The following is a 144,179-nucleotide window of genomic DNA, read 5'->3' on the forward strand; positions in this document are numbered from 1 at the left end:
CGCCATCTATTATTATATTACTATACTGCCCCTCCGCCATCTATTATTATATTACTATACTGCCCCTCCCCCATCTAATATTATATTAGTATACTGCCCCTCCGCCATCTATTATTATATTACTATACTGCCCCTCCGCCATCTATTATTATATTACTATACTGCCCCTCCGCCATCTATTATTATATTACTATACTGCCCCTCCGCCATCTACTATTATATTACTATACTGCCCCTCCGCCATTTATTATTATATTACTATACTGCCCCTCCGCCATCTACTATTATATTACTATACTGCCCCTCCGCCATCTATTATTATATTACTATACTGCCCCTCCGCCATCTATTATTATATTACTATACTGCCCCTCCGCCATCTATTATTATATTACTATACTGCCCCTCCGCCACCTATTATTATATTACTATACTGCCCCTCCCCCATCTATTATTTTAGTCACCCAGTCAAGAAAATCAATAAGATTTGTTTGACATGATCTCTCTGAAGGAAACTCATGTTGTTTTTCCTCTTGCAATCCATGGGATTTTAGATGTTCCACAATCCTATCCTTTAGTAGGGTTTCCATTAATTTCCTCACTATTGATGTCAGACTTACTGGCCTATAGTTGCTTGCTTCCTCCCTACTACCTTTCTTGTGAATAGGCACGACATTTGCTGCAACTAAAATTTCATAGCGTAAATAGGTCCATATAGTAGGAACCTATTTAAACTATGGAAATTCTATGCGGATTCTGCTGATCAGTTCACACTACAGAAGTTCCACAGATGGACGTCTATAGTGGAATTGGATTCTACTAGGAGATGTTCTATCTTATGGCGGAATCCTTTGGAAAAGTCCCGAAACTACGCTGTAGTGAACGGGATGGCGCATACTGTGTGGCGTGGCCAGATTGGCGCAGACATTAAAGGGGTACTCCACCCCTAGACATCTTATCCCATATCCAAAGGATAGGGGATAAGATGTCTGATCATTGGGGTCCTGCCGCTGGGGACGCCTGCGATCTCTGCTGCGGCACCTCAGACATTCGGTGCACGGAGCGAACTTCGCTCCGTGCCAGATGACTGGCAATGCGGGCCCCGCTCGTGACATCATGGCCATGCCCCCTCTATGCAAGTCTATGGGAAGGGGCGGGACGGCCATCACGCCCCCTCCGATTGACGTGCATTGAAGGGGCGTGAGCACAGAGGGGGCTGCTGTAAACAGAATCCACCCGGAAACCTTTTGGCGGAATCCAATTCCAATCATCTACAGAACTTCCATATTGTGAACTGAGCAGTAGATTAATAAGCAGATGTAGAAAGTGTAGTGTGAACGAGCCCTAGGATTTTCCTTGTTGCCCGTAGCAACCAATCACACATCAGCTTTTATGCCACATACTGCACCGGTAGAACAAAAGCTGAGGTGTGATTGGTTGCTATGGGCAACAAGGAGAATCTCCCCGTAAATCTTTCACAATAGCGTTTTAGATGTAGTACCGCCATCATGAACACAATGGCGGTACATCTTGTTCTTACAGCGGCCCTCGCACGATCTTTTTTGCTAGGCTAGGTGACAGAAGCGAGCAGTGTTGCACACAGTTCCATGGGTAATTGATGCTTTACTCCAATTGCTTATCATGCTTAAAAAAAAAAAAAAGCCACAAAAAACATATGTGATTTTTTATTGGGGGAAAAATAAACCATAAAGGTCTATGGGAGAAAAACCCCACAAAGTGCAAGGAAAAAAAACCACTATGACCTACATTGTTAAGAAATTGCCATTGCTCCAAAATATGCATGTAAGTGTAATAAAAATGTCACAAAAAGCATTGATTATAGAGCGTTTTATATTTCCCTGTTGACTCCCAGCAGCAATGCACACAAAAATAGTGCAAAAAAAGAATCCTAGGAAAATGGTGCAAAAAAGTGATGTTTTTCCAGAAAACATCCATCAACCTATTTGTTCTGTTTTTATGCAAATCATGAGGAAATTTTACAGATTTTTTAATGAAAAGGGTACTCCCTTGCAAGACATCCAAAGGATAGGGGATAAGATGTCTGATCGCAGTGGTCCCGCCGCTGGGACACCCCCCCCCCCCCCCCGAGATCTCCGTGCAGACACCCGGCGTTCTGAACATAGGCTGTGATGTCACATCAGGCCTCCCTTGTGACGTCCCGCCACACCCCCTCTATTCATGTCTATGGGAGGGGGCATGACAGCCGTCACGCTCCCCTCCCATAGACATGAATGGAGGGGCGTGGCGTGATGTCACGATCGCGGTCTCCCAAACCCAGCGTTCTGAACACAATATTCAGAACGCAGGGTGCAGCAGGGAGATTGCGAGGAATCCCAGGGGCGGAATCCCCACATTCAGACATCTTATCCCCTATCCTTTGGATAGTGGATGAGATTTCTAGCAATGGAGTACCCCTTTAAATACCCAAGGCTTTACATGGTATTTATGGGAAAGTTTCTTCTAACCCGAGGGTATTCCAGGATTAGGAAACCATAGCTGCTTTCTTCCAAAAAAAAAAAGCGCCACCCCAGTTCTCAGGTTGTGTGGGATATGACAACTCTACTCTATTCACTTCAATGGAACTGAGCAGCAATACCAGACTCAACCTGAGGATAGGGGTGGCAGTGTTTCTAAATTAAATCTGTTTTTCTAATTTTGGAAAGTTTGAGGAAAAGGGATGTTAAAGGGAATGTTTAGCCTAGATTTTATTAGAGCCAGATACTCTTACATATTCTTTTTTTTATAATCTTTTTTATTTTTTTTTATTGTAATTTTGAAAATGATTTTTTTGTACTTTATTATGGGGGCAGATATCTTGCCTTAGCTTTTTTTTAAATAGCGTTTAGAGATATGCTTTACAGCAAGACCCAAAGACATAGACAACAATAGACAGGAGCTGTATCATTCACATAAATGGGAAAGGTGTCTGGACATGATCTGTCACCTTTTCAGAGATCATTCTACAGGGAAGGGGGGACTGAACTGTGAGCAACAGCTATTATGTGTTAGCTATAAACTGGTGTCACCTCTCTCTGTAATGCTGTACAGAGCACCTTCCAGCAGCCTTCTCCTTATCACAGACAGAACATGAAGTCTCTGCTTAGTTTTAGCCCTAGTGGCCAAAACAAAAAACAGCAAAATTTCAAGAATTTTAATTCTAGATGGAAAAAATGGAAAATAAGAAAAAAAAAAAGAAAAAAAAATGGACATAGGCAAAAATAGACAAGAGCTGTCCCATTGACATAAATGTGACAGTTATCTGAGCATGCTCGGTGCCTTTCTAGAGGTCATTCTACATGAAGAGGGAGGCTTATCTGTGAGCAACAGCTATTATGTGTACTCCTGTTATCTACACACTGGTGTCACTGCTGTTGCTATACTCCTGTATGAGGAGATTGCTGGGAAGCGATCTGTACAGAACAGGAAGTCTCAGCTTCATTTTAGCCCTAGTGGCAAGAATAATAACTGCAAGATTTCAGGATTATTTTATACTATAGATAGTAAAATGTAAAAAACAATAAACTAATTACCAATAATTTTTAAAAATGTATGTTTAATATAAAAAGTTAAAATTTTTTGGACACCTTGCCTTTAAGAATTTTTGGGTACATTATTATGGGAGAAGCTATCTTGCCTAAGCTATCTTACCAGTATACCAGCATAACAGTATTTAGATATACTTTATACTTTAGAGATCATTCTAGTGGGAGAGGGAGGCTGAGCTGTGAGCAACAGCTATTGAGTGTATCTTTACATTAGTTTTTACCTTTCACTGTAATGATGTACAGATCACTTCCCATCAGCCTCCTCCTTATCACCACAGACACAGGAGTTCTATGCTTGTTTTATCCCTAGTGACCAAAACAAAAACTGCAATTCTAGATTTAAATTCCAGTAAAATGAAAAATAAAAATAAAGAAAAGAACATAGGCAACAATATACTGGGTCTTTCCTATTCACATACATGTGAAAGGTGTCTTGCCATGCTCTGTGACCTTTCTAGAGGTCATCCTACAGGGAGGGGATAGGCTGATCTGTGAGCAACAAACATTGTGTGTTATGTATGCATCTTTCACTGTAATCCTGTCTGTAATGACAAGGAGGAGACTGCAGGAAAGTGACCTGTACAGAACAGAAAGTCTCATTGATCTGTACAGAACAGGAAGTCTCATTGATCTGTACAGAACATGAAGTCTCATTGATCTGTACAGAACAGTAAGTCACATTGATCTGTACAGAAGAGGAAGTATCATTAATCTGTACAGAGCAGGCAGTCTCATTGATCTGTACAGAACAGGAAGTCTCATTGATCTCTACAGAACAGGAAGTCTCAGTGATCACCACAGAAGAGGAAGTCTCAGTTAGTATTTACCCTAGTGACCAAACTGAAAACTGCAATGCATTATATATGCCAAAATCGTTATCCTCACCATCCTCGGGGATGTTTGTGCCCCCAGGGATGGTGAAGATATTAAGTTATAAAGTAACCCCCCCCCCGGCTGCCTGGCAAGTAGTCCCCGCGGCGGGGGACTTACACTTACCAGTTCTGTTCGCTGTGGCTGTGAATTCCCCGATGGCTTGAATGACGTCTCGTGTCACCGCTCTGCTCCATCTGCTTAGGTCGAAGAGCGCTGACACGAGCCGTCATTCAAGCCATTGGGGTGGGTAAATGAAAGTCCCCGCCCAGGGGACTACTTGCCAGGTGGCTGGGGGAACTTTATAACTTAAAGGGGTACTCTGCTGCTCTGCATTTGGAACAAACCCCCCGCCCCCTCCCATAGACTTGCATTGAAGGGGCGGGGCTATGGCGTCACAAGCTCCCGGCACCGGCTCCAGCGTTCGGAACAGTTTGTTCCAAATGCTGAGCAGTGGAGTACCCCTTAAATATCTTCACCATCCCTGGGGGCACAAACGTCCCGGGGATGGTGAGGATAACGATTTTAGCATATATAAGGCATTACCAAGTGTTACATATGCTAAAATCTGCTGATTGGTTCCCTTTAAAATTAGAAAAAAAAAACATCACCAAAATGTCTTTAGAAAAAAAAAAAAAAATATGTTTCATATAAAAATTCAATCATTTTCTTACACATCATCTTTAAAGGGTTACTTCACCATCGCGGGGGACCACCACAATATAGCATGCGGCACCCACCTGTTTCTGCTCCGGAAGCGCTGGAGGTTCTGGGTCCCGACCACCGTAACGGAAGTCCGTGACGTCACGACTCCGCCCCCGTGTGACATCACGCCCCCTCCCCTCAATGCAAGTCTATGGGAGGGGGCGTGACGGACGTCACGCCCCCTCCCATAGACTTGCATTGAGGGGACGGGGCGTGACGTCACGCCCCCTCCCATAGACTTGCATTGAGGGGATGGGGCGTGACATCACACGGGGCGGAGTCGTGACGTCACGGACTTCCGTTCCGGTTGTCGGGACCCAGACCCTCCAGCGGCACCCTCCACAGGTGGGTGCCGCATGCTATATTGCGGGGGTCCCCAGCCGCGGGACCCCCGTGATCAGACATCTTATCCCCTATCCTTTGGATGTCTTGGGGTGGATAAGATGTCTAGGGGTGGAGTATTAAGTGCTATTCGGCAGCGCAAAATGCTTAAGCTGCTGCCGGATAGCAGCTTAATGTCCCCCAAGTGGTGCGGTAAGTATTACTTACCCCTCCACGATGCTCCGGGGTGCCCTCCGGGTTCATCGCTGGTCTTCCGGTGTCTTCTCGGCCCTCTCCGATGACGTCAATACGCTGCTGCACACGTCATCCAATAGGAATGGCGTACGGAGCGGCGTAATGACGTCGCTACGCAGGCCCAGTAAGGCCTTCCGGAAGACAGCAGAGGACCGGAGAAGACAGCAGAGGACCGGAGAAGACAGCAGAGAGCCCAGCGGAGGACCGGAGAAGACAGCGGAGGACCGGAGAAGACAGTGGAGGACCGGAGAAGACAGCGGAGGACCGGAGAAGACAGCAGAGGACCGGAGAAGACAGCGGAGGACCGGAGAAGACAGCGGAGGACCGGAGAAAACAGCGGAGGACCGGAGAAGACAGCGGAGGACCGAAGAAGACAGCAGAGGACCGGAGAAGACAGCAGAGGACCGGAGAAGACAGCAGAGGACCGGAGAAGACAGCAGAGGACCGGAGAAGACAGCAGAGGACCGGAGAAGACAGCGGATGACCGTAGAAGACAGCGGAGGACCGGAGAAGACAGCAGAGGACCGGAGAAGACAGCGGAGGACCGGAGAAGACAGCGGAGGACCGTAGAAGACAGTGGAGAGCCCAGCGGAGGCCCGGGGACACCATCGGGAGCGGCGGGGACAGGTGAGTACAGCTTCCTATACTTTACATTGCACGAATCCCTCAACATACGATGCATTAGACAAACGATGGCTCGTTTGGAAGGAATTACCATTGTATGTTGAGGGGCCACTGTATTATACAATCTTAATCCTTCCAATAGTTATTAGCTTCTGAAGTTGAGTTGTTGTTTTCTGCTATCTAACTGCTCTCTGATGACTCACGTCCCGGGAGCTGTGCAGTTCCTATGGGGATATTCTCCCATCATGCACAGCTCCCGGGACGTGACATCATCATTGAGCAGTTAGACAGAAAACTTCAGAAGCTAATAACTATTGGAAGGATTAAGATTTTTTAATACAAGTAATTTACAAATCTGTTTAACTTTCCGGAGCCAGTTGATATATATATATATATATATATATATATATATGTATATATATATATATATATATATATATATGTATATATATATATATATATATATATATATATATATATATATATATATAAAAGGTTTTGCCTGGAATACCCCTTTAAGCCAAAGAAAAGTAACGCTTCACACATGGCTTCCCTCAGTAGAAGGTTTTCTTTGTGGCCGATATTACCATCTCCTCTATTTGTTTATTTCTTTAAAAAAAGTAATAAATATATATATATATTTGGGGAAAAATAGTGTCACCCCGCGTCTGTAGTTTCATTAGCGGGACCCCACAGAAGCCGCCCCGCAGGATCAGTCAGGCGCAGCCGGCCAGACAGTTTTTCTTGTACTTTATTAAAGTGTAATCAAACATCGGTTAAGTGGAAAATAAATATCTAGATATAATAAGCAGCTCAGTCAGATCGTGTAAATGCAAATTACAAGCTGGTTCCTATCACCCCGCCGGGGGACTGAACAAGCCGCAGCAATTGCCTCATCCGCTGTGATTGTAAATCAGCTAAAATAATGGCCGGGTAATGACCGGTTTGCGGTTTAAAGCAGATAGAATGATAACAAACTGCGTGTGTCTCAGCAGCTTTTCATTTAGCATCTCATCATGGAGCGCGAGGCCCACATAACAGCTTGCCTGCCTCATTAGCTTGTTGTCTGCCGCTTGTAAATCCACAATGCACAAGGCAGATTACCTGACAATGTCTCTCGAAAGAGACAATTCAATCGTGGCCATCAAAATCCCCCGCACCACGAGTAGGCCACCACGCCATTGATATATGGCTATGGTAATAATACGTGTAAACTTCACAAGGGGGGGGGGGGGGGTGGGTGATGTGTGTGCAATGTGTACGCACATGTCCGGGCAGCTATTGTGCCAATTCACAAGCTTCACATCAGGGAGGCCTATGATGGATTTGTTCATGCACATGAAATATAGATATGGTGCAAGATTTGCTGGCGTCCCTCTGCGGCCTAGCCGGAAATTTATTTTTCATAATTTTCTCACTTTGATTTTTTTTTTTTGAAGGTGCTTTTGCCTTATTGTTGGGTAAAATACACGGAGAATAACAAGCAGTCATAATAATATCATGTGAATTTAAGTAAAATTATGAAAATGAAAAAGCAAATTAATAATAATAATAATAATATATATATATATATATATATATAAATATATATATATAAAATCAATAAATAATAATAATAAAAAAAAAATAAAAAATAAATATATATATAAATAATTTCACTTAAATAGATACCCTATTATTACGACTTTTTGAAGGTGCTTTTGCCTTATTGTTGGGTAAAATATACAAGAATAACAAGCAGACATGATAATATCATGTGTATTTAAGTAAACTTATGAAAACAAAAAACACATTAATAAAATAATAATAATAATAATATATATATATATACATATATATATACAGTGATCCCTCAACTTACAATGGCCTCAACATACAATAGTTTCAACATACAATGGTCTTTTCTGAACCATTGTAACTTGAAACCAAACTCAATATACAATGCTATGGAATCTACCAAACGTGTCAATGGCTGGAAGAACCGACCAATCAGAATGGATATTTCATTGGTAAAACCTGTGTTTTCCCAAAAGTGCATGTACTGACTGATGTCTGGTAGCCCCCCCTACAGTACAGGGAGGTATTACATGTTCTGTACTATTTACCTGTATTACTGAAGTGTATGCACTGACTGGTGTCTGGTAGCGCCCCCTACAGTACAGGGAGGTATTACATGTTCTGTACTCTTTACCTGTATTACTGAAGTGTATGCACTGACTGGTGTCTGGTAGCGCCCCCTACAGTACAGGGAGGTATTACATGTTCTATACTCTTTATCTGTATTACTCAAGTGTATGCACTGACTGGTGTCTGGTAGCGCCCCCTACAGTACAGGGAGGTATTACATGTTCTATACTCTTTATCTGTATTACTCAAGTGTATGCACTGACTGGTGTCTGGTAGCGCCCCCTACAGTACAGGGAGGTATTACATGTTCTATACTCTTTATCTGTATTACTCAAGTGTATGCACTGACTGGTGTCTGGTAGCGCCCCCTACAGTACAGGGAGGTATTACATGTTCTATACTCTTTATCTGTATTACTCAAGTGTATGCACTGACTGGTGTCTGATAGCGCCCCCTACAGTACAGGGAGGTATTACATGTTCTATACTCTTTACCTGTATTACTGAAGTGTATGCACTGACTGATGTCTGGTAGCGCCCCCTACAGTACAGGGAAGTATTACATGTTCTATACTCTTTACCTGTATTACTGAAGTGTATGCACTGACTGGTGTCTGGTAGTGCCCCCTACAGTACAGGGAGGTATTACATGTTCTATACTCTTTATCTGTATTACTCAAGTGTATGCACTGACTGGTGTCTGGTAGCGCCCCCTACAGTACAGGGAGGTATTACATGTTCTATACTCTTTATCTGTATTACTGAAGTGTATGCACTGACTGGTGTCTGGTAGTGCCCCCTACAGTACAGGGAGGTATTACATGTTCTGTACTCTTTACCTGTATTACTGAAGTGTATGCACTGACTGGTGTCTGGTAGCGCCCCCTACAGTACAGGGAGGTATTACATGTTCTGTACTCTTTACCTGTGCCAGGGTTGGCTTCTCCTTTCGGCATCAGGTGAGTGCGGCTCCATTTTCCTTTTTTTTTTTTTTTAAGGACATTGCGTGTTCTGTACAGGACCCTGAAGAAGCTCCTGTCCTCTACATAGACCAGTCTCTCCCAAAGAGGTTGCCTCCAGCTGTTGCAAAACCACAACTCCCAGCATGCCCGGACAGCCAAAGGCTGTCTGGGCATGCTGGGAGTTGTGGTTTTGCAACAGCTGGAGGCACCCTTGTTTGGAAACACTGAAATAGACAGTGATTTACAGCTCTCAGCAGATCTTTCTTACTTTTATATGTAAGGATTTGCTTTATCTGTATTAGTTATTTACTTATTTATCTTTAATCCTCACTATTTCCTATTTTTGGATGACATTTTGAGGCTTCAGAACCAATTACCAGGTTTCCATAGAGTTCTGGTCTCAACATACAATGGATTCAACATACAATGGTCGTCCTGGAACCAATTAATATTGTAACTTGAGGGACCACTGTATATAATCAATAAATGATAATAAAAAAAAAAAAAAAAAAAAAAAAAAAAATATATATATATATATATATATATATAATTTCACTTTAATAGATACCCTATTATTACGACTTTTTGAAGGTGCTTTTGCCTTATTGTGGGGTAAAATATACATAGAATAACAAGCAGACATAATAATATCATGTGTATTTAAGTAAAATGGTAAAAATAAAAAACAAATTAATCAATTATTAATAATAATAATAAATATATCTATATATAATCACTAATTAATAAAAAAAATATATATATATAATTATATTTATAATTTCACTTAACCCCTTAAGGACCCAGCCATTTTTTGCACATCTGACCACTGTCACTTTAAACATTAATAACTCTGATACCTTTCATTCTGATTCCAAGTTTTTTCGTGACATATTCTACTTTATGTTAGTGTTAAATTTTCATCGATACTTGCATAATTTGTTGGTGAAAAATTCCAAAATTTGATGAAAAATTTTAACTTTTGCATTTTTCTAACTTTGAAGCTCTCTGCTTGTAAGGAAAGCAGACATCCCAAATTAATGATATACTGATTCACAAATACAATACGTCTACTTTATGTTTGCATCATAAAGTTGAGATGTTTTTACTTTTGGAAGACACCAGAGGGCTTCAAAGTTCAGCAGCAATTTTCCAATTTTTCACAAAATTTTCAAAATCGGAATTTTGAAGTGGAGTTTTGAAATGCATTTGAAGGGCCTTCATATTAGAAATACCCCATAAATAACCCCATTATAAAAACTGCACCCCGCAAAGTATTCAAAATGACATTCAGTAAGTGTGTTAACCCTTTAGGTGTTTCACAGGAATGGCAGCAAAGTGAAGGAGAAAATTCAAAATCTTCATTTTTTACACTCGCATGTTCTTGTAGACCCAGTTTTAGAATTTTTGAATGGGATAATAGGAGAAACCCAATTTCTCTCGAGTAAGGAAATACCTCATATGTGTATGTCAAGTGTTCGGCAGGCGCAGTAGAGGGCTCAGAAGGGAAGGAGCGACACTGGGATTTTGGAGAGTGAATTTTGCTGGAATGGTTTTTGGGGGGGAATGTCACATTTAGGAAGCCCCTGTGGTGCCAGCACAGCAAAAAAAAAAAAAACAACAACCCACATGGCACACTATTTTGTAAACTGCACCCCTCAAGGAACCTAACAAGGGGTCCAGTGAGCCTTAACACCTCACAGGTGTTTCACAACTCTTTGTTAAAGTTGGATGTGTAAATGAAAAAAAAAATTTTTTTTCACAAAAATGCAGTTTTTTACCCAAATTTTACATTTTTACAAGGGGTAATAGGAGAAAATGACCCACAAAATGTGTAACCCCATTTCTTCTGAGTATGAAAATACCCCATATGTGGATGTAAAGTGCTCTGCTGGTGCACTACAATGCTCAGAAGAGAAGGAGCGCCATTGAACTTTGGGAGAATTAATTTGGTTGGAATAGAAGTCAGGGGCCATGTGTGTTTAGAAAGCCCCCATGTTACCAGAACAGTGGACCCCCCCCCCACATGTGACCCATTTTTGAAACTGCACCCCACACAGAATTTAATAAGGGGTGCAGTGAGTTTTTACACCCCACTGGCGCTTCACAGATCTTTGGAACAGTGGGCTGTGCAAATTAAAAATTACATTTTTCATTTTCACGGACCACTGTTCCAAAAATCTGTCAGACACCTGTGGAGCATAAATGCTCACTGCACCCCTTAATACACTACATGAGGGGTGTAGTTTCCAAAATGGGGTCACATGTGTGGGGGGGTTCCATTGTTCTGGCAACATAGGGGCTTTGAAAACACACGAGGCCTTCAATTCCGGACAAATTTTCTCTTCAAAAGCCCAATGGAGCTCATTCTCTTCTGAGCATTGTAGTGCGTCCGCAGAGCACTTTACATCCACATATGGGGTATGTTCTTACTCAGAAGAAATGGGGTTACATATTTTGGGGGGATTTTTTCCTATTTTCCCTTGTGAAAATGAAAAATTTAGGGTAACACCAGCATTTTAGTGAAAATGTTCATTTTTTTTCATTTTCCCATCCAAATTTAATGTAAATTCTTCAAACACCTGTGGGGTTTTAAGGCTCACTATACCCCTTGTTACATTCCATGAGGGGTGTAGTTTCCAAAATGGGGTCACATGTGGATATTTATTATTTTGCGTTTAAGTCAGAACCGCTGTAAAATCAACCACCCCTGTGCAAATCACCAATTTAGGCCTCAAATGTACATGGTGCGCTCTCACTCCTGAGCCTTGTTGTGCGCCCGCAGAGCATTTTACGCCCACATATGGTGTATTTTTGTACTTTTTTTTCCTTTTACCGCTTGTGAAAATAAAAAGTATGGGGCAACACCAGCATGTTAGTGTAAACATTTTATTTTTTTACACTAACAGGCTGGTGTAGTCCTCAACTTTTCCTTTTCATAAGGGGTAAAAGGAGAAAAAGCCCTAAACTGTTTCCTTGAAATACGACAGGGCTCCGAATTGAGAGAGCGTCATGCGCATTTGAGGACTAAATTGGGGATTGCATAGGGGTGGACATAGGGTATTCTACACCAGTGATTCCCAAACAGGGGGCCTCCAGCTGTTGTCAAACTCCCAGCATGCCTGGACAGTCAGTGGCTGTCTGGAAATGCTGGGAGTTGTTGTTTTGCAACAGCTGGAGGCTCTGTTTTGGAAACACTGCCGTACGATACGTTTTTCATTTTTATCGGGGGGGGGGGGGGGGGGGACAGTGTGTTAGTTTATTCTGTGTTAGTGTAGTGTATTGTTTTTAGGGTACTTTTGCACTGTCGGGTTACGGTGAATTTCCCACTAGGAGTTTGCACTGCGTCGAAAACTTGAAACAGGAAACTCACTGTAAACTCGCCCGTGTGAATTTACCCTGTACATTCACATGGGAGGGGGGGGGGGGACCTCCAGCTGTTTCAAAACTACAACTCCCAGCATGTACTGACAGACCGTGCATGCTGGGAGTAGTACTTTTGCAGCAGCTGGAGGCACACTGGTTGGAAAACCTTCAGTTAGCTAACTCAGTATTTTCCAACCAGTCTGCCTCCAGCTGTTGCAAAACTACAACTCCCAGCATGTACTGATCGCCAAAGGGCATGCTGGGAGATGTAGTTATACAACAGATGGAGGTACGCAACTACAACTCCCAGCATGCCGAGACAGCTGTTTGCTGTTTGGGCATGCTGGGATTTTCAGTTTTGCAACATCTGGAGGGCTACAGTTTAGAGACCACTGCTCAGTGATCTCCAAATTGTTGTCCTCCAGATGTTGCAAAGCTACAAATCCCAGCATGCCCAAACAGCAAACAACTGTCTAGGCATGCTGGGAGTTGTAGTTTTGCAACATCTGGAGGGCCACAGTTTAGAGACCACTGTATAATGGTCTCAAACTGAAGCCCTCCAGATGTTGCTAGGCAACTCACCGGCTTCTGTAGGATCCAGGGAGCCGCATCGCCGTCCTCATCTGCCGCTGGTCCTCCTAGGTTTCCCTATTCTGCCCCGCTTACAGTGAGTGGGCAGAACGGGGAAACCGAAAGTCAACCCCCCCCCTCACCCCCGATCTGCTCTTGGTCGTCGCTTCTAGATGACCAATAGCAGGGATAGGAGGGGTGGCACCCCTGCCACCTCACTCCTATCTCTTCAGGGGGATCGTGAGTGTTTTGGACAAACCCGATCCCCCTTATTTTCCGGGTCACCGGGTCACCATAGACCCGTATGACTCGGAATTGCGCAAATCGCCGGTGTGAATTCACCCGACATGGGTGGTCTGATGACCCCCCTGGGCATTTGCGCGGGGTGCCTGCTGATCCATATCAGCAGTCACCATGGTACGGTCCCCGCCCGTCACGCGGCGGGGACCGAAATTATCACTGACGTACATGTACGTCATGGGTCCTTAACTACCAGGGTCCCATGACGTACAGGTACGACATTGGTCCTTAATAGGTTAAAGGGGTACTCCGCTTCCCCCTTTAACCTGTTTTGTTCCGAAAGCTCAGAGCAGGCGGTGGGGGTCATGACATCACTGCCACGCCCCTCGTGACATCACGTCATGCACCCTCCCATAGACTTGTATTGATGGGGCGTGGCGTGACGTCATAAGGTGCGTGACAGTTACTTCACAACCCCCGCTGCCCACTCCAAGCGTTCTAAACAAATGTGGGTACTGCACAGAGATCGCGGGGATCTCAGCAGCGGGGACCCCCGCGATTAGACATCTTATCCCATATCTTTTGGATAAGGGGATAAGATGTCTAGGAACAAAGTACCCCTTTAAATAGATATCCTATTATTACGACTTTTTGAAGGTGCTTTTGCCTCAATGTAGTTTAAAATATACAGAGAACAACAACCAGTCGTAATAATATCTATATCTATTCAAGTGAAATGATGAAAATAAAAAAAATAAAAATCAATGAATAATAATAATATTAAGAAATAAAATTATAAAAATAACTCTGCTCTGTGCTCAATGGCCGGCGATGCCCCCAATAGACATGAATGGAGGGGGAGTGGCGTGTCGTCACAAATGTGGAAGCTGCAAGCTTTCGTGTTCCGGACGCCGACGCTGCCGGCCCAGAGTTCGCGGGGGGTCCCCAGTGGTGGGACCCCTGTGATCAGACATCTTATCCCCTATGCTTTGGATAGGGGATACGATATTTACACTGGAGTACACCTTTAACCCCTTAAGGACGCAGGGTTTTTCCCCCCTTAAGGACGCATTTTCGTTTTTTCCTCCTTACCTTTTAAAAATCATAACCCTTTCCATTTTCCACCTAAAAATCCATATTATGGCTTATTTTTTGCATCACCAATTCTACTTTGTAGTGACATCAGTCAATTTATCCAAAAATCCACAGCGAAACGGAAAAAAAATCATTGCGTGACAAAATCGAAGAAAAAATGCCATTTTGTAACTTTTGGGGGCTTACGTTTCTACGCAGTGCATATTTAGGTAAAAATGACACCTTATCATTATTCTGTAGGTCCATACGGTTAGAATGATCCCCTACTTATATAGGTTTGATTTTGTCGCACTTCTGGAAAAAATCATAACTACATGCAGGAAAATGTATATGTTTAAAAATGTCCTTTTGACCCCTATTACTTTTTTATTTTTCCACGTACGGGGCGGTATGAGGGCTCATTTTTTGCGCCGTAATCTGAAGTTTATATCTGTACCATTTTTGTTTGGTCAGACTTTTTGATCACTTTTTATTCATTTTTTAATGATATAAAAAGTGACCAAAATACGCTTTTTTGGAATTTGGAATTTTTTTACGTGTACGCCATTGACCATGCGGTTTAATTAACAATATATTTTTATAGTTCGGACATTTATGCACACGGCGATACCACGTATGTTTATTTTTATTTATTAACACTTTTTTAAACTTTTTTTTTGCAGTGTTATAGGTCCCATAGGGACATAACACGCCTGTGATCAGTGTTATCGGCACCTGAGCAGTCATTCGCCGATCGGACACCGAGGAGGCAGGTAGGGTCCCTCCCGGTGTCCTGTAAGTTGTTCGGGATGCCGCAGTGATACTGAGACTGAGCAGCCGGGATACTTTCACTTCAGACGCGGCGGTCAGCTTTGATCCCTGCATCGGAAGGGTTAATACAGGGCATCACCGCGATCGGTGATGTCATGTATTAGCCGCGGGTACCAGCTGTTGATGGCTGCGTGACCCTGCGGCATATCGCGGGAGCTGGTGGAGGATGTAAATATACGTCCTTCGTCGTTAAGGAGTTAAATAGATATCCTATTATTACGCCTTTTTGAAGGTGCTTTTACCTTAAAGGGGTTATCCAGGAAATTTTTTTTTTTGATATATCAACTGGCTCAAGAAAGTTAAACAGATTTGTAAATTACTTCTATTAAAAAATCTTAATCCTTTCAGTACTTATGAGCTGCTGAAGTTGAGTTGTTCTGTCTCGGGAACTGTCCAGAGTAGAAGCAAATCCCCATAGCAAACCTCTTCTACTCTGTGCAGTTCCCGAGACAGACAGAGATGTCAGCAGAGAGCACTGTTGCCAGACAGAAAAGAACAACTTAACTTCAGCAGCTGATAACTATTAGAAGGATTAAGATTTTTTTAATAGAAGTAATTTATAATTCTGTTTAACTTACTGGAGCCAGTTGATATATAAAAGCAAATTTTTTCCCGGATTACCCCTTTAATGTAGGGTCAAATATACATTTAACAACAACCAGTCATAATTAATAATATCATATCTATTTAAGTGAAATGCTGAAAATAAAAAACAAATCAATAAATAATAAAATGTATACACAGTATATATATATATATATATATATATATATATATATATATATATAGATATATATATAGATATATATATATATAGATATATATATATATATATATGTATATATATACATATATATATATATATATATATATATATATATATATATATATATTATATGTACAGTCATGTTTGCACCCCTGAAATGTTTCTAGAAAAATAAGTATTCCTCACAGGAAAGGATTGCAGTTACACATGTTTATTCCCTTTGTGTGTATTGGAACTAAACCAAAAAAAGAGGGAAAAAAGCAAATTGGACATAATGTCACCAAACTCCAAAAATGGTCTGGACACAATTATTGTCACCTTTAACTTAATATTTGGTTGCACACCCTTTGGAAAAAATAACTGAAATCAGTGTCTTCCTATAACCATCAATAAGCTTCTTACACCTCTCAGCCGGAATGTTGGACCACTCTTCCTATAACCATCAATAAGCTTCTTACACCTCTCAGCCAGATTGTTGGACCACTCTTCCTATAACCATCAATAAGCTTCTTACACCTCTCAGCCGGAATGTTGGACCACTCTTCCTATAACCATCAATAAGCTTCTTACACCTCTCAGTCGGAATGTTGGACCACTCTTCCTTGACAAGCTGCTCCAGGTCTCTTATTGGAAGGCGCCTTTTCCCAACAGTAATTATAAGATCTCTCCACAGGTGATCAATGGGATTTAGATCTGGACTCATTGCTGTCACTTCAGAACTCTCTAGCGTTGCCATCCATTTCTGGGGCTTTTTGACGTACGTTTGGGGTCATTGTCCTGCATACAACAGCAACAACCACACTGAATAAAAGCATTGTCTAGATGTCATCCTACAGGGAGGAGATAGGCTAATCTTTAAGCAACAAACATTGTGTGTTGTGTGTGCATTGGTGTCACCTTTCACTGTAATCCTGTGTGTGATGATAAGGAGAAGACTGCTGGAAAGTGAGCTGTACAGGACAGGAAGTCTCATTGATCTGTACAGGACAGGAAGTCTCATTGATTTGTACAAATCAGGAAGTCACATTGATCTGTACAGAAGAGGAAGTATCATTAATCTGTACAGAACAGGAAGTCTCAGTGATCTGTACAGAACAGGGAGTCTCATTGATCTGTACAGAACGGAAAGTCTCATTAATCTGTACAGAACATGAATTCTCAGTGAGCTCTACGGAACAGGAAGTTTCAGCTTAGTATTTACCCTAGTGGCCAGACTGAAAACTGCAAGATTTCATGATTATTTTATAATATAGATTAAAGGGGTACTCCACCGGAAAACAGTTTTTGTTAAATCAACTGATGACATAAAGTTAAACACATTCTTAATCCATCCAGTACTTATAGGCTTTTGTATGCTCCACAAGAAGTTCTTTTCTTTTCAAATTTCCTTTTCTGTCTGACCACAGTGCTCTCTGCTGACACCTCTGTCCATTTTAGGAACTGTCCAGAGCAGGAGAGGTTTGCTATTGATTTTCTCCTACTCTCGACAGTTCCTAAAATGGACAGAGGTGTCAGCAGACAGCACTGTGGTCAGGCAGAAATAAATTTTAAACCTTAACCTTAAAACCGGCCGTTAAATGGATATTACAAAATCCCATACGGCCGTTACAAGATCCCAGTCAAGTCTATGGGATTCTGTGATTAGCCGTTATGACCCGTTAATGCCCGTTATGAATAACAGACGTTATTTAGTGATGGGAGAAAATAAGTGCATGTACCGTTCTTTCTCCCGTCACAAAATAACGTCCGTTATTCATAACGAGCATTAACAGGCCATAACGGCTCGTCACAAAATCCCATTGACTTGATTGGGATTTTGTAACGGCCATTTAACGGACGGTTTTAAAGGGGTACTCCTGTGGAAAACTTATTTTTTTTAAATCAACTGGTGCCAGCAAGGTTTGTGGCTCTCGCAGACCTTTAACTTCTTCTTTAAGAGTCTCCTCTGTCCTCCACTCGTTAGGCCCCTTTCACACTACAGGTAACATCCTGCTTTTTTCCTGTCGTTATTTTACAATAACGAATGGAAAAAACAAACAAATGCAATAACTGTTAATAACGGATGATAACTGATGACCATCATCCGTTATTTTTAATGTTTTTTTTTCTTAAAAAACCTGATGTTTATCCGTTATCATCCGTTATTACCAGTTACATCCGGTTTTTTTTTTATCAGGTTTTACTGGGCATGCTCAGTACCAAAAAAAGATGTTAAAAACCCTGACAATAACTGATCATAACAGATGTATTTTTTTGAACATCCTGTTCCCATAGACTTTAGTGTAAAATTTTTACGCTTTTTCACCATTTTTTTTTTTTTTAACGGACCAAAAATTAGTGCATGCACCGTCTTTTGTGCCAGCAAAAATAACTTACATTAGTAAAAACAGACATGCCTGATGCAAAAGGATGTTCAAAAAATCCCATTGACATGAATGGGATTTTTTGACAGCCGTTTTCAGGACTTTCTGCCGGGAGTAATAAAGCAGTTTTTTTTTTACAGGATCATACCTGTATTAATGGCTTCTGTTTGCACTTGTTATCAGTATAAATGACACCTGTCCACAACCTCAAACAGTGACACTCCAAACTCCACTATAGCCTAGACCAAAGAGCTGTCGAAGGACACCAGAAACTAAATTATAGACCTGCACCAGGCTGAGAAGACTGAATCTGCAATAGGCAAGCAGCTTGGTGTGAATAAATCAACTGTGGGATCAATTATTAGAAAATGGAAGACATACAAGACCACTGATAATCTCCCACGATCTGGGGCTCCACGCAAGATCTCACCCTGTGGTGTCAAAATTATCACAAGAACGATCAGCAGATATCCCAGAACCACATGGGGGGACCTAGCGAATGACCTGCAATCTACCATCAGTAACACACTAAGCCGCCAGGGAATCATGCAGTGCCAAATGTGTCCCCTTGCTTAAGCCAGTACATGTCTTGGCCCGTCTGAAGTTTACTAGAGAGCATTTGGATGATCCAGAAGAGGATTGGGAGAATGTCATATGGTCAGATGAAACCAAAGTAGAACTTTCTGGTAAAAACTCATCATGTTTGGAGGAGAAAGAATGCTGAGTTGCATCCAAAGAACACCATATCTATTGTGAAGCATGGGGGTGGAAACATCATGCTTTGGAGCTGTTTTACTGCTAAGGGACCAGAACGACTGATCATTATGAAGGAAAGAATGAATGGGGCCATGTATTGTGAGATTTTGAGTGAAAACCTCCTTCCCTCAGCAAGGGCATTGAAGATGAAACATGGCTGGGTCTTTCAGCATGACAATGATCCCAAACACACCGCCCGGGCAATGAAGGAGTGGCTTCTTAAGAAACATTTCAGGGTCCTGGAGTGGCCTACCCAGTTTCCAGCTCTCAACCTCATAAAAAACCTTTGGAGGAAGTTGAAAGTCTGTGTTGCCCAGCGACAGGCCCAAAACATCACTGCTCTAGAGGAGATCTGCATGGAGGAATGGGCCAAAATATCAGCAACAGTGTGTGAAAACCTTGTGAAGACAGTAAATATGTGACCTCTGTCATTGCCAACAAAGAGCAATAAAATGGAGGAAAAAAGCATAGGTAGTGCCGGGTGCGGTGTAGGTCTTTATCTGGTATAGGTGGGTACCCAGGTGGGGGTAGCGTGTTCCTTGCCAGTGATGGTAGCTTGGTATGCAGGCCAGCAGCGTGAGGACGGAGCCCAGAGGAGAGTCCGTAGAGTAATGCAGAAGTATTGGAGGAAAAAAGCTGCGTTGGCGCTCCCAAGGAAGTAACCAAAGTCGTGGGTATTGATGCAAAATAATTTATTCTTACAGCATAAGAAAATAATAAATATAAAGCAAGACGCGTTTTGGGAGTCACAGTTCCCTTTTTCAATTGCAGGTGATTGCTGTATGGCAAGGTAACAGGTATATGTGTTTAAATACATGAGAAAATGGCGCCAAAACCAGGTGAGCTGGTGACGTCATGTGGGGTGGATGCCGGGGCCAGGTAGGGGCCGGGCATTAAAGACCTAAATAATAAAACATATTCAAAGAAGGGGCATGAAAACCACATAAAACATGTAAAAAATCATAGGTATAGTCTTTTACAGGAGTATTTGGAAGTTCAAACTGAACCGCGAGAATTGTCCATGGTGGCGACCAATCAGGAAGCTGCCGGCGTCTGTGGGACCAATCAGGAGGTAGTAGGAGGAGGCTGTCCTCGCTGTGCAGGGTTGCCGCTGTGAGGAATGAATGGAGACGAGCCCCTTGAAGCTGATTGACCGCTTGCTGCGAGAGGTGAGGAGGTGGCCAATCAGGAGCGGGCCGTACTATGCTGAGTACAGTTACGATGTCATAGGGGAACATGGGCCGTATGGGGATAAGTCCAAAGAGAGTGGGTGGGGTGCTGATTGGCTGTCCGTGATCTTAGATGAGCCAATCAGAGGGGGGACGTATAAGTCCGGGTTGCGAGTCTTTGTCTCTGGTGGCGGTGGAATAAAGTTCAAAAAAGTTCAAAAACGTCAGCCAATCGCTGTTAGATCAGTCCGGGTGGCGTCCAATCAGAGTGAAGATGTGTATATCCTCTCCGGAAGATTCCTAGAGGCGTCGGCGGCAAATCCATTTTGAATAATATGACCAATAGCTGCTGGGCAGGTCCCGGTGGCGACCAATCATGAAGAAGGATGTGTTGTGGTGCTGTCAAGATGCCGATGTTGGACTTTATCATCGTCCGGGCGGGCTGTCATCTGATCTCGAAGTCCGGAGCACACTCGGAACTTGTCATGGACGAGCTGTAAACCTGTAAGGGAGTAAGGAGGTAGACGGGGAAGGGAGAGACAGGTGGTCTCTCCCTTCCCCAAACAGCGGTTTGCTGTCAGCTTGAGGAGGCATCTGGTGCGGCTGCGTGGAGGTATCTGGTACGGCTGTCATCGAAGCCCGGATCATACTTGGAAATTATCATGGAGGAGCTGTAAACCTATAGGGGAGTAAAGAGGTAGAAGGGGAGGGGAGAGACAGGTGATTTTGGCGGCAGCTTGCTGTCAGCTTGTCCCGCAGTGAGGAGGCATCTGGGGCGGATGTCATTATGTCATCGGGACGTATGTATTACGTGACGTTTTCGATGTATTCATTCAGATCAGGAAGTGTCAAAGTTTTGAGGCTGAAGATCCAGAAGTTTTCACGTTTCCTCAGTACTGCAAAGCGGTAGGCGGTGTCAGCGGAGATGTGTTCAATGGGTGTGATGGTGTGACACCTGAAGTCGCTGCTGTGCTTTTCCGCTGCATGCCTGGAGACACTGTGGAGTTGGTACCCCTTGGTGATTGGATCTGTACTTGTTAATGCGCTGATTCAATGGCTGGATGTTACGCCCGACATACTGAAAACCACAGAGGCACCCAAGGAGGTAGATCACTTAGAAGGTGCTGCAGTTGATGAAACTCCTGATGGGGTAAGTGATGTTGGTGATCTTGCAGGTGAACTTGGTGCATTTGTTCGCAATGTTGTTGCAACATTTGCACTTATATGAGCCGGTGACAGTTGGGGTGTACAGCAGGGTAGTTTGTTTATTAGATGCTTTCAGTTTACTGGGTGCCAGCATATTCTTGAGAGATTTGTTCTTCCTGAAAGTGATATTAGGTCTGGGTGGCAAAATGTCTTTGAGGAAGGGGTCCAGCAGGAGAGTTTTCCAGTGGTCCGTGATGATTTTCTTGATGTTTTTGTGGTCATCGTTGTAGGTAGTGATGAAGTTGAAGGAGTGAGTATGTTCAGGTTGGTCATTGTCTGTGACCTTAGGTTTTAAACACACTTTCTGTGAAAATTTGCTAGCCTTGAGTTTGCTCTGGTTGATGAGTGAGGTGGGGTAGCCTTTGGATTTGAAACGCTGGTCCAGGATTCTACTTTGGTCCACAAAATCAGAGGGTTCGGTGCAGTTTCTTCTGATTCTTTTGTATTGACCAAAGGGGATGTTCTGGGTCCACTTCTTAAAGTGGCAGCTGTCATAGTTGAGGTAGCTGTTCCCATCCACTGACTTGAAGTACGTCTTAGTCTGGACCTGGTTGTCCTCAGTGTGGTAGACAATGACATCCAGGTATTCAATGGAGTCCCCTGAGTGGTTAGAGGTGAATTTGATGTTCCAGGAGTTTTCTTTGAGGGACGTGAGGAAGTTGTTAAGGTTTTCCTTGGAGCTGTCCCAGATGATGAAGATGTCATCTATGTATCTTTTGTACAGTATGCAGTGTCTGAAAAGTTCATGTCTGTACAGTACTGTATCTTCGAAGTGTCCCATGAAGAGGTTAGCGAGGCTAGGTGCGAATCGGCTCCCCATCGCTGTGCCACAGCACTGGTGGTGGATGCTGCCGTTGAACTGGAACGTGTTGTTCTGCAGGATGAAGAGGATGCTGTCCAAGATGAATTGGTGTTGGAGTGGTGGCATGGTGGGATCACTTTGAAGAAAGTGGGATACTGAAGCAATCCCCAATTGGTGGTCAATGATGGTATACAGTGATGTAATGTCCATAGTCAACAGGCTGTAGTGACTTTCCCACTTAACCTCGAGGATGGAGCTGATGAAGTATGTGGTGTCCCTGGTGTAAGAGGGCAGCGCTTGGACGTATGGCTGTAGGATGATGGCAGATTTGATGTCAAGGAGTTGATGCCGGCGATGATAATTCTGCCGGGTGGCTTCTTTTGGTCTTTGTGGACTTTTGGCAGGTAGTAGAACAAAGGGGTGTCCGATTCTGTGATGTTAATATAGTTGTACTCCTGCTTTGTGATGATGCCCTCTGTCAGACCATGGTTGAGTAATTTGCTGAGTTCTTTCTGTTGGTCAGTGATGGGGTTTCTTGACAGCTTGCTGTAGAAGGTGCGGTCGGAGAGGAGCCTTTGTGATTCCTTCAAGTAGTCTGTTCTGTTAAGTAGGACGATGCTGCCACCTTTGTCCGCTGATTTAATGACGATGTCGGGGTCATCTGCCAGTTCTTTGATGGCTTTTCTCTGTTGAGATGTGAGGTTGCTGGAGCCCTTAGGTCTGTCGGAGGGTTTGCAGAGTCTCTGAAAATCAGTTGATACTCCGGCGGCGAAGGTGTCGATGAAGTTGCCTTCATGATGAGCTGGAAAGAACTGGGACTTGGGTTTGAACCGGACACCCGTTTGTCCTACTACCTGCCAAAAGTCCACAAAGACCAAAAGAACCCACCCGGCAGACCTATCATCGCCGGCATCAACTCCTTGACATCAAATCTGTCACAGTATGTGGACATCATCCTACAGCCATACGTCCAAGCGCTGCCCTCTTACACCAGGGACACCACAGACTTCATCAGCTCCATCCTCGAGGTTAAGTGGGAAAGTCACTACAGCCTGTTGACTATGGACATTACATCACTGTATACCATCATTGACCACCAACTGGGGATTGCTTCAGTATCCCACTTTCTTCAAAGTGATCCCACCATGCCACCACTCCAACACCAATTCATCTTGGACAGCATCCTCTTCAGCCTGCAGAACAACACATTCCAGTTCAACGGCAGCATCTACCACCAGTGCTGTGGCACAGCGATGGGGAGCCGATTCACACCTAGTCTCACTAACCTCTTCATGGGACAATTTGAAGATACAGTACTGTACAGACATGAACTTTTCAAACACTGCATACTGTACAAAAGATACATAGATGACATCTTCATCATCTGGGACAGCTCCAAGGAAAACCTTAACAACTTCCTCCCGTCCCTCAATGAAAACTCCTGGAACATCCAATTTATCTCTAACCACTCAGGGAACTCCATTGAATACCTGGATGTCATTGTCTACCACACTGAGGACAACCAGGTCCAGACTAAAATGTACTTCAAGTCAGTGGATGGGAACAGCTACCTCAACTATGACAGCTGCCACTTTAAGAAGTGGACCCAGAACATCCCCTTTGGTCAATACAAAAGAATCAGAAGAAACTGCACCGAACCCTCTGATTTTGTGGACCAAAGTAGAATCCTGGACCAGCGTTTCAAATCCAAAGGCTACCCCACCTCACTCATCAACCAGAGCAAACTCAAGGCTAGCAAATTTTCACAGAAAGAGTGTTTAAAACCTGAGGTCACCAACAATGACCAACCTGAACATACCCACTCCTTCAACTTTATCACTACCTACAACGATGACCACAGAAACATCAAGAAAATCATCAAGGACCACTGGAAAACTCTCCTGCTGGACCCCTTCCTCAAAGACATTTTGCCACCCAGACCTAATATCACTTTCAGGAAGAACAAATCTCTCAAGAATATGCTGGCACCCAGTAAACTGAAAGCACCTGAGAAACAAACTACCCTGCTGGACACCCCACCTGTCACCGGCTCATATAAGTGCAAATGTTGCAACAACATTGCGAACAAATGCACCAAGTTCACCTGCAAGATCACCAACATCACTTACCCCATCAGGAGTTTCCTCAACTGCAGCACCTCCTACGTGATCTACCTTCTTGAGTGCCCCTGTGGTCTTCAGTACGTCGGGCGTACCATCCAGCCATTGAATCAGCGCATTAACAAGCACAGATCCAATATCACCAAGGGGTACCAACTCCACAGTGTCTCCAGGCATGCAGCGGAAAAGCACAGCAGCGACTTCAGGTGTCACACCATCACACCCATTGAACACATCTCTGCTGACACCGCCCACCGCTTCGCAGTACTGAGGAAACATGAAAACTTCTGGATCTTCACCCTCAAAACTTTGACACCTTCTGGTCTGAATGAATACATCGAAAATGTCACGTAATACATACGTCCCGATTACATAATGACATCCGCACCAGATGCCTCCTCACCGCCACCAAAATCACCTGTCTCTCCCCTCCCCTTCTACCTCTTTACTCCCCTATAGGTTTACAGCTCCTCCATGACAATTTCCAAGTATGTTCCGGGCTTCGATGACAGCCGTACCAGATGCCTCCTCGCAGCCGCACCAGATGCCTCCTCAATGCGGGACAAGCCGACAGCAAGCCGCTGTTTGGGGAAGGGAGAGACCACCTGTCTCTCCCTTCCCCGTCTACCTCCTTACTCCCTTACAGGTTTACAGCTCCTCCATGACAAGTTCCGAGTGTGCTCCGGACTTCGAGATCAGATGACAGCCGCCCGGACGATGATAAAGTCTGACATCGGCATCTTCACAGCACTAAAACACATTCTTCTTCATGATTGATCGCCACCGGGACCTGCCCAGCAGCTATTGGTCATTTTATTCAAAATGGATTTGCCGCCGACGCCTCTAGGAATCTCCCGGAGAGGATATACACGTCTTCACTCTGATTGGACGCCACCCGGACTGATCTAACAGCGATTGGCTGACGTTTTTGAATTTTTTGAACTTTATTCCACCGGTGACAAAGACTCGCAACCCGGACTTATATGTCCCCCCTCTGATTGGCTCATCTAAGATCCCGGACAGCCAATCAGCACCCCGCCCACTCTCTTTGGACTTATCCCCATACGGCCCATGTTCCCCTATGACATCGTAACTGTACTCAGCATAGTACGGCTCGCTCCTGATTGGCCACCTCCTCACCTCTCGCAGCAAGCGGCCAATCAGCTTCAAGGGGCTCGTCTCCATTCATTCCCCACAGCGGCAACTCTGCACAGCGATGACAGCCTCCTCCTACTGCCTCCTGATTGGTCCCACTTCCAAATACTCCTGTAAATGACTATACCTATGATTTTTTACATGTTTTATGTGGTTTTCATGCCCCTATTTTGAATATGTTTTATTATTTAGGTCTTTAATGCCCGGCCCCTACCTGGCCCCGGCATCCACCCCACATGATGTCACCAGCTCACCTGGTTTTGGCGCCATTTTCTCATGTATTTAAACACATATACCTGTTATCTTGCCATACAGCAACCACCTGCAATTGAAAATGGGAGCTGTGACTCCCGAAAGGCGTCTTGCTTTATATTTATTATTTTCTTATGCTGTAAGAATAAATTATTTTGCATCAATACCCACGACTTGGGTTACTTCCTTGGGAGCGCCAACGCAGCTTTTTTCCTCCATTGCCAAAAAAGGGGATATAACAAAGTATTGAGATGAACTTTTGTTATTGACTAAATACTTATTTTACACCATAATTTGCAAATAAATTCTTTAAAATCAGACAATGTGATTTTATGGATTTTTTTCTCGTTCTGTCTCTCATAGTTGAGGTTATAACCTATGATAATAATTACAGTCTCTCATCTTTATAAGTGGGAGAACTTGCACAATTGGTGGCTGACTAAATACTTTTTTGCCCCACTGTATATATATATATATATATATATATATCATAACATCAGTAATAATAGTAATAAAAATAATAACTAAATAGATAAATAGATAAAAAATAAAATTAATCAACAAATAAATATAAATTGAATGCAGTATAGTGCATGATAGCACAAAAAGGAAAAATCCTGGGTAAAGAACTTATAAAGCTTAAAATACAAGGAGAAGTAATTTTATAACTTGATCTCAGGAAATACCGACGCATTTCTAGCATAGGTTACTCTTAGTCATAGTCTAAATCTAGTGCAAGATAGCTTGTGCTCCTGGGTGGTCTACTAGTATATATATATCACTTTAGATAACGTTTTATCTTAATGTTCAGTTTAAAATAATAATACCATTTATTTATTTATGTGAAATGATAATAAATAAACAGATAAATAAATATCTAAATGCACTATGGCTCAAGATATCGTTTGTCCCTCTGTGGCCTTGCAGTATGTGATTTCCTCACTTTAGAAGAGTGTGCCTCCAGCTGTTGCAAAACTACAACTCCCAGCATGACAGCCATTGACATGGTCTAATGCAGTGTTTCTCAACCAGGGTGAATCCAGCTGTTGCAATACTACAACTCCCAGCATGCCCAATCTTAATGTAGGGTAAAATATACATAAAATAAAAATAATAACAATAATGTATCTATTGATATGAAACAATAAAAAAAACGTAAAGTTCATGCGCATACACATCCCATGATCAAATATTCCGGCGCCTCTCCACGTTTCCACGCTCTACTCGTACACGCCAGTAAACCGAAGCCATGTTAAAAGTTTTGTTTTGTGCTGATGTTGATTTAGCTGCTAATTGGTGACAGAAATTGTCAAATACGTGCCAGATCCAGACTGCGGAGCTTCCGTCAAGGAAGGTGAGAAAATTCTTTCACGGCTTGAACTTGCAGCACCAAGGAAAAGATGGTTTACTAAAAAATTTGATGCTTTAAAAGTGAGGACTAACGACAACAACAATAGTAATAATACCAGTGGCAAATTGCAATAATAGTGATTGTATTAAATAAACAAATAAATAAATTAATAAATAAATCTATAATAAATAAATGAATAAATAGTAAAAAAAATTTAAATGTGTGTGTGTGTATATATATATATATATATATATATATATATATATATATATATTAAATAAAATAATAAGGAATACATTATAAAAATGAAAGATAAATAAATGAATATAAATAAGGAAATTAAAATTTAAATAAATAAATGAATATATAAACAAACAAAAATAATGAATAACTATATAAAGACAGAAAATAATAAAAAATAACTAAATAAAATAAAAATTTAATATACATAAAGCATAAAATAATAAATAAATGAAATAAAAAATAAATAAATATATAAAGACATAACCAAAGAAAATAATAAATAAATAAGTAAATTAAATAAAATGTATTTATATATAAATATATATCAATAAGTAACATTTTAATTAACTAACATAATGAATTAAATAAAATAAGAAAATAAATATACAAAGACATCTATATATATATATATATATATATATATATATATATATAGTAGATACACTGGTATCTGTAACAGAATGGAGGTCTCCCAAAATTTGTGAAGAAATCAAGAAGAAAGGGAACCTTTAAAACAAATTTTTATTGATTCTATTCAAATTATCCACACCCAAGGGTGTGGGTAATTTTAATAGAATCAATAAAAATTAGTTTTAAAGGCTCCCTTTCTTCTTGATTTTATATATATATATATATATATATATATATATATATATATATATATATATATATCTATATCTATATCTATATCTATATCTATATCTATATATATATATATATATAGATATAGATATATATATATATATATATATATACAAAAATTCAAAATAAAATAATACATAAATGAATTAAATAAAAAAATATATAGAAACAAATATATATATACAAAAATTTAAATAAAATAATAAATACATAAATTAAATGAAATAAAAAATATATATATAAAGACATAAATAAATAAAATAAATAAATATATAAATAAATAAAATAAATAAATAAAATAAATCTCCCAGGATGCCCGGCGCGTGAAGGCGTCTGTGCTTTATTTAGCTTGTGGTTTATTGTGTGTGTTTGTGTAATATGCAGGATAGCAGAGTGTAATTGAACGGTGGTTCTCAACCTATTTAAATATGAAGACAGATAAAGGCTTATTTGGGATCTCTAGGGGAGGCTCCAGAACCCTGCTTTGACTTCTTCTTTTCTCAAGAGTATAAAATGAGCAGTAATTAGGCTTTGATACTCTGGCAAATGAACAGTAATTAGAATCTGCTACCTCAAGTCCTTAACTCCACTCCTCATAGAATATTCACATCATTATTGAACATTTAGATGAGGCAGCCTCGACTTGCACAAACATGGTCCGTCACATCCCACAGATGGTAGAGGGAAAGAAGAGAGACGATTCATTGGAGCCTCTGGGCCCACAGAGGGGATTTTCTGGTTATTAGAACCCTACTAGATCAGGGCCAATTATAAAGAAAACTGTCAGTCAAGAGAAAATTGCTACATGATTAGTGAAAAGGACAAAATCAGGTGAAAAGTGTGAATCATTCAGGCGGCTTTGATTTGCTAATCAGGGAAAGGGATAGAACAGGAAAGTCCCCAGCTGTATTCCTGGTTTACTCTTTTCATTTTAGCCTGACCTTCTTAGCAGTTACTGATATAATCTCTGCAAAGAAGAGAGAGAAAAAAAAAAAAAAAGAGGAAAAAGAAATAATATATATCTAGAATAGAAGCTCCTGTAAGCCTAGAGACTCGGCGCACGGCGCACTAAGGAGGTCAGACGGTGTAAATGAGATGGAGGGACCCTGGTTACAATGACTGCTACATGAATAATCAAAGCTCCAAGTCTCGGTAGTTACAAGGGCAGAAGATTTCTAATTATGTTAATAGTTTTTAATAGTCTTATTCCCGGAGAAAAAAAAAAAAAGAAAACGAAAAAAAAAAAAAAAAAAAAAAAAAGAATTAATACCCTAATATGACGACGTCTTCTCCTTTGGAGACAACCGCCATAAGAATGAGAGAGTCGTTTTTTATTTTTTTTATTTTTATATTTTTATTCTGTCATAACTTTTTATTTTTTTTTATATATAAATATAGATATATATATGTATATATATATATATATATTTATTTTTTTACTAAGCTAATTTGCAGCTTTTTCTTACAACTTGACAGTGAAGGGTGTGGTGAAACCTTTTGTCAGGACTGAGCGCGCCTCTGGTTCTCCCGCTGTAAAAAAAAAAAAAAGACAGGTAAGAGCAACTTAGACATATAATGAAGAACACAGAGTGGAGATTTTGACAGCTTTGGCAGCTGATGCATTGGGCCCATGCTAATTTTTATACAGCGGCATTGATGGATCCCAAAATCTTGACCACACATCCCATTAGCCTCTGTCTGTGACAGTGGGAGAAGGATATTAAAAATCAGTAAAAGAGCAGAGACAAATCTGACGGGAAGGTGGGAAGCAGTCAAAAGATATGCAATGAAAACTGAAGCTTTTTCAGAATATTCCTCATAGATAAAAAAAATTTTTGTTGCAGGACTTTAATGGGGGCGGATAATAGAATAAAGATTATTTCTTTTTAATGTGTCACACAGAAAACGTCATCTATAAATCGAACCCTTATCAAACCTACTAACCTCTTTTTTTTTAACTTTTATTAATATATAATATCTGATTTTTTTTATTTATTCAAGGCTTGTTCATTAGACAGGTGACAAGAATAACAGAAGCAAGGACGTACTGGAGATGGTAGCAACGTGACACCAGACGTGGCAGTCATCTTGTTCTTTGTCAGTGTAGATGCTGGTGACATGTACAGTGTAGGAATCTGTCTAATATTTACATAGGCCAAACTAGAGAACAAGATTACAAAAAATGGTGCAGTAGTTTCATGGAATGGAAACATTGCTTTGCATAGTCAATGAAAGGATCCAAGAGCAGCAATAATGTATCTACATTTATAACCACCAATCAGATATCAGATATTAAAGGGAAACTGTCATCACATTCATGCTGCCTGAACCACCAGACATTGGGGCGGTCCCTGTTAGCTTCTCCCCACCCTGCATGCCTTGAGTGATCTCTCTCTTGTTTGAGTATAGGGAGGATTCTATCAATCGAGGTTGGAAGGGTGGGAAGAAGCCTATGGAGACATCACCGATGATTGTTCCTTAAAGTAGCCGTACAAATTAGATTTATGTTTTCCATACCCAATGATTTGGGTGGGACCAGAAGACCATTGAATGTGTATGGGGGTGTCCCAACTCTCCTCTAATGTTAGGGGACAAAGGCACAAAGATTAAATATGGCACACATAGCAGATAATGGCACACATTACCCATTGGTCAATACCCCCCTGAATTAACTTGCTGACAATGCAGTTTTCTGGAGAAAGGAGTTCTACTCAGTTTCTTATCAATAGAAAAGGGATGGGACCAGCCAGGACCGGGCCCCCTCCCTCAAAGGGCCCTTTAGCAGTTGCATAGTTTGCCACTATGTTACGTACGCCCTTGATTTGAGCTGAGCCAAGTCTGAAGGGTCGAGAGAGTTGGCTGAATGCTTATTCAGGTTTCTAGCTGTTGCTATTACAAGTATCTGATTAGATTCTGTGGACAACAAAATGTCTGACTAAAGCCGTCCATTCTATTCAGAGAGCTACCAGCCAAACAGTTATCCCTGCATACACATGGCACAGCTCGGCCAATCGTTCTTGTATTCTTTATGGGCAGAGGGGAGAAAGCAGCTGCCAGAATTCTCTTGTGGTTTATCTCCTCGAAAACAAGGTAATTGGGTATGTTGAGCTCCAAGGAAGTGACCCTTCTTTCACCGATATCTGCCATCTAGAAAGGGGTTCAGAAGGCAACGAGCCATTAGATTGTTGCCAGTCTGGCTGAAATCCACAGATTCTGCCAATTTTATTCCAATCTGAATAGCAACCAAGGCTTATCAACCTTGTGCCATTCATAATATTGGTGTAACTTCTGTCAAATCTGGGACAGGACTCCAGATACGAAAAATTATACATTGTGTCGATGCCAAGAAAAATTAAAACGGAGCACTCACCCTGTGGTTATCCTCAAAGGTGGACTGAATCCCGAGTGGGGTAGTCAGCAGGGAGGCAGTAGATGGAACGGGGGGGAGCTCATACGCTGTCCACGGTCCGTATCACGCCAATGGGCGCTTCGTCAGGCCGTACGGCCTGACGAAGCGACCATTGGCTGGATACAGACCGTGGACGACGTCTGAGATCCCCCGTTCCATCTACCGCCTCCTTGCCGAATACCCTGCTCGGAATTCAGCCCACCTTTGAGGGTAACCATCGAGTGAGTGCTTCGTTTTCATTTTTCTTGGCATTGACACATTTGGCATATCCTTTGTTGCCGTGAAGCGCCCCCTAGGATCCGAAATTGGGACATACACGCTCCATCTCCATTTTTCGTCCACATGATAACAATGTTGCAATTATAGCAGTAATATAAGTCAGTGCCAATTCATTTTTACTTCTTTTTCTGTTTCTGGTTGTCACAAAAATTAAAACATTGGTTTGACTCAGGTAGACCTTTGTGCCCTCAGCATTTTTTGTTAGGTTTGCGGTTTTAATAAGGATTGGGGCCAGAAACGGGGCATAATGTTGTCATGCACAAGTGGCCATGACCACTACTCCACAGTCCCAAGAAATGTAACTAGCATTTTGGGGTCCAAGGCTCATTGATGTGTGAAGGGTAAAGGCTAGCCCGTCTTGTTCGATTCCACAAAAGAGCTGCTGTATCGTGATGAGCAGCATAGGCCATGTTCGAATTTGCGATATTTCGCAAATATTTGGACGAATATTCGCCCCATATTCGTGAATTTCACATATTTGCTATGTTCGTACTTTTTTTCATGCGAAAGTTCATAATGAAATTCGTATAGTCCGCACGCGCAATTTTATCTTGCCTTAAAAAAGGGAGGGATCAGTGTCCAGTCTGGAAGTGCCAATATTCGCATAAATATTTGCATAAATTTGCATTAAAAAACACGAATATTTATCATTACATATATATATATATCATTATATTCTAAATATTTGTGAAATTGCGAATATTGCCGATATTCGCGGTAAAAATTTGCATTTAGAATATTCGTGCTCAACACTGCGTGCTGTACAGGAAACTGCTGAAAAACTTCCTGCTGAATATGGAGTCAGATCACACAGGATCATCGCAATTGCTGTGTACGGGGCCCCACAGACCGGTCACAGAGCCCTGTCCACCCCTGGGATTGACTACAATGGAAGTGTGAGCATCAGAACTGAAGCATGGAGCAATGGAGGAAGACGTCTGGTCTGATGGATGACGTTCTCCATTATGTGGACAATGGGTGTGTGTGCGTCACTTGGGGAAGAGATGGCACCAGGATGCATTATGGGAAGAAGATAAGTCGGTGGGGGCAAGGTGATGGGCAATGTTCTGCTGAAGACCTCCATAAATGAGGAACATACCATAGAGATCAAAGTGGTGACTCGGCCTCCAGATTCCACAGATTTCATCCAATTAATCATCTGAGGGATGTGCTGGAGAAACAAGTCCCATCCATGAGGGGCCATCTTGAAAGGGGTACTCCACTTCTCAACGTTTGGACAAAACTGTTCCAAACGCTGGAGTCGGGAGCTCGTGACGCCATAGCCCTGCCCCCTCATGACATCACGCCCCGCCCCCTCAATGCAAGTCTATGGGAGGGGGCTCACGCCCCCTCCCATAGACTTGCATTGAGGGAGCGAGGCGTGACGTCATGAGGGAGCGGGCTATGACGTCACGAGCTCCCGGCACCAGCTCCAGCGTCCGGAACAGTTTGTTCCAAATGCTGAGCAGCTGAGTAACCCTTTAATTTTGATTGGACCCTAAGCAAGCAATTTTTTTGGGCCCTGTAGCAAAGTGCACCCTGGCCACACCTCTTTGACACTCGATGCACCCCTAAAAAATGTTATTTTTGTTTAGCGAAATAAAGGAACAGACAACATCTATGAAGATAGGCAAAGTATCCATCCATCAACATCATTTTTGGCTATGCTAGTAATTTCATATGCATAAGGCTTCTGTCACACTGCTCTTAAGACACGGTAGTGTGACGGCTGTCGGGGGAGCCCGGGCGAATAGCGGGACAGAAATTACTGCTTGCGCCATCATTTTCTCTGCTAGTCCCATTGGAAAATAACGGCGCCCAGCGGACCCCATCATAGTATATGGGGCCAATCGGGACCAGTTATTGCACGTTGTGCCCTATCCCAAAACCGTCCCTTAAAGGCTGAAAAAAAAAACATTTAAGGGTGGGGCACAACAGCAGTGTGAAACAAACGTACGACAGATGTACTTTAAACAACTAAAATTTTTCGCAAGTGTGAACCCTGCCTATCTCTAGTGCCCAGATGGTAATGCCATTTCTTTGTGGGACTCACAGGCAATATCTTCTCTTATTAGAGTCGTCCTCTTTTAATTTTCCATCTAGCTCGTACCGCTGTGATGATTCCTTCCAGATGTCCTAGCCCTGCCCCCTCATGATGTCACGCCCCGCCCCCTCAATGCAAGTCTATGGGAGGGGGCGTGATGGCTGTCATGCCCCCTCCCATATACTTACATTGAGGGGGCGGGGCTATGACGTCACGAGCTCCCGGCTCCAACGTTCGGTTACCCCTTTAACCATTTCATTTTTGGGGTTTCGTTTTTTCCACCTACAGACTCATATAAGGGCTTGTTTGTTGAGTCACCAATTGTACTTTGCAATGACCTCACTTATTTTATCATGAAATCTACAGTGAAACACACAAAAAATATTAGTGAGACAAAATTGAAAAAAAATTTTTTTTTGAGGGGCTTTCGGCACAGTGCACTTTTCTCAACCAGTGACACATTGGGAGAGATTTGTCAAAACCTGTGTGGGGGAAGAGCGGTGCAGTTGCCTATAGCAACCAATCAGGGCAACTGCACCACTCTTGGGCCATTGATTAGGCCATTGACCATGCGGATTACTCAACATTATATTTTAATATTTTAATATTTTGAACATTTACGCACGTGGTGAAACCACATGTTTATTTTTATTTTATTTTTACATTTTTTATTTAAAACATGAGAAGGAGGATGATTCAAACTTTTATTAGGGAAGGGGTTAATTCAATTATATAACTTATTTTTTGTTTTGTTTTTTACACTTTTTTGCAGGAAAGGGGTTAAGCACGTGTCTATAACTTCTAGGCAAATGTGTCTATAATAGCTGAGCTATTATAAGCAGATATGCCATTCAGTAGCATGAAAACGCTTGGTGAGAAATTGTCACCTAGCTTTTCTGGGCTCCTGAATGGCATAGCTGTTTATCATAGCTCAGCTATTATAGTCAGATTTGACTAAAAGATATAGGTAAATCTATAATGGCTGAGCTATGATAAGCAGATATGCCATTCAGGAGCCCAGTAAAGCTAGGTGACAATTTCTCACCTAGCTTTTCCATGCTCCTGAATGGCATGCCAGCTATTATAAGTAGACATGCCATTCAGGAGCATGGAAAAGCTAGGCGAGAAATAGTCACCTAGCTTTTCTGTGTACCTGAATGACAAATCAATTCATGCCTGGTGGACTGGTGATACCTTTGGGGAGACTTCAGAGGCAGAGACCGCCAGCGGGACCTCAGGCGGCAGCCACTAGGGGGAGGAGCCTCCTACACTTCCCTGACATCACATGGGGCACACAGCAGGGACGTGCGCACGCAGGTCAGGAGGTTACACAGCTCAAGTTATCACCCAGGGCCTAGGTAAGGAAACAGGGCCGGCCTGGGACATCGCAGGGCCCGCCCTCTTTTTCTGTAAATGCAGCTACCACGGGCGTTGGGCCGCCTGTGCGGGCTGCTGGGCCTATTTAACGTAGGGGCTAAAGGACTAGTTGTTTTGGGCCCCCAGGAATGACAGGTCCCAGGGCAGCTGCCCCTTTTGCCCCGCATTAAAGACGACCCTGAATCCATGGAGGCTGCACCTCCCACTTTATAGGATCTGATACCACAAGACACATCATAGATCCATGGAGGCCGCTCCTCACACCTTATAGGATCTGATACCACAAGACACATCATAGATCCATGGAGGCCGCTCCTCACACCTTATAGGTTCTGATAGGACAAAGCACAGGGCAATGGGGTCTTGGCCTCACACCTAACAGGATCTGATACCACAGGCACATCACAGGGCTATGGGGTCCGGGCCTCAAGGGTCACATCACAGGGCTACGGGGTCCTGGCCTCAGGAGTCACATCACAGGGCTATAGGGTCTGGGCCTTGGGGGGTCACATCACAAGGCTATGGGGTCTGGGCCTCAAGGGTCACATCACAGGGCTATGGGGTCTGGGCCTCAAGGGTCACATCACAGGGCTATGGGGTCTGGGCCTCGGGGATCACATAACAGGGCTACGGGGTCCGGGCCTCAGGAGTCACATCACAGGGCTATAGGGTCTGGGCCTTGGGGGGTCACATCACAAGGCTACGGGGTCCGGGCCTCAAGGGTCACATCACAGGGCTATGGGGTCTGGGCCTCGGGGATAACATAACAGGGCTATGGGGTCCAGACCTCAAACCTTACAGGATCTGCTGCTGACATCTTATAGCAGATACCACAGGACACCTTCAGAGATCTTGTGGGGTCCATTCCAGAGCTGTTTGGCAGTGCACAATATTGGGTTTTAATGTTTAGTTTTTTTATGTTATCTAATGTATCGGTGAATTTGTAGCATTGTTCTCTGGGAGTGTGACCTGTCTCCTCAAAATAACAAATAAACTCCGAGTTTGCTGTAACGGAGAATCCAGGTGTATGAATATTATATTAGGAATATTTTATCTTGTAGTAAATTAGGCTAACATTTTTGACACCCAATCCTTAAGAATAAATGACCTACCCATTGGACAAATGGGTATTGTGCTCGGGATGCACCAAACATGCCGTCCGTGCAGCAGCTTTCGAAGGCGCTTGACAAATAGTTGCGGCTCGGAGCCTTGAAATGGAGAGGTTACCTTGACAGACACGGAGTACAATTATCACACCATGATGAAGGAGCTTCCAGGAGTATGTATTGCCGCACTTAATTACTGCCCTTTCTCTACTGGCTTTTAATGTGAAGAAAAACATGCAATGACAAGTGTGGAAAAGAGCAAGCATTAAATTACTGTCAGAAAAAATAAACGTAGCAGCGCAGTGCTGCAGCGCCGTGATTTACGGGGGCAATTAGTCACCACCCCAAGGAGTTGCTGAGGACAGCACAGCGCAGCGGTGTCACCAAAAAAAGAACCGCCTCTCGCCTTATGGACAACTTTCTTCAAATAAGGGGCCTATTTGCCAAAAAAAAAAAATAAGTATTTTCTTTTTTTCTTTAACAATACTATACAGCAGTGTTTCCCACCCAGGGTGCCTCCAGCTGTTGCAAAGCTACAACACACAGCATGCCCGAACAGCCGTTGCATTTGGGAGACCGCAGCATTAGAAGATAGACTGCTCCAAACTGCTCTATAATGTCCTCCATCCTGCAGCTGCTTCTGATGGTTTGCTATAGAGCAGTGTTTCCCAACCAGTGTTCTTCCAGATGTTGAAAAACTACAACTCCCAGCATGCCCGAACAGCCGTTGCATTTGGGAGACCACAGCATTAGAAGATAGACTGCTCAATACTGCTCTATAATGTCCTCCATGCCTCTGCTGCTTCTGAGGGTTCGCTATAGGGCAGTGTTTCCAAACCAGTGTGCTTCTAGATGCTGCAAAACTACAACTCCCAGCATGCCCAAACAGCTGTTGCATTTGGGGGACCACAGCATTAGAAGATAGACTGCTCAATACTGCTCTATAATGTCCCCCATGCCTCTGCTGCTTCTGAGGGTTTTCTATAGGGCAGTGTTTCCCAACCAGTGTGCTTCTAGATGCTGCAAAACTACAACTCCCAGCATGCCCGAACAGCCCTTGCATTTGGGAGACCACAGCATTCTAAGATAGACTGCTCAAAAATGCTCTATAATGTCCTCCGTGCTGCTGCTGCTTCTGGGGGTTTGTTATAGACCAGTGTTTCCCAACCAGGGTGCTTCCAGATGTTGCAAAATTACAACTGCCAGCATGCCCGGATATGCTGGGAGTTGCAGTTTTGCAACAGCTGGAGGGCCACAGTTTGGAGACCACCACATCAGAAGAAAAACCGAACAGCTACTTTGTAATAATCCTGCAATAATTCAGTTTTGTTGCATATCTACTCATATGTTGCATATCTTTTTTTCTTTTACAATACTATATAGCAGTGTTTCCCCACTAGAGCACCCAGCATGCCCGGACAGCCAACGGCTAGAGGTTGTAGTTTTGGAACAGCTGGAGGCACCCTGGTTGGGAAACACTGCTATATATACAGTCATTGATCCAATTATTTATCAGAGCCAAAGAAAATGTTCACATCTGACAAGTTGCCTATGGTTAGAATGTAGAAATGGATGGAATGTAGTCCGTAGTAGACATTCAGTCCGTTGAACTAAACGGACCCGGCACGGGTACCGTGCCGGGTCTGTTTAGTTCAACGGGCTGAATGTCTACTACTGACTACATTTGATCCATTTCTGGGTATATGCTGTTTTTTTGCGGACTACAAAGTGCAGATCATGTGCTGTCACTGTTCTCCGTTGTGCGCCACTGTACTGTATATGTCGCCATACTTTTGTGCTTAAATACTTTGTAAGGCTCCTTTGACACTACATTCGTCCGGCAGGTGACGTTCATTAGGTTTATAGCGGGAGAAAAATTTGTGCATGTCACGTCTTTATCTCCCGCTATCTTCGGCCGCAATAACGGGAGTTATAACGGACATTAGAGGAATCCCATTGAAGTGAATGGGATCCTTTTTGCCCGTTATAACTGCCGTTATGCTCCGTTACAATAACGGATGTTAAAGAGGTTATCCAGGAAAAACTTTATATATATATATATATATATATATATATATATATATATATACTGGCTGCAGAAAGTTAAACATATTTGTAAATTACTTCTATTAAAAAAATCTTAATCCTTTCAGTACTTATGAGCTGCTGAAGTTGAGTTGTCCTTTTCTGTCTAAGTGCTCTCTGATGATGCCTGTCTCGGGAACTGTCCAGAGTAGAAGCAAATCCCCATAGCAAACCTCTTCTGCAGTTCCCGAGACAAGCAGAGATGTCAGCAGAGAGCACTGTTGCCAGACAGAAAAGAACAACTCAACTTCAGCAGCTGCAGATAATTATTGGAAGGATTAATATTTTTTAATAGAAGTAATTTACAAATCTGTTTAACTTTCTGGAGCCAGTTGATATAAAAAAATTTAAAAAAAGTTTTTTTTTCCTTGAATACCCCTTTAAGGGCGGTCAAAGTGAAAAAGCCCTTAACGTCCATTTGTAACAGGGCAACAGTTATAGTGTGAAAGAAGCCTAAAAATGAACAAAGTCAAAGAAAGCCAGTACAAAATGTTCGTGTTTATTGTTCTGCTATTTGTTTATCATTGTTTATAATTTTATTGTTATATTATTTATTTATTATTTTTATTGTTGTATTATTTATTTATATTTATTGTAGAGTATTTTGGAGAGAAAAAATTGTGTTTACATTCTTTCTTTGGGTTTTAACAAATGACCTATACTAAAACAAGCCTGATGTGTGCTCATTATTGGTTTATTATTGTTTCTTCTTCTTCTATTGTTATATACAGTACTTGGTTTATATTTATTGATTATTATTATGTTTGTTTGGATAGAAGACCAAACATTGTCACTAGCAGCTTACATTCAGTCCATTGAAGTCAATGAACCTGCCATGGCTTGGCGATATACATTGACACACCATTTTGCAAGTATTTCAATGTAGACCAAAACTGAGAGGTAGGTGGGGCCTAAGTAATTGGTTATCAAGAACAGATGTCTAGGTTCGCAGTGACCTGGACTGTATTCACCTGGATAAGCTAAGCTAATGTCCAGTAATATGAATGGGAAAGGTATGTGGGCATGCTCAGTGACCTTTAAAAAGGTCATTATAGAGGGAGGGGATGGCTGATCTATGAGCAACAGCTATTGTTTGTATCTCTGTTATCTTTCTACACTGTTGTCGCCTGGCACTGTAATCCTGTCTGTAATGATAACAAGGAGACAGATAGGAATTGATCTGTACAGAACCGGAAGTATCTGCTCAGTTTTATGCCTAGTGGCCAAATGGAAAACTGCAAGATTTCAGTTTTTTTTTTTATAATATAGATAGTAAAATGGAAAATTAGAAAAAACATTTCTAAAAATTTCCAAGGAACATATAGTTCATGGTGGAAAACAATTGTAATTCTGCCACTGTTTTACAGGTTTTGTATATATATATATATATATATATATATATATATATATATATATATATACATATATATATATATAGTATCCACCATGTAGTACAATCAACACTAAAACTTTTGTTCGTTTTTACATTTTTGCTCAATAAACCCCCCTCCCCCTTTTTTTTATTAAGTCATTTTGTTTAACAACCAGAACATTATTATTTGTCTATGGATGGAGCTGTATGTTGGCCATTCCCTGAAAACACTAAAAAAAAAAAACCTAGAGAGGTCAGGGAATTCACTTAACATAATATACCAATACCTTGGACATAAAGCCCAGGGCACAAAACCCTTTATGTGCCTTAAAACTTAACTTTTATTACGTTCACTAAAAGTAATTGTAATATATGAAGGGGATTCTAAATGAAAAAAAACTGAAATTTATCTTAAATGCTTAAAACATACTCCCCGTATCCTATTGCCTCACAAAGATCCCCCAAAGATACCAATAACCCTCCAGGACGCACGATAGTATCGGGGATTGGTTTCATAACGACAAATCTTTCACACTTCATAAATCAATTCTTACAACCACTAGTCCAGAAGACGTAATATTACCTGAAGGATACAACTCAAATAATTAAAACCCTTGAGGATTTCAAGTGGAGTCCAGACAAAATCGCTGGCCACTATGGGTGTCAGTTCTTTATATACAAGCATTAGACACGAGCAAGGGATAGAAGCTACTAAGAAGATTTTAGAGAAAGAGAATATGGAATCAGACCAAGTGGATTTTTTACTCAATTGTATTGATTTTATTCTAACTAATAACTATTTTTTATTTTGAAGGGGATTTTTATTTGCAAACAACTGGTACCGCAATGGGTACCAGATTTGAGCCCAGTTTCGCTAATCTGCTTATGTCCACCTGGGAAGAAGACTTCATCACCCCCAGAATGGGCGCAAATCTCGTACTATGGTACCAGTATATTGATGAGATTGTTTTTATTTGGGAGCTACCCGAGACCGAAATTCATAATTTTATCGCTGCTGCTAATGATAACATTTTAAATTTGAATATCAAAAGAGAGAAAATCTAATTCCTGGACATCAATATAGAGGCAGATGTGGATAGACTGAAATGCAGGACCTACCACAAACCAACATCATGCAATAGTTATATCTTATATAATAGCTGCCATCTCCCAATATGGTTACTAAATGTACCATTTGGGCAGTATCGAAGAATAAGAAGAAATTGTACGGACATCAACCAATACGGGAAAGAGGCTGAGCTGTTGACGAAGAAGTTTCAAGAGAAGGAATATCCAGAGAAGATATTCGGAGAATCGGCAGCAAAAGCCAGATCCCTGGACAGGAAATCATTCTTCAAAGAAAAAATCCAAACAGTGGCCAAGGAGGATCAAGAATCAAAATTAGTAATCCCATTTAATAGCGACTACAAGAGAGTAGAGAGGATCATTAACACACATTGGCACCTACTGGAGAATGACAAAGCAATTGGACCCACTCTCCCAAAGAAACCCCCAATCGTATACTCCAGAGCCCCCAACCTAGGGATAAAATTGGCTCCCTCTATAAAAAATCCAGTGAGTGTCAAGAATACCAAAAACTGGCTGAGCCTGAAAGGTTTCTTCCGCTGCAGAGTATGTAACAACTGTAAAATCCCGCACTTCCCCAGGAAGATATTAAAAATTTATTCCACAGGAAATTATTTTGAATGGAAAATGTCAGGGTTCTTGTCCTGTAATAGCAAAGGGGTCATATACGTCCTGGAGTGCCCATGCAAAAAACAGTATATTGGCAGGACCAAAAGAAACCTGAAAGCAAAAATAGCGGAGCACATCTACATCATCAAGAAGGGATTGATAAAACACCCATTAGCAGGGAATTTCTCAAGATGTCACAACAAAGACCCATCAGGCTTGACATTCGCAGCCATACAAACAGTTAAAAAGAGCTGGAGAGGAGGAGACTATACAACCCAAAGGTCAAGAGCTGAAACAAGAAAGATCTGTGATTTCGAGAGTATTGAGCCCAAAGGTCTCTATGCAGGGTGTGAATTTTTCGGTTACCTATAAACCCAAAGGGTTCCTCCAGTCACGCCAGGTACGGAGCCAGGCTGTCATCAGCGCCCGTGCGTGCCCAGACCATGAACCTCTTTGGCCCCCATTGAATGAGTGACCTTCGATAGATCATAATTTGTATTTCCACCACACGGGTCACCCAAGAAAGACATTTTAGACTTATATATGTAGCTATTATTATTATTCTACCCTTTTAACATCATTATTTTTCCTACCCCTTTACCGCCATCATTGTTGTCATTTATATTTTTATTTTAATATCTCCACCACACAGGTCACCCTAAGAAAGACATTTTAGACCTTCATATGTAGCTAGTATTAGTATTCTACCCTTTTAACACTATTATCTTTCCTAACATTTTACCACCATCATTGCTGCCATTTATATTTTTACTTCTATTTTCAATACAGTGGTCCCTCAAGTTACAATATTAATTGGTTCCAGGATGACCATTGTATGTTGAAACCATTGTATGTTGAGACCATAACTCTATGGAAACCTGGTAATTGGTTCTAAAGCCACCAAAATGTCATCCAAAAATAGGAAAAAGTGAGGATTAAACAAAAATAAGTAGATAACTAATACAGATAAAGCAAATCCTTACATATAAAAGTAAGAAAGATCTGCTGGGAGCTGTAAATCACTGTCTATGTCCATTTTTCCCAAGCAGGGAGCCTCCAGCTGTTGCAAAACTACAACTCCCAGCATGCCCGGACAGCCAAAGGCTGTCCGGGCATGCTGGGAGTTGTAGTTTTGCAACAGCTGGGGGCACCCTGCTTGGGAAACACTGGTCTTTGTAGAGGACAGGAGCTTCTTCGGGGTCCTGTACAGTACATGCAATGTCCTAAAAAAAAGTAACATGGAGTCGCCCTATCCTGGTGTCCAAAAGAGCAGCTAACCCTGGTACAGGTAAAGAGTACAGAACATGTAATACCTCCCTGTACTGTAGGGGGCGCTACCAGACACCAGTCAGTGCATACGCTTCAATAATACAGGGGTTTTTACCAGTAAATTGCCCATTCTGATTGGTCGGTTCTTCCTGCCACTGACATGTTTCACAGATCTGGACTGTCTGTACATTGTATGTTGAGTCTCGTTTCAACTTACAATGGTCCAGAAAAGACCATTGTATGTTGAGGCCATTGTAAGTTGAGGGATCACTGTATTTTTGATATTATTGTTCATAGTATAGGGACGTAACTACCACCACTAATTATTTTTTTTTTTAAACTTTATTATTATCCTCCATTCCTCATTTATTTTTATTCATTTTTACAGTATTATTAGATTTATATTTATAAACTCATTGATATCCATCTCTCACATGTAACGTTATCATACTAAAATTTTATACACAAGTCCATCCCAGTTTATGGGCAATAACACATTGCAGCAAACCTCTGGCTGTGCTCAGATGTCCCTCACTCTCAACCCCATTCCTCCCATCCACTCCTGCTTTTCTCTTTTCTCGCAATCCACTTTCCTCTTTTTTCTAATTAGACCTTAGACCACTGCATAGTATAAAATGATCACTATCCCCATCATGAATCAGCTACTGAAGAAGGGCGAAGTCCCCTGAAACGCGTCTAGCTCTAGTGTTTTACCTGAATCCCCAGGATTATACCATAGAATGTCAACTGCCCTTTAGAGCCTGATATGGACTACCTATCAACACAGAGACTGACATCACTGGGCAGCAATCAAACTTAGTGCTTTTCAGTGGCCTGACGAAGCACCTAGGGGTGTGTAATGATCCGTGGCCCGACGTCTGAGCTCCCCCCAGTTTCCAGCTGTCGCCTCCCTGCTTGGACCTATGCCCGGTCCCGGGATCACTCCATCAACGTGACCTGCCTTCTATGGAATGGTGGGCGCTCCACTTTCTTTATCTTCTGTTGTGAAGTTACTTAGCGCTTTTTTTATTTTCTCCTGCGTGCGCTCAGCACCACTCTGCCTCATACAGGATCGGTAAAAACGACAAAAAACAAAGCGCTCCATGGTGTATTAAAAGAGTAACTTGTCAGGCATATTATGCGCTGAAAGAGGAGGTTCACCTGGAAGTGTTGTGTACCCACATACACAAAAATGGTGAGCGCATGTAGTGTCCGCAGCCAGCCGGCTGAGCAGGAGGTATATGGAGGCAGACTTCAGACAGAGGTGCCGGCTTTCAATGGCGCAGGTCACAGAAGAAGCATGGATAGGTAAAAGCAAGGGTAGTTTATTCTCCCAGCATGCAACGCGTTTCATTGCAACAGCAGCTTCATCAGGCATGATGAAGCTGCTGTTGCAGTGAAACGCGTTGCATGCTGGGAGAATAAACCACCCTTGCTTTTACTTATCCATGCTTCTTCTGTGACCTGCGCCATTGAAAGCCGGCACCTCTGTCTGAAGTCTGCCTCCATATACCTCATACAGGATCGGAGCCGGACCAACGAGGACGCCGAACCCACTCACCGATGCAAACGTGCTCCTGCTCCCATGCGCTCGCTGGGTGAGACGGTCTGCCCGACAAGCCGCCGCCCCGCACAGCTGGAAGTGCCGGCAGCAGTGCGAGCAAAGAAGACGTCGCACCAGGCTGTTGCTCAGCTGGACAGGGTCAGAGGGACACAGTCCCACCGCTATTTCTTCACAGGACCCTATGGACATAACTGCATAACAGCAACCTGCAGAATATCCTTTTACCTACAGGACTGTACATATGGATACACCATATTGCTGTGCTTTTCTATTACAGGATACATACCTTCTGCCCTTATTTATCGTACAGGTAACGTATGTTTTGGAACAGTATTTTTTTTTTTACAGGACCAGCGCAGCCACATAATACTGTGCCTCATATTACACCGTATATCTGTGTTGACAGTTTTCGCACCTGAACGTCTATGATGTCTATGCATATCCATGAACTTTGATCTATAGGACATTATATGCACCATCTGGGGATTCAGAATTGCCGTTTTATTTTTATTTTATTTTTTTTTGGCCATTTTATTTATTTCTTTATTTTATTTATATTGAATTTATTCTATTCATTATATTATATTTTATTTGCCATTTTTGGAGGGGAATCGCAAGGGCCCTACGTTACCCCCTCCCCCCCCCCCCCCCTGGCCCACATCTACCCTTTTTGTATTTATCTAATTTCTTCATTAAATTCATAGATTTTTTACTCTATGGTCTAATCTATCTTTTTGTTCACCTCTATTATCTGATTCCTTCCTCTCCCTATTTCCCCTTTTCCACCACCTCTCCCCCCCCCCCCCCTCTCACTAGATCACTTGAGGACTTTTACCTTATTTTTTCACACTTCATGTAATATATGTGACCAAAACAAAAGGTGGGTTAAAAACTATCTGCCATCTTATTATATGCCAGTCCTATTGTGTTACCCAGATGCCCATTGGGCATCCGGGTAACACAATAGGACTGGCATATAATAGGATGGCAGATAGTTTTTAAACCACTTTTTGTTTTGGTTACATATATTACAATTACTTTTAGTGAACCTAAGAAAAGTTAAGTTTTAAGGGAGGTAAATAAAGGGTCTTTTGTGCCCTGTGCTTTATGCCCAAGGTATTGGTATATTGGCCATTCCCTGCAATATTTTGATTTTAGTGTATAGCTGCCCCTATGAATAAGGATTCAATGTATGGACACAATACACTCATTTTCCCAGCCATTTATAGGTTCCATAAGTTGCAGGGTAATACTAAATAGTGCCGACCTGCAGCAATGGGGATAAACCCACATCAGGCAGTAGAAACTAATAAAGTGGATTTTTAATAATAACCACGGTCAACAGGTTTCGCAGGGTCATCGGTCTTTATCAGGACTTTCTGTAAGAGCTCATAATGGGGTTCTAAAGGACCTGATGAAGAGAGGTTAGTCTCTGCGAAGCGCGTTGTCCGTGCTTATCAATACAAATCCATTCTATTATTTTCTACTGATCGGTTGTGCCATTTAGTTTCTGGGTATTTGATGCATCCGTAGGGAGCCCTTCAACTTTTACTTATCATTGTTTCTCTTGATGGACCACGGTTGGATACAAGGCTTTATGTTATATGCCAGCTTCAGTGAGCGCAATAGATACAACCAAACGGCTGTCCGGGCATGCTGGAAGTTGTAGTTTTGCAACAGCTAGAGAGGCAAAATTGGGAGACCACTGCAATAGAAGACAGACTGCTCAAAACTGCTCTTTAATGTCCTCCATGCTGCTGCTGCTTCTAAGGGTTTGCTTATCAATAAAATCCATTTAATTATTTTCTACTGATTAGTCGGCGCCATTTAGTTTCTGGGATTTTGGTGCATCCGTAGGGTGCCATCCAGCTTTTTGTTATCACTGTTACTCTTGATGGACCATGGTTGGATACAAGACGTTATGTTATTTGCCAGCCTCATTGACTAAGGTGAGTGCAATAGATACAGCCATAGGCTGTCCGGGCATGCTGGAAGTTGTAGTTTTGCAACAGCTAGAGAGGCAAAGTTGGGAGACCACTGCAATTGAAACAGACTGCTCAAAACTGCTCTTTAATGTCCTCCATGCTGCTGCTGCTTCTAAGGGATTGCTTATCAATAAAATCCATTTAATTATTTTCTACTGATCAGTCAGCGCCATTTAGTTTCTGGGATTTTGGTGCATCCGTAGGGTGCCATCCAGCTTTTTGTTATCACTGTTTCTCTTGACGGACCACGGTTGGATATAAGGCTTTATGTTATATTCCAGCTTAGGTGAGCGCAATAGATACCATTCTTTGCATTCAGCTCTCGTCTGGTAATGACCCATAGAGTGCCCCTCTTCTTTTCTTTTCCTGGTATAAATTTCTGATTCCATAAAATGTTCGCGTCCTCCTTCATTCATCTGAATATGTTGTTATCTTTGCACATAGAGGACAGATCATCAATAAGGTCAAATAGGATATTTGGGACTCAGCCCATATGATTGGCACCAGAGGCAGGGGACATCTTTTGCAGGACCTTTGTGTCAGGGCCCAGGCCCTCCAGAGGATTCTCTGGTTCCGTTACCTTCAGCAGCCGACATGGATAACAATATATAGCGATTTATTCCATCTGCAATAAAATGAAAGTAGGTTCTATTAAAAGACCTTAGATTTATTGGACCAAGCCAAACCCTATAGCTAATGCAGAAGTTCCCAAATAGGGTCCCAACCAGGGTGCCTCCTGCTTTTGCAAAACTACTACTCCCAGCAACAGCTCGAGGGCCACAGTTAGGAGACCACTGCATTAACAGACAGACTGCTCAAAACTGCTCTTTAATGTCCTCCATGCTGCTGCTGCTTCTGAGGGTTTGCTATAGAGAAGGATTTTCCAACCAGTGTGCATCCAGCCAACGGCTATCCGGTGGCTAGTATGTTGGGAGCTGCAGTTTTGCAACAGCTGGAGCTCCACAGTTTAGAGGCCACCACATTAGAAGAAAAATCGCACATAAACTATGCAGTAATCCTGGGATAATTCAGTTCTATTGCATATCTAACTATATCTTGCATATCTTTTTCTTTTACAATACTATATAGCAGTGTTTCCCAACCAGGGTCCCTCCAGCCATTGCAAAGCTGGGAGTTATAGTATTGCAACAGCTGGGGAAGCAAAGTTGTGAGACCATTGCATTAGAAGACAAACTGCTCAAAACTGCTCTTTAATGTCCTCCATGCTGCTCTTGCTTCTTAGGGTGTGCTACAGAGCAGCATTTCCCAACCAGTGTGCCTCCAGCTGTTGCAAAACTATAACTCCCAGCATGACAGTAGTTTTTCAACAGCTCGAGGGACACAGTTAGGAGACCACTGCATTAGAAGACAGACTGCTCAAAACTGCTCTTTAATGTCCTCCATGCTGCTGCTGCTTCTGAGGGTTTTCTTTAGATCAGTATATTCCAACCAGTGTGCATCCAGCTGTTGAAAACCCCTGCATCAGAAGAAAAACCACTGCAACAAAAACATTTTTGGGTGAGAATTTCTAATTTTATTTTTGTTATCTCATTTTTGTTTTTATGCACAATTTACGCCAGAATCTATAACATTTTACTGCAAAAAACTCATTTTACTTGTTAGATCCTTCGTTCTCGCCTTCATGTTGAGAAAGTCCTTTTGCACATGACAGCTTCTTTGTATGTTTATTTTTATCATAATATTGATTTCAGGTCTCTAAGGTCCAATATCAAACTTCAGGGTTGACACTTATTGAACCCGATCAATCATGTAACTGTCAGTAATATCGTAAATTACTAATAATCTCTGCCGCCATTTACAGAGTTCACTCCGGTGGCCCCGAGCTTCTAACCACTAAGAAGTTGGTGTCCTGCCCTTGATGACACTTGACCTCTTAAAAAAAGAACGGCATCTGAATATTGATATACTCTGCTAGTATAGGAAAATAAATCAATTGTATCACACAAGTAAAAAAATAATCATTTATATATATTTCACACACCATGTCCGGGGCAGACAGTATAGTTTGTATAGTGTGTATCAAACCTATGCGCTAGAAGTATGCAACTGTATGTGTTTATGCATAATAATAATATTATAGATAATAATAATAATAATATAGATGATAATAATAATATAGATAATAATAATATTATAGATAATAATAATAAAGATAATAATAATAATAATAATATAGATAATAATATTATTATTATAGATAATAATGATAATATTATAGATAATAATAATAATATTATAGATAATAATAAAAATGTAGATAATAATAATAATAATAATAATAATAATATTATAGATAATAATAAAAATATAGATAATAATAATATAGATAATAATATAGATAATACTAATATTATTAATCTAGATAATAATGATAATATTCTAGATAATAATAATAATAATATTATAGATAATAGAGATGAGCGAACTTACAGTAAATTCAATTCGTCACGAACTTCTCGGCTCGGCAGTTGATGACTTTTCCTGCGTAAATTAGTTCAGCCTTCAGGTGCTCCGGTGGGCTGGAAAAGGTGGATACATTCCTTGGAAAGAGTCCCCTAGGACTGTATCCACCTTTTCCAGCCCATGGGAGCACCTGAAAGCTGAACTAATTTATGCAGGAAAAGTCATCAACTGCCGAGCCGAGAAGTTCGTGAAGAATCGAATTTACTGTAAGTTTGCTCATCTCTAATGGATAATAATAATAATAATATAGATAATAATAATAAAAATATAGATAATAATAATAATAATAATAATAAATTATTATAATAATAATAAATTATTATTATCATTATCATTTTTTTCTACAAGTAGCACCAACATATTCTACAGCAGTGGTCTTCAACCTGCGGACCTCCAGATGTTGCAAAACTACAACTCCCAGCATGCCCGGACAGCCAACGGCTGTCTGGGCATGCTGGGAGTTGTAGTTTTGCAACATCTGGAGGTCCGCAGGTTGAAGACCACTGTTCTACAGGATTGTGTATAACATTTTCCTCACTCACAGCAGTCCCTGTCCTTCTAGGAAATCACAATCTACTATCCAAATGATTCTATCAGTTTTTCAGGAATTTGGGAGGAAACTGGAGAAAAATCCAGAAGAGCATACAAACATTTTGATTTAAAGGGGTACTCCAGTGGAAAACTTTTTTTTTTTTTTTTTTTTAAATCAACTGGTGCCAGAAAGTTAAACAGATTTGTAAATTTCTTCTATTTAAAAATCTTAATCCTTCCAGTACTTATCAGCTGCTGTATGCTCCACAGGAAGTTGTGTAGTTCTTTCCAGTCTGACCACAGTGCTCTCTGCTGACACCTCTGTCCATGTCACGAACTGTCCAGAGCAGGAGCAAATCCCCATAGCAAACCTCTCCTGCTCTAGACAGTTCATGACACGGACAGAGGTGGCAGCAGAGAGCACTGTGGTCAGACTGGAAAGAACTACACAACTGAAAACTTCCTGTGGAGCATACAGCAGCTGATAAGTACTGGAAGGATTAAAGGGGTTATCCAGGAAAAAAAATATTTTTTATGTATCATCTGGCTCCAGAAAGTTAAACAAATTTGTAAATTGCTTCTATTAAAAAATCTTAATCCTTTTAGTACATATGAGCTTCTGAAGTTAAGGTTGTTCTTTTCTGTCTAAGCGCTCTCTGATGACACGTGTCTCGGGAACCGCCCAGTTTAGAAGAGGTTTGCTATGGGGATTTGCTTCTAAACTGTGCGGTTCCCGAGACAGGTGTCATCAGAGAGCACTTAGACAGAAAAGAACAACCTTAACTTCAGAAGCTCATAAGTACTGAAAGGATTAAGATTTTTTAATAGAAGTAATTTACAAATCTGTTTAACTTTCTGGAGCCAGTTGATATATATAAAAAAGTTTTTTTCCTGGATAACCCCTTTAAGATTTTTAAACAGAAGTAATTTACAAATCTGTTTCATTTTCTGGCCCCAGTTTATTTATATTTTTTGTGGGGTTTTTGTGCCCAACAATAGATTATTACAATTAATTAAGATTTTTTTTATTTATTTTTTATTTCAGCATTGTAGAAGATTCAAATTTTTTCTATTTTTGCAGGAAATTTAGAACAATAGTTTTTTTTTTTGTGTGACCAAGACCGTCTCTGTCCTAGATAATTTCGCTTTTAATCCGTATCTTAGGACAAGAAAATAGATTATTTTGCTTTGCGGCAGAAGAAAATGAGCACATTCGGGAATGTAAATGTTAAACAGGCTTCAAATAAGCAAGTGCATCATCGAAAATGTTACAGAAGGTCACCTCATCCCCATCTACTGAGCAGGTGTTAATGGTGCCGAATGGAGGAAGGAGCCTTATTGCTGGAGACGTCACCATCCTGGTAACATATTCGCAGACACCGTGCGTACAGCTCATCGCCCGCTCTTTGATGTTAAGACAGAAACTGAACATCAGCTCTATTTTCTAAAAATGGATTAAGATAATGCACAAAAAATAAAATAAAATAAAAAATGAATAAATAAATAAATATATTTCCGCTTAGCGCCATTGAGTTTTTCTGTTATACTGTATCATATATATAGCACTGCCGGTGCACACAGCCTCATACACATAGCATGTGTTCTTATTAAAGGGGTACTCCGACGGAAAGCTATTTTTTTTAAATCAAAAAAGTAAAATAGATTTATAAATGACTTCTATTTAAAAATCTTAACCAGTGCTTCCAGTACTCAGCTGCTGTATGCTGCACAGGAAGTTGTGTAGTTCTTTCCAGTCTGACCACAGTGCACTCTGACTCCATATCAGGAACTGTCCAGAGTAAGAGCAAATCCATATAGCAAACCTCTCCTGCTCTGGACAGTTCCTGATATGGACAGAGGTGTCGGCAGAGAGCACTGTGGTCAGACTGGAAAGAACTACACAACTTCCTCTGGAGCATACAGCAGCTGATAAGTACTGGAAGGATTAGGATTTTTAAATTGAAGTAATTTGCTAATTTGTTTAATGTTCTGGCACCAGTTGATTAAAAAAAAAAAAAAAAAAAGTAGTTTTCCACCGGTGTACCCCTTTAACACTCGTAACAACATGCCATTTTTCTTTTTTACTTTGCAACAAAAAACTAAAGTTTTTTCTACCAAAAATGTAATAAAAATGTTTATGTCATGCATTTTATATTGCACTGTGAAGACTTTAAGCAATGCAAGATACACAGCAAAAAAAGTGTCAAAAATTGTCAAACTTTCTACAAACAAAAAACACCACAAAAATGACATTTCACCTCCATTTATTAGATCCAAATACATGCAAATTTTTTATCATTAATTTCAATTTTAGGATTTTATTTTTTATTTTGGTACATTATTATGGGGGCAGCCATCTTGTCTGAGCTGTTTTAACAGCATTTAGAGCTATGCTTTACAGCAAGCCCCATGAATATCAGCAACAAAACCTTATTGACTTCTTTGGGAGCATTTTCTAAGCATGCTCTGTGACCCGTGCATAGGTTGTTCTTCAGGGAGGGAAGGAGGGGCAGCTATGATTATCACCTATTTTGAATGGCCTGATACCATCTTATCTATTGATATCAGTCTTCACTGTAATCCTGTCCGTTATGATAAGGAGGACACTGCTAAAAAGTGATTTGTACAGAACAGGAAGTGTCAGCTTAATAGTAGGCCTAGTGGTCAGAATGAAAACTGCAAGATTTCAGGATTCTTTTATAATATAGGAGTAAAATGGAAAATAAGAAACAGAAGTCAGAAATCATTAGGGAGCATATGCTTCAGATAGAATTTGTTTTAGGGCTGTAGAATCCGCATGTATAACAATCAGCTGTTAGAAGATAGACTGCTTAGTGCTACTCCATAATGTTCTCCATGCTGCTGCTTCTGATAGTGTGCTCTAAAGCAGTGTCTCTTCACCAGTGTGCCTCCAGATGTTGCAAAACTACAACTCCCAGCATGCCAGTAGTTTTGCAACAGCCGGAGGGCCACAGTTAGGAGACCACTGCATTAGAAGATAGACTGCTCAAAACAGCTCTATAATGTCCTCCATGATGCTTCAGTGTTTCCCAACCAGTGTGACCCCAGCTGTTGCAAAACTAAAACTCCCAGCATGCCCAGACAGCCGTTTGCTGTCTGGGCATGCTGGGAGTTGTAGTTTTGCATCAGCTAGAAAGTTACAGTTAGGAGACCACTGCATTAGAAGATAGACTGCTCAAAACTGCTCTATAATGCCCTCCATGATGCTTCAGTGTTTCCAAACCAGTGTGACCCCAGTGATGCTTCAGTGTCTCCCAACCAGTGTGACCCCAGCTGTTGCAAAACTACAATTCCCAGCATGCCCAGACAGCCATTGGCTGTCTGGGCATGCTGGGACTTGTAGTTTTGCATCAGCTAGAAAGCCACAGTTAGGAGACCACTGAATTAGAAGATAGACTGCTCAAAACTGCTCTATAATGTCCTCCATGATGCTTCAGTGTATCCAAACCAGTGTGAACCCAGTGATGCTTCAGTGTTCCCCAACCAGTGTGACCCCAGCTTTTGTAAACTACAACTCCCAGCATGTCCAGACAGCCGTTGGCTATCTGGGCATGCTGGGAGTTGTAGTTTTGCATCAGCCAGAAAGCCACAGTTAGGAGACCACTGCATTAGAAGATAGACTGCTCAAAACTGCTCTATAATGTCCTCCATGATGCTTCATTGTTTCCAAACCAGTGTGACCCCAGTAATGCTTCAGTGTTTCCCAACCAGTGTGACCCGAGCTGTTGCAAAACTACAACTCCCAGCATGCCCAGACAGCCAACGGCTAGAAAGCCACAGTTTGGAGACCACTACATTAGACGAAAAACTTAACAGCTACTATGTAATTATCCTGAAGTAATTATATTTTATTATTCGTAAAGACTCTTATACAGTTAGTTAAGGAGGCATGCTGGGAGTTGTAGTTTTGCATAATAAACAATTACTAGGACGCCTGTAAATGACTTGTCGATCTTCATTTTCTTCAGGCCCAATGTACAGTACATGTAAAATTCTCAACATGTAATGATTTTGTCTAAAACATTAAGTAATTGCCAAGATTTGGACATAATTTCCAGGGACACCATGCTTCCAGGCATCTGGATATCTACACATCACTGGCAGAGCGCGCTTGTCAGGCTGGGGGTACTACAACGTCCAAGTCTGACGTGACTCCTAGACACGACCACTGCACGAGTCTGCTGAATTCAAGCTTATGTCCGTAAGGAAATCTAAATCTTATAAAGGATTTTAACAATCAAAGGAAAAGTTTTCTCGGACAAATATAAAACCTATTAAAGGGGTACTACCGTGGAAAACATCATTTTTTTTTTTTTTAAATCAACTGGTGCCAGAATGTTAAACAGATTTGTAAATTACTTCTATTAAAAATGTTTTATCCTTCCGGTACTTTTTAGCAGCTGTATACTACAGAGGAAATGCTTTTCTTTTTGGATTTCTCTTCTGTCACGAGCACAGTGCTCTCTGCTGACCTCTGCTGTCCATTTTTAGGAACTGTCCAGAGCAGGAGAAAATCCCTTTAGCAAACATATGCTGCTCTGGACAGTTCCTAAAATGGTCAGCAGAGGTCAGCAGAGAGCACTGTGCCCGTGACAGACGAGAAATCCCAAAAGAAAAGCATTTCCTCTGTAGTATACAGCCCCTAATAAGTACTGGAAGGATTAAAGGGGTTATCCAGGAATTTTATTTTTTAAATATCAACTGGCTCCAGAAAGTTACACAGATTTGTAAATTACTTCTATTAAAAAATCTTAATCCTTTCAGTAGTCATGAGCTCCTGAAGTTGAGTTGTTCTTTTCTGTCTAAGTGCTCTCAGATGACACCTGTCTCGGGAACCGCCCAGTTTAGAAGCAAATCCCCATAGCAAACCTCATCTACTCTGTGCAGTTCCCAAGACAAACAGAGATGTCAGCAGAGAGCACTGTTGCCAGACGGAAAACAACAACTCAACTTCAGCAGCGGATAATTATTGAAAGGATTAAGGTTTTTTAATAGAAGTTATTTACAAATCTATGTAAAGTAGAAACAGATAGTGGCAGTGGCACCTAACAGTATATTAAAAAATGCAAAAATGTTTATTATAGAGGTCCCACAAATAGCGGACTATAGTGTAGTCCATGTACATTCTAAATGTCCTGCGTGACAGTGGTGCCAGGACAGAACCAATGCAAACCAAACAATAATGGTAACAAAGAAAAGGGGGTCCGGCAACTCACAGTAAGACGCTAGCTGCTAATCGGCTTGAAGTCCGTCCATGGGGCAGAGGTAAGTGCGGTTCCCGCACTTACCTCTGCCCCATGGACGGACTTCAAGCCGATTAGCAGCTAGCGTCTTACTGTGAGTTGCCGGACCCCCTTTTCTTTGTTACCATTATTATTAATTTACAAATCTGTTTAACTTTCTGGAGCCAGTTGATATATATATATTAAAAAAAAATACCCCTGGAATACCCCTTTAAGATTTTTTAATAGAAGTAATTTACAAATCTTACAATGGGAAAGGGTAGCGTGCACTCACCGCGGGTAAACTGCTGCAAGCCCGAGGTCCGGGATCACCACGGCATAGACGAGGGCGGTAAGGGGCGCTCAGAGGCTACGCCGGCAGTTTCGTACGTAGGAACGTCCTTCTTCCGGCCTCCAAGGAGGCCGGAAGAAGGACGTTCCTACGTCCGAAACTGCCGGCGTAGCCTCTGAGCGCCCCTTACGTCCTTCTCTGTGCCGTGGTGATCCCGGACCTCGGGCTTGCAGCAGTTTACCCGCGGTGAGTGCACGCTACCCTTTCCCATTGTATTGTTGATACTTTATCTAGTGTGTGCACCCCGCAGGTGCTGCATATGTTACACATCGGGTCCGGACGCTGCCAGTGATTACCAGCGGTATCGTATATTTGCATGCTTAGCTGTACGGTGTGCTTTCTCCTCCTTAAGCGGTTTATGGTAATTTACAAATCTGTTTAACTTTCTGGCACCAGTTGAGTTAAAAAAAAAAAGTTTTCCACGGGAGTACCCCTTTAAGGGTTATGTCTGGTCCCAAATATCTAAGATCGTGGCCGCAATGAAACCAATGTGACCCTGTCCAGGCATAAACACATAACAAGACATTACTGGACATGGGGATGGATGGAAGAGTTTTTCCATCTGGGTAATATCTATAGATAAGGAAAATCAATATATATATGGACAAATATGGCTGATAAGGCCCTGTGCACATTAGAGAAAAGATAGCCCGAATAGACAGTTTCCGCAGCAATGGAGGACTATGGTGCATGGAGGCCTCAACTCTCCCCAAACTGATGATGTCAGGAAAAAGGGTGAAGATAAGCCGTCTCCATAGGGATGGGAACAGAGAGGTCTAGAGGAGACAGAGAAGTCTGGAGGGGGACAGAGGAATCTAGAGGAGAACAGAAAGGTCTGGGGGAGATAGAGGAGTCTTAAAGGGGTACTTTGGTGGAAAACAATTTTTGTAAAATCAACTGTGCCAGAAAGTTAAACAGATTTGTAGATAACTTCTATTAAAAAATCTTAATCCTTCCAGTACTTATCAGCTGTTGTATGCTCCACAGGAAGTTGTGTAATTCTTTTGTCTGACCACAGTGCTCTCTGCTGACCCCTCTGTCCGTGTCAGGAACTCAAAACGGATCCCTCCAAGGAACAGCACAGGATAGAGCCGGCGCACACAACTCCAGGTGAAAAATGTTTATTTCCCGGCATGCAACGCGTTTCGCTGGATAACCAGCTTCATTAGGCATGATGAAGCTGGTTATCCAGCGAAACGCGTTGTATGCCGGGAAATAAACATTTTTCACCTGGAGTTGTGTGCGCCGGCTCTATCCTGTGCTGTTCCTTGGAGGGATCCGTTTCGAGTGCTTCACTTGTGGTGCCAGGAACGGCTGCCGAACTTCGCCCGTCAAGGGTTCATTTTCATGTTTGCACCATAGTTGTACTTGGTTGGAGTGCAACTCTTTCTGGTGAGCATATTTGCTTTACATACTATACTTTAATCGCTACGATATCACACCAGGAGCGCTTTCCCTTGTTTGTTCATTGTTGCATGTCAGGAACTGTCCAGAGTAGCAACAAATCCCCGTAAATAACCTCTCCAGCTCTGGACAGTTCCTGGCATGGACAGAGGTGTCAGCAGAGAGCACTGTGGTCAGACAGAAAATAAATTCAAAAAGAAAATAAATGTCCTCTGTAGTATACAGCAACTGATAAGTACTGGAAGGATTAAGATTTTTATATAGAAGTAATTTACAAATCTATTTAACTTTCTGGCATCAGTTGATTTAAAAAAAAAAAAAAAAAAAAAAAGGTTTCCACCAGAGTACCCCTTTAAGGAGGGCAGAGCAATCTCAAGGAGAACAAGAGGAGTCTGGAAGAGACAGAAGTCTAAATGAGGGCATAACAAATTAGAGGAGGAGAGAAAGTCTGGAGAAGACAGAGGGGTCTGGAGGAGGCAGTGGAATCTCAAGGAGGAGGACAGAGGAGTCTAGAGGGGGATGGAGCATTCTGGAGTAGACAGAGGTGTCCGGGGGAGTAGGACAGAGGTGTCTGAAGGTGGACAAAGGAGTCTGGAGGGGGCAAAGGGGTTTGGATGAAGACATAAGAGTCTGTAACTGGACAGAGGAGTCAAGAGGAGGCCAGAGCAAACTGGAGGAGACAGAGGAGTCTGGAGGAGACAGAGGAGTCTAGATGAGACAGAGGAGTCTTAAGGAGGAGACAGAGGAGTCTGGAGGAGACAGAGGAGTCTTAAGGAGGAGACAGAGGAGTCTGGAGGAGACAGAAGAGTCTTGAGGAGACAGAGGAGTCTGGAGGAGACAGAGGAGTCTGGAGGAGACAGAGGAGTCTTAAGGACTTAAGGAGGAGACAGAAGAGTCTGGAGGAGGAGGGCAGAGGGGTCTTAAGGAGAACATAGGAATGTAGAGGATGACAGAAGAGAATGAGGAGAGTCTGGAGGAGACTAGTGATGAGCGGCATTGCCCATATTTGAATTCACGATATTTCTCGAATATATAGACGAATATTTGTCCTATATTTGCGAATTTCGCATATTCGTTATATTTGCATATTTGTTATATTCGCATATGTATATAAGAAAACAGTGAGGGGGTGGGCAACATTACTATTGGTTGCTGGGGATGTTGTTGATAACCTCTGACAAGTGCATTTGCATCATTCTAATTGGCCGACAAGTGAAAAGAAGGAATATGTGAATATCCACGTATGCGCAAAATGCGGGAAAAAAATGAATATTCGCAATTTCGAATATATAAGGAATATATTTGCAATATTCGCGAATTCGCGATAAAAATTTGAAATGCGAATATTCGCGCCCAACACTAGAGGAGACAGAGAGGGTCTTAAAGGGGTTATCCAGATATCGAAAAACAAAGCCAATTTCTTTTAAAAACCTCTCCCTCTTTGTCTCCAGGTTGGGTGAGGTATTACAACTTGACTCCATTCACTTCAATGGATCTGAGCTGCAGAACCACACCCAACCTGAGGACAGACGGAGAGCGGTTTTTGAAAAAATTAGCTCTGTTTTTCGCTTCCTGGATAACCCCTTTAAAGAAGGTCAAAGGTGTCTGGAGGGGAAAGATGAATCTGGAGGAGACAGAGGAGTTTGATGATAGAGCCGCACATGAAGATGTTCTAGAACAATTGTGAGTAAAGCTTCTTAATACGACATACGATGGAGCAGAACTCTGTTTTATTCTAATTGGTTTTGCTCAGAATCTTGTAGAAAACCCCCTCTCTGTATGTTTCTACATGACCTTAAAGGGGTACTCCACTGGAAAAACATATATATATTTTTTAAAATCAACTGGTGCCGAAAAAGTTAAACAGATTTGTAAATGACTTCTATAAAAAAAAAAAAAATCTTAATCCTTCCAGTACTTATCAGCTGCTGTATGATCACAAGAAGTTCTTTTTTTTTTTTTTTTTCCCCTTTCTGTCTGATCACAGTGCTCTCTGCTGACCTCTGCTGTCCATTTTAGGAACAAATCCCCTTAGAGTAGGAGCAAATCCCCATAGAAAACCTATCCTGCTCTGGACAGTTCCGAAAATGGACAGAGGTGTCAGCAGAGAGCACTGTGGTCAGACAGAAAGGAAAAAATAAATAAAATAAAAGAACTTCCTGTGGATCATAACAGCAGCTGATAAGTACTGGATGGATTAAGATTTATTTCATAGAAATAATTTACAAATCTGTTTAACTTTCTGGCACCAGTTGATAAAAAAAAATGTTTCCAGTGGAGTGCCCCTTTAAGTGCACAGTACATCCCCATGGATCCCTATGGTGCTTTATGATTGCTCTATATATAGTAATACAGCAGGAATAGATCTATCTGGATTAAGATAATTCCATTTCGTATGACTTCCATGTGAACAGTGACAAGTACTATTAGCACACGGTGAATATCAATTATTTTTCCTTCCCAGCCCCCACCCCCCGTCTGGGACACGAGCGCTGACCCATCACGAGCATCACAGTTACCTATAATTACTAAGACCTAATTAAATAACCCTAAGGATCTGTTACATTTATATAAGTGAATATTAATAAACCCATACGGCAGTGTTTCCCAAATAGGGTGCCTCCAGCTGTTGCAAAACTACAACTCCCAGCATGCCCGGACAGCCAAAGGCTGTCCGGGCATGCTGGGAGTTGTAGTTTTGCAACAGCTGGAGGCACGCTGGTTCGAAAATACTGCAATATGGACACATATGGACATGAAACTACAATAAACAGCACCAGTTGTGTTGCCCATTAATAATCATATAGACAGACATTTATCAAGCGATTCGGTTACTTTTTTTTTTAACTAAAAATGTTGCACAAATGTCGCACCTGCGACTACGCGATTTTTCATGCGACATTTTGACTGGAAAGCGAGAAAAGCAAGTATTCCAAAACTTAACTACGTAGTAATAATTTTAAAATGGACTACGGGTAGTCTGGTATTTATTAACTGCGACAGTCGCAACTGCGCAAAAAAAAGTCGCAACAAGGTTAACCCCTTAACGACCACGCACGTAAATGTACGTCCTGGTTTGGCGGGATTTCCCGCACCAGGACGTACATTTACGTCATGTGTATGACCGCGAGCATCGGAAGGGTGCTCGCGTCATACACGGAAGGTTCCGGATGCTAGCAGCAGCCGGGGACCCGCCCGTAATGGCCGACATCCGCGATCGGATCCCCTCCGATGCCGTGATCAATACAGATCACGGCATTGCGGCACTTTGATTGGATGCGGGGATCCGATCATCCACCATGACAGCCGGAGGTCCCCTCACCTGGCTCCGGCCGTCTCCCGGGGTCTTCTGCTCTGGTCTGAGATCGAGTAGACCAGAACAGAAGATGACCGATAATACTGATCAGTGCTGTGTCCTATACATAGCACTGAACAGTATTAGCAATGAAATGATTGCTATAGATAGTCCACTATGGGGACATAAAAAGTGAAAAATCCCCTCCCCCAATAAAAATGAAAATTGTCCATTTTACCCACTTTACCCCCAAAAAGTGTAATTTAAAAAAAATAAATAAACATATTTGGTATCACCGCGTGCGTAAATGTCCGAACCATCAAAATATAATGTTAATGATCCCGTACGGTGAATGGCGTAAACGTAAAAAATTTAAAAAGTCCACAAATGCTGCTTTTTTGTCACATTTTATTAAAAAAAAATTAATAAAAAATGATCTAAAAGTTTTATATATGCAAATGTTGTATATAAAAAAAGTACAGATGACGGCGCAAAAAATTAGCCCTCATACAGCCCTAAAATTTTTTCGGGGGGGTTCGCCGTACATTTTATGGTAAAATTAGAGGTTTCATTACAAAGTACAATTGGTCACGCAAAAAACAAGCCCTTATATGGGTCTGTAGATGGAAATATAAAAAAGTTATGGATTTTAGAAGACGAGGAGGAAAAAACGAAAACGCAAAAATAAAAAATAAAAATAAAATTGGCCTGGTCCTTGAGGTGAAAATGGGCTTGGTCATTAAGGGGTTAAAAATTGACTAAAGTTACTCCAGCTCAAACATGGAGCAGAAAAAGCTACTACCAAAGTAAAAAAGAAAAAAATTGCTTACGTGAAAGAAAATTATCAACAGGATGAAACCAGATGATAAATAAGTCACATAAGCAACAAAAAAGTAAAGAAAAAAGTACTAAAAAAAGGAATAATAAGCAAACACTGATAAATGTCCCTCATAATTTGTATACATTTTCCCACGGAGCTTTGCCTGTAGGTCTCTATACACCGGTTGGTTCTTTTTAGTGTAACCTTGTTCCCCCTGAGATAAAATGTAGGCGTCTCTCCAGCCAACTAGTATCCAAAAATACTCCTAAAAGAGCCGTCGGCAAATGGACGTCCCTTCTCTCTCATTTGGTTAATATCTCTGCTCATATTTCAAGGTATTTTCAGGGGTCAGAAGTTAACTTGCAGGTCACTACCTCTAGGTGGCACTAGAACAAAGAGGAGAGCTAATTTGCATACTTTTTCCCATGGAGCTTTGCTTGCGATCTCCATACACCAGCTATGTCAATTCAAAGAATCAGCACCCCACAACGAGGCTTGTCATGTGGCCGGTATTTTACTGGCACAGACGGTATTTTGGCCACCCTGCCGGTATTTATCCAACCAATTCTCCAACTCCCGGAATGTTGCACTGTATACTATACTAGTGTTTCCCAACCAGAGTGCCTCTAACTGTTGCAAAACTACAACTCCCAGCATGCCCGGACAGCCGTTGGTCATCTCTACTACCCTGGCTCCCTGTTTTTTAAGGGTTAACAACTAATTGTTGGCTCCTTGGCTAATACTTGAGTTGCCGCCTAGGTGGGTGTTGGGAGCATTGTTGGTCCTCCCTACAACCCTGAGTCCTTGTTTGTTCAGAGTGGCCACCTAGTTGTGCCAATAGTTGGGTTGTCGCCCAGGTGGATGTCGGGAGCATTTTTGGTCCTCCCTACAACCCTGTTTCTTTGTTTTTTAAGGGTTACCATCTAGTTTTTGGCTCCTTGGCTGATACTTGGGTTGCCGCCTTGGTGTTTGTTGGGAGCATTGTTGGTCCTCTCTACAACCCAGGGTCCTTGTTCTTTAAGGGTTACCATCTACTTTTTGGCTCCTTAGCTGATACTTGGGTTGTTGCCCAGGTGGATGTCGGGAGCATTGTTGATCCTCCCTACAACCCTGAGTCCTTGTTTTTTATGGGTTACCATCTAGTTTTTGGCTCCTTAGCTGATACTTTAGTTGCCGACTTCAACCTGGGTCCTTGTTTGTTCAGAGTGGTCACCTAGTTGTGCTGATACTTGGGTTGTCGCCCAGGTTGAAGTTGGGAACATTGTTGGTCCTCCCTGCATCCCCGGATCCCTGATTTTTCAGGGTTGCCACCTAGTTGTGCTGATATGTGGATTGTTGCCCAGGTGGATGTCGGGAGCATTTTTGGGCCTCCCTACAACCCTGTTTCTTTGTTTTTTAAGGGTTACCATCTAGTTTTTGGCTCCTTGGCTGATACTTGGGTTGTTGCCCAGGTGGATGTCGGAAGCATTGTTGGTCCTCCCTACAACCCTGAGTCCTTGTATTTCATGGGTTACCATCTATTTTTTGGCTCCTTAGCTGATACTTGGGTTGCCGAATTCAACCTGGGTTCTTGTTTGTTCAGAGTGACCACCTAGTTGTGCTGATAGTTGGGTTGTCGCCCAGGTTGAAGTTGGGAACATTATTGGTCCTCCCTGCAACCCGGATCCCTGAGGTTTGCCACCTAGTTGTGCTGATATGTGGGTTGTCGCCCATGTGGATGTTCGGGGCATTGTTGGTTCTCCCTACAACCCTGGGTCCTTATTTTTTAAGGGTTACCATCTAGTTGTTGGCTCCATGCCTGATACTTGGATTGCTGCCTAAGTGGGTGTTGGGAGCATTGTTGGTCCTCCCTACAACCCTGGGTCCTTGTTTGTTCAGAGTGGCCACCTAGTTGTGCTGATATGTGGGTTGTCGCCCAGGTGGATGTTGGGAGCATTGTTGATCCTGCCTACAACCCTGTTTCCTTGCTTTTTAAGGGTTACCATCTAGTTTTTGGCTCCTTAGCTGATACTTGGGTTACCGCATAGGTGGGTGTTGGGAGCATTGTTGGTCCTCCCTACAACCCAGGGTCCTTTTTTGGCCACCTAGTTATGTTGATAGTTGGATTATAGCCCAGGTTGATGTCATGAGCATTGTTGGTCCTCCCTGCAACCCTGGATCCCTGGTTTTTCAGGGTTGCCACCTAGCTGTTGGCTACTTGGCTGATACTTGGGTTGCCGCCCAGGTGGATGTTCGGTGCATTGTTGGTCTTCCCTACAACCCCGGTTCCCTGTTTTTTAAAGGGTTACCATCTAATTGTTGGCTCCATGTCTGATACTTGGGATGCCGCCTTGGTGGGTGTTGGGAGCATTGTTTGTCCTCCCTACAACCATAGGTCCTTGTTTTTTAAGGGTTACCATCCATTTTTTGGCTCCTTAGCTGATACTTGGGTTGCCACGTAGGTGGGTGTTGGAAGCATTGTTGTTCCTCCCTACAACCCTGGGTCCTTGTTTGTTCAGAGTGGCCACATAGTTGTGCTGATAGTTGGGTTGTCGCCCAGGTGGATGTTGGGAACATTGTTGCTCCTCCCTACAACCCTGGATCCCTGCTTTTTCAGGATTGCCACCTAGTTGTTGACTCCTTGAATGATTCTTGGGTTGCTGCCCAGGTGAATGCCGGGAGTATTGTTGGTCCTCCCTGAGGCTTGGTGAAGAAGGGAAAAGGCTCCTGGGCCTTTAAAGGTGCCTTATGGCCGGAGTCGAAGGGAAGGTTTGTGGGGCCTCACTCCTCTTACTTTTTTGTGTGACCCGTTAGCACTTTTTACACACTGGTGATTAAAGCTTCAGAACAAATACCCTCTGAATTGGGTCTAAATGATCTCACCGAGCCAGCCATCCCACTTCTCTAGATTGGGCATGTACCTTGGAATAGTGTTTTACATATGGTTGACCCTGGTTTAGCCAATATGCATTACCCAGTTTCAAGGCTTTTATGGGGTCACTACCTATAGGTGGCACTAGAGACACAGTTTTCTCGCTTCCGGAGAAGAATGAGAGACAAAAATGCGAGACAATTGACAGCCAAATACTGTCCGGGCATGCTGAGAGATGTAGTTTTGCCAGCTGGAGGCACACTGGTTGGGAAACACTGCTCTATAGCACACCCTCAGAAGCAGCAGCAGCATGGAGGACATTATTGAGTAGTTTTGAGCAGTCAATATTCTAATGCAGTGATCTCCCAAACAGTGTACCTCCTGAGGAAGAATGGGAGACAATAGACAGCCAAAGGCCAAAGGGAGACTATTGAAAGCCAAAGGTTGTCAGGGCAGGCTGAGAGTTTTAGTTTTGCCAGCTGGAGGCACACTGGTTGGGAAACACTGCTCTATAGCACACCCTCAGAAGCAGCAGCAGCATGGAGGACATTATTGAGTAGTTTTGAGCAGTCAATATTCTAATGCAGTGATCTCCCAAACAGTGTGCCTCCAGCTCTATAGCACACCCTCAGAAGCAGCAGCAGCATGGAGGACATTATAGAGTAGTTTTGAGCAGTCAATCTTCTAATGCAGTGATCTCCCAAACAGTGTACCTCCTGAGGAAGAATGGGAGACAATAGACAGCCAAAGGCCAAAGGGAGACTATTGACAGCCAAAGGTTGTCAGGGCAGGCTGAGAGTTTTAGTTTTGCAAGCTGGAGGCACACTGGTTGGGAAACACTGCTCTATAGCACACCCTCAGAAGCAGCAGCAGCATGGAGGACATTATAGAGTAGTTTTGAGCAGTCAATCTACTAATGCAGTGATCTTCCAACCAGTGTGCCTCCTGCTGTTGCAAAACTAAAACTTCCAGCATGCCCGGACAGCCAACGGCTGTCCGGGCATGCAGGGAGTTTTAGTTTTGCAACAGCTGGAGGCACACTGGTTGGGAAACACTGGACTACATGGTCCCATATTGTTTACCTATATCAATATAAACTGCTACATACACATGAATAAAGGTTCAGGCCCTGGTTGCACATGATTCTTACTGTATGAACCTGCATCAAATCCATCAATGACCTTAGGAATTAGGGATATCGGCAGCTATGGTAACAAACATCATAGCCGTCTCCCACCTGATTTGAATGGTACACAACGTCTCCATCACATACTGCAGAATATTGCATAGGGATTATGGCGCGGCCCTACTTATTACCGAGCATCTTGTCATTCCAAATGGATCTGCGCGCCTGTGTTAATCTCAGATCCTCGCTGCCCGCAGGAGCGTCGCATATTGAACGCGCGCCAGCACTAAATATGCTAGATAAATAAAAGAGTGGAAAGTAATTGTAACCTCACTTACCCAAGTCCCCCCGGTTCACTGTGTAATATTGTAATAGAGCAAACGCCTGATCCCGGCATTATTACATTGAACACACGGAAGCTGCGGCGGCGTCCTCAGAGGGTTCCCACTATATTTATGGGTAGGCGTAAACACACCTGACACTTAATGTAATAATAGAACAATACTGACTTATACAGACGGAAAATGATCGTGATGATGGGAAAAATAGGTGTTTTTGTGGTCACGGCCATCACTGTGCGCTCTCCAGATTTTAGTATCCCTGTACTGTGACATCACTGTATATTATTTCTGTACTGTGACATCACTGTGTGTATTATTCCTGTACTGTGACATCACTGTGTGTATTATCCCTGTACTGTGACATCACCGTGTATTATCCCTGTACTGTGACATCACTGTGTATTATCCCTGTACTGTGACATCACTGTGTGTATTATCCCTGTACTGTGACATCACTGTGTGTATTATCCCTGTACTGGGACATCACTATGTATTATCCCTGTACTGTGACATCACTGTGTGTATTATCCCTGTACTGTGACATCACTGTGTGTATTATCCCTGTACTGTGACATCACTGTGTATTATACCTGTACTGTGACATCACTGTGTATTATCTCTGTACTGTGACATCACTGTGTATTATCCCTGTACTGTGACATTACTGTGTATTATCCATGTACTGTGACATCACTGTGTGTATTATCCCTGTACTGTGACATCACTGTGTATTATCTCTGTACTGTGACATCACTGTGTATTATCCCTGTACTGTGACATTACTGTGTATTATCCATGTACTGTGACATCACTGTGTGTATTATCCCTGTACTGTGACATCACTGTGTATTATCCCTGTACTGTGACATCACTGTGTGTATTATCCATGTACTGTGACATCACTGTGTGTATTATCCCTGTACTGTGACATCACTGTGTATTATCCCTGTACTGTGGCATCACTGTGTGTATTATCCCTGTACTGTGACATCACTGTGTATTATCCCTGTACTGTGACATCACTGTGTATTATCCCTGTACTGTGACATCACTGTATATTATCCCTGTACTGTGACATCACTGTGTGTATTATCCCTGTACTGTGACATCACTGTATATTATCCCTGTACTGTGACATCACTGTGTGTATTATCCCTGTACTGTGACATCACTGTGTGTATTATCCCTGTACTGTGACATCACTGTGTATATTATCCCTGTACTGTGACATCACTGTGTGTCTTATCCCTGTACTGTGACATCACTGTGTATTATACCTGTACTGTGACGTCACTGTGTATTATCCCTGTACTGTGACATCACTGTGTATTATCCCTGTACTGTGACATCACTGTGTGCATTATCCCTGTACTGTGACATCACTGTGTGTATTATCCCTGTACTGTGACATCACTGTGTATTATCCCTGTACTGTGACATCACTGTGTATTATCCCTGTACTGTGACATCACTGTGTATATTATCCCTGTACTGTGACATCACTGTATATTATCACTGTACTGTGACATCACTGTGTGTATTATCCCTGTACTGTGACATCACTGTGTATTATCCCTGTACTGTGACAGCACTGTGTGTATTATCCCTGTACTGTGACATTATTGTGTGTATTATCCCTGTACTGTGACATCATTGTGTGTATTATCCCTGTACTGTGACATTACTGTGTGTATTATCCCTGTACTGTGACATTATTGTGTGTATTATCCCTGTACTGTGACATCATTGTGTGTATTATCCCTGTACTGTGACATCACTGTGTGTATTATCCCTGTACTGTGACATTACTGTGTGTATTATCCCTGTACTGTGACATCACTGTGTGTATTATCCCTGTACTGTGACATCACTGTGTATTATCCCTGTACTGTGACATCACTGTGTGTATTATCCCTGTACTGTGACATCACTGTGTGTATTATCTCTGTACTGTGACATCACTGTGTATTATCCCTGTACTGTGACATCACTGTGTATTATCCCTGTACTGTGACATCACTGTGTGTATTATCCCTGTACTGTGACATCACTGTGTGTATTATCCCTGTACTGTGACATCACTGTGTGTATTATCCCTGTACTGTGACATCTCTGTATATTATCCCTGTACTGTGACATCACTGTGTGTATTATCCCTGTACTGTGACATCACTGTGTGTATTATCCCTGTACTGTGACATCACTGTGTATATTATCCCTGTACTGTGACATCACTGTGTGTCTTATCCCTGTACTGTGACATCACTGTGTATTATCCCTGTACTGTGACATCACTGTGTATTATCCCTGTACTGTGACATCACTGTGTGTATTATCCCTGTACTGTGACATCACTGTGTGTATTATCCCTGTACTGTGACATCACTGTGTATTATCCCTGTACTGTGACATCACTGTGTATTATCCCTGTACTGTGACATCACTGTGTGTATTATCCCTGTACTGTGACATCACTGTGTGTATTATCCCTGTACTGTGACATCACTGTGTATATTATCCCTGTACTGTGACATCACTGTGTGTCTTATCCCTGTACTGTGACATCACTGTGTATTATCCCTGTACTGTGACATCACTGTGTATTATCCCTGTACTGTGACATCACTGTGTGTATTATCCCTGTACTGTGACATCACTGTGTGTATTATCCCTGTACTGTGACATCACTGTGTATTATCCCTGTACTGTGACATCACTGTGTATTATCCCTGTACTGTGACATCACTGTATATTATCCCTGTACTGTGACATCACTGTGTGTATTATCCCTGTACTGTGACATCACTGTGTATTATCCCTGTACTGTGACATCACTGTGTGTATTATCTCTATACTGTGACATCACTGTGTATTATCCCTGTACTGTGACATCACTGTGTATTATCCCTGTACTGTGACATCACTGTGTGTATTATCCCTGTACTGTGACATCACTGTGTGTATTATCCCTGTACTGTGACATCACTGTGTATTATCCCTGTACTGTGACATCACTGTGTATTATCCCTGTACTGTGACATCACTGTATATTATCCCTGTACTGTGACATCACTGTGTGTATTATCCCTGTACTGTGACATCACTGTGTATTATCCCTGTACTGTGACATCACTGTGTGTATTATCCCTGTACTGTGACATTATTGTGTGTATTATCCCTGTACTGTGACATCATTGTGTGTATTATCCCTGTACTGTGACATTACTGTGTGTATTATCCCTGTACTGTGACATCACTGTGTGTATTATCCCTGTACTGTGACATTACTGTGTGTATTATCCCTGTACTGTGACATCACTGTGTGTATTATCCCTGTACTGTGACATCACTGTGTATTATCCCTGTACTGTGACATCACTGTGTGTATTATCCCTGTACTGTGACATCACTGTGTGTATTATCTCTGTACTGTGACACCACTGTGTATTATCCCTGTACTGTGACATCACTGTGTATTATCCCTGTACTGTGACATCACTGTGTGTATTATCCCTGTACTGTGACATCACTGTGTGTATTATCCCTGTACTGTGACATCACTGTGTGTATTATCCCTGTACTGTGACATCACTGTGTGTATTATCCCTGTACTGTGACATCACTGTGTATTATCCCTGTACTGTGACATCACTGTGCATATTATCCTTGTACTGTGACATCACTGTGTATATTATCCCTGTACTGTGACATCACTGTGTATATTAACCCTGTACTGTGACATCACTGTGTATATTATCCCTGTACTGTGACATCACTGTGTGTATTATCCCTGTACTGTGACATCACTGTGTGTATTATCCCTGTACTGTGACATCACTGTGTGTATTATCCCTGTACTGTGACATCACTGTGTATTATCCCTGTACTGTGACATCACTGTGTATTATCCCTGTACTGTGACATCACTGTGTGTATTATCCCTGTACTGTGACATCACTGTGTGTATTATCCCTGTACTGTGACATCACTGTGTATTATATCTGTACTGTGACATCACTGTGTATTATCCCTGTACTGTGACATCACTGTGTATTATCCCTGTACTGTGACATCACTGTGTGTATTATCCCTGTACTGTGACATCACTGTGTGTATTATCCCTGTACTGTGACATCACTGTGTGTATTATCCCTGTACTGTGACATCACTGTGTATTATCCCTGCACTGTGACATCACTGTGTATTATCCCTGTACTGTGACATCACTGTGTATTATGCCTGTACTGTGACATCACTGTGTATTATATCTGTACTTTGACATCACTGTGTGTCACAGTACAGGATAGGGGATAAGTACAGGATAGGGACCCCCGCAATCTCGGCTGCGGCACCCCAGACATCCGGTCCACGGAGAGAACTTCGTGGCGATGCAGGGTGGAGGCTGGTGACGTCACAGTCACACCCCGCTTGTGATGTCACGTCCATGCCCCCTCCATAGACTTGCATTGAGGAGGCGTGGCTGTGACATCATGAACGGGGTGTGACCGTGACGTCACGAGCCCCCGATGCTGCGCCCAACGCTCTAAACGAACGCCCGTTGCAGCACGGAGATTGCAGGGTTCCCCAGAGGCGCGACCCCGGAGATCAGACATCTTATCCCCTATCCTCTCGGGGCAGAGTACCCCTTTAAACCTACGTTCGAAACCTTTACCATGCATCAAATTAATGTCCTCCGGGCTAAATTTTAGTAATGCAAAAGCCTAAACAATAATAAAAATGATTTTCTTTATTTTGGTTTTTAAAATTTTTATTGAGGACAAAGAAAAAGGCTGAAGAAATAATTATAAGGAACTTGAGGATTAGCGCCGTCTATTGTGGAGCCGGAACCTGCGCTTGTAAAGTTGTTATTTTTTATTGTTATTATTATTCTGCAAAAGAACAAATGCAAATATATAGGGCCATGAATCAATCTGGATAATAGGCGAAGCTGAGCGCAATAAATAATACAGTAACAACCCCAAACTAATGAGCTGTTGCTAAGGTACATTTCACAGGCTCATCCTCTATATAAAAACCTCCCTAATAATCCCTGGGTGTAATCAGATGATAAAGCGTCGCCATAAGGCAACACCTGCGCAATTAAAACTGCAGATTCTTTTGCACATTTCATTAATTTCGGGATTTTGTAAAGACAATGACTGCGCTAATAATCTAGTCTACTTGACTCCATGTCTGCTGGATACAGGGTGTCTAATTAAGTAAAGGTAATTAATTAGCGGTAAACGGAGCTAATCAGACGCTGTTAACAGGCGCTCCTCGGATGGCGACGGCGCGGACACCGCGGCGCATTACAACCTTTCAGACTTGTGCAAATACTTCGGCAGCTGCAGACGTTTGTTCTGATGTCGCGTTGTTTAGGATTTTACTCTGAAGAATTGTATTAAAGTTGCCAGATGCACTCTCATTATGAGACAATATTTACTCTCAAGCCTCGCGCGCGCGAGTAAACAATCCAACTGACTTTCTTAGCGAACAGCGCTGATTACCTCCCCTGGAACAAACCTACCTAGGATGGGACTGGTTACCGGGATCTGGAACTAAATTCTTGGTAAAAGGGGGTACTCGGCTGCAAAACAAATGTTTTCAAATCAACTGGTGCCAGAAAGTTATACAGATCTGTAAATTATTTCTGTGGTGTCCCAGAACCAATAGCTGTCTCGAGGCTTTGGACTGTCTCGGGCAGCTTGGCAGCACAAGGTGTTGGAACCAATAAAGTTCTGTTGTTGGATTGAAGGGGTATTCCAGAAAATATAAACTTTTTTTATATATATATATATATATATATATATATATATATATATATATATATATCAACTGGCTCCAGAAAGATAAACAGATTTGTAAATAACATCTATTAAAAAATCTTAATCCTTCCAATAATTATCAGCTCTTGAAGTTGAGTAGTTCTTTTCCGTCTGGCAACAGTGCTCTCTGCTGACATCTCTGCTTGTCTCGGGAACTGCACGTAGAAGTAGAAGAGGTTTGCTATGGTGATTTGCTTCTACTCTGGACAGTTCCCGAGACAGGTGTCATCAGAGAGCACTTAGACAGAAAAGAACAACTAAACTTCAGCAGCTTATAAGTACTGAAAGTATTAAGATTTTTTTTAACAGAAGTAATTTACAAACCTGTTTAACTTTATGGAGCCAGTTGATATATAAAAAAAGGTTTGCTCCTGGATAACCCCTTTAATTAAGTATGAATTATAATATCAGAATAAAATATTTTCTTAAATTATAGCGCAACTGTCAGTAAATTTTAGTGTAATAACCTGCACACAGCCTTTGTACTGTGTGCAGGTGTTGTGTACAGCAATTATTTTACCGTACCTTATATTTGCAGGCTTTCGTGATGCTAAAAAGGGCTTTTAATCAAAGCCACTGATGGTCGGATAGGCGTGGTACGAGGTACGCAATGCCCCGCCACCGCCACGCCCACCCACACGCCCACTTTGTATCTCAGTGCTGGGACCGATGTGTGATTGACACACAGGTCCCAGCGCATGCGCCCTACAACTAATGTAACATGCGCACTGCTACGTGTCATCCAGCAAGCGCTCGCTCCCGCTGCCGTCGTCCTCCTCAGTGCGCCTGCGCAGGGGAGCGAGCGCTTGCTGGATGACACGCTGCAGCGCGCACGTTACATTAGTTGAAGGGCGCAAAGGCTGGGACTTACACTAAAATTTCATGACAGTTGCGCTTTAATTTCATTATTGTTAGATGTATATATATATATATATATATATATATATATATACATTTAGAAGTCTGTCTGCCCCGTTTGGATATGTGCCGGAGCGCAGCCTACATTGGTAGGGAGCCACGCTGCTGGCTAATGCCGATATATGTAGGCAGTAGCCAGCAGCGTGGCTCCCTACCAATGTAGGTTGCGCTCCGGCACATATCCAAACGGGGGCAGACAGACTTCTACATGTTTTGCCAGGCAGCAGAGAGCACTGTGGTCACAGGCAGAAAGGAAATTTAAAAAGAAAAGAACTTCCTGTGGAGAATATAGTAGCTGATAAGTACTGGAAGGATTAAGATTTTTAAATAGAAGTAATTTACAAATCTGTTTTACTCTCTGGCACCAGTTGATTTAAAAAAAAAATGTGACCAGACGGATGGCTGAAAGTCCTATGGACGTGCATGGAAGTTCGGCAAGACACTTTCGGGAATCCGTTTGACCACTTGAGTCCCGGGCTGCAAGAAAGTGAAATCTATCCTGCCACCGGAGCCAAATGTGACTGAGGCTTTTATTCAGTCTATACCTTGTGTATGGTCACCTCGGCCACCTTTAAAGGGGTACTCCGTCCCTAGACATCTTATCTCTTATCCAAAGGATAGGGAATTGGATGTCTGATCGTGGGGGTCCGGATGCTGGGAACCCCGGCATTCTGAATATTTATGTTCAGAGAGCCTGCTTCAGGTTGCTGGGGTTGCGACGTCATGCCACACCCCCTCCATTCATGTCTATAGGAGGGGGTGTGACGGCTGTGGTCAGCGACCACAGCCGTCACACCCACTCCCGTAGACATGAATGGAGGGGGCATTACAAGACGTAACGTAACTTAAAAGGAAACTCCGCCCCATACACATCAAAAGCATAGGGGATAAGAATTCTGTTCGCGGGGCGGCCATGGTCGTAACGACCATGGCCGCCCCGCGAACAGAATTCTTATCCCCTATGCTTTTGATGTGTATGGGGCGGAGTTTCCTTTTAAGTCAACTATACATGATAAGACCTATTGTCAGTTATCTGGTCCATCCCTTTTACATAATAAAAAGGATTAACTGGTTAATACAAACAGTTTATTATTATTTTAATTATTACTGTTATTATTATTTTTGTTATTATTATTATTGTTGTTGTTGTTGTTATTATTATTTTTGTTATTATTATTATTGTTGTTATTATTATTTTGTTTATTATTATTATTGTTGTTGTTATTATTTTTGTTATTATTATTATTATTGTTGTTGTTGTTATTATTATTTTTGTTATTATTATTATTATTGTTATTCTTATTTTTGTTATTATTATTATTGTTGTTGTTATTATTTTTGATAATAGTAATCATTATCATTATTATTAATATTATCATTATTGTTAATATTATTATTATTAGTAGTAGTAGTAGTATTATAAGTGTTATAATTATAAAATATAATTGTAAATAAAATATTAAATATAACTTTACAATAATCATTTATATACTCATCCTGGGAAATTTGCTATCAATATTTGTATGCCTTCCGTTGTGAATCTCTTTATTGGAATATTTTGGGTAACATTTTCAATGCCCCATTTTTTTTAGCTTGATATTAGAGCTGTAATTCTTCCTCTATTACTCCGCACTGGGATCTGACTCGGATCCATTAGGGGCGGCTTTGTGATGTCGCACCTAGAATACCAGGTGCAAATTTTAAGACAGATCGCGGTAATTCCGATCAGCAGTTTATAATTATTAGACGTTCCGTGCTCTGTAACCCTGGAAACTAGGAAGGTATATGGAGGACCTGACGGAAAGCCAATAATCCTATATATTGTGTATAATGAGTAACCAGTATTGTATAGAAATATTAAGTGATCATCAAATCTCCGGCCAATCATTTTATAGGGAATTCTGTAAGAATAAATATGATTTAGGGTTTGTATTTACCTACAGCAGATGTAACTTAAACAGGTTGTCCGCTGCCACTTTTTTTTTTTCTCCCATGAAAATGAAAAATGTTAAAGGGGTACTCCGCCCCTAGACATCTTATCCCCTCCCCAAAGGAAAGGCACCTTTGTAATCCTAACATTATGTTCAGAATGTCGGCTTCGGGCGGCAGTGGTCATGATGACGTCAAGCCACACCCCCTCCATTCATGTCTATTGGAGGGGGCTTGACGGCCGCCACGCCCCCTCCAATAGACATGAATGGAGGGGGCGTGGTGTGACGTCCCGACCACCGCCGCCCGAAGCCGACGTTCTGAACACAGATATTCAGAACCCTGGGGTGCCCTGTAGGAGATTGTGGCGGTCCCCCCCCCCCCCCCCCCGCAATCAAACATCCACTACAACACCATAAACTTCTCTTAAAGATCGGCTTTGTTTCTCTGATAAAATGTGTGATTCATCCCCGACAGGAAGTTTTGTAGTCCTCTCATTGTCTGTGTGGTGTCGTCTAAGCAGTTCCCCAGCTCCTCCCTCTCTCCTGACGGGAAGTTGTGTAGTCCTTTCACTGTCAGTGTGGTGTTGTCTCAGCAGCTTCCTTGCTCCTTTCTCTCTCAAGACAGGAAGTCGTGTAGTCCTCGAATCGTCAATCTGGTGTTGAATCCAGCTTCATGGTTCCTTTCTCTTTCCTGACAGGAAGTTGTGTAAAGAAGGAGGTGTGGCTACAGCATGCTGCCTTGTGCTGAGTAATGTCACAGGCAGAGGAGTAGACAGGGAATGAATAGAGCAGATGCTGCAGCCTGTGTGTATATTCTTGTGTGAAATGAGACGTCCTGCAGCAGCTCTAGACGAGTAACTGGCAGGAGTGCTGTGGGAGGGGAGTAGGCAGGGTGGGAGGACTGTGACGACGAGCTGATGGAAAGCAGTGCATTATGGGAATGGTAGTATTCAGCAACTGCTCAACCAGGAAGTACAGGGCTAAGACCCAAAAGAAATGAATTTATTTTGGTCTCAACTGGAGCAGACAGGTAAACAATGCTACACGCTTCTGCAGCACTCTGTTTCCCTGATGGCGGAGTGCCCCTTTAAAGAAAACAGACAGCCCCCTTTAAAGGGGTACTCCACTAGAAAACACTTTTTTTTTACAGATTTGTAAATGACTTCTATTAAAAAAAATCTTAATCCTTTCAGTACTTATCAGCTGCTTTATACTACTAAGAAAGTTCTTTTCTTTTTGAATTTCCTTTCTGCCTGACCCCAGTGCTCTCTGCTGACACCTCTGTCCATGTCAGGAACTGTCCAGAGCAGGAGAGGTTTGCTATGGTGATTTTCTCCTGCTCTGGACAGTTCCTGACATGGACAGAGGTGTCAGCAGAGAGCACTGTGGTCAGACAGAAAGGGAATTCAAAAAGAAAACAACTTCCTCTCTAGCATACAGCAGCTGATAAGTATTGGAAGTGTGGCGGTGGTGGGGTGTGTGGTGCCGGGCAGATGTTCTTACCTAAGGGGGAGATGGCATTAACCCCTTGTATTCGTGATGCCAGGGCGGGGTATAGCCTATAATCACCCGAAGGTATAGTGCTGGATCAAGGGGGCAAGGGGGCAATAAAGACTCTGATGCCAAGTTACAGGTTTGCTATGGGGATTTGCTAATTTTCTGGACTTTTCCAAAAATGGACAGAAGTGTCAGCAGAGAGCACTGTGGTCAGGCAGAAAGGAAACTCAAAAAGAAAAGAACTTCCTGTGGAGCATACAGCAGCTAATAAGTACTGAAAGGTTTGAGATTTTTTAATAGAAGTAATTTACAAATCTGTTTAAAGGGATTATCCAGGAAAAAACTTTTTTTTTATATATATATATCAACTGGCTCCAGAAAGTTAAACAGATTTGTAAATTACCTCTATTAAAAAATCTTAATCCTTTCAGTACTTTTGAGCTTCTGAAGTTAAGATTGTTCTTTTCTGTCTAAGTGCTCTCTGATGACACCTGTCTCGGGAACCGCCCAGTTTAGAAGAGGTTTACTATGGGAATTTGCTTCTAAACTGGGCGGTTCCCGAGACACGTGTCATCAGAGAGCACTTAGACAGAAAAGAACAACCTTAACTTCAGAAGCTCATAAGTACTGAAAGGATTAAGATTTTTTTAATAGAAGTAATTTACAAATCTGTTTAACTTTCTGGAGCCAGTTGAGATATATATATATATACATATATATATATATATATATATATATATATATATATATATATATATATATAAAGTTTTTTTTCCTGGATAACCCCTTTAACTTTCTGGCACCAGTTGATTAAAAAAAAATAATAATAATTTTCCATCGGAGTACCCCTTTAATGGGTTAAATGTGGAAACAGCTTCCAGCCTAACTAACCGGCTTCTGTCTCTTCCAGTCTCCGTCACTCTTTGTATTCCGGAGACCCCAGGCCGCCATTGTGTATACGCTACTTTAATTTCCTTCCTTCTTTGCTCCTTACCCATCCTAATTCCGTTCCTTTCTCTGAATAAGTAACTTTTGCACAACAAGCTCATTTAATGAAAACTTTTCTGAAGAGAACAGAGATCTGGTTTGTTTTCCACCTCCAGGTTCAATGCCAGAGAAGAAAGCGTTACCCCCCCCCCCCCCATGATAATATTGCCCGGGACGCGGGGGGCCCCTATAGCTGCTGACTCCAGCTCTGACCCCATTGTTGTTTATAGGGGGGGGCACCGGCCTGATCTGCGACCTGGGTGGATGGGCCACATATTAGACCTGTGTGTTTAAGAGAACAGCAGAGGGCGGTCAGCGCCCCCCTATGGCCGTATATGCAGTCAGCGGGAGCCCACTGTGCAGTAATACAGAGCCGGCCCTCGGGCCCCATAGATGACCTGATGCTTCAGCTTTTCTATGGGAATCAGTACAGACTAGTAAGACCCCAATACATGACCTATGTAAGTACTTTTTTAGTCCAAAAATGTATAAATACATTTATTTAGATATTTAAGGGATCCCTTTGTATGCTATGGGGCTGCTTTTTTACATTTATATGCAATATGTCACAAATATCTTATTTCTGGCTTTACTCTATGGCAGTATTTCCTTTCCAATGTGCCTCCAGCTGTTGCAAAACTACACCTCCCAGCATGCCCGGACAGCCGAAGGCTGTCCGGGCATGCTGGGAGATGTAGTTTTGCAACAGCTGGAGGCACACTTGTTTATGCTAAAAAAAACAAAACGTATATATTACATACTTTGACATATGACATACTGCTGCAGGACGTTTCATTTCACAGTAGAATATACACATAGACTGCAGCATCTGCTCTATTCATTCCCTGTCTTCTCCTCTGCCTGTGGCATTACTCAGCACAAGGCAGCATGCTGTAGCCACACCTCCTTCTTTACACAACTTCCTGTCAGGAAAGAGAAAGGAACTGTGAAGCTGGAAAGAACACCAGATTGACAATTAGAGGACTACACAACTTCCTGTCTTGAGAGAGAAAAGAGCTAGGAAGCTGCCGAGACAACACCACACTGACTATACAACTTCCTGTCAGGAGGAGCTGGGGAACTGCTTAGACGACACCACACAGACAATGAGAGGACTACACAACTTACTCTCAGGAGAGAGGGAGGAGCTGAGGCACTGCTTAGACAACACCACACAGACAATGAGAGGACTACACAACTTACTGTCAGGGGTGAATTGTGGGGGATTCGGGTTAGTTCTAACACCTGTAGGCACAATATGGGTCGGGTCACCGGCCGATCCGCAGCGTAAAATACGCTGCGGATCTGTTACGTGTGACCCTACCCTAAAGGGGTTATCCAACATAAGGTGATTTTAGTAATTAAAGGGGTACTCCGCCCCTAGACAGCCTACCCCCTAACCAAAGGATAGGGGATAAGATGTCAGATCGCCAGGGTCCCGCTGCTGGGGACCCCCGGGATCTACCTTGCAGCACCCACCTTTAGCAGCTTCTGGAACCGCTGGAGGTCCTCAGGCTGAGGACAGCTGTCACGCCCCCTCCCTTAGGCTTGCATTGAGGGGGCGGAGCGTGACATCACACAGGGGTGGAGTCGTGACGTCACTATGCTCCGTCCCCGTGATCACCAGTAATCAGACCCGGAGCGAACATGCTCCGGGGACTGATTCTAACGGGGTGCGGCGTGGAAGATCACTGGGAACCCCCGCGATCAGGCATCTTATCACCTATCCTTTGGATAGGGGATAAGATGTCTTAGCACCCGAGTACCCCTTTAAGTGTCATACAGTAATGGACATTTTTACCTAGGATCTGTGCTTGTGTTGGTGGGAAATGGTCGTGTCTTGTGTTCTCCATTGCCAGCTTGTTTTTGGGAACTGGCTACTTTAGTTTTCCGTGGCCTCCCTCAGACTACAATCCCCAAGATCCTTTGTTTCATGTTGGGAGGTGATTTATTGCCCTCCCACACGTCAGTTGCCCCACCCATTGCAACACAGCCACGCTCTCTTTGATCACATGACCTGCCGGACATCATCTGACACACAAGCTGTGGATCTGTGTGATGATGAATGCACATGTGCACCGGTAATATCCTCAGGGGGCAGACTTTATGCACCACAGATGGCGCAGCCAAGCCCCCTTTCAGCACCTGACTTGTGATGTGTTGTCTCAGGCCGCACAGCAAGCTGGGAAAGGACCGAGACGACACTCATTCTGTAGGGTGCAGAAAATGAACTTCCGGGGAAAAGAAAGACAAAGAAAATTCAATACTTGATACCAAACACAGGTAAGTGAAGTATATTAGTAACTAGATTAACTTTGCTGTCCCTGTCTTACATTTAAAGAACCCAAAATCCCGTAATACCCCTTTAAGGCTATGTTTATACGGCAGAATTTCCGAGCAGAATCTGCTGGAAAAATACAGCTTGGAAATTCTGTTGGCAAAAAAGGCATCCTGTAACTGGGTCATATGATCACCAGCTCTATCTGTATGCTGCTGCTGCTATCTCTATGGGATCCGCCTGATCCCATAGAGACAGCAGCAGCAGTATACAGATAGAGCTGGAATGGAGATGTATAAATAAAATATATCCTGATCCCATAGAGATAGCAGCAGTATACAGATAGAGCTGTAGAAGAGATGTGTAACTACTTTATATCCTGATCCAATCAAGATATAGCTGCTATCTCTATGGGACTGGAATATATAGTAGTTATACACCTTCCGTTTAGCTCTATCTGTATACTGCTACTGTCTCTATGGGATCAGGATATGTGGTAATTATCTGCCTTTGCATTTTTTTTTGCCTTTTTACCCTTTCATAATCCCGAAAGGAGTTATGAAAGAGCAAAAAGGCAAAAAATAAAGTATATGGTGAAAGTGAAAACTAAGGATATTACACAAATAAGCCGATACATTTGTTAAAAATGAGAATACAATTTTATAAATGATTAAATCAATCAAGTAACAAAACTATCAATAAACTAAAAACAATAAACAAATAATAAGAATAAGAATAAATAATAATAGACTTTTGCCTCTTTTGCTCATCCTATTTTCGGATAGTCGCGGCGTATTGCTATTTCCTTGAAAAGCCTTTAATTAGTTTCTTAATTGTTTGTTTAGTCTCTTCGTGCTGAACACTTCATTTTACTTTCTTTGCTTTCTTTCCCCCCTTTGGGATTTTTGACAGAATTTGAGTACATAATGAATTATTAAGTTATACAAAATATAATATTATCTCCTAATGGCCGCGGCATTAAATAAATGTCTGTTCTAAAATGTAATTATTTCACAATTAACTAAAGAGGGGAAAAAAATGCTCTTTATCTCACCAAGTGGAAGCCTTAGTTTTCCTCCAGAGACGACGTTCTAACAGATAGCGGGTCCTTCCCTTGATGCATATTATTAGAGTCTATTGACGGAGAAGCGATGGCGCTGTCATTGGCCTCGTTCACACTGAGTGTGTTGGTAGTTTTGCAGCTCTCCGGGGGCAGGGTGTCACTGCTGAGCGCATGTCTTGGGTTATTCAACAACCTGACATACACTGCACTTGTATTAGACAATGAGATCAAACATGGCTTTGTGTTAAAGTGCGTTCATGCGCCATCACTAGTCCTGCAGAGCCATCTGTTTTATTCCAGCACAGTTGCATCCATGCATTATATCACTGTGTCATGTGATCATAATGTATCAGAGAGGAAATAGTCAGTCCTGGGTCAGCTGACATCCTGTGAACTACAGGATTATATCATCCTCTCCCCACTCATTTCTATCTGTATACTGCCTGGCTGTCTGTATAGGATTAATATATATTAGATATACACCTCCACTCTATCTATATACTACTGCTGCTATCTCTATGGGATTGGGATATATGGTAGTTATACCTTTCCCCTACAGCTCTATCTGTATACTGCTGCTATCTCTATGGGATCAGAATATATTGTAGTTATACACCTTCCCTCCAGCTCTCTCTGTATACTGCTGCTGCTCTCTCAATGGGACAGTTATATATAGTAGCTATACACCTCCCATCCCAGGTCTATCTGTATTGCTGTTTGTATTCTTGGTTTTTACTTACTTTATTACTGTAGATGAATTAAGGTTTCTTAAACAAATTCATAGGGAGAATTTGGGATTGAATGGTATTTTTCAGTAGATTTCTGCTCTGCAGGCTTCATTTCTAATTTGCAGTTCTCCCAGACCTGGTGGAAACAACTCCCTCCTCCCCCCCCCCCCTTTCATAGATTTCTATTACTTGTCTTGCAGACACTATACAAAGCTGAGCTGATATTCAGAGCAATAGATTTAAGCAGCAGAAGGGGGAGGGGGAAGAGGGAAGAAGCTCGATAACAGAAGAAAGAAGCATTTTTGTCTAATAAGAAATATACCCCTTAATAAAAAATATAATAAGAATATTGAAGAATATGTAATAAGAATAAGTCTAATAAGAAATGTACCCCCTGCATTATGGACTTGAGCGTATATTTTACAATTATTCACTTAGGCGACAGAGACTGTAAAACACACTCAGTATTGTCACAAATAACTCGGAGTCTAAAAGCAAAAAAATCTGTGCAGGAAAAAGGTGACAATTACACAGTTTCCCTTTGTTTTGTCTTCTCCCCTTAGGGATTTCATTTACTTTTTAACTGTGAATAAAAGAATTATATGTTGCAATTGTCAAAGTTTCAGCTCTGCCGCACATCTTTCTGTGGATCCTACCTGTCCCCAAGGCAGCCATAAATAATTCAAATGTTTGCTGTAGATGTTTAGAGAATTTCGCTAAAAGCGCCATCTTCTCCGCATCCTTCTTGGCGTTACTATGGGACGTCCATATGTCAGTGTTTTCCGGCAGCCTGATCGGCGGAGGCTCCTCACCACTACTTGCCCTGAAATCATTTCATCTTGTTTTTCGTTTTTTTCTGTAGAAGAAACTTTAAATTTTTGATAAACTAAGAATTAAAGGGCCCCTGTCAGATCCATATCAGAGGGGTGCACATAATAACGCGGTGATAGGAACGTGTCAGTTTTTCTCTGTAATATCTTGACAAGCTCATGTACGATACCTAATGCACCGCAGGATACGATACAAGTCACACAACAATTTACAGTAAAAACAATTACAAACATCGGCATCACTTTTCATCATTCATGCCATTGTGGGCATTTCAGTGAGACAAGTTGTGTGTCAACATCTGACTACAGCTAAAACTTCTGACTACAGCTAAAACTTCTGACTACATATCAAACATCTGACTACAGCTAAAACACCTGACTACATCTAAAGCACCTGACTACAGCTAAAACTTCTGACTACAGCTAAAACACCTGACTACAGCTTAATCATCTGACTACATATCAAACATCTGACTACAGCTAAAACACCTGACTACAGCTAAAACTTCTGACTACAGCTAAAACACCTGACTACCTCTGACTACAGCTAAAACTTCTGACTACAGCTAAAACACCTGACTACATCTGAAGCACCTGACTACAGCTAAAACACCTGACTACAGCTAAAACACCTGACTAGAGCTAAAACACCTGACTACATAGCAAACATCTGACTACAGCTAAAATACCTAACTACATCTGAAGCACCTGACTACAGCTAAAACACACAACTACAGCTAAATCATCTGACAACAGCTAAAACACCTGACTACAGCTAAAACACCTGACTAGAGCTAAAACACCTGACTACATAGCAAACATCTGACTACAGCTAAAATACCTAACTACATCTGAAGCACCTGACTACAGCTAAAACACACAACTACAGCTAAATCATCTGACAACAGCTAAAACACCTGACTACAGCTAAAACTTCTGACTACAGCTAAAACACCTTGCTACAGCTAAATCATCTGATTACAGCTAAAACTTCTGACTACAGCTAAAACACCTGACTACCTCTGACTACAGCTAAAACTTCTGACTACAGCTAAAACACCTGACTACAGCTAAAACACCTAACTACATCTGAAGCACCTGACTACAACTAAAACACCTTACTACAAATAAAACACGTGACAACAGCCTAAACACCTGACTACAGCTAAATCATCTGACAACAGCTAAAACACCTGACTACATATCAAACACCTGACCACAGCTAAAACACACAACTACATTTAAAACACCTGACCACAGCTAAAACACCTGACTACAGCTAAAACACATGACTACATCTAAAACACCTAACTACATCTGAAGCACCTGACTACAGCTAAAACACACAACTACAGCTAAAACACCTTACTACATTTAAAACACCTGACCACAGCTAAAACACCCGACTACATATAAAACACCCGACTACAGCTTAAACAACTGACTACAGCTAAAAACACTTAAACACAGCCTAAACACCTGACTACAGCCTAAACACATGACTACCTGCTAAAACACCTGACTACAGCTAAAACACCTGACTACAGCTAAAACACTTGACTACAGCCTAAACACCTGACTACAGCTAAAACACTCGACAACAGCTAAAACACCTGATTACAGCTAAAACACCTGACTACAGCTAAAACACCTTACTACAGCCTAAACACTTGACTACAGCTAAAACACTTGACTACAGCTAAAACACTTGACTACAGCTAAAACACCTGACTACAGCTAAAACACCTGACTACAGCTAAAACACCTGACTACAGCTAAAACACCTTACTACAGCCTAAACACTTGACTACAGCCTGGACACCTGACTACAGCTAAAACACCTGACCACAGTTAAAAAACCTGACTACAGCTAAAACACCTGACTACATCTAAAACACCTGACTACAGAAAAAACACCTGACCACAGTTAATACACCTGACTACAGCTAAAACACCTTACTACAGCCTAAACACTTGACTACAGCCTAAATACTTGACTACAGCTAAAACACTTGACTACAGCTAAAACACCTGACTACAGCTAAAACACCTGACTACAGCTAAAAAACCTGACTACAGCTAAAACACCTGACTACATCTAAAACACCTGACTACAGAAAAAACACCTGACCACAGTTAAAACACCTGACTACAGCTAAAACACCTGACTACAGCTAAAACAACTGACTACAGCTAAAACACCTGACTACAGCAAAAACACCTGACTACAGCTAAAACAACTGACTACAGCTAAAACACCTGACTACAGCCTAAACACCTGACTACAGCGAAAACACTTGAATACAGCTTAAACACCTGATTACAGCTAAAACACCTGACTACATCTAAAACACCTGACTACAGCAAAAACACCTGACTACAGCTAAAAGAACTGACTACAGCTAAAACACCTGACCACAGTTAAAACACCTGACTAAAGCTAAAACACCTTACTACAGCAAAAACACCTGACTACAGGTAAAACAACTGACTACAGCTAAAACACCTGAGTACAGCTAAAACACGTGACAGCAGCCTAAACACCTGACTACATCTAAAACACCTGACTACATCTAAAACACCTGACTACAGCTAAAACACCTGACTACAGCCTAAACACCTGATTACAGCGAAAACACTTGAATACAGATTAAACACCTGACTACAACTAAAACACCTGACTACAGCTAAAACACCCGACTACAGCTAAAACACTTGACTACAGCTAAAACACCTGACCACAGTTAAAACACCAGACTACAGCTAAAACACCTGACTACAGCGAAAACACTTGAATACAGCTTAAACACCTGACTACAGCTAAAACACCTGCCTTCAGCGAAAACACCTGACTACATCTAAAACACCTGACTACAGCGAAAACACCTGACTACATCTAAAACACCTGACTACAGCAAAAACAGCTGACTACAGCTAAAACAACTGACTACAGCTAAAACACCTGACTACAGCTAAAACACCTGGCTACAGCGAAAACACTTGAATACAGCTTAAACACCTGACTACAGCTAAAACACCTGACTTCAGCGAAAACACCTGACTACAGCTAAAACACCTGACCACAGTTAAAACACCTGACTACAGCTAAAACACCTGACTACATCTAAAACACCTTACTACAGCAAAAATACCTGACTACAGCTTAAACACCTGACTACAGCTAAAACACCTGACTTCAGCGAAAACACCTGACTACAGCTAAAACACCTGACCACAGTTAAAACACCTGACTACAGCTAAAACACCTGACTACATCTAAAACACCTTACTACAGCAAAAACACCTGACTACAGCTAAAACAACTGACTACAGTTAAAAAACCTGAGTACAGCTAAAACACGTGACTGCAGCCTAAACACCTTATTACAGCTAAAACACTTGACTACATCTAAAACACCTGACTACATCTAAAACACCTGACTACAGCTAAAACACTTGACTACAGCCTAAACATCTGATTACAGCGAAAACACTTGAATACAGATTAAACACCTGACTACAACTAAAACACCTGACTACAGCTAAAACACGTGACTACAGCTAAAACACCTGACTACAGCGAAAACACCTGACTACAGCTAAAAACACTTGAGCACAGCCTAAACACCTGACTACAGCCTAAACACATGACTACCTGCTAAAACACTTGACTACAGCTAAAACACTTGACTACAGCCTAAACACATGACTACCTGCTAAAACACTTGATTACAGCTAAAACACCCCTCTACAGCTATAACACTTGACTACAGCCTAAACACCTGACTACAGCTAAAACACTCGACAACAGCTAAAACACCTGATTACAGCTAAAACACCTTACTACAGCAAAAACACCTGACTACAGCTAAAACAACTGACTACATCTAAAACACCTGACTACAGCAAAAACATCTGACTACAGCTAAAACAACTGACAACAGCTAAAACACCGGACTACAGCCTAAACACCTGATTACAGCGAAAACACTTGAATACAGATTAAACACCTGACTACAACTAAAACACCTGACAACAGCTAAAACACCCGACTACAGCTAAAACACTTGACTACAGCTAAAACACCTGTCTACAGCTAAAACACCTGACTACAGCGAAAACACTTGAATACAGCTTAAACACCTGACTACATCTAAAACACCTGACTACAGCGTAAACACCTGACTACATCTAAAACACCTGACTACAGCAAAAACACCTGACTACAGCTAAAACTTCTGACTACAGCTAAAACACCTGACTACATCTGAAGCACCTGACTACAGCTAAAACACCTGACTACCTCTGACTACAGCTAAAACTTCTGACTACAGCTAAAACACCTGACTACATCTGAAGCACCTGACTACAGCTAAAACACCTGACTACAGCTAAAACACCTGACTACAGCTAAAACACCTGACTACATATAAAACACCTGACTACAGCTAAAACACCTGACTACAGCTAAAACACCTGACTACATATCAAACATCTGACTACAGCTAAAACACCTAACTACATCTGAAGCACCTGACTACAGCTAAAACACACAACTATAGCTAAATCATCTGACAACAGCTAAAACACCTGACTACAGCTAAAACTTTTGACTACAGCTAAAACACCTGACAACAGCTAAATCATCTGACTACAGCTAAAACTTCTGACTACAGCTAAAACACCTGACTACCTCTGACTACAGCTAAAACTTCTTACTACAGCTAAAACACCTGACTACAGCTAAAACACCTAACTACATCTGAAGCACCTGACTACAACTAAAACACCTTACTACAAATAAAACACGTGACAACAGCCTAAACACCTGACTACAGCTAAATCATCTGACAACAGCTAAAACACCTGACTACATATCAAACACCTGACCACAGCTAAAACACACAACTACATTTAAAACACCTGACCACAGCTAAAACACCTGACTACAGCTAAAACACATGACTACATCTAAAACACCTAACTACATCTGAAGCACCTGACTACAGCTAAAACACACAACTACAGCTAAAACACCCGACTACATATAAAACACCTGACCACAGCTAAAACACCCGACTACATATAAAACACCCGACTACAGCCTTAACACCTGACTACAGCCTAAACACATGACTACCCGCTAAAACACCTGACTACAGCTAAAACACCTGACTACAGCTAAAACACTTGACTACAGCCTAAACACCTGACTACAGCTAAAACACTCGACAACAGCTAAAACACCTGATTACAGCTAAAACACCTGACTACAGCTAAAACACCTAACTACAGCCTAAACACTTGACTACAGCTAAAACACTTGACTACAGCTAAAACACCTGACTACAGCTAAAACACCTGACTACAGCTAAAACACCTGACTTCAGCGAAAACACCTGACTACATCTAAAACACCTGACTACAGCGAAAACACCTGACTACATCTAAAACACCTGACTACAGCAAAAACATCTGACTACAGCTAAAACAACTGACAACAGCTAAAACACCGGACTACAGCCTAAACACCTGATTACAGCGAAAACACTTGAATACAGATTAAACACCTGACTACAACTAAAACACCTGACTACAGCTAAAACACCCGACTACAGCTAAAACACTTGACTACAGCTAAAACACCTGTCTACAGCTAAAACACCTGACTACAGTGAAAACACTTGAATACAGCTTAAACACCTGACTACAGCTAAAACACCTGACTTCAGCGAAAACACCTGACAACATCTAAAACACCTGACTACAGCGAAACACCTGACTACATCTAAAACACCTGACTACAGCAAAAACACCTGACTACAGCTAAAACTTCTGACTACAGCTAAAACACCTGACTACATCTGAAGCACCTGACTACAGCTAAAACACCTGACTACAGCTAAAACACCTGACTACAGCTAAAACACCTGACTACATATAAAACACCTGACTACAGCTAAAACACCTGACTACAGCTAAAACACCTGACTACATATCAAACATCTGACTACAGCTAAAACACCTAACTACATCTGAAGCAACTGACTACAGCTAAAACACACAACTACAGCTAAATCATCTGACAACAGCTAAAACACCTGACTACAGCTAAAACTTTTAACTACAGCTAAAACACCTGACTACAGCTAAATCATCTGACTACAGCTAAAACTTCTGACTACAGCTAAAACACCTGACTACCTCTGACTACAGCTAAAACTTCTGACTACAGCTAAAACACCTGACTACAGCTAAAACACCTAACTACATCTGAAGCACCTGACTACAACTAAAACACCTTACTACAAATAAAACACGTGACAACAGCCTAAACACCTGACTACAGCTAAATCATCTGACAACAGCTAAAACACCTGACTACATATCAAACACCTGACCACAGCTAAAACACCTGACTACAGCTAAAACACATGACTACATCTAAAACACCTAACTACATCTGAAGCACCTGACTACAGCTAAAACACACAACTACAGCTAAAACACCTTACTACATTTAAAACACCTGACCACAGCTAAAACACCCGACTACATATAAAACACCCGACTACAGCTTAAACAACTGACTACAGCTAAAAACACTTAAACACAGCCTTAACACCTGACTACAGCCTAAACACGACTACCCGCTAAAACACCTGACTACAGCTAAAACACCTGACTACAGCTAAAACACTTGACTACAGCCTAAACACCTGACTACAGCTAAAACACTCGACAACAGCTAAAACACCTGATTACAGCTAAAACACCTGACTACAGCTAAAACACCTAACTACAGCCTAAACACTTGACTACAGCTAAAACACTTGACTACAGCTAAAACACCTGACTACAGCTAAAACACCTGACTACAGCTAAAACACCTTACTACAGTCTAAACACTTGACTACAGCCTGAACACCTGACTACAGCTAAAACACCTGACCACAGTTAAAACACCTGACTACAGCTAAAACACTTGACTACATCTAAAACACCTGACTACAGAAAAAACACCTGACCACAGTTAAAACACCTGACTACAGCTAAAACACCTGACTACATCTAAAACACCTGACTACAGCAAAAACACCTGACTACAGCTAAAACAACTGACTACAGCTAAAACACCTGACTACAGCCTAAACACCTGACTACAGCGAAAACACTTGAATACAGCTTAAACACCTGACTACAGCTAAATCACCCGACTTCAGCGAAAACACCTTACTACAGCTAAAACACCTGACCACAGTTAAAACACCTGACTAAAGCTAAAACACCTTACTACAGCAAAAACACCTGACTACAGGTAAAACAACTGACTACAGCTAAAACACCTGAGTACAGCTAAAACACGTGACTGCAGCCTAAACACCTGACTACATCTAAAAAACCTGACTACATCTAAAACACCTGACTACATCTAAAACACCTGACTACAGCTAAAACACCTGACTACAGCCTAAACACCTGATTACAGCAAAAACACTTGAATACAGATTAAACACCTGACTACAACTAAAACACCTGACTACAGCTAAAACACCCGACTACAGCTAAAACACTTGACTACAGCTAAAACACCTGACCACAGTTAAAACACCTGACTGCAGCTAAAACACCTGACTACAGCTAAAACACTTGAATACAGCTTAAACACCTGACTACAGCTAAAACACCTGACTTCAGCGAAAACACCTGACTACATCTAAAACACCTGACTACAGCGAAAACACCTGACTATATCTAAAACACCTGACTACAGCAAAAACACCTGACTACAGCTAAAACAACTGACTACAGCTAAAACACCTGACTACAGCTAAAACACCTGGCTACAGCGAAAACACTTGAATACAGCTTAAACACCTGACTACAGCTAAAACACCTGACTTCAGCGAAAACACCTGACTACAGCTAAAACCCCTGACCACAGTTAAAACACCTGACTACAGCTAAAACACCTGACTACATCTAAAACACCTTACTACAGCAAAAACACCTGACTACAGCTAAAACAACTGACTACAGTTAAAACACCTGAGTACAGCTAAAACACGTGACTGCAGCCTAAACACCTGACTACAGCTAAAACACCTGACTACATCTAAAACACCTGACTACAGCTAAAACACCTGACTACATCTAAAACACCTGACTACAGCTAAAACACCTGACTACAGCCTAAACACCTGATTACAGCGAAAACACTTGAATACAGATTAAACACCTGACTACAACTAAAACACCTGACTACAGCTAAAACACCCGTCTACAGCTAAAACACCTGACTACAGCGAAAACACCTGACTACAGCTAAAAACATTTGACCACAGCCTAAACACCTGACTACAGCCTAAACACATGACTACCTGCTAAAACACTTGACTACAGCTAAAACACCTGACTACATCTAAAACACCTTACTACAGCAAAAACACCTGACTACAGCTAAAACAACTGACTACAGTTAAAACACCTGAGTACAGCTAAAACACGTGACTGCAGCCTAAACACCTGACTACAGCTAAAACACCTGACTACATCTAAAACACCTGACTACAGCTAAAACACCTGTCTACAGCGTAAACACCTGATTACAGCGAAAACACTTGAATACAGATTAAACACCTGACTACAACTAAAACACCTGACTACAGCTAAAACACCCGACTACAGCTAAAACACCTGACTACAGCGAAAACACCTGACTACAGCTAAAAACACTTGACCACAGCCTAAACACCTGACTACAGCCTAAACACATGACTACCTGCTAAAACACTTGACTACAGCTAAAACACCTGACTACAGCTAAAACACTTGACTACAGCCTAAACACATGACTACCTGCTAAAACACCTGACTACAGCTAAAACACTTGACTACAGCCTAAACACATGACTACCTGCTAAAACACCTGACTACAGCTAAAACACTCGACAACAGCTAAAACACCTGATTACAGCTAAAACACCTGACTACATCTAAAACACCTTACTACAGCAAAAACACCTGACTACAGCTAAAACAACTGACTACATCTAAAACACCTGACTACAGCAAAAACACCTGACTACAGCTAAAACAACTGACTACAACTAAAACACCTGAGTACAGCTAAAACACGTGACTGCAGCCTAAACACCTGACTATAGCTAAAACACCTGACTACAGCTAAAACACCTGACTACAGCAAAAACATCTGACTACAGCTAAAACAACTGACAACAGCTAAAACACCTGACTACAGCCTAAACACCTGATTACAGCGAAAACACTTGAATACAGATTAAACACCTGACTACAACTAAAACACCTGACTACAGCTAAAACACCCGACTACAGCTAAAACACTTGACTACAGCTGAAACACCTGACCACAGTTAAAACACCAGACTACAGCTAAAACACCTGACTACAGCGAAAACACTTGAATACAGCTTAAACACCTGACTACAGCTAAAACACCTGACTTCAGCGAAAACACCTGACTACATCTAAAACACCTGACTACAGCGAAAACACCTGACTACATCTAAAACACCTGACTACAGCAAAAACACCTGACTACAGCTAAAACAACTGACTACAGCTAAAACACCTGACTACAGCTAAAACACCTGGCTACAGCGAAAACACTTGAATACAGCTTAAACACCTGACTACAGCTAAAACACCTGACTTCAGCGAAGACACCTGACTACAGCTAAAACACCTGACTACATCTAAAACACCTTACTACAGCAAAAACACCTGACTACAGCTAAAACAACTGACTAAAGTTAAAACACCTGAGTACAGCTAAAACACGTGACTGCAGCCTAAACACCTGACTACAGCTAAAACACCTGACTACATCTAAAACAGCTGACTACAGCTAAAACACCTGACTACAGCCTAAACACCTGATTACAGCGAAAACACTTGAAAACAGATTAAACACCTGACTACAACTAAAACACCTGACTACAGCTAAAACACCCGACTACAGCTAAAACACCTGACTACAGCTAAAACACCTGACTACAGCGAAAACACCTGACTACAGCTAAAAACACTTGACCACAGCCTAAACACCTGACTACAGCCTAAACACATGACTACCTGCTAAAACACTTGACTACAGCTAAAACACCTGACTACAGCTAAAACACTTGACTACAGCCTAAACACATGACTACCTGCTAAAACACTTGACTACAGCTAAAACACCCCTCTACAGCTATAACACTTGACTACAGCCTAAACACCTGACTACAGCTAAAACACTCGACAACAGCTAAAACACCTGATTACAGCTAAAACACCTGACTACATCTAAAACACCTTACTACAGCAAAAACACCTGACTACAGCTAAAACAACTGACTACATCCAAAACACCTGACTATAGCAAAAACACCTGATACAGCTAAAACAACTGACTACAACTAAAACACCTGAGTACAGCTAAAACACCTGGCTACAGCCTAAACACCTGATTACAGCGAAAACACTTGAATACAGATTAAACACCTGACTACAACTAAAACACCTGACTACAGCTAAAACACCCGACTACAGCTAAAACACTTGACTACAGCTAAAACACCTGTCTACAGCTAAAACACCTGACTACAGCGAAAACACTTGACTACAGCTAAAACACTTGACTACAGCTGAAACACCTGACCACAGTTAAAACACCAGACTACAGCTAAAACACCTGACTACAGCGAAAACACTTGAATACAGCTTAAACACCTGACTACAGCTAAAACACCTGACTTCAGCGAAAACACCTGACTACATCTAAAACACCTGACTACAGCGAAAACACCTGACTACATCTAAAACACCTGACTACAGCAAAAACACCTGACTACAGCTAAAACAACTGACTACAGCTAAAACACCTGACTACAGCTAAAACACCTGACTACAGCGAAAACACTTGAATACAGCTTAAACACCTGACTACAGCTAAAACACCTGACTTCAGCGAAAACACCTGACTACAGCTAAAACACCTGACTACATCTAAAACACCTTACTACAGCAAAAACACCTGACTACAGCTAAAACAACTGACTAAAGTTAAAACACCTGAGTACAGCTAAAACACGTGACTGCAGCCTAAACACCTGACTACAGCTAAAACACCTGACTACATCTAAAACAGCTGACTACAGCTAAAACACTGTCACGATGCCGGCTGGCAGGAGGTGGATCCTCTGTGCCAGAGAGGGATTGGCGTGGACCATGCTAGTGGACCGGTTCTAAGTCACTACTGGTTTTCACCAGAGCCCGCCGCAAAGCGGGATGGTCTTGCTGCGGCGGTAGTGACCAGGTCGTGTCCACTAGCAACGGCTCAACCTCTCTGGCTGCTGAAGATAGGCGCGGTACAAGGGAGTAGACAGAAGCAAGGTCGGACGTAGCAGAAGGTCGGGGCAGGCAGCAAGGATCGTAGTCAGGGGCAACGGCAGGAGGTCTGGAACACAGGCTAGGAACACACAAAGAAACGCTTTCACTGGCACAATGGCAACAAGATCCGGCGAGGGAGTGAAGGGGAAGTGAGGTATAAATAGGGAGTGCACAGGTGAACACACTAATTGGAACCACTGCGCCAATCAGCGCCGCAGTGGCCCTTTAAATCGCAGAGACCCGGCGCGCGCGCGCCCTAGGGAGCGGGGCCGCGCGCGCCGGGACAGGACAGACGGAGAGCGAGTCAGGTACGGGAGCAGGGATACGCATCGCGAGCGGGCGCCACCCGCATCGCGAATCGCATCCCGGCTGGAGACGGTATCGCAGCGCACCGGGTCAGTGGAGCTGCCCGGAGCGCTGCGGTAGCGAGAGTGAAGCGAGCGCTCCGGGGAGGAGCGGGGACCCGGAGCGCTCGGCGTAACAGTACCCCCCCCTTGGGTCTCCCCCTCTTCTTAGAGCCTGGGAACCTGAGGAGCAGACTTTTGTCTAGGATGTTGTCCTCAGGTTCCCAGGATCTCTCTTCAGGTCCACAGCCCTCCCAATCCACCAAAAAGAACCTTTTTCCTCTGACCGTCTTGGAGGCCAGTATCTCTTTCACTGAGAAGACGTCAGAAGAACCGGAGACAGGAGTGGGAGAAACTAACTTGGGAGAGAAACGGTTGATGATGAGTGGTTTAAGAAGAGAGACATGAAAGGCATTAGGAATACGGAGAGAAGGAGGAAGAAGAAGTTTGTAAGAGACAGGATTAATTTGGCACAAGACTTTGAAAGGACCAAGATAGCGTGGACCCAGTTTGTAACTGGGGACACGAAAGCGGACATATTTAGCGGAGAGCCATACCTTGTCTCCGGGAGCAAAAATGGGGGGAGCTCTTCTTTTCTTATCGGCAAACTTTTTCATGCGAGATGAAGCCTGTAAAAGAGAATTTTGGGTCTCTTTCCATATGGTGGAAAGATCACGAGTCACTTCATCTACAGCGGGCAAACCAGAGGGCAAGGGAGTAGGGAGGGGGGGAAGAGGGTGACGGCCGTACACCACAAAAAATGGGGATTTGGAGGAAGATTCAGAGACTCTGAAGTTATACGAGAATTCGGCCCATGGTAGAAGATCTGCCCAGTCATCCTGGCGGGAGGAAACAAAATGGCGTAAATAATCACCCAGGACCTGGTTAATTCTTTCCACTTGCCCATTGGATTGAGGGTGATATGCAGAGGAAAAGTTTAATTTAATCTTGAGTTGTTTACAGAGAGCCCTCCAGAATTTTGACACGAATTGGACGCCTCTATCCGAGACGATCTGCGTGGGCAACCCGTGAAGACGAAAAATGTGTACAAAAAATTGTTTTGCCAACTGAGGCGCTGAAGGAAGACCAGGAAGAGGGATAAAATGTGCCATCTTGGAGAATCGATCAACGCCCACCCAAACAACAGTGTTGCCACGGGATGGGGGTAAGTCTGTAATAAAGTCCATACCAATCAGAGACCAAGGCTGTTCGGGGACAGGCAGAGGATGAAGAAGACCAGCGGGCTTCTGGCGAGGAGTCTTATCCCGGGCACAGACAGTGCAGGCTCGCACAAAATCCACAACATCCGTCTCCAGAGTCGGCCACCAATAGAAACGAGAGATGAGTTGCACGGATTTCTTGATACCCGCATGACCTGCGAGATGGGAGGAGTGACCCCATTTGAGGATTCCGAGGCGTTGGCGTGGAGAAACGAAGGTCTTCCCTGGAGGAGTTTGCCTGATGGAGGCTGGAGAAGTGGAGATCAGGCAGTCAGGGGGAATGATGTGTTGCGGAGAGAGCTCTACTTCCGAGGCATCCGAGGAACGAGAGAGAGCATCGGCCCTAATGTTCTTATCGGCAGGCCGAAAGTGAATTTCAAAATTAAATCGGGCAAAGAACAGAGACCACCTGGCCTGGCGAGGATTCAGCCGTTGGGCAGACTGGAGATAGGAGAGGTTCTTGTGATCGGTGTAAATAATAACGGGAAATCTTGATCCCTCCAACAGATGCCTCCATTCCTCAAGTGCTAGTTTAATGGCTAGAAGCTCTCGGTCCCCGATGGAGTAGTTCCTCTCAGCCGGAGAGAAGGTCCTAGAAAAAAAACCACAAGTAACAGCATGCCCGGAAGAATTTTTTTGTAGAAGGACCGCTCCAGCTCCTACAGAGGAGGCATCAACCCACAATAGGAAGGGTTTAGATGGGTCAGGTCTGGAGAGCACGGGAGCAGAAGAAAAGGCAGACTTGAGATGTTTAAAGGCGTCTTCCGCTTGAGGAGGCCATGATTTAGGATTGGCATTCTTTTTGGTTAAAGCCACAATAGGAGCCACAATGGTGGAAAAATGTGGAATAAATTGTCTGTAATAATTGGCGAACCCCAAAAAACGTTGGATAGCACGGAGTCCGGAGGGGCGTGGCCAATCTAAGACGGCAGAGAGTTTGTCTGGATCCATTTGTAGTCCCTGGCCAGAGACCAAGTATCCTAGGAAAGGAAGAGATTGACATTCAAACAGACATTTCTCCATTTTGGCATAAAGTTGATTGTCACGAAGTCTCTGAAGAACCATGCGGACATGCTGGCGGTGTTCTTCTAAGTTGGCAGAAAAAATCAGGATATCGTCCAGATATACAACAACACAGGAATATAAGAGATCACGAAAAATTTCATTAACAAAGTCTTGGAAGACAGCAGGGGCGTTGCACAGGCCAAAGGGCATGACCAGATACTCAAAGTGTCCATCTCTAGTGTTAAATGCCGTTTTCCATTCATCCCCCTCTCTGATGCGGATGAGATTATAGGCACCTCTTAAGTCCAGTTTGGTAAAGATGTGGGCACCTTGGAGGCGATCAAAGAGTTCAGAGATGAGAGGTAGGGGGTAGCGGTTTTTTACAGTGATTTTATTAAGACCGCGGTAGTCAATGCAAGGACGTAGGGAGCCATCTTTTTTGGACACAAAGAAAAATCCGGCTCCGGCAGGAGAGGAGGATTTGCGGATAAAGCCCTTCTTTAAATTTTCCTGGATATACTCAGACATAGCAAGAGTCTCTGGGACAGAGAGAGGATAAATTCTGCCCCGGGGTGGAGTAGTGCCCGGGAGGAGGTCAATAGGACAGTCATAAGGCCTGTGAGGAGGTAAAGTCTCAGCTTGTTTTTTGCAAAAAACATCCGCAAAGTCCATATAGGCCTTAGGGAGACCGGTTACAGGGGGAACCACAGGGTCACGGCAAGGAGTACTGGGAACCGGTTTAAGGCAGTCCTTGGAACAAGAGGGGCCCCAACTCTTGATCTCCCCAGTTGACCAATCCAGGGTTGGGGAATGGTGTTGAAGCCAGGGTAGTCCAAGGAGAATTTCGGAAGTGCAATTGGAGAGGACCAAAAACTCAATTTTTTCGTGGTGAGGTCCAATGCACATTAGGAGGGGTTCCGTGCGGTAACGCACGGCACAGTCCAATCTTTCATTGTTAACGCAATTGATGTAGAGAGGTCTGGCGAGACTGGTCACTGGGATGTTGAACCTGTTGATGAGAGAGGCCAAAATAAAGTTTCCTGCAGATCCGGAGTCCAAGAAGGCCTTAGTGGAGAAGGAGAAGGTAGAGGCAGATATCCGCACAGGCACAGTAAGACGTGGAGAAGCGGAGTTGACTTCAAGGACTGTTTCACCTTTGTGCGGAGTCAGCGTACGTCTTTCCAGGCGGGGAGGACGGATTGGACAATCCTTCAGGAAGTGTTCGGTACTGGCACAGTACAGGCAGAGATTCTCCATGCGGCGTCGTGTCCTCTCTTGAGGTGTCAGGCGAGACCGGTCAACTTGCATAGCCTCCACGGCGGGAGGCCCAGGAACGGATTGCAGAGGACCATAGGAGAGAGGAGCCGGGGAGAAAAAACGCCTCGTGCGAACAAAGTCCATATCCTGGCGGAGCTCCTGACGCCTTTCGGAAAAACGCATGTCAATGCGAGTGGCAAGGTGAATGAGTTCATGTAGATTAGCAGGGATTTCTCGTGCGGCCAGAACATCTTTAATGTTGCTGGATAGGCCTTTTTTAAAGGTCGCGCAGAGGGCCTCATTATTCCAGGATAGTTCTGAAGCAAGAGTACGGAATTGTACAGCGTACTCGCCAACGGAAGAATTACCCTGGACCAGGTTCAACAGGGCAGTCTCAGCAGAAGAGGCTCGGGCAGGTTCCTCAAAGACACTACGAAATTCCGAGAAGAAGGAGTGTACAGAGGCAGTGACAGGGTCATTGCGGTCCCAGAGCGGTGTGGCCCATGACAGAGCTTTTCCAGACAGAAGGCTGACTACGAAAGCCACCTTAGACCTTTCAGTAGGAAACTGGTCCGACATCATCTCCAAGTGCAGGGAACATTGTGAAAGAAAGCCACGGCAAAACTTAGAGTCCCCATCAAATTTATCCGGCAAGGATAATCGTAGGCCAGAGGCGGCCACTCGCTGCGGAGGAGGTGCAGGAGCTGGCGGAGGAGATGATTGCTGAAGCTGTGGTAGTAGCTGCTGTAGCATCACGGTCAGTTGAGACAGCTCGTGGCCTTGTTGCGCTATCTGTTGTGAGTGCTGGGCGACCACCGTAGTGAGGTCAGCGACATCTGGCAGAGGTACTTCAGCGGGATCCATGGCCGGATCTACTGTCACGATGCCGGATGGCAGGAGGTGGATCCTCTGTGCCAGAGAGGGATTGGCGTGGACCGTGCTAGTGGACCGGTTCTAAGTCACTACTGGTTTTCACCAGAGCCCGCCGCAAAGCGGGATGGTCTTGCTGCGGCGGTAGTGACCAGGTCGTGTCAACTAGCAACGGCTCAACCTCTCTGGCTGCTGAAGATAGGCGCGGTACAAGGGAGTAGACAGAAGCAAGGTCGGACGTAGCAGAAGGTCGGGGCAGGCAGCAAGGATCGTAGTCAGGGGCAACGGCAGGAGGTCTGGAACACAGGCTAGGAACACACAAAGAAACGCTTTCACTGGCACAATGGCAACAAGATCCGGCGAGGGAGTGAAGGGGAAGTGAGGTATAAATAGGGAGTGCACAGGTGAACACTCTAATTGGAACCACTGCGCCAATCAGCGGCGCAGTGGCCCTTTAAATCGCAGAGACCCGGCGCGCGCGCGCCCTATGGAGCGGGGCCGCGCGCGCCGGGACAGGACAGACGGAGAGCGAGTCAGGTACGGGAGCCGGGATGCGCATCGCGAGCGGGCGCCACCCGCATCGCGAATCGCATCCCGGCTGGAGACGGTATCGCAGCGCACCGGGTCAGTGGAGCTGCCCGGAGCGCTGCGGTAGCGAGAGTGAAGCGAGCGCTCCGGGGAGGAGCGGGGACCCGGAGCGCTCGGCGTAACAAACACTTGACTACAGCCTAAACACCTGATTACAGCGAAAACACTTGAAAACAGATTAAACACCTGACTACAACTAAAACACCTGACTACAGCTAAAACACCTGACTACAGCTAAAACACCTGACTACAGCGAAAACACCTGACTACAGCTAAAAACACTTGACCACAGCCTAAACATCTGACTACAGCCTAAACACATGACTACCTGCTAAAACACTTGACTACAGCTAAAACACCTGACTACAGCTAAAACACTTGACTACAGCCTAAACACATGACTACCTGCTAAAACACTTGACTACAGCTAAAACACCCCTCTACAGCTATAACACTTGACTACAGCCTAAACACCTGACTACAGCTAAAACACTCGACAACAGCTAAAACACCTGATTACAGCTAAAACACCTGACTACATCTAAAACACCTTACTACAGCAAAAACACCTGACTACAGCTAAAACAACTGACTACATCCAAAACACCTGACTATAGCAAAAACACCTGATACAGCTAAAACAACTGACTACAACTAAAACACCTGAGTACAGCTAAAACACCTGGCTACAGCCTAAACACCTGATTACAGCGAAAACACTTGAATACAGATTAAACACCTGACTACAACTAAAACACCTGACTACAGCTAAAACACCCGACTACAGCTAAAACACTTGACTACAGCTAAAACACCTGACCACAGTTAAAACACCTGACTACAGCTAAAACACCTGACTACAGCTAAAACACTTGAATACAGCTTAAACACCTGACTACAGCTAAAACACCTGACTTCAGCGAAAACACCTGACTACATCAAAAACACCTGACTACAGCGAAAACACCTGACTACATCTAAAACACCTGACTACAGCAAAAACACCTGACTACAGCTAAAACAACTGACTACAGCTAAAACACCGGACTACAGCCTAAACACCTGGCTACAGCGAAAACACTTGAATACAGCTTAAACACCTGACTACAGCTAAAACACCTGACTTCAGCGAAAACACCTGACTACAGCTAAAACACCTGACCACAGTTAAAACACCTGACTACAGCTAAAACACCTGACTACATCTAAAACACCTTACTACAGCAAAAACACCTGACTACAGCTAAAACAACTGACTACAGTTAAAACACCTGAGTACAGCTAAAACACCTGACTACATCTAAAACACCTGACTACAGCTAAAACACCTGACTACAGCCTAAACACCTGATTACAGCGAAAACACTTGAATACAGATTAAACACCTGACTACAACTAAAACACCTGACTACAGCTAAAACACCCGACTACAGCTAAAACACCTGACTACAGTGAAAACACCTGACTACAGCTAAAAACACTTGACCACAGCCTAAACACCTGACTACAGCCTAAACACATGACTACCTGCTAAAACACTTGACTACAGCTAAAACACCTGACTACAGCTAAAACACTTGACTACAGCCTAAACACATGACTACCTGCTAAAACACCTGACTACAGCTAAAACACTTGACTACAGCCTAAACACATGACTACCTGCTAAAACACCTGACGACAGCTAAAACACTCGACAACAGCTAAAACACCTGATTACAGCTAAAACACCTGACCACATCTAAAACACCTTACTACAGCAAAAACACCTGACTACAGCTAAAACAACTGACTACATCTAAAACACCTGACTACAGCAAAAACACCTGACTACAGCTAAAACAACTGACTACAACTAAAACACCTGAGTACAGCTAAAACACGTGACTGCAGCCTAAACACCTGACTATAGCTAAAACACCTGACTACAGCTAAAACACCTGACTACAGCAAAAACATCTGACTACAGCTAAAACAACTGACAACAGCTAAAACACCTGACTACAGCCTAAACACCTGATTACAGCGAAAACACTTGAATACAGATTAAACACCTGACTACAACTAAAACACCTGACTACAGCTAAAACACCCGACTACAGCTAAAACACTTGACTACAGCTAAAACACCTGACCACAGTTAAAACACCAGACTACAGCTAAAACACCTGACTACAGCGAAAACACTTGAATACAGCTTAAACACCTGACTACAGCTAAAACACCTGACTTCAGCGAAAACACCTGACTACATCTAAAACACCTGACTACAGCGAAAACACCTGACTACATCTAAAACACCTGACTACAGCAAAAACACCTGACTACAGCTAAAACAACTGACTACAGCTAAAACACCTGACTACAGCTAAAACACCTGGCTACAGCGAAAACACTTGAATACAGCTTAAACACCTGACTACAGCTAAAACACCTGACTTCAGCGAAAACACCTGACTACAGCTAAAACACCTGACCACAGTTAAAACACCTGACTACAGCTAAAACACCTGACTACATCTAAAACACCTTACTACAGCAAAAACACCTGACTACAGCTAAAACAACTGACTAAAGTTAAAACACCTGAGTACAGCTAAAACACGTGACTGCAGCCTAAACACCTGACTACAGCTAAAACACCTGACTACATCTAAAACAGCTGACTACAGCTAAAACACCTGACTACAGCCTAAACACCTGATTACAGCGAAAACACTTGAAAACAGATTAAACACCTGACTACAACTAAAACACCTGACTACAGCTAAAACACCCGACTACAGCTAAATCACCTGACTACAGCTAAAACACCTGACTACAGCGAAAACACCTGACTACAGCTAAAAACACTTGACCACAGCCTAAACACCTGACTACAGCCTAAACACATGACTACCTGCTAAAACACTTGACTACAGCTAAAACACCTGACTACAGCTAAAACACTTGACTACAGCCTAAACACATGACTACCTGCTAAAACACTTGACTACAGCTAAAACACCCCTCTACAGCTATAACACTTGACTACAGCCTAAACACCTGACTACAGCTAAAACACTCGACAACAGCTAAAACACCTGATTACAGCTAAAACACCTGACTACATCTAAAACACCCTACTACAGCAAAAACACCTGACTACAGCTAAAACAACTGACTACATCTAAAACACCTGACTACAGCAAAAACACCTGATACAGCTAAAACAACTGACTACAACTAAAACACCTGAGTACAGCTAAAACACGTGACTGCAGCCTAAACACCTGACTATTGCTAAAACACCTGACTACAGCTAAAACACCTGACTACAGCAAAAACATCTGACTACAGCTAAAACAACTGACAACAGCTAAAACACCTGACTACAGCCTAAACACCTGATTACAGCGAAAACACTTGAATACATATTAAACACCTGACTACAACTAAAACACCTGACTACAGCCTAAACACCTGACTACATCAAAAACACCTTACTACATCTAAAACACCTGACTACAGCGAAAACACCTGACTACAGCTAAAACAACTGACTACATCTAAAACACCTGAATACAGCTAAAACACTTGACTACAGCCTAAACACCTGACTACAGCCTAAACACCTGACTACAGCTAAAACACTTGACTACAGCTAAAACACCCGACTACAGCTAAAACACTTGACTACAGCCTTAACACCTGACTAAAGCTTAAACACCTGACTACAGCTAAAACACCTGACACCAGCCTAAACACCTGACTACAGCTAAAACCCTTGACTACAGCTAAAACACCTGACAACAGCTAAAAGACCTGACTACAGCGAAAACACCTGACTTCATGTAAAACACCTGACTACATATAAAAAACTTGACTACAGCGAAAACACCTTACTACAACTAAAACACCTGACTACAGCGTAAACAACCAACTACAGCCAAACCACCTGATTACAGCGAAAACACTTGAATACAGTTTAAACACCTGACTACAACTAAAACACCTGACTACAACTAAAACACCTGACTACAGCTAAAACACCTGACTACAGCCTAAACACCTGATTACAGCGAAAACAAACACCTGACTACAACTAAAACACCTGACTACATCTAAAACACCTGATTACAGCTAAAACACCTGACTACAGTTAAAAAAAACCTAACTGCAGCGTAAACACCTGACTACATATAAAACACCTGACTACAGCTAAAACACCCGACTACATATAAAACACCTGACTATGGCTAAAACACCCAACTACAGCTAAAACACTTGACTACACCTGACTACAGCCTAAACACCTGACTACAGCGAAAACACTTGAATACAGATAAAACACCTGACTACAGCTAAAACATCTGACTACAGCTGAAACAACTGACTGCATATAAAACATCTGACTACATCTAAAACACCTGACTACAGCGGAAACAACTGACTGCAGCGAAAACACCTGACTACATATAAAACACCTGACTACATATAAAACACCTGACTACATCGAAAACACCTGACTACATATAAAACAGCTGACTACAGCTAAAACACCCGACTACATATAAAACACCTGACTACGGCTAAAACACCTGACTACATATAAAACACCTGACTACGGCTTAAACACCTGACTACAGCTAAAACACCTGACTACAGCTAAAACACATGACTACATCTAAAACACCTGACTACATTTAAAACACCTGGCTACATAACCATGAATGGAGGGGCGTGGCGTGACGTTATGAGGGCTGTGGCCGTGACATCACGACCACTGCCACGTGAACCTGGCGTTCATTTAGAATGTCGAGTGCTGCAGGAGATCACGGGGTGCCCCAAATCGTAGACATAGATCCCCCTGAACCCATTCTACCATAGTAACCGGACGGCTCCCACTTGTGAACAACTTAGTTAATAGATATTAGAAAGTGCGATTACCTAAAATGTATAATGTTACGTTTAATAATGAATCTGTATCTAATTTATCTTTATTTAGATTTCATAAAATAACAACAAAAATGAAATACAAAAACACCTTCCTGTATGCAAATGATAATTTATTTACACCCAGCGTTCAGTCTTGTGAATTATTTCTTGGCATCGGACAAACTGGATATATGTGATGTATTAAGAATGCATTATTTTATGTTATTTCTATTACTTTATAGTGGTAAAGAAACAGCATATTATATTTTTTTACGCAAACTCCAGAAAACTAATGTCGTTCTGTTTTCCCGGTAACATGGTGCGTGATTAATTCCCATCCCGGCACTCGGCTCATGTGTAAGTTATTTGGGTGGTTTCTTATATTAAAAGGCAAGAGGTGTCAAAGCTCGTAAATAAGGAAATTTATATCAAAATATTTATATAGTAGATGTTGTTACAATATAAAACATATTTCTCAAAAACAGGCGAATATAACATTTTATTTTGGGGGTAACATATCAAATGAACTTGAACGACTGATGTGCTGTAATATATATGTGTCAGGTCATATATCTGACAGGTTACGTTGCGTTTTTCTGTATTTAATATTGATTGTTTTGGCTTTTTTTTTTATTACGTTAGGAAAAATGCATATCACTGTGTAAAATCAGCCTACTTTCTACAATTGAGATTTATAAACCACAGTGAGTAGGTTATATGTACCGTAACATTTATTTATTCTGGCGCCTGATGGTTCAGGCTTTAAAGGGGTACTCTGCCCCTAGACATCTTATCCCCTATCCAAAGATGTCTGATCCCGCCGCTGGGTACCCCCGCGATCTCCACGCTGCAGTCGGCATTCGTTTAGAGCATCGGGTGCAGTGCTGGAAGCTCGAGACGTCAGGGCCGCGCCCCGCTCGTGATATCACAGCCAAGCCCCCTCCCATAGACTTGGATTGAGGGGGCATGGCTGTGACGTCACGAGCCTCCGCCCTGCATCGCCAGTCATCTGGCACTGAGCGAAGTTTGCTCTGTGCACCGGATGTGTGGGATGCCGCAGCCGAGATCGCAGGGGTCCCCAGCCATCCTCTCCCCTATCCATTGGATAGGGGATAATATATCTAGGGCGGAGTACCCCTTTAAAGTTGCACAAAGTCCACTCTGAAAATCACATGGTCAATTGTACTGGGTATTTACAACTAAAGATGAGCAATCAATTCTAACAGAATCAATTTCGCTCAGAATTTACCGAAAATTTGGATTCGGACAAATCTGATTTTTTTTTTGAGCATTTGTTTTAGCTAAATTGAATTTACAGGTCTCCTATCAAAGACAGGAGTCCCTGCTCATGCACAGTGAGTGGCAAATGACTGTATGCTGCCACCTGGATGTAAGCAATGATGCTGTGTGCATCGCCGCTTACAATTTCTACATCCGATGGGCCTGGTGCTCTGCAACTAGCCCAAAGAATGTTAACTGAGCAGTACGGCATATTGTGTATGTCTTCTGCTCAGTGTACAAGAGTAGGGACTTCTGTCTAAGGAGTCCTTGATCCTGTCTTTAGTTTCCATGGCATTCTACGCCGATAGCAAAGGGCACCACAGAAAGTACTTACAGGACAATGGTTCTTGTAAAAGTGAGTCCCCCAGAAGATAAGTGGGGAAGCTGTGTGCACCACTATCTACACTTTCTACAATTGCTGGTGTCATGGCATCCATTATGTGTCCTGCCAATGACAGCAGCCACCATCACCTTCACTTGCGAGAAGCATGGACTGCAATGGACTGGAACTGTTTTGTCGGTAGGGCTCGTTCACATGGGCGGATCAACAGTGTATTTTACGCTGTGGATCCGCCAACGAAGGACCCCTACGGTGCGACTCAGATGTGCCTGCTCGGAGCGGCCCCTACTAGTGTTACGATCTGAGGAGCAATCGCACATGACAGTCAGTCACCCCTTGTAGTGATAAGAGGGACACTAAGAGCTCAGTGTATTGCAGGACATCTTGCTGCACATGTGCCCGTAAAATAGGCACAATGCCAGTATATTGGATTTAATGCGGGCAAAATGGCTGTCAGTTTCTCTTTAAATGGGCAAATTTTATAAAATTGGATTTTATTCATTTTCACAATTTTCCCAATTGCCCTGAGGACTCTCTAATACAGCGTTTAACACCTTTCCAGCTCATTAAAGGGATACTCCACCCCTAGACAGCTTATCCCCTATCCAAAGGATTGGGGATAAGATGTCTGATCGCAGGGGAGTCTTGCCGCTGGGACGCCCCGCAATCTCCAACTTTATGTGGCTGTGGTCGTGACGTCACGCCGCGCCCCCTCCATTCATGCCTATGGAGGGGGCGTGATGGCAGTCACGCCCCCTCCATAGACATGAATAGAGGGGGCGTGGCGGGACGTCAGGACCACAGCCTCCCAATGCCGGAATTTTAAGCATAATGTTCAGAACACCGGGGTGCTGGCACAGAGATCGCAGGGGGGTCCCAGATCCTCCGCAATCAGGCATTATATCCCCTATCCTTTGGACAGGGGGATAAGCTGTCTCGGGGTGGAGTACCCCATTAAAGAGCTGGAAAGGTGTTGAACACTGTCCTAGAGATGTCTAGGGGCGGAGTACCCCTTTAACACCAAGACAGTGTAACCTCTAACCCCTAATGCTTTGATTGCATAAAATGGCGGGCAATATTCACCCCAAATGGCTCTAGATTATTTAGGAATTGGGAAGAAATTAGATTTTTTCCAAATTGATTAGCTCTTCCCTATAAATAATGTATTCAGTAACAAACACAAAGATATTACGTCGATGATTTCCGTCTGTTCTACTATGAAGATAGTGTTTGTTATCTGGGGGTGCGGAGCCAGCTGCTTTAAATACACACTCTTTAGAGAAGAATTTATTTTTTCTCCCAAGTTTCCCTTGGCCATAATTGCAGATAATGTAGAGATATGACAAGTCTAATGAGGAATAATTGGCGCTCACCTACATCTGTGCATTATTGGGATAAGCTCATTATCATGTAGATTACCATAGACAATCATAACTCTGTAAAGTCCCAATTACCCGACACAACGCACTGTTTATACTGGAGTAATGACCCAATATGTATTTAATCTTTTTAATTGGCGTTTAACTGGGTTTTCCTTTAATGTTTTGTGTTTTAATTCCAATTCTTGCTTTAAGTTACTGGTAAAGGGTTTTCTTTGGTTTGTTGGGAATCATTAGATGGAAGTGCATTGTGAAAGACGCAAAGATACAAATATTACATGAAATAGAATACAACAAAAAGTACAATAATTATATGAAATACAGAAAACAGACTAAGGAACAAGATCAACCGTATACGGATTCTTACAATGTTGAACCAATTTAATTGGAAAATGTCAACAAAGCAAAAGGGCCCTAAAGGTCCAACAATAGACAATCTTATTTGAAGCTGTCTTGGAGCCAGTCACTTGCTGAAGGGTGGCGATGACCGAACCCCCCCCAAAAAAAAATTTTGGGAGGTTTTATTTGAATTGGCCCCCAAATTTATTAAGAAAGTCTGAGCCAGCTCACCCCTCGATGTCCTCCGTGTCACGTATCATATATTAGCAAAACAGAGAGAGAATGTCCAGCACGGGTGTCTTCCGATAAAAGCTTGTATCCTTTATTGGAAGTAGCAAAACACACAGGAATAAAAAGCAGAATGTGACGCGTTTTGGTCGTTTAGCGCGACCTTAGTAATACACTGCATGAATAAGGTCGTGCTAGATGACTAAAATGCGTCACGTTCTGCTTTTTATTCCTGTGTGTTTTGCTACTTACAATTAAGGATACAAGCTTTTATCGGAAGACACCCATGCTGGGCATTCTTTCTCTGGCCCCCAGCAGTTAAAATGGGTAACCATGTGTAGTGTGATTCACTTTTCAGCTTTTTTTTCTATCTGTAATGTACTACAAAATACATATATACCTTTATATACCCTCACACAGGGACGTTTCAAGGAACTTGGGGGCCCCAAGCAAAATAGACATGGAGCCCCCCCCCCCCCATAGACAGCAGTGCAGCCTGTGATCATTGTGTTTCTCTCCCCCATAGACAGCAGTGCAGCCTGTGATCATTGTGTTTCTCTCCCCCATAGACAGCAGTGCAGCCTGTGATCATTGTGTTTCTCTCCCCCATAGACAGCAGTGCAGCCTGTGATCATTGTGTTTCTCTCCCCCATAGACAGCAGTGCAGCCTGTGATCATTGTGTTTCTGTCCCCCATAGACAGCAGTGCAGCCTGTGATCATTGTGTTTCTCTCCCCGATAGACAGCAGTGCAGCCTGTGATCATTGTGTTTCTCTCCCCCATAGACAGCAGTGCAGCCTGTGATCATTGTGTTTCTGTCCCCCATAGACAGCAGTGCAGCCTGTGATCATTTTGTTTCTCTCTCCCATAGACAGCAGTGCAGCCTGTGATCATTGTGTTTCTCTCCCCCATAGACAGCAGTGCAGCCTGTGATCATTGTGTTTCTCTCCCCCATAGACAGCAGTGCAGCCTGTGATCATTGTGTTTCTGTCCCCCATAGACAGCAGTGCAGACTGTGATCATTTTGTTTCTCTCTCCCATAGACAGCAGTGCAGCCTGTGATCATTTTGTTTCTCTCTCCCATAGACAGCAGTGCAGCCTGTGATCATTGTGTTTCTCTCCCCGATAGACAGCAGTGCAGCCTGTGATCATTGTGTTTCTCTCCCCCATAGACAGCAGTGCAGCCTGTGATCATTGTGTTTCTGTCCCCCATAGACAGCAGTGCAGCCTGTGATCATTTTGTTTCTCTCTCCCATAGACAGCAGTGCAGCCTGTGATCATTGTGTTTCTGTCCCCCATAGACAGCAGTGCAGCCTGTGATCATTTTGTTTCTCTCTCCCATAGACAGCAGTGCAGCCTGTGATCATTGTGTTTCTCTCCCCTATAGACAGCAGTGCAGCCTGTGATCATTGTGTTTCTGTCCCCCATAGACAGCAGTGCAGCCTGTTATCATTGTGTTTCTCTCCCCGATAGACAGCAGTGCAGCCTGTTATCATTGTGTTTCTCTCCCCCCATAGACAGCAGTGCAGCCTGTGATCATTTTCTTTCTCTCCCCCATAGACAGCAGTGCAGCCTGTCATCATTGTGTTTCTCTCCCCTATAGACAGCAGTGCAGCCTGTGATCATTTTGTTTCTCTCTCCCATAGACAGCAGTGCAGCCTGTGATCATTTTGTTTCTCTCCCCGATAGACAGCAGTGCAGCCTGTGATCATTGTGTTTCTCTCCCCTATAGACAGCAGTGCAGCCTGTGATCATTGTGTTTCTCTCCCCCATAGACAGCAGTGCAGCCTGTGATCATTGTGTTTCTCTCCCCCATAGACAGCAGTGCAGCCTGTTATCATTGTGTTTCTCTCTCCCATAGACAGCAGTGCAGCCTGTGATCATTTTGTTTCTCTCCCCCATAGACAGCAGTGCAGCCTGTGATCATTGTGTTTCTCTCCCCGATAGACAGCAGTGCAGCCTGTGATCAATGTGTTTCTCTCCCCCATAGACAGCAGTGCAGCCTGTGATCATTGTGTTTCTCTCCCCCATAGACAGCAGTGCAGCCTGTGATCCTTTTGTTTCTCTCTCCCATAGACAGCAGTGCAGCCTGTGATCATTGTGTTTCTCTCCCCCATAGACAGCAGTGCAGCCTGTGATCCTTTTGTTTCTCTCTCCCATAGACAGCAGTGCAGCCTGTTATCATTGTTTCTCTCCCCGATAGACAGCAGTGCAGCCTGTGATCATTGTGTTTCTGTCCCCCATAGACAGCAGTGCAGCCTGTGATCATTGTGTTTCTCTCCCCCATAGACAGCAGTGCAGCCTGTGATCCTTTTGTTTCTCTCTCCCATAGACAGCAGTGCAGCCTGTTATCATTGTTTCTCTCCCCGATAGACAGCAGTGCAGCCTGTGATCATTGTGTTTCTGTCCCCCATAGATAGCAGTGCAGCTTGTGATTAAATGAACCCTCGCCCCTACATCTTATGCAGGAAAAGCTACAGCGGGTGCGGGTACATGGGAATGCCCTGTGTAGTTTTTCCTACTTTCTAGGGGAAGGTGGTAGGACAGTAAACGTAGAAAACAGCATTAGGGCTTCTCCCACCAAGGGGTCCACGAATTATCCCGACCATGCAGGGTGCTGATGTCTTCTATCACCCAACATTCAGATAAATGTATTCTCTTTTCTTTATACATCTTTATACATTTATGGCTACATGTTAATGCTTTGGCAATGTTGTCCAATTCTTCTATAAAATCTTTCCAGGTCAGGACATCCTGGCGATGTACCATCATGGACACCGGCCTAATCTTTCAGGGAGCTGGAATACTTTCCAAGCATGTGTATTGACTGGAAATGTACCAAGCCATGAATGTAGCCCAAATATCGGGAAATGTAGGGGGACAAAAGAAAACCAATATACATTTTAAATAAATAAATATAATAATAAATAAATGTTTTGGGGTGTACTGGTTCTCATTGTTAAAGGGGCACTCCGCCCCTAGACATCTTATCCCCTATCCAAAGGATAGGGGTTAAGGTGTCTAATCGTGGGGGTCTCGCCGCTGGAGACCTCCACGATCTCCGTGCTGCACCCAGTATCGTGACGTCAAGGCCATGCCCCCTCCCATAGACTTGCATTGAGGGGGCACAGCAGTGATGTCATGATACTGAATGGAGCAAAGTTCGCTCCTTGCACCGGATGACTGGGGTGCCGTAGCCGAGATCGTGGGGTGTCCCCAGCGGCAGGACCCCCACGATCAGAGATATTCTCCCCTATCCTTTGGGATAAGATGTCTAGAGGCGTGCCGGACGACTGTCAATCCGGGATGGAGGCTCGTCACGGCCCCCTCAATGCGAGTCTATGGGAGGGGGCGTGGCCGTGAGCCTCCGGCGCTGCACCCGACGCTCCAAGGCTGGTTTTGTGGTCCAAAAAAACGCAAGAAAAAACTCCACAGCATTTTCCTGTGTTTGGTGTTTTTTTCTTACGTTTTTTCTGGTGTTTTTTTTGCCTTTGTGTGGAAATTGCATTTTTGACCCCTTTGACATTTAAAAAAAATTTGTTGGGTACCAAAATAAAAGGATGCAGTAGTGATGGGAAAAAATGTGTTTAACGAAATTTATATTTTTTTATACTGAAATTTTAACCCCTTAATTTCCGTTTTTGCATTTTCATTTTTTCCTCATCACCTTCTAAAAATCATAACGCTTTCAATTTTGCACCTCAAAATCCACATTATGGCTTATTTTTTGTGCCACCAATTCTACTTGGCTGTGACATTAGTCATTTTACCCAAACATTCACTGCGAAACGTAAAAAAAATCATTGTGCGACAAAATTGAGGAAAAAATTCAATTTTGTAACTTTTGGGGTCTTCCGTGTCTACGCAGTGCATTTTTCGGTAAAAATGACACCTTCTCTTTATTCTGTAGGTCCATACGGTTAAAATGATCCCCTACTTATATAGGTTTGATTTTGTCGTACTTCTGGAAAAAATCATAACTACATGCAGAAAAATGTATACGTATAAAAATATCCTCTTCTGACCCCTGTAACTTTTTTATTTTTCCGCGACCAGGGTGATATGAGGGCTCATTTTTTGCGCCTTGATCTGATGTTTTTGTCAGTATAAATTTTGTTTTGATTGGACTTTTTATTCCCTTTTTTATGGTATAAAAAGTGACCAAAAACACGCTATTTTGGTCTTTGGAATTTTTTTGCGCGTACGCCATTGACCGTGCGGTTTAATTAATGATATATTTTTATAGTTTGGACATTTACGCATGCGGCGATACCACATATGTTTATTTTTATTTACAATGTTTTATTTTTTTATTGAGAAAAGGGGGGTGATTCTGACTTTTATTATGGAAGGGGTTAAATGATCTTTATTAACACTTTATTTTCACTTTTTTTTTGCAGTGCTATAGCTCCCATAGGGAGCTATAACACTGCATACACTGATCTTATACTCTGATCACTGCCTGGCAACAGCCGGGCATTGACCAGTGTTATCGCCGCTCGACTGCTCCTGCCTGGAACTCAGGCACGGAGCAGTCATTCGGCGATTGGACAGCGAGGAGGCAGGTAGGGATCCTCCAGCTGTCATGCAAGCTGTTCGGGACACCGTGATTTCATCGCGGCGGTCCCGAACAGCTCCACTGAGTTAACCGGCAACTTTCACTTTAGACGCGGCAATCAACTTTGATCGCCGTGTCTGAAGGGTTAATGCCGGGCATCACCGCGATCGGTGATGTCCTGTATTAGCCGCGGGTCTCGGTCATTGATGGCCACAGGGACTGATGCGATATGACGCGGGGTCAGCTTGTGACCCCGCGTTCTATCGCGGGAGCCCGCTCATGACGTATGCATACGTCATATAGCGGGAAGGGGTTAATTAATTTTTAAACAGGGATCAATTATGTGGACGGGCAGGGCACCAAAAATGTAGCTGACAATAATAAAAATGTGTGTGTGTTTTTAACTTTTTTTCTTAATTTTTTATATTTTTTAGGTAGTACTACTACTCCCAGCATGATGGGATGTACTCATGATGGGAGTAGTAGTTCCTGTACTAATAGACAGATCGCCCCTGACACCCGGTGCGATCTTCCATAATATAGCAGAGATGCGGAGCTCTATACAGCACTCGCATCACTGCTCTGTACTCCGGGCCGGCTAGTGATGTGAATAGAAATTCACATCACTCATTCGTATTTTCTGCCCAGAGTGGTGATTGGCCGGATGGTGGCAGCCAATCACCGCTCTCAGCGGGAAATATGAATGGTGAGTGGCCTGCCGAAGTACAGAGCAGAGATGCGAGTGCAGGAGAAATCCTCCGCATCTCAGGGATGAAGGATGGTCGCAGAAGTGACACCCGCTGTGATCTGTCCTTCACTGCAGGTACTTCTGCTCCCAACATGGAGCAGAGTGTGCTCCATGTTGGGAGAAATAGTACCTGCAGTTATGGACAGCTCCCAGCGGATGTTACTCCTGGCACCCGTTGCGATCCTCCTGTATAATGTATAGATGCAGGCGGCTGCTCTTCTATGGTCCCCTGCACTGACATATATATGCACCTATTCATATTTCCCGCAGAGAGCTGTGATTGGCTGGAACCATCTGGACAATGCACTCAAAACATCTTAAAGTGACAGCACACTCAAAGAAATCTACAAGATGTCAGCACCAGATCAATCCGGTGACAGTGCCGCTTCATCACCAGAAGTGGGAGCGTCTGCTGCTCCAGAGGTCGGGATGCTGCCAATACCGCTTGCAGCTCACATCATCAATGTGGGTGTTCCAGCACCAGTGTTTTTGGGGAATCCTGTCCTCCCCTGAGGGATTTCAAGGAGAAGATCCAGAGTTTGTTTGTCTTTTACTCTCTCCCTCCTAATCAACAGGTGCAGCTGCTCACAGGACAACTACAGGGACCAGCACTTGATGAAGTCCGCACCTGGCCAGCCTCCAAGAAGGCGACTGTAGAGCAGATCTTCGAAGGACTGTACCAGGTATTTGAGTCACATTCTCCATCAGAGGTACGTCTCCGGCTGTATGAAAGAAGTCAGAAACCAGGTGAGACTCTAAGAGCTTATGCCGTAGCCCTACAGAATGCCCTAGAGACTGTTCAAAAGCTAGAAGGTGTATCTTTGGAGGCGTGAATAGATACAGGATCACAAGTGTCTACTATAACCAAAGATGTTTTTTTATAAGTACTGGAATGCTAATTCGTTTTGTGAACCTGACTATGTTGATTTTAGGGTAGTAGCATGCAACGGGAAACCAATACCCAGACATGGATATTGGGAGCCCACCATCCAGTTGGGGAAACATTTCCTCAGATGGCAGGCAGTGATTGTAACTGATGTTTCTGATAAAGGGTCTGCAGAGTTTATATTGGGGATGAATATTATGAAACACTGTTTTGCTGAAATCATAGATTCCTTGCATGCCTCTCTCCCCTACATGTCTCCCTCAGGCCAATGGGCTGAGCAGCACCACTTAAAGGTTCTATAGGCGGAGCAGAAGTTTGCCAACCAGCAAGGTGAGATCTGCAGAGTGCAAATTCAAGACATCAGGTCGGTGACCTTACAACCCAACCCGTGCATGTCCTAGAGTAAGAAACAAGGACTATCAAGCCCTGCTAGAGCCTATGTTGTTAGAAGACCATCCCCTAGTCCGAGCTGCGAGAAGCCTTGTCACAGTTACCAATGGGAGAGTTCCAGTCTGGTTAGTCAGTCTATCCTATGTGGCTACAGTCTTACATAAATACATTCCAGTCGCCCAGTTGTATCTTCTGGAATCAAGAACGCAATGTGGCCTGACAGCAGCCGGCCCAGGCAACTCCGGAATCTGCTGTCAGTTCCCCTGAGCCCTGGTGGGCACAACTCCAAGTGGGAGACGAAGCCACTCCGAGAGATCAAGTCAGTGGAGTCATCAATGTCGCCAAGAGGCACCACAAAGCTTTCAGTAAGCACTCCAACTACTTTGGCCGTACGTCCATGATCCAGCACCGGATTCTGACAGGCAACAGCCCACCTATCAAAGAAAGACACCGTCCGGTCGTGCCAGGCATGTATCAAACTGTTATGAGTCCCTGGGCGGCGCCCCTTGTCTTGGTAGAGAAGAAGGATAGGACCATCCGCTTTTGTGTTGACTACAGGAAACTGAACAATGTCACACATAAGGACGCTTATTCCCTTCCAAGAATCGAAGAGTCACTTACAGCCCTCGGGTCGGTTGCCTACTTCTCCACCTAGGACTAGCGGGATTTCCTCCGGGTGGTTACATAGGTAAACCACGCCCTGGCGTCACAAACACTTAGGGGTTAACACCTTCTACTCCTGGGCAACAACATCTGCCCCTACTCCTCACATCCCACCCCGTGGCTCACCACATATACAGCAGTGCAGGGGACCATAGAAGAGTGGCCGGCCGCATCTATACATTATACAGGAGGGGCGATATGTCACTTAGTACAGGTACTACTACTCCCATCATGGAACAGTGTGTTCCATGCTGGGAGTAGTAGTACTGCCTAAAAAATATTAAAAAAATAAAGTGAAAAACACGCATTCTACATTTTTATTATTGTCGGCTACATTTTTAGTGCCCTGCCCGCACACATAAATTGCTCCCTGTTTAAAAATTAATTAAAATGTCATTATAAAAAAGATAAATTTCCTTAAATACAATTTTTTCCATCACTACTGTATCTTTTTAATATTTTTTTTTTTTAATGTTACACTATGAAATTTTTATTAAAAAAAGGTATCTCCATCACTTTTTTGGATCGCTAAAGTCCAAAAAAAGAATAAAAACTGGCAGCAAAAATGGCAAAGTTAAAACCCACATGTCGTTTTCTTGGCGTTTTTTTTTACTCTTATAGACTTCTATGGGAGAAAACGCCACGATTTCAGGGAAAAAAAACGCCATAGGCTCAACTCAAAGTCAAACAGTGAAAAAACGCCAAAAAGGAGAGGAAAAAAAAAAACGCCAAACTGAAAAACGCAACGTGGAAAGCGATTTCTCATTGATTTACAGCTAACCTCTGGCCGCAGCGTTTTTTTCAATGAAAAAACGCCATGGGGGCCGTTTGGGCGTTTTTTTGGGGGGAAAACGCATACAAAAAATAAGTGGGAACTTAGCCTAAACGAACGCCGGGTGCAGCAGGGAGTTCACGAGGTTCCCCAGCGGCTGGACCCCCACGATCAGACATCTTATCCCCTATCCTTTGGGAATAAGATGTCTAGGGGCGGAGTACCCCTTTAACATTGAGCTTTTGTTTTTACAATTGATTACAAGATTATGAAGGGAACTTATCATTCACTGCGACAGAGCAGAGTGGGAAAATAGCACCTTATACAGATAGAGCTGAAGGGGACATGTATAATTATTATATATCCTGATTCCTTACAGATAGCAGCAGTATACAGATAGAGCAGGAGGTGTACAACTACAATATACAGTGATCCCTCAACCTACAATGGCCTCAACATACAATAGTTTCAACATACAATGGTCTTTTCTGGACCATTGTAAGTTGAAACCAGACTCAACCTACAATGCTACGGACAATGCAGATCTGTGCAACGTGTCATTGGCTGGAAGAACTGACCAATCAGAATGGGCATTTTACTGTTAAAACCCCTGTATTACTGAAGCGTATACACTGACTGAAGTCTGGTAGCGCCCCCTACAGTACAGGGAGGTATTACATGTCCTGTACTCTTTACCTGTATTACTGAAGTGCATGCACTGACTGGTGTCTGGTAGCGCCCCCTACAGTACAGGGAGGTATTACATGTCCTGTACTCTTTACCTGTATTACTGAAGTGCATGCACTGACTGGTGTCTGGTAGCACCCCCTACAGTACAGGGTGGTATTACATGTTCTGTACACTTTACCTGTATTACTGAAGTGCATACACTGACTGGTGTCTGGTAGCGCCCCCCTACAGTACAGGGAGGTATTACATGTTCTGTACTCTTTACCTGTATTACTGAAGCGTATGCACTGACTGAAGTCTGGTAGCGCCCCCTACAGTACAGGGAGGTATTACATGTTCCGTACACTTTACCTGTACTACTGAAGTACATGCACTGACTGGTGTCTGGTAGCGCCCCCTACAGTACAGGGAGGTAATACATGTTCCGTACACTTTACCTGTATTACTGAAGTGTATGCACTGACTGGTGTCTGGTAGCGCCCCCTACAGTACAGGGAGGTATTACATGTTCTGTACTCTTTACCTGTATTACTGAAGCGTATGCACTGACTGGTGTCTGGTAGTGCCCCCTACAGTACAGGGAGGTATTACATGTTCTGTACTCTTTACCTGTATTACTGAAGTGTATGCACTGACTGGTGTCTGGTAGCGCCCCCCTACAGTACTGGGAGGAATTACATGTTCTGTACTACTCTTTACCTGTATTACTGAAGTGTATACACTGACTGAAGTCTGGTAGCGCCCCCTACAGGGAGGTAATACATGTTCCGTACACTTTACCTGTATTACTGAAGTGCATGCAGTGACTAGTGTCTGGTAGCGCCCCCTACAGTACACGGAGGTATTACATGTTCCGTACACTTTACCTGTACCAGGGTTACCTGCTATTTTGGACACCAGGTGAAGGTGACTCCATTTTACTCTTTTAGGACACTGTGTGTACTGTACAGGACCCTGAAGAAGCTCTTGTCCTCTACATAGACAAGTGTTTCCCAAGCAGGGTGCCCCCAGCTGTTGCAAAACTACAACTCCCAGCATGCCCGGACAGCCAAAGGCTGTCCGGGCATGCTGGGAGTTGTAGTTTTGCAACAGCTGGAGGCTCCCTGTCTGGGAAACACTGACATAGACAGTGATTTACAGCTCCCAGCAGATCTTTCTTTCTTTTATATGTAAGGACTTGATTTATCTATATTAGTTATCTACTTATTTTTCTTTAATCCTCACTTTTTCCTATTTTTGGATGACATTTTGGTGGCTTCAGGACCAATTACCAGGTTTCCATAGAGTTATGGTCTCAACATACAATGGTTTCAACATACAATGGTTTCAACATACAATGGTTGTCCTAGAACCAATTAATATTGTAACTTGAGGGACCACTGTACAGTATACTGATCGCATAGAATACAGCAGCGGTATACAGATAGAGCAGGAGCAGAGGTGTATTACTACTATTTTTTTTTTTCACTTGTTTTTATTGGTACCATTTGTGTTTCGATGGGAATTTATTGCTTTTTATAAAAAATTTAATAGAGTATACAAAGTGACAAAAAATACGCAATTCTGGAATTTGGTATTTTTTTACGCATAAGTCCTTGCGTTTGTTTTTTTTTTTTTTTTTTGTGTATTACTACTATATATACTATATATATCGCATAGAGATATCAAGCCCACTCGCTACACCAAGGCCACCTAGTCAGAGTGCATCCCTAACCTAACACTATCCCTAACCCTATCCCTAATCCCTAACCCTATCCCTAACCTAACACTAGCGTAGCACCGGGTGGCGACCACTGCCTCTGCGACATCAAACCCACATCGGCAATGACCCAAACTGTGGATGTGCGGCTATGTTCCTGTTTCTCTATTTTTGTTGTACAATTGTAGTCGGTCTCCTCTTCCATGGCCAGCACTCCGCTCCACCCATTCGGCCCAGGCGTTTTTGATAAGCAGGTGACCGCATATGGATTTCCTCCTAGTATTCGCCAGCCCTCTGGTAGGGAGCACGTGGTAGGTTTTCCCACTGTTGTGGAGATTTTTGGTGGCCATTGTTGCTGTCTGTGGGGTGGCCCGGAGTCGGGGGCTTGGTCGGGTAGCAGTGGGGGCTGCCGGGCCACTGGGTCATTCGCCATGTGGGCTTGATGTCGCAAAGACGTTGGTCGGTGCCCAGCGCTACGCCAGTTTTGGGGATGGAGACCCACTCTAAAGAGATGGCCTTGACATGGCGAGCGGGCTGCGTTTTTTGATCAAAATGTATAATAACGTGTCTTTACTGGAATTGTATGTTATTTTTTACCCTTGTTTCTACTGGGTTTTTCTCCTTTTTCTTCCTTTTTTGCTGTATTAATAATTTTATTGATAAAACAATAAATAAACAGTTATATAAAAAAAAAGTATAATACCAACCTGTTAGTTTTTGAATTTATGCTGAGAAGCAATTAGACGAAAATACAAATGGTGGATGTGCGGCTGTGTTTCTCTATGTGTTTTAGTATACAAATAGAGGGGAGATCCCGTAGAGATAAAAGCAGTATACAGATAGAGCTGGAGGGGGAGGTGTAGAACTACTCTATATCCTTAGGGCAAAAGGAAGGAGGAAACTCCAGTCAATTCACCCCGCCCGGAACAGATGGAGCACCGGACAACACCGAGCAATGGAGAAGAACAAAGGTAGGATCCAGCTCTTGATGCAAATAAAAGCCGTTTATTGAGGACAAACAGGAACAAGAGGGTAGATACGCGTTTCAAGCGTCAAACGCTCTTTTTTTGCATCAAGAGCTGGATCCTACCTCTTTTGTTCTACTCTATATCCTGATCCCATGGAGATAGTAGCAGCAGTATACAGATGGAACTGGGAGGGGAAGTGTACAACTACTATATCATGATCCCATAGAGAGCAGCAGTATACAGATAGAGCTGGAGGGGAGGTATATAACTACTATACATCCTGATCCCATAGAGATAGCATCAGCAGTATACAGATTGAACTGGAGGGGACGTGTATAACTACTATATATCCTGATCCTATAGAGGTAAAAGCAGCAGTATACAGATAGAGCTGGTGATCAAATGACCCAGTTACTGTAATGAAATGGATGGATGCAGATGTACTAGAATGAAACAAATCCCGCTGCAGTTCTATGGATGAGGAGTGTGCATGATATGGTTTTGTTTGGAGATTGTCTTGATACGTCTTGATTACCGATCAAATATTCTCCATATTGGTGACATCTCTCTCTGTATTTCTCAGTGTCACCGTATAACTCACATTTCACATACAGCTCCTTATTTCTGCGCCGACGTCTTCCCCGCCCCCTCCCCTCCCGATGACAGTGGTAAATTACAGCCGAGCCTTTTCCTATTAGGAATCAGCCCGACAAGTCTGCGTCTTTAAGGACCACCCCGTCCGTACCTGACCTTGATCTGTCACCGCTCTGACTGTCCTCGCCATTACCGCGCTGCCTATTCTTCTTACCCCCCCCGATGATAATACTGAACAAATACGACAATAATAATAAATGATGATTTTTTTTTGTGGATTGTTTGGATTGGAATGGAGCAAGAACGTAATCGTAATAATAAAAAAAACAATAATATTAGGAATAATAAAAAACCGGGAGCGAAGAGCTGAGGAGGAGGAGGAGGAGGAGGAGGAAATGTCCTTACAAAGCGTTTTATTTCTACTTGCAAATGAAAAAATAAAAAGGGAAGAGATGAGATGTCTCTGCGAGTTGGAGCCCCGAGCGACTTTAATCTGCATGAGCTGCACTTATGTGGCGGGTAAACCAATCTGAAACTGACCTTGGCAGCACCGAGGGGGCAAACTTTACATAAGAACGATCTCGGTTCACTCTCCGCAATGCGTTTGGCAGAAGACTTTTTTTTTCTCCCCCTTTTTAATGTCCGGAACATGTCGGCCCTCGTGTTCTTATAATTCTCTTTCTTAAGGAAACATACGCCGCGCCGGACGCACCTGGCATGGAATTGGTTTGGAGGGATTGAGTGTGCGGTGGAGTAAATAAATGATTGCGCTTTCAGCTCTATCCGGTCCATGCTTATCTTTATGCGCTGAGAGTAAGTATCAATTATCAAAACCCGTCCAGAGGAAAAGTTGCCGAGTTGCCCATAGCAACCAATTAGATTGCTGCTTTCACTTTTGAAAAGGCCTCTGCAAAATGAAAGCAGCGATCTGATTGGTTGTTATGGGCAACTTTTCCTCTGCACAGGTTTTGATAAATCTCCCCTACGGTGTCCATTTTAGGACATCGTCAGTTGTCAGCCGTACCTCCGTCCTCCGTCAGGCAAAACAGCGTCCCGCCTCCTCCCTCAGACCAATCGCCGTCAGCCGTAACTCCGTCCTCCGTCAGGCGAAACGGCGTCCCGCCTCTTCCCTCACACCAATTGCTGTCATCCTTCAGCCACAACTCCCACATCCGAAAGTCCCTCATCTAAAACGCCGTCATGCCTCAGACGATTCTCCCTCAGACGCATAGCAGAGCGGACGCTGCACAGCACCACGGTATAGCAGAGCCGACGCTGCACAGCACGGTATAGCAGAGCCGACGCTGCACAGCACCACGGTATAGCAGAGCCGACGCTGCACAGCACGGTATAGCAGAGCCGACATTGAATTACATGTACAGCAGAACCGTATAGCAGAGAGCCGACACTGACAGAGGGATGACAGAGTTTTGGATGAGAGACTTTAGGATGACAAAGGAGGGAGTTGCGGCTGACGCCTGACAGAGATTGGTCCGAGGGAGGTGGCGGGACGCTGTTTTACCTGAAGGAGGACGGAGGTACGGCTGACGATATCCTAAAATGGACACCTTACTCCCCCTATGTGTTCATGCTTCCATAACAGACTATAGCAGTGTTTCCCAACCAGGGTGCCTCCAGCTGTTGCAAAACTACAACTCCCAGCATGCCCGGACAGCCGAAGGCATGCTGGGAGGTGTAGTTTTGCAGCAGCTGGAGGCACCCTGGTTGGGAAACAATGGACTATAGTGACAACCATCTCAGAGTTACCATGGGGGGAGATTCATCAAAACCTGTCCAGAGGAAAAGTTGCTGAGTTGCCCATAGCAACCAATCAGATTGCTTATTTCATTTTGCAGAGGCCTTTTCAAAAATGAAAGAAGCGATCTGATTGGTTGCTATGGGCAACTCAACAACTTTTCCTCTGGACAGGTTTTGATGAATCTCCCCCATTGTGGTTTATCGGTCCTGCCCCCTCTATTCATGTCTATGGAAGGGGGCATGATGGTGCATACATGGGCAGTGTGTTTGGGATCATTGTCATGCTGAAAGACCCAGCCACGTTTCATCTTCAATGCCCTTGCTGATGGAAAGAGGTTTTCACTCAAAATCTCAGGATACATGGCCCCATTCATTCTTTCCTTTACACAGATCAGTCGTCCTGGTCCCTTTGCTGAAAAACAGCCCCAAAGCATGATGTCTCTGCCCCCCATGCTTCACAGTAGGTATGGTGTTTTTTGGTTGCAACTCAGCATTCTTACTCCTCCAAACACGACGAGTTGAGTTTTTACCAAAAGGTTCTACTTTGGTTTCATCTGACCATACGACATTCTCCCAATCCTCTTATGGATCATCCAAATGCTCTCTAGCAAACTTCAGACGGGCCCGGACATGTACTGGCTTAAGCAGGGGGACAGGTCTGGTACTGGGATTTTTGCTCACCGTTCCTGTGATCATTTTGACACCACGGGGTGAGATATTGCGTGGAGCCCCAGATCAAGGTAAATGACCGGCACAGTTTTGCGGCTCGTGCTGACATAATTATTGCACTTTCAGCTGTAACCGGTCCATGTTTATCTTCATGCGCTGATGGTAAGTATCAATACTTATTGGGGGAGATTTATCAAAACCTGTGCAGAGGAAAAGTTGCTGAGTTGCCCATAGCAACCAATCACTTTTGAAAAGGCCTGTGAGAAATGAAAGAAGCGATCTGATTGGTTGCTATGGGCAACTCAGCAACTTTTCCTCTGGACAGGTTTTGATGAATCTCCCCCATTGTGGTTTATCGGTCACGCCCCCTTTATTCATGTCTATGGAAGGGGGCATGACGGCACATACGTGGGCGGTGTGTTTGGGATCATTGTCAAACTGAAAGACCCAGCCACGTTTCATCTTCAATGCCCTTGCTGATGGAAGGAGGTTTTCACTCAAAATCTCACGATACATGGCCCCATTCATTCTTTCTATTACACAGATCAGTCGTCCTGGTCTATTTGCTGAAAAACAGCCCCAAAGCATGATTTGTCCACCCCCATGCTTCACAGTAGGTATGGTGTTCTTTGGATGCAACTCAGCATTCTTTCTCCTCCAAACATGACGAGTTGAGTTTTTACCAAAAAGTTCTACTTTGGTTTCATCTGACCATATGACATTCTCCCAATCCTCTTCTAGATCATCCAAATGCTCTCTAGCAAACTTCAGACTGGCCCGGACATGTACTGGCTTAAGCAGGTGGACACGTCTGGCACTGCATGATTTGAGTCCCTGGCGGCGTAGTGTGTTACTGATAGTAGCCTTTGTTACTTTGGTCCCAACTCTCTGCAGGTCATTCACCAGGTCCCCCCCGTGTGGTTCTGGGATTTTTGCTCACCGTTCTTGTGATCACGGGGTGAGATATTGCATGGAGCCCCAGATCGAGGTAAATGACCGGCGCAGTTTTGCGGCTAATGCTGTCATATTCATTGCACTTTCAGCTGTAACCGGTCCATGTTTATCTTCATGCGCTGATGGCAAGTATCAATACTTATTGGGGGAGATTTATCAAAACCTTTCCAGAGGAAAAGTTGCTGAGTTGCCCATAGCAACCAATCAGATCGCTTCTTTCATTTTTGAAATGAAAGCAGCGATCTGATTGGTTGCTATGGGCAACTCGGCAACTTTTCCTCTGAACAGGTTTTGATAAATCTCCCCCTATGTGTTCATGGGTCTATAACAGACTATAGTCTAGTGTTTCCCAACCAGGGTGCCTCCAGCTGTTGCAAAACTACAACTCCCAGCATGCCCGGACAGCCAAAGGCTGTCCGGGCATGCTGGGAGTTGTAGTTTTGCAACAGCTGGAGGCACCCTGGTTGGGAAACACTAGACTATAGTGACAACCATCTCAGATCTACCATGGGGGAGATTCATCAAAAACCTGGCCAGAGGAAAAGTTGCTGAGTTGCCCATAGCAACCAATCAAATTTCTTCTTTCATTTTGCAGAGGCCTTTTCAAAAGTGAAAGAAGCGATCTGATTGGTTCCTATGGGCCACTCAGCAACTTTTCCTCTGCACAGGTTTTGATAAATCTCCCCCATTGGGGTTTAAGGGTCAGTGGTGGCAATAAGAACGGATTCGCATTGGCGCCGTCTATACAGGTTGCTCGCTTTCGGAGGTCAAAAAAATAAATTAATGTAAAAAGTGCAGATTAAATGAAACCGTCAGATAAGTGATTTTATTTATTTATGTCATTGAAGGAGTACTGGTTGCTACACATCTTATCCCCTATCCAAAGGATATTCCCTATCTGGCTGAAGGGACCCCCGCAATCTCCATGCAGAAACACATTGTGTTCAGAATGCTGGGTTTGGGAGGCTGTGAAGTCAAGCAACGCCCCCTCTATTCATGTCTATGGAAGGGGGCATGACGGCACATACTTGAATGTCGGGGACGCAGCGTTACGGCACGAGGGAGAATGGCGAGATGCCACAACCATGGCCGCCCAAGCCCAAAATCTTCAGAATGCCAGGTGTCCGAATGGAAATCACAAGGGGTCTCAGTGGCCAAACCCCATACATCATATCCCCTATCCAGAGGCATAGCACTGGTCAGTACAATCGGCAATCTACTTGTACAGCCTGCCAGAAGGCACACCGTACAAAAAGATTCCATTAGAGCGGCACAGAGCAGTTAAAGGAGAACTAGAGAATACAAAAATTGTCCCCCATACTGCCAGCAGTAAAAAAATAAATAGATACATACCTTCCTTCGCTAACCTGGTGCCTCCAGTAACCGGCTCCGGTCTCCGCCGCGATCCTCTTCCTGGTTGCCGATGGTCCGCGAGTCATACTGCACTCAGCCAATCACCAGCCGCAGTGAAGTCCTGACTCGGCGGACGATAGGCTGAGCGGCAGTGTGAGAATGCTTCAAGACACAAAATTCTTCACTACACCGGCACCTGCTGCCAGGGCCGAAAACATCACACTGCCGCTCAGCCTATCGCTGGCCGAGCCAGGACTTCGCTGCGGCCGGTGATTGGCTGAGTGCAGTATGACTCGCCGACCACCGGCAACCAGGAAGAGGATCGCGGAGGAGACCGGAGTGGGTTACCAGAGGCACCAGGAGAGCAAAGGAAGGTATGTATCTATCTATCTTTTTTTTTACTGCCGGCAGTATGGGGGACAATTTTTGAATTCTGGAGTTCTCCTTTAAAGGAGAGCTCCGGCCTCCATCTTGACTTATCAGATCCCCGCAATAACTCTGCGGGTGGTCCGATGAGTCTCACAAAGCCCTGCTAATGCTTTGTATGCCGCAATCAGTATTGATAGTGTACATCAGCGTAATAGCTGAAGTCCGCTGTGCATGAAGTGAGTGCAGCTTTGTAAATGTACGTCAGGGTGCGCTAAGTACCAGGGCACCATGACGCATGTTTACATCTTGGGTCCTCTAGGGGTTAAAGGGGTACTCCGGTGGAAAACTATTTTTTTTAATCAACTGGTACCAGAAAGTTATACAGATTTGTAAATTACTTTTATGTAAAAATCTTAATCCTTCCAGTACTTATTAGCTTCTGCATGCTCCAGAGGAAGTTGTGTAGTTCTGTCCAGTCTGACCACAGTGCTCTCAGCTGACACCTCTGTTCTTATCAGGAACTGTCCAGAGCAGGAGAGGTTTGCTATGGGGATTTGCTTGCACTCTGGACAGTTCCTGAGATGGACAGAGGTGTCAGTAGAGAGCACTGTGGTCAGACAGAAAAGAACTACAACGACTTCCTGTGGAGCAGCTGATAAGTACTGGAAGGATTAAGATTTTTATATAGAAGTAATTTACAAATCTGTTAAACTTTCTGGCACCAGTTGATTTAAAAAATCCACCAGAGTACCCATTTTAATAAAGGTAAACTTCTTATTTGCCCTTTTGAAAGAGGCATCAAGGAAGATATAACCAAAGCAACAAAATAAATAAATAGCTAACTAAAAACAAAAAATAGATTAAATAAATAAATAAATAAATAAATAAATAAAATAAAAAAATTCTGCTGCTGCTACATAAGCTCCAGCCGCCAGCTTTGGTAGAGGAATATGTGGAGGCATAAATGCATAAAGCCGCTCAGGTGCAAATGCAATAATTCAAACCAGTTTTTTTTATCCTTCCCATCTCAACTGCGCATTAAAATTTCTGGTTCCCATCTGTAAAGTCTTTAGATGGCGAGCCAGCATCCGGAATTTTTAGAAACACTTTTTTTATTTTTTTTATTTATTAAATGTGATTTCATGTTTCGGAAGAAAGTTTATTTGCAAGGAAACGAGCTTTATAATGTTGAGTAGGAAATACAAAATAGTTTTTTTTTTTTTTTTGCGGAGTGTGAATGTTTAACATAGACTATCGCCCGGGTGCGCTTGATGGGATTCCGCTCAGTTCCCAAAGCTTTATCTCTAACTGTAAATTTGCAAAGGATAAAGAAAAGATTGGTATAAAAAAAGAGGAGAAAGGGCGTCTTTGGAGCTCGAGACGAAGGCCAACTTTTTATTCGTTGAACCTGAATGAAGTAAAAATAACTACAACATTGCAAATGTATCTCCCTGGTGTTAGAGTTTACACCAGTGTTTACCAACCAGGGTGCTTACAGCTGTTGCAAAGCTACAACTCCCAGCATGCCCGGACAGCCATTGCGTTTGGGAGATCACTGCATTAGAAGATAGGCTGCTCAAAACTGCTCTATAATGTCCTCCATGCTGCTGCTGCTTTGAGGGTTTGCTATAGAGCAGTTGTTCCCAACCATTGTCCTTCCAGCTATTGCAAAACTATAACTCCCAGCCTTTGGCTGGCAGGGCATGCTGGGAGTTTTTACAACAGCTGAAGGCACATTGGTTGGAAAACACAGGCTAACAGTATTTCTTTCTCTCCTATCTTCATCATTTACTATTTTCTAACATACAGTGGGGCAAAAAAAAAAAAAGTATTTAGTCAGCCACCAATTCTGCATATTCTCCCACTTATAAAGATGAGAGGCTGTAATTTCCATCATAGGTTATAACCTCAACTATGAGAGACAGAATGAGATTTTTTTTATTTTTATAAAATCACATTGTAGGACTTCTAATGAATTCATTTGCAAATTATGGTGGAAAATAAGTATTTGGTCAATAACAGAGTTCATCTTAATACTTTGTTATATCCCCTTTGTTGGCAATAACAGAGGTCAAACATTTTCTGTAAGTCTTCACAAGGTCTTCACACACTGTTGCTGGTATTTTGGCCCATTCCTCCATGTAGATCTCCTCTAGAGCAGTGATGTTTTGGGGCTGTCGCTGGGCAACACAGACTTTCAACTCCCTCCAAAGGTTTTGTATGGGGTTGAGATCTGGAGACTAGCTAGGCCACTCCAGGACCTTGAAATGCTTCTTACAAAGCCACTCCTTCATTGCCCGGGCGGTGTGTTTGGGATCATTGTCATGCGGAAAGACCCAGCCACATTTCATCTTCAATGCCTTTGCTGATGGAAGGAGGTTTTCACTCAAAATCTCACGATACATGGCCCCATTCATTCTTTCCTTTACACGGATCAGTCATCCTGGTCCCTTTTGCTGAAAAACAGCCCCAAAGCCTGATGTTTCTACCCCCATGCTTCACAGTAGGTATGGTGTTCTTTGGATGCAACTCAGCATTCTTTCTCCTCCAAACACAACAAGTTGCGTTTTTAACAAAAAGTTCTACTTTGGTTTTATCTGACCATATGACATTCTCCCAATCCTCTTGTGGATCATCCAAATGCTCTCTAGCAAACTTCAGACGGGCCCGGACATGTACTGGCTTAAGCAGGGAAACACGTTTGGCACTGCATTATTTGTGTCCCTGGCGGAGTAGTGTGTTACTGATGGTAGCCTTTGTTACTTTGGTCCCAGCTCTCTGCAGGTCATTCACTAGGCCCCCCCATGTGGTTCTGGGATTTTTGCTCACCGTTCTTATGATCATTTTGACACCACGGGGTGAGATCTTGCGTGGAGCCCCAGATCGAGGGAGATTATCAGGGGTCTTGTATGTCTTCCATTTTCTAATAATTGCTCCCACAGTTGATTTCTTCACACCAAGCTGCTTGCTTATTGCAGATTCAGTCTTCCCAGCCTGGTGCAGGTCTACAATTTTGTTTCTGGTGTCCTTCGACAGCTCTTTGGTCTAGGCCATAGTGGAGTTTGGAGTGTGACTGTTTGAGATTGTAGACAGGTGTCTTTTATACTGATAACAAGTTCAAACAGGAGCCATTAATACAGGTAACGAGTGGAGGACAGAGGAGACTCTTATAGAAGAAGTTACAGGTCTGTGAGAGGCAGAAATCTTCTTGTTTGTAGGTGACCAAATACTTATTTTACCGAAGAATTTAACAATTAATTCATTAGAAATCCTACAATGTGATTTCCTGTATTCTTTCCCCTACTCTGTCGCTCATAGTTGAGGTTATAACCTATGAATAAAATTACAGCCTCTCATCTTTTAAAGTGTGATACTAAATACTTTTTTGCCCCACTGTACATTAAAATTTAAAATTACATACAGTTACATACACTTCTTATACCAATGCAGTAGGAATGCTATAAGTATACTGGAAGTCCAGTGCAAACTTTGCACCAGTTACATCATATGTCTCCTAGATTTTTGAACAGGGCGTCCCAAAAATTTGTGACATTTGGGTACATAATTTTTTTTTTTTTTGTACATTTTTATAGGGTAAGCCATCTGAGCTGTTTTTAATATAATTGGTAGGCTTAACAGCAGGCCCTATTGACATAGACAAGGGACATCTCCAGGCCATTTTCTTGGTAATGGATTATTCTATATGGGGAGGGGAGGCTGAGCTTTGAGCATTATCTATTGTCTTCTCTTTCTACAGGGAGATGAATGCTGAGCTCCTATTGTCTTCTCGATCTAAAGGAAGGGGAGGCTGAGTTCCTATTGTCTTCTCTATCTAAAGGGAGAGAAGGCTGAATTCCTATTGTCTTCTCTATCTAAAGGGAGGTGAGGCTGAGTTCCTATTGTCTTCTCTATCTACTGTGAGGGAGATGCTGAGCTCCTATTGTCTTCTCTATCTAAAGGGAGGGGAGGCTGAGGTCCTATTGTCTTCTCTATCTACTGTGAGGGAGATGCTGAGCTCATATTGTCTTCTCTATCTACAGAGAACTGCATTGTCAGCAAAATTAAAGGAGATATGTCATACTATAAAACGTATCCCCTATCCGTAGCCCCAGCAGTCGGACATATCCCTTATCCTGGCTCTCCCCAGGAGGGGTGTGTCACAATCCCCTCTGGGGGCCTCCAAACCCCCTCCATATATCTCTCTGGTTCGGCTATCTTCGGCTCTCCCATAGAGACATGTGGAGGGGGCATGGTGGCCCCTGGTGGGGATAGCGACGCACTGATTCCTGAGAGAGCCGGGGCTCCGCACAGGAGATTGCAGGGGGCTCCAGCAGTCGGACCCCTACAATATAAAACTCATCGCCTATCCTTTGAATAGGGAATATGTTTTTTAGTATGAGACTTTCCCTTTTATGGAGTAGGGAATTGACAATTGGGTTATAGAAAGCAAAGGGCAATAAGCCCCAAACCCTTTGGTCCCCTCCAGCCTACTCTGTCCTCCTCCCCAAGACTCTTCTGTCCTCCTCCAGACTCCTCCATCGTCCTCCTCCTCCAGACTCCTCTGTCCTCCTCCTCCAGACTCCTCTGTCCTCCCCCTCCTCCAGACTCCTCCGTCGTCCTCCTCCTCCAGACTCCTCCATCGTCCTCCTCCTCCAGACTCCTCCATCGTCCTCCTCCTCCAGACTCCTCTGTCCTCCTCCTCCTCCAGACTCCTCCGTCGTCCTCCTCCTCCAGACTCCTCCGTCGTCCTCCTCCTCCAGACTCCTCCGTCGTCCTCCTCCTCCAGACTCCTCCGTCCTCCTCCTCCTCCAGACTCCTCTGTCCTTCTCCTCCAGACTCCTCTGTCCTTCTCCTCCAGACTCCTCTGTCCTCCTCCTCCAGACTCCTCTGTCCTCCTCCTCCAGACTCCTCTGTCCTCCCCCAGACCCCCTCTGTCCTCCCCAGACCCCCTCTGTCCTCCCCAGACCCCCTCTGTCCTCCCCCAGACCCCTCTGTTCTCCCCAGACCCCCTCTGTCCTCCTCCAGACCCCTCTGTCCTCCTCCTCCAGACTTTACTGTCCTATTCCTCTAGACTCCTCTGTCCTCTGTCCTCCCCCAGACCCCCTCTGTCCTCCCCCAGACCCCCTCTGTCCTCCCCAGACCCCTCTGTCCTCCTCCAGACCCCTCTGTCCTCCTCCAGACCCCTCTGTCCTCCTCCAGACTCATCTGTATTCATCCTCCAGACTCATCTGTATTCCTCCTCCAGACCCCTCTGTCCTCCTCCTCCAGACTTTACTGTCCTATTCCTCCAGACTCCTCTGTCCTCCTCCTCCAGACTTTACTTTCCTCCTCCTCCAGACTCCTCTGTATTCCTCCTCCAGACCCCTTTTTCCTCCTCCTCCAGACCCCTCTGTCCTCCTCCTCCAGACCCCTCTGTCCTCCTCCTCCAGACCCCTCTGTCCTCCTCCTCCAGACCCTTCTGTCCTCCTCCTCCAGACTCCTTTATCCTCCTCCGGACACCTCTGTATTCCTCCAGACTCCTCTGTATTCCTCCTCCAGACCCCTCTGTATTCCTCCTCCAGACCCCTCTGTATTCCTCCTCCAGACCCCTCTGTCCTCCTCCAGACTCATCTGTATTCCTCCTCGAGACTCATCTGTATTCATCCTCGAGACTCCTCTGTCCTCCTCCTCCAGACTTTACTTTCCTCCTCCTCCAGACTCCTCTGTATTCCTCCTCCAGACCCCTTTTTCCTCCTCCTCCAGACCCCTCTGTCCTCCTCCTCCAGACCCCTCTGTCCTCCTCCTCCAGACTCCTTTATCCTCCTCCAGACCCCTCTGTATTCCTCCTCCAGACTCCTCTGTATTCCTCCTCCAGACTCCTCTGTATTCCTCCATGCTCCTTTATCCTCCTCTGGCAGCTGATTGACTCCTGTGATAATAAAATTGTGATGGCCATGGGTGAGGTCTGCAGCCACCGCTACGCTGGGGTTTGCTACTTGGTTCTTGGGGGGGGGGGGTTATGAACCCAGGGTCGGATGGTATTAACCCTTAATGTCACGTGACGCCACTGTAGCCTTGGTATCTCCCGGGGTACTACAGGTCCGGGGAACTCCGTCTCCCCACAGGCTAGCAAGGAAAGAATTGACTCCACACTAGTTTGCAGTTTAACGGAGGCTTTACTAACTTGAAGATAGGTGGTGCAATCTCCACAGCGCTCAACCAAAGTCTCCCAAAGGTTTAACAGACAGTCTCTAGAGGACCACACAGCTTGCAGTGCCTGGACTTGATATTGCATATATGCTTGGCTCTTACGGCCGTACTAGGAGTGTTAGGTCTGCGCTATATTAGGCTTGAGATTAAAGTCACTTACTGAAGTGTCGGTAGATTTGTGGCTTTTTGCCGGAAGACAATGAATTGTCCTTTAAGAATCCTCTGATCAAGGCTGAAATAAAGGCTTGAGATTTCTCCACTCTGTACTCTGAACTGAAATGAGTTGCTGTCTCTTCACTCTGAACTCCTGCACTCCTCTCCACTCAGCTTCTCTCCACACCTGAACTCTGAACCCTTCTGTACTCCACCTCTGAACTCCACCTCTGAACTCCTGAACTCCACTACACAGGAAATACCACCCCTTATGAGGGAAGGCTAAACTAAAGCCCATTGGCCAGGCAGCTGTGGATCATAGAGTTGTCTGTATCCCCTTTAGGATTTACAATAAAGTTACATACAAGTAATAACATAATATAACACCTTACACAAAAGTTTAGTCTAGCCCTCCGTCCTCCACTCTCACATACCCTGACTAGGCATGAGGTTGCTAGGTAACATACTTAAAGCTACAGATACCTATTAAGTTATAACAGTGCAAATACACATTAGAAATGGTTGAGTCCCTGCAGGGGAGCCCCCAGGACACTGGAGGTCTCAAGCTGACAGGGCCTACAATACCTTGACACAATGTACCTGTACTGGGACACCACAAAATGATTGGGTTCATCATTCCTGCTCCTTCTTTCCCCCAATCCCATCTGTCAGAGTAGAGTCCGTGACCTTCACACACATGAGATTGTCCAGACGACTTTCCTCTTATGTTTATGGGGTTTTGACATAATAAGTAACTCACCTCATTGTTCTCTCCTCTTCCCTTTCTACCCTCCATGTATTTCCCGTCCTGTGTGTTCAGGATACGATGGTGAAGGACGCCACTTTTAGTAAATGACCGGCGCAGTTTTGCGGCTCGTGCTGTCAGGATTCCTTCCTGAGGCGGAAAGGACGGAGTCGCTAATTATTGTGTTTTTGCTCGGAGGATCCTGTAAATTGTTCCTCGTCTTTCTCTGGATCTACGGCAGAAAACTTGGCAGCCGACCTGTAATTATTATCTGCTGCAGAAGTGACGACAATTATCTGCTGCAGAAGCCTCATCATTTGCATAGACTTTAGATATTCACACCTTTCCTGGCTATGATACATTGTGCTAAAAAGAAGCAAAACAAGGTTGGTTACATGAGATGAAATTGTTATCTGATCATCTCTAAGTGTCCTTTGTTAGGTTGATGAATTGTCTGCTATAAATTAGGATGACATTACATCTCCCAGAATAATTGCCCAAATCTCTATTTTAATGTTGACAGCAAATTCAGCGCCTCTTGTCCAACCGCGCTATTATAATAGATTGCGAATGTGATTTAATCCTGATGTAATGACTGGTAAACCCGTCTATTGTAACGTGCAAATCTACAGACACAGAATTATTATTATTAGATGGCTTCATGATAAAGAACCAGAGTATAATAGATAAAAGAAATCTAAAAAAATTCTTATAAAAGAATAAAATCTAAAAACATTTTTGTGCCATATTTATTTTCAACAATTAATAGATATCTAATTATATTTAGGATGTAGATTGCATTCTGGTCTGGGACTATAAAAACAACAAAAAGGATTTTCCACCTGACTTGGAGAACAAATTCACCCATTAAATAAGTGGATGTATTTATTAACATCCGCTCTATACTGGGCTCCTCCTCCAAACTCCAGACTCCTCTGTCCCCCTCCAGGCCCCTCTGTCCTCCTCCTCCTCCTCCAGACTCCTCTGTACTCTTACCCCTCCAGACTCCTCTGTCCTCCTCCTCCAGGCCCCTCTGTCCTCCTCCAGACTCCTCTGTCCTCTTACCCCTCCAGACTCCTCTGTCCTTCTCCAGACTCTTCTGTCCTCCTCCTCCTGCAGACTCCTCTGTCCTCCTCCTCCAGACTCTTCTGTCCTCCTCCTCCAGACTCTTCTGTCCTCCTCCTCCAGGCCCCTCTGTCCTCCTTCTCCAGACTCCTCTGTCCTCCTCTTCCATACTCCTCTGTCCTCAACCTCCAGACCCCTCTGTCCTCCTCCTCCTTACTCCTCTGTCCTCCTCCCCCTCCAGACCCCTCTGTTCTCCTCCAGACTCCTCTGTTCTTCTCCTCCAGACTCCTCTGTCCTTCTCCTCCAGACTCCTCTGTCCTCCTCCTCCTCCAGGCTCCTCTGTTGTCCTCCTCCTCCTCCAGGCTCCTCTGTCCTCCTCCTCCTCCAGGCTCCTCTGTCCTCCTCCCCCTCCAGGCTCCTCTGTCCTCCTCCTCCTCCAGGCTCCTCTGTCCTCCTCCAGGCTCCTCTCCTTTTCCTCCAGGCTCCTCTGTCCTCTTCCTCCAGACTCCTTTGTCCTCCTCCAGACCCCTCTGTCCTCCCCCTCCAGACCACTGTTCTCCTTCTCTATACTCCTTTGTCCTCTTCCTCCATATTCCTCTGTCCTCAACCTCCAGACTCATCTGTCCTCTTTCTTCAGGCTCCTCTGTCCTTTTCCTCTAGGCTTCTCTGTCCTTTTCCTCCAGGCTCCTCTGTCCTTTTCCTCCAGGCTCCTCTGTCCTTTTCCTCCAGGCTCCTCTGTCCTTTTCCTCCAGGCCCCTCTGTTCTCCTCCACCAGACTCCTTTGTCCTCCTCCAGACTCCTCTGCCCTCTTTCTTCAGACTCCTCTATCCTCCCCCTCCATACTCCTCTGTCCTCTTTCTCCAGACTCCTCAATCCTCCAGACTCCTCTGTCCTTCTTCTCCAGACTCTTCTGTCCCTCTCTTCCTCCAGACTCACAACATGTGCTTTAAAGGGATTATCCAGAATCTTGCTAAAATTCATATTCTGCTTTGAACCTCAAAAAAGAGAAAATAACCAATACTTACCTACCACTGCTTCCCCATAGCTCCCATTCAGTTTCATGTGTTCCTCCGGTCTTTTATCTTCCAGCCGCTCAGCCAATCACTGGCTGAGACAGGACACCACTGCAGCCAGTGATTGGCTAAAAGGGCAGCTTCTGCACCAAGGACTCGTCATGGAAACAAGAAGAAGAGAGAAGATCGGGGGATCAGACGGAGCCAGATGGGAGCTGGGGGGAATTAGTGGGGGATCGAGCCAAGGTAGGTACACATTTTTTTCTATTTAATCCTACCCCAAGACGGATATAAATTTTAGCCAAACCCGGGGGAAAGGGTTTTAGCTAAGTGCATTCACGTCTGAAATTTTACGATTTTAGTAGCACTATAGAATTTTAGTAATTTTCTGCTACAAATTTATTCCACAATTTACAGTATACAGAGCGAGAGAATAAAGTAAAACAGTTTACCGTCACCCGGCTCAGTGATACAATTCACGCACCTGAAAGAGTAAATGGGAACAGGTTAAAGCCAACATCTCACTTTAGTTCAAGCAGCCGATTTACACGAAGCGGGAACCATTATTTTTCCTTCATGATTTGGAAATTAATTTGACTGTGAAGAAGTAAGCGCCCGGGAGAAGAGCGACAATTTCATTTTACTGTTGTTTTAATTTGGGAATTCATTTTTATGGGATTTAATTATAAGAATTTTTAGAAACACAGAGATGATAATTTTGCAGCAGCGATACAAGTAGCGACAGTAAAATAAAGATTTTTATGTATCTGTAAAAAATTAAGAAAACAGTTAATTTACATTGGCAGTGACTGGAGATGAGTGAACTTTTGCCGGTTTTGCCGAACTTTGGCTCTGTTTGGTGTTCCAAAAATCATGCCTTTTTGGGAGTGACTACAGAATTGACAAACTGTCATTAGCCGCATACAGAAGGACGCGGCAGACCGGTGTTACTGACATCAGCCAGCGGACTGCAGGAGGTGGCTGAATGGTGTTTCTAGTAGTTGCCAGCATACAGCAAGGGTGGTGGTAGTACTGTGTAATCAGTGTCATTTGCCACAGATTTTTTTAATTTTTTTTTTATTTTGCCATCCAGGTGGCCCAGATCTGGTTGGAAGTAACAGGTTCCTAAAAGGCTTTCACATCACACTAAGACCCACACATGTACGGACCAGGTATTCTTGCCAGCAACAAAGATTTTGCATAGTAGTAGGCGGGGGGGGGGGGGGGGAGAGAAAAGACAGAGATGAGGAAACAGAGCAACTATGACCAACAATTCAAGTTTGTGGAGTAAAGCGCTGTGTCGTGTTTAGGGCACTTTGCATATGTCTGGCTATCATACAGGTCTGCATCAGAACAGCTTTGCCTTTTGTGTCAGCCTTTAGAAAGGCTTGCTGGGCTTTGTGGTACACAATTAGGCTTGTGTATGAATGGACAGGAGGTCCCCCTATGATCAGCCCACACACACAGGCTGGGGATGAGCTCTTCTTTGCTTCACTGCGGATGTTATAGATGAGGAATGGATTCTGGCTATTGGATGAGAATTGTGGCTCCTGTTCTGGCTAAAAGACAGGCGACCCCTAGTGGTGGCTATTTTGAGCTTGAATTTCAGGTGAAAAAAAAAAAAAATTTTTAACAGGTGTATATTGTGAAATGTCATATTATGAGTCCTGCATCACATCGCGTCGGTCCCGGCGCTCATCAACGGCCGGGGCCCCCGGCTAATACCACACATCGCCGATCACGGCGATGTGCGGTATTAACCCTTTAGAGGCGGCGGTCAAAGCTGACCGCCGCTTCTAAAGTGAAACTGAAAGAATCCCGGCTTGTCAGTCGGGCTGTTAGGGACCACCGCGGTGAAATCGCGGCGTCCCGAACAGCTTGCAGGACACCGGGAGGGCCCTTACCTGCCTCCTCGGTGTCCGATCGAATGACTGCTCTGTGCCTGAGATCCAGGCAGGAGCAGTCAAGCGCCGATAACGCTGATCACAGGCGTGTTAACACACGCCAGTGATCAGTATAGGAGATCAGTGTGTGCAGTGTTATAGGTCCCTATGGGATAACAATGATCAGTATAAGAGATCAGTGTGTGCAGTGTTATAGGTCCCTATGGAGCTATAACACTGCAAAAAAAAAAGTACAAAAAGTGTTAATAAAGGTCATTTAACCCCTTGAATCACCCCCCTTTTCCCATAAAAAAAATAAAACAGTGTAAATAAAAATAAACATATGTGGTATCGCCGCGTGCGTAAATGTCCGAACTATAAAAATATATCATTAATTAAACCGCAAGGTCAATGGCGTATGCGCAAAAACTTCCAAAGTCCAAAAAAGCATATTTTGGTCACTTTTTATACCATTAAAAAATGAATAAAAAGTGATCAAAAAAGTCCGATCAAAACAAATATTGTACCAATAAAAACTTCAAATCACGGCGCAAAAAATGAGTCCTCATACCGCCCTGTAGGTGGAAAAATAAAAAAGTTATAGGGGTCAGAAGATGAAATTTTTAAACGTATAAATTTTCCTGCATGTAGTTATGATTTTTTCCAGAAGTACGACAAAATCAAACCTATATAAGTAGGGGATCATTTTAACCGTATGGACCTACAGAATAAAGATAAGGTGTAATTTTTACCGAAATATCCCCTGCGTAGAAACGGAAGCCCCCAAAATTACAAAATGGCGTTTTTTCTTCGATTTTGTCGCACAATGATTTTTTTTTTCCGTTTCATCGTGAATTTTTGGGTAAAATGACTGATGTCACTGCAAAGTAGAATTGGTGACGCAAAAAATAAGCCATAATATGGATTTTTAGGTGGAAAAAACGAAAGTGCAAAAACAGAAAAACCCTGAGTCCTTAAGGGGTTAAGGAGTCAGACAATTTTATTTTTACGTTTTTCTTTTTTCCTACTCGCCTTCAAAAAATCATAACTCTTTTATATTTTCATCCACAGACTAGTATGAGGGCTTGTTTTTTGCGCGACCAGTTGTCCGTTGTAATCACTCACTTTACCATAAAATGTATGGCGCAACCAAAAAAATACTATTTGTGTGGTGAAATGAAAAAGAAAACCACAATTTTGCAGATTTTGGAAGGTTACATTTTCACGCCGTACAATTTACGGTAAAAATGACATGTGTTCTTTATTCTTTGGGTCAATACGATTAAAATGATACCCATGATAACATACTTTTCTATTACTGTTGTGCTTAAAAAAAATCACAAACTGTTTAACCAAATTAGTACATTTTAAATCCCCCTATTTTGAAGACCTATAACTTTTTCATTTTTCCGTATAAGTGGCGGTATGGGGGCTCATTTTTTGCGCCGTGATCTGTACTTTTTATCGATACCATACTTACTTATATAAAACTTTTAATATTTTTTTATAAATTTTTTTTTATAAAATGTTATAAAAAAAAGCAGCTATTTTGGACTTTTATATTTTTTACGCTCACGTCGTTCACTGTACGGTATCATTAACATTTTATTTTAATAGTAGATATTTACGCATGCGGCGATAACAAATATTTATATCAGATATTTTATTTTTTGCACTTTTTGTGAGTGAAATAGGGAAAATGGGACAATTTACGTTTTTATTGGGGGAGGGGGTTTTTCAAATTTTTTTTAAACTTTTTAGTTTTTTACTTTTATTTTTACACATATATTATTTATATACTTTTATTTTTACACAATAGGGGACTATTTATAGCAATCATTTGATTGCTAATACTGTTCAGAGCTATGCATAGGACATAGCACTGATCAGTGTTATCGGTGATCTTCTGCTCTGGTCTGCTCGATCTCAGACCAGAGCAGAAGACCCCGGGAGACGGCCGGAGCCAGGTGAGGGGACCTCCGGCCGCCATGTTGGATGATCGGATCCCTGCGGCAGCGCTGCGGGCGATCCGATCATCCATTTTAGTGACCGCGATGCTGCAGATGCCGTGATCTGTATTGATCACGGCATCTGAGGGGTTAATGGTGGATCATGGATGTCCGTCATTATGGGCGGATCCCTGGCTGCTATCAGCAGCTGGGACCTGCCGCGCATGACGCGAGCATCGTTCCGATGCTCGCGGTTATGCATAGGACGTAAATGTACGTCCTGGTGTGTTAAGTACCAGCTCACCAGGACGTACATTTACTTCCTGCGTCGTTAAGGGGTTAAACAACACAATGTAACTCCAAGTCAATGACACATCTGTGAAATCGCACTGTCCACTCAGGAAGCAACACTGATTGACAATCAATTTCATATGCTGTTGTGCAAATGGAACAGACAACAGGTGGAAATTATAGGCAATTAGCAAGACAACCTCAATAAAGGAGTGGTTCTGTAGGTGATGACCACAGACCACTTCTCAGTTCCTATGCTTCCTGGCTGATGTTTTGGTTACTTTTGATGCTGGCGGTGCTTTCACTCTAGTTGTAGCATGAGACGGAGTCTACAACCCACACAAGTGGCTCAGGTAGTGCAGCTAATCCAGGATGGCACATCAATGCGAGCTGTGGCAAGAAGGTTTGCTGTGTCTGTCAGCGTAGTGTCCAGAGCATGGAGGCGCTACCAGGAGACAGGCCAGTACAACAGGAGACATGGAGGAGGCCGTAGGAGTGCAACAATCCAGCAGCAGGACCGCTACCTCCGCCTTTGTGCAAGGAGGAGCAGGAGGAGCACTGCCAGAGCCCTGCAAAATGACCTCCAGCAGGACACAAATGTGCATGTGTCCACTCAAACGGTCAGAAACAGACTCCATGTGGGTGGTATGAGGGCCCGACGTCCACAGGAGGGGGTTGTGCTTACGTTGGCATTTGCCGTTTGGCATTTGCCAGAGAACACCAAAATTGGCAAATTCGCCACTGGCGCCCTGTGCTCTTCATAGATGAAAGCAGGTTCACACTGAGCACATGTGACAGACGTGACAGAGTCTGGAGACGATGTGGAGAACATTCTGCTACCTGCAACATCCTCCAGCATGAGTGTAACAGGGGGGTTGTGCAGCTCGACAACGTAGAAAATTATCCTCCAGCATGACCGGTTTGGCGGTGGGTCAGTAATGGTGTGGGGTGGCATTTCTTTGGGGGGGGCCGCACAGCCCTCCATGTGCTTGCCAGAGGTAGCCTGACTGCCATTAGGTACCGAGATGAGATCCTCAGACCCCTTGTGAGACCATATGCTGGTGCGATTGGCCCTGGGTTCCTCCTAATACAAGACAATGCTAGACCTCATGTGGCTGGAGTGTGTCAGCAGTTCCTACAAGAGGAAGGCATTGATGCTATGGACTGGCCGCCCGTTCACCTGAATCCGATTGAGCACATCTGGGACGTCTCGCTCCATCCACCACAGACTGTCCAGGAGTTGGCGGATGCTTTAGTCCAGGTCTGGGAGGACATCCCTCAGGAGACCATCCTCCACCTCATCAGGATCATGCCCAGGCGTTGTAGGGAGGTCATACGGGCACGTGGAGGCCACACACACTACTGAGCCTCATTGGGACTTGTATTAAGGACATTACATAAAGTAGGATCGGCCTGTAGTGGGGTTTTCCACTGTGATTTTGAGGGTGACTCCATATCCAGACCTCCAGGGGTTGATACATTTGATTTCCATTGATAATTTTTGTGATTTTGTTGTCAGCGCATTCAACTATGTAAAGAGGAAAGGATTTCATACGATTAGTTCATTCAGATCTACGATGTGTTATCTTAGGGTTCACTTTATTTTTTTAGCAGTATATGTGTATATATATATATATATATATATATATATATATATAAATATAAATATATATATATATATATATATATATATATATATATATATATATATATATAAATTATGTAACCTGCACCAGATTGGTTGAAAAAGGCCGATGGCTGTCCGGGCATGCTGGGAGTTGTAGTTTTGCAACATCTGGTTGAAGAACACTGAGAAGGGTAAATTCGGCGAAAATCTGCCGAATCAAATTTTTCAAAAATTCACTCATCTCTAGTTGCCACTTTTCTTGCAAAAAAAATACCGGCCATGCTAATTTGCATAATTAATTCTAAATGCGTAACATCACAGGATACACATATGTGGGGAAAATTTAGTCCTATTCTGACCCCTATAACTTTTTTATTTCTCCTTATCTTTTGCCCAGCTCTGCAGTTTTTAAAAGGACCATTTTTATTTTGATGTGACTTTTTGATCACTTTTTTTTTTTATTAAATTCGAGAGTTGCAATTACTTACTAACTACAACTCCCAGCATGCCCTGATACAGCCTGTGGCTCAGCAGCTGCCCCAAACAAAAAACTACAACTCCCAGCATGCTGGATTATATAGTAGTATATATAGTATAGGTCAGTGTTTTCCAACCAGGGGTGCCTCCAGCTGTTGCAAAACTACAACTCCCAACATTTTGGACTATATAGTAGTATGTGGTATAGATCAATGATTCCCAACCAGGGGTGCCTCCAGCTGTTGCAAAACTACAACTCCCCGCATGCCCGGACAGCCAACGGCTGTCCGAGCATGCTGGGAGTTGTAGTTTTGCAACAGCTGGAGGCACCACTGATTGAGAAACACTGGTATAGTATATGGTGCAACATTTCGGGAGTTGGAGGATTGGTTTTTTTCTCGTACCCAAAACCGTAGACTACCAAATTTTTTTTGATCCGGGTGAAAAACCGTATTGAACCATATACGTTTTTTTTTTTTAACATGGGAGTCAATGGGAACCGTACAGAACTGTGTGTGCGTACGGTTTCATCTGGTTTTCACCATACGGTTTTTGACTTTGCTCAGTTTTTTCTTGGAATTTCAATCAAACAAGTGAAACTTTATTCATAATGAAGTGAAAATTTAAAATCTTATAAAAAAAAATTCTTAAAAAGCGGATGCAACCGGACATCATTTTTCAAACCGTATACGGATTAAAGTTTGTACACACGTTGTGATATAGTTTAGGCTGCATTCACACCACATTTTTGCAATACAGTTTTGTATCAGGTTTTTGATGAAAAACGGATTCCTCAAAACGGCATCAAACTAAACTGCATCAAAACGTGTGTACAAATTTTAACCCGTATACGGTTTGAAAAATAATGTCTGGTCACATCTGTTTTTTAAGAAAAAAACGTATATGTTTTTAACTTTTCACTCCACTTTGAATAAAGTTTCCCTTGTTTGATTGAAATTCCAAGAAAAAAAAAACTGTGCAAAGTCAAAAACCGTATGGTGCAAACCGGATGGAACCGTACGCACATACAGTTCTGTAAGGTTCCCATTGACTCCCATGTAAAGAAAAAAACGCATACGTTTTGGGTGCGGGTATAAAACCAGACAAAACCGTATAAGACGCAAAATGGACTGAACCTGATGATGCGTTTGACATACGGTTTACAATATTAAAGGGGTATTCCAGGAAAAAAACTTTTTTTTTATATCAACTGGCTCCAGAAAGTTAAACAGATTTGTAAATTACTTCTATTAAAAAATCTTAATCCTTTCAATAATTATCAGCTGCTGAAGTTGAGTTCTTTTCTGTCTGGCAACAGTGCTCTCCGCTGACATCTCTGCTTGTCTCGGGAACTGCACAGAGTAGAAGAGGTTCGCTATGTGGATTTGCTTCTACTCTGGACAGTTCCCGAGACAGGTGTCATCAGAGAGCACTTAGACAGAAAAGAACAACTCAACTTCAGAAGCTCATAAGTACTGAAAGGATTAAGATTTTTTTAATTGAAGTAATTTACAAATCTGTTTATATCTGGCACCAGTTGATAAAAAAAAAAAAATAAATAAGTTTTTCACTGGAGTACCCCTTTAAGTTGTCACAAAAGATTTTTTTTCAGTTTGGTGACAATTTGTAGCCGAAAGTGTCAAAGATCCGATTGATTTTCTTATTGAATTACATATATAATGTAACATTTATCCCCTAAATAATGTTTTTCTCCCTCGGACACATAGTCAATTATTTGACGGTCTAATTTAATTTTTCCTGACTGATTCCAGCTGTAGGTTTTCTGACCTTTCTCCGGATCGACGCCGGGGTTATGGGGCTTAGGTGGCGATGTGACTGCAAACAACTGATCAATGGAGATGAAGGTCCCCGAGGAGCCGCGTCACAGCCGCTGCCATTGTCACATGTCTTGTACAAATCCATCCGACCATTAACAGAGTCATCTGCTCGCCGCACTAATTCCCTGCATGCGACCGCAACCAGATATTGACGGGTTTACGTGACCGCCGCTCTGTGTACATTATATCATTCATGTTGTTACCTGCCCAGGTCCTGTATTATTACTCTCACTGGCCACTTTATTAGGTACACCTGTTTAATTGCTTGTTAACCCAAATAGCCAATCAGCCAATTACATGTAGACATGTAGACGTGGTCAAGACAACTTGAAGTTCAAAGTGAGCCTTAGAATGGGAAAGAAAAGGGGATTTAAGTGACTGTGAACGTCACACGGTTGTTGGTGCCTGACGGGCCGGTCTGAGTATTTCATGAACTTCTGATCTACTGGGAAAAAGAGAAAATACCCAGTGAGTGACAGTTGTGTGGAGGAAAATGCCTTGTCGATGTCAGAGGAGGATGGGCAGACTGGTTCGAGATGACAGAAAAGGAAACAGTAACTCAAATTAACACTGGTTACAACCAAGGTTTTCATAATACCTTCTCTAACTGCAAAACATGTCCAACCTTGGAACAGATGGGCTACAGCAGCAGAAGACCACATCGGGGGCCACTCTTGTCAGCTAAGAACAGGAAACTGAGGCCACAATTCACACAGGAACCAAAACCTATGTGATGTCATCATGTCTATATGGAGGAACTGTGTGATGTCATCATGTCTATATGGAGGAACTGTGTGATGTCATCATGTCTATATGGAGGAACTGTGTGATGTCATCATGTCTGTATGGAGGAACTGTGTGATGTCATCATGTCTGTATGGAGGAACTGTGTAATGTCATCATGTCCGTATGGAGGAGCTGTGTGATGTCATCATGTCCGTATGGAGGAGCTGTGTGATGTCATCATGTCCTATAGAGGAACTGTGTGATGTCATCATGTCCATACGGAGGAACTGTGTGATGTCATCATGTCCGTATGGAGGAGCTGTGTGATGTCATCATGTCCGTATGGAGGAGCTGTGTGATGTCATCATGTCCTATAGAGGAACTGTGTGATGTCATCATGTCCATATGGAGGAACTGTGTGATGTCATCATGTCCTATAGAGGAACTGTGTGATGTCATCATGTCTATATGGAAGAACTGTGTGATGTCATCATGTCCATGTGGAGGAACTGTGTGATGTCATCATGTCTATATAGAGGAACTGTGTGATGTCATCATGTCTATATGGAAGAACTGTTTGATGTCATCATGTCTATATGGAGGAACTGTGTGATGTCATCATGTCTATATGGAGGAGCTGTGTGGTGTCATCATGTCCTATAGAGGAACTGTGTGATGTCATCATGTCTATATGGAAGAACTGTGTGATGTCATCATGTCCTATAGGGGAACTGTGTGATGTCATCCTGTCCATATGGAAGAACTGTGTGATGTCATCATGTCCGTATGGAGGAGCTGTGTGATGTCATCATGTCCGTATGGAGGAACTGTGTGATGTCATCATGTCTATATAGAGGAACTGTGTGATGTCATCATGTCTATATGGAAGAACTGTTTGATGTCATCATGTCTATATGGAGGAACTGTGTGATGTCATCATGTCCATATGGAGGAACTGTGTGATGTCATCATGTCCTATAGAGGAACTGTGTTATGTCATCATGTCTATATGGAAGAACTGTGTGATGTCATCAAGTCCATGTGGAGGAATTGTGTGATGTCATCATGTCCGTATGGAGGAGCTGTGTGATGTCGTCATGTCCATATAGAGGAACTGTGTGATGTCATCATGTCTATATGGAGGAACTGTGTGATGTCATCATATCCATATGGAAGAACTGTGTGATGTCATCATGTCCATGTGGAGGAACTGTGTGATGTCATCATGTCTATATGGAGAACTGTGTGATGTCATCATGTCTATATGGAGGAACTGTGAGATGTCATCATGTCCATATGGAGGAACTGTGTGATGTCATCATGTCTATATGGAGGAACTGTGTGATGTCATCATGTCTATACGGAAGAAATGTGTGATGTCATCATGGAGCATAATCTCTAAGGAATGTTTCCGGCACCTTATAAAAAGTATAAAGGGAGTCAAACCTGGGACTAAAGAGGTGTACCACCAAAAACACCGCCACCCCCCCTCCTCAGGTTATGGTTCTTATTCACTTTAATTAAACTGAGCTGCAATACCACACACACTCAGAGGACAGGGGTGGCGCTGTTTGTGAAGAAATTAGCTCTGTATTTCTATTCCTGGATAACCAACCTTTTTAGTAAATCTTCCTCCATGGTGTCTGGTGGTAACAATGTTTCCTGAGTTGTGATATAATGCTTTATTATAGATACAGACCCTCAATTCTATTTCTGCTCTCATATATTGTTCCTTATAAATTATGTTCCACAACAAACAACACATTTAAATTCTTCAGTCGCCGCAGCGAAGCGTCTGAAATTTCCTCGCACCTCTAAATTTCTAATAAATAGCACCTTTGGTGGCAGGACTAAGCAGCTTGCTAATAGTGTTACAATGGAGCCAATATGTTTGGGAAGAAAACTTTAATTAGGAACGGCCGGTCCCTCAGGCCCAAGATGGCAAAAGGTGTAAATGGGGGAACTGTCCCGGCCTGCGTCTCCTCCGCCCGGCGCCATTAGGTGCACAGATGGGCTGAGAGGAAACTGTGAATGGACAAACGATAACACCAAATCCACAAACTCCAACACAAGCTCATTAGCAATCTGTCAGGATGGAATGTGCCGCAACGTACGAGACGGAACGAGACTGCAGAGTGAATCCCACAAATTTGTCTATAATATATACTGTATATACATATATATATATATATATATATATATATATATATAAAACATAAAGGATGACCGCAGCACTCAATAGTAGGGAAAAGATCAAAAAAGTGGCTTTTTTCCAAAAGCAAACAGCAGCGACGTTTCGGTGTTCTCACAACACCATTCTCAAGCCTCAAGTTCTATATATATATATATATATATATATATATATATCAGAAGAAAAGAGGAGTCCAGCGTCCAGAAACTCGGAGGATAATATTTATTCACCAGATGGTCATAACAGGAACACAGGGTACAGTGACGCGTTTCGGCTTTACAATAAAGCCTTAGTCACTAAGTGACTAAGGCTTTGTTGTAAAGCCGAAACGCGTCACTGTACCCTGTGTTCCTGTTATGACCATCTGGTGAATAAATATTATCCTCCGAGTTTCTGGACGCTGGACTCCTCTTTTCTTCTGCTGTTCAATTGGGCGAGGTCCGCGCTCTGTCCGTGCGCACCTGGGGTGGGCTGAAGCATTGCTGTTTTTCTACCTTATATATATATATATATATATAGGAGCCGCAGAGAAGATAGAGGGGAGATCAGGATGGAATGTGCCGCAAAGTATGAGACGGAATGAGACTGCAGAGTGTATTCAACAAATTGTGTCCATAATATATACATATATATATATATATATATATATATATATATATATATACATATATATATATATATATATATGCAGCAGAGAAGAATATATATATATATATATATATATATGTATATATATATATATATATATATATATATAT

This window comes from Hyla sarda, chromosome 6 (assembly GCF_029499605.1).
Source record: "Hyla sarda isolate aHylSar1 chromosome 6, aHylSar1.hap1, whole genome shotgun sequence".
NCBI lineage: Eukaryota > Metazoa > Chordata > Amphibia > Anura > Hylidae > Hyla > Hyla sarda.